Source organism: Capricornis sumatraensis, chromosome 20 (assembly GCF_032405125.1).
Source record: "Capricornis sumatraensis isolate serow.1 chromosome 20, serow.2, whole genome shotgun sequence".
Lineage (NCBI taxonomy): Eukaryota > Metazoa > Chordata > Mammalia > Artiodactyla > Bovidae > Capricornis > Capricornis sumatraensis.
Genome location: NC_091088.1, coordinates 56,988,811 through 57,128,517, shown reverse-complemented (window position 1 = coordinate 57,128,517; position 139,707 = coordinate 56,988,811). Strand labels below are relative to the sequence as shown.

Sequence of the window (139,707 nt, the reverse complement as noted above, 5' to 3'; positions counted from 1 at the left end):
GCAGCACGCCAGGCCTCCCTGTCCATCACCAACTCCCAGAGTTCGCGCAAACTCACATCCATGGAGTTTGGTGCCATCCAACCATCTCATCCTCTGTCGTCCCCTTTTCCTCCTGCCCCCAATCCTTCCCAGCATCAGTCTTTTCCAGTGAGTCAACTATTCGCATGAGGTGGCCAAAGTACTGGCGTTTCAGCTTCAGCATCATTCCTTCCAATTACTACACTTTATTTATCACTTTTGGCTGCACCAGGTCTTCATTGCTGAGCGTGCACTTTCTCTCGTGGCAGCGAGTGGAGTTTACTCTCATTGCTGTGCACGGGCTTCTCATACAAAGGCTTTGCTTACTGCGGAGCACAGGCCTTTGGTGCCTGGAGTGAGTAGTTGTGGGGCTTGGACTCAGTTGCCCTGAGGCATGTGGAATCTTCCCAGACCTGGGATGGAAACTGAGAGCCCTGCACTGGAGGGGGATTCTTACCCACTTACTTGTATATTGTGTGTTTCATAATATCAGTTTGTTGTTCAGTACCTTAGTTGTGGCCGGCTCTTTGCGACCCCATGGACTGCAGCACGCCAGGCTTCCCTGTCCTTCACCTCCTGGAGTTTAATCAGAATCATGTCCATTGAGTCAGTGAGCCCACGATGCCATCTACTCTCAGCCTCTGGTGCCCTGTTCGCCTTCTGCCGTCACTCTTTCCCAGCATCAGTGAAAGTGGAAGTCGCTCAGGTGTGTCTGATGCTTTCCAAGCCCGCTGACTGCTTGTGGAACTCTCCAGGCCAGAATACTGGAGTGGGCAGCCATTCCCTTCTGCAGGGGATCTTCCCACCCCAGAGATCAAACCCAGGTCTCCCACGTTGCAGGTGGATGCTTTATCATCTGACCACCAAGGACACCCTCCTAACATCAGGGTCTTTTCGAATGAGTCAGCTCTTCACGTCAGGTGGCCACAGTATGGGGGCTTCAGCATCAGTCCTTCCAATGAATATTCAGGGTTGATTTACTTTAGGATGGACTGGATTGATCTCCTTGGAGTCTTCCCAGCACCACACTTTGAAAGCATGTCCATACATGACTACTGGAAAAATCATACCTTTCACTATACAGACCTTTGTCAGCAAAGTGATGTCTCTGCTTTTGAATACGATGTGTAGGTTTGTCCTAGCTTTTCTTCCAAGGAGCAAGCGTCTTTTAGTTTCATGGCTGCAGTCACTGTCCCAGCAATTTTGGAGCCCAAGAAAATACAGTCTGTCACTCTTTCCGGGTTTCCACAATCAATATCTGCAATCTTTCTGTGTCTGAGTCTGCTTCTTGTGGTTTCTACTGACCGTTAATCATGGCAGCCTATCAGTAACCTCAGATATGCAGATGACACCACCCTTATGGCAGAAAGTGAAGAGAAACTAAAAAGCCTCTTGATGACAGTTAAAGAGGAGAGTGAAAAAGTTGGCTTAAAGCTCAACATTCAGAAAACGAAGATCATGGCATCTGGTCCCATCACTTCATGGGAAATAGATGGGGAAACAATGGAAACAGTGTCAGATTTTATTTTTTTGGACTCCAAAATCACTGCAGATAGTGACTGCAGCCATGAAATTAAAAGACACTTACTCCTTGGAAGAAAAGTTATGACCAACCTAGATAGCATATTCAAAAGCAGGGACATTACTTTGCCGACTAAGGTCCGTCTAGTCAAGGCTATGGTTTTTCCAGTGGTCATGTATGGATGTGAGAGTTGGACTGTGAAGAAGGCTGAGCGCCGAAGAATTGATGCTTTTGAACTGTGGTGTTGGAGAAGACTCTTGAGAGTCCCTTGGACTGCAAGGAGATCCAACCAGTCCATTCTGAAGGAGATCAACCCTGGGATTTCTTTGGAACGAATGATGCTAAAGCTGAAACTCCAGTACTTTGGGCATGTCATGTGAAGAGTTGACTCATTGGAAAAGACTCTGATGCTGGGAGGGATTGGGGGCAGGAGGAGAAGGGGACGACAGAGGATGAGATGGCTGGATGGCATCACGGACTCGATGGACGTGAGTCTGAGTGAACTCTGGGAGTTGGTGATGGACAGGGAGGCCTGGCGTGCTGTGATTCATGGGGTCGCGAGGAGTCAGGCACGATTGAGTAACTGAACTGAACTGAACTGAATGGTGTGTGTGTGTGTGTGTGTGTGTGTGTTAGTTCCACTTAGGGTAATATATTGGTGGAAATTCTTTGAGGGGCTGGTTTGAAGTACATTCCTCTAAAGAGGATCTGCCCTGGCGCCAGGTGGTACTACGTATACAGCACCACTTAGAGTTTTCAACTTGGATCTTTCCGCACTGACAACTAGTTAGGATTTTTGCTCCAAATCGTTGACAGTAGAGATCATGGATGAGAATACTGCAGTGGGTTGCCATTCCCTTCTCCAGGGGGTCTTCCGGACCTAGGGATCCAATCCAGGTCTCCTGCATTGCAGGCAGATTCTTTACCATCAGAGCCCAAGGGAAGCCAGTATTGGCTAGGAGTCTGCAGAGAGGCAGAGAGAAGTTTTCATGTTTTGTCTCTTGTCCCCGCAGAGCTAAGGCCGCCCACGGACTCCCCCACAAGGCACATTTCTCCTTCACTTACCCGCAGCAGGAGAGCTCCGCTCTGCGCTCCGAGAGTCCAGGGCAGCTCCTGAGAGGCCTGTCTTCCTGAGTGGCGCTCATGCTCTGTTTCCCTTCCCGTCCTGCTTCTGCCACATTGTCTTTCAGTCGCTAAGTCCTGTCCGCCTCCTTGAGACCCCATGGACCGCAGCGCGCCAGGCTTCCCGTTTCTTCACTATATCCCAGAGTCTGCTCAAATTCATGTCTGTTGAGTCGGTGATTCCATCCAACCATCTCATCCTCTGTCACCCCCTTCTCTTCCTGCCACAATCTATCCCAGCATCAGGGACTTCCCCAGTGAGTCAGATCGTCACATCTGATGGCCAAAGTATTCCCGCCACCTAGAGCCCTTTGAAAAGCAAGCTCTGTGCCACTTGGAATCCCTGACAAGGCAGACACCAACATCAGTGCCGCCCATTGTGTCAGTCAGGGTCCCACCAGCAGGCGGAAATCACAGCAGTTAGTTTATCAGAGAATTAATATAAAGAACTAGTAAGGAGGTGGCTCAGTCAGTGAAGAATCTGCCTTCAATGCAGGGGATACAAGTTGGATTCCTGGTGCGGGAAGATCTCCAGGAGGAGGAAAGGGCAGCCACTGAGTGGGGTCCAATATTCTTGCGTGGAGAACTCCATGGACCGAGGAGCCTGGCGGGCTACATTCCATGGGGTCGCAAAGAGCTGGACGCGACTTGGTGACTAAAGCACCACCATTGACTAAAGAGGACAGAAGACGCGGGTAGAACACAGAAGCAAGTGCTGGGAGCAGCCGCCACCCTTAGGGCTGGAGGAGGAAAAGGAAGAGGTTGGAATTACAGAAATGAGGGTGTTTGGAAGCTTGGAGGTGAACCCTTGGGGCCGAAACTCAGATCCTGAGGAGGGGGTGATCCCCAGCTGATTCTGGTCTTAGCCTGAGAACGTGCGGTGAGGCTAGTTCTGCAGGTCCTGGGACACTGCAACCTGGACTCACCTGCGCGACCCCTCCCAGACCCCCCCCCCCCCACCAAAGCGGCCTCAAAGCACATCTGGGGTGCTGAACACGTGACCTGCACGATCCTGCCTCCCTTCACCAGCCTTGCAGCAGCCCAGGTGCTCTCTCTCTCTCTCTCTGGCTCCTCCTGCTGGCGGAGCCAGTCGAGGAGCAGCTGGAGATTAGTGTTGTGCCAGCATCCCACCAGAGAAGGCAATGGCAACCCACTCCAGTACTCTTGCCTGGAAAATCCCATGGACGGAGGAGACTGCCAGGCTGCAGTCCATGGGGTCGCTAAGAGTCGGACACGACTGAGCAACTTCACTTTCACTTTTCAGATTCCTGCATTGGAGAAGGAAATGGCAACCCACTCCAGTGTTCTTGCTTGGAGAATCCCAGGGACGGAAGAGCCTGATGGGCTGCCGTCTATGGGGTCACGCAGAGTCAGACACGACTGAAGCGACCTAGCAGCAGCAGCATCCCACAGCATCCATGGCGCGCGGCGTGGCCCTGCTGCAGGCGCTGGTCGAGATGCGCACGGTCGCCAAAGCAGTGCTGGCGCCACAGATGCCCATGCAGTGAGAGCTGGGCTGAGGGCCGGGGCTTCCGCATGTGCCCAGGGCCCTAGCTGCCTGGCTGGGGCTGAGGACTCAAGACCCGGTGAGAGGGAGAGGGCGCGGGGTCCAGACTCTTAACATGGGATGTCTGGGCCTGAGAGATCGCAGACTGAAGGGTCGGCTGTCCGATTCCTGGATGCTTGAAGGGAATGAGGGCTCTGACCAGGGGCTGGAGTGGGTGATATATAGTCTCCAGGATTCCTGGGTCCTGAAGGGAAATAAGAGTTTTAGGGACGGAATTCCTTATTTCTCTGGGGACCATTAGACTATGGAACTCCTCAAGGGAGTTGAGCGTTTGGACTCCTGGAATGAGGCTATCTTGGTCTCTAAGAGTAGAAAGTAGATCTAATAGGTGTCTAGTCACCCTGCAGAGCAGGAATTGGACACCCTGATTGCTGATGAAGGTGGTCTCCTTCACACTGGGGATTCTGACATGAAGGAGGGGGCTCTGGGTTCCCCAGGGAGCTGGAATCCTTAGGCTTCTGAGCCACATAGGGTATACGATGTAGGTTTCTGGGGTTGGGGATAGGCCTGCATCCAAAGAGGGCTTTAAATCTTCTTTGGGAGAAGAACAGTTCTTGGAGTCTCAGAACTCCTGGCTTCCCAAAGGGCTGTGGTCCTTGCTTCTTAATTCATGGCTGGTGAAAGGTCTCCATGGGGAGGAGGGAATTGGGGTCTGTGTGAGAAAACTGGAGACCCTTTGGTCCCTCTTGGGGAATAGGAATTCCATCTGCAAGTTGCTAGTGAGGCATCTGTCTCTGGGAGCGTCCAAACAGAAAAGACTGAAGACTCCCTTGTGGAGGGATCACTGGCTGACCTCAGGTTGAATCTACATGGCATCTGCAGGCTGGCAGGCCCTTGAAGGCAGAAATTCAAGGAAAGAAATGCAGTGTTGCCACTGGCAGAAGCAGAGGAGGTCCAAAAGCCTCATCAGCTTAGCTGAATTTCTTCCAGTCTGGATAACGATGCATGTGTGTCCACTGAGGTAGGGAACCATGAAGCCCCAGGGGCAGTTTGCCTGTGGTGTTTTTAAGAGGAGTGAATAAAAAAGTAGAAATTCTGTTGTGTGTCTGTTGTTTGAGGTTTCAGGGGGGTGGAAGATGCTTGGGACTCTGTGAGCTGGAAGCCTAGACTTCTGGGTCTGAGGGAGGAGGGATCCAGGGTGAGGACTCCAGGGTCCCTGGAGAGGAGGGATGCTGGGGTCATGTGCAGGATGGTCTCCTGGTCACCCCCAAACCTACGCAGGGACCTTTGGTTCACTTGGGTTCTGTGCCCCTGTCATCTGTCATGAGAAGGACGTTAACCAGGGAGTCACAATCCCAGAAGGCTCTGGAACCCCACGGAGGAGAACTAGAGACCCCTCCCAAACTGGAGGCAAACCCACCAGCGCACAGCCAGAAACAGAGCCGCCCCAGATGGCTACAAACCCTTAGGAAGCAGAATGTTTCTTTTTACAAGTCTCAATTTGGGCATGTTTTGTTATGCAACATTACTACAGCATCAACAGACTAATACAACTTTGTTGTTTTAAAGACTGAGTTTAGGGACTTGCTTGTTACTGTAGCATAATCCGGAGTATCCTGATAGGTGCCGAGGTCTAGCATCTGCCACCGGAGAAGGCAATGGCAACCCACTCCAGTACTCTTGCCTGGAAAATCCCATGGACGGAGGAGACTGCCAGGCTGCAGTCCATGGGGACGCTAAGAGTCGGATACGACTGAGCAACTTCACTTTCACTTTTCACTTTCATTCACTGGAGAAGGAAATGGCAACCCACTCCAGGGTTCTTGCCTGGAGAATCCCAGGGACAGGGGAGCCTGGTGGCCTGCCGTCTATGGTGTCGCACAGAGTCAGACACGACTGAAGCAACTTAGCAGCAGCAACAGCAGCATCTGCCACACATGACTACTGAGTAAGTAGTAGCTATTAGGGTGGTAAGTATTGGCCAGACACATTGTCTCCAGAACTGACACTGTCTTAAAGGCACTAGTGCAGTGCGCTCAGCCACTGAGTGGGCTCTGACTCTTTGTGACTCCATGGACTGCAGCCTGTCAGACTCCTCTGTCCGGGGGATGCTCCAGGCAAAAATAATGGAGTGGGTTGCCAGGCCCTTCTCCAGAGGGTCTTGCACATCCAGGCATCGAACCCGTGACTCCCACATTGGAAGGCAGATTCCTGTCTGAGACAGCAGGGAAGCCCCTGAAAGGTGCTAGGCACGGCACTAAGTATTTTTTTCCTTTTCTTTCATTTGACTCTTAAGACAGCCCTTTGAAGTTACAGCTATTATATCCACATTGACGAACATGAACTCTGGGGCAAAAACAGGTTAACTAGGAGAGCTGATCATGGACTCTGGAGTCTGACCCTCCCAACTGTTCGACCGAAGGCAAGTGACACCACAATCCGTGCCTCAGTGTGTTCCTCTGTAAAATGGGGGCAATACTTTCAGCGTCACTGAGTTGTGATTATGAAATGAGGTACCACGTGGAAAACACTTAGCATGGGGACCAGGCAGGAAGTAAGCCCTTAAGAAAAGGTAGCATCTTCCCTTTCTTTCTTCCAAAGAGACGGTTCCCAAGGGTTCAGAGGCCTGCTTCTTGCATCCCATCTCCCCGAAATACAGCACATCACAGACTCAGGATTGTTAACTTGTTTAATTTATAGACACATGGGAACCGTAGCAATTTCTAGAACCGTAGCTGAGAAGGAATGGACACCAAACACCACATGGGCCTCAGTTCTTCACTCAGCCTTGCCATAAGCCTGGGGGTTCAAAGACAGCTGGTCTTCTTGATGGTGAACAAACGAGCGCTTGAGGGCACCAGGGTCCCAGGCTTGGTGTGGCAGGCGGTCTCCATACCACAGCCCCGGACAGCAAATTTGACACCTGCTGCAAGGGATTTTAGACCACAGTCAGGATCGCCAGCCTCCCTCCTCCTAGTCCAGGGTCATACGCCCCAGCCACCTTCTCCCCCAGATCTTTGGAGCCACTCTCTCCCTTAGAATCTGGAAGCATGAGGCTCCAGTTCTGGGACTGTCTGGAACCCTTGGCCCTCCTCCCGAATTCCAGGTGCCCCTTACCAGGTTGCATGAGGCCAGACACGGCAACACAGCGGGTTTCCTCGCCAACGCAGAGCGCTTCCTCACTGGCAGTGCATGTTTCCGTAAAGGCAGTGATGCAGGAGGGACAGCGAAGGCCATTCTCTGTATGGTTTCTCACCAACGCTGAAGAGGAGGGTGGAGGGTAAGGTAATCGGAGACGCGATCCCTTTCCCAACCTCCCAATCCGTCAGGGGACAGCAGTTGGTAATGGACACTGCATTTTCAGAAAACAATGTCCATTTGGCTGTGTTGGATCTTAGTTGCGGCCTGTGGAATCGAGTTCCCTGACCAGGGATCCCACCCCTGCAGAGGGAGCATGGAGGCTTAGTCCGTGGACCACCAGGGACGTCCCTGGACACCGCAGTTTACAGGAGAAGAAACCAAGGCTCAGCGCCAGGAAGACGCTTGCCCCGTGACAGCGCAGGTCAGAGACAGGCGCTCAGAGCTGGCTCTTGGGGGGAGGGGTGGGCAGGGCGGGACTCCAGCCATCGGACTCAGCTGGGGCTTACCGGGCAGGGGGTCCTGGTTGCAGCCATCCTTCTGGCAGCAGCGCCTCTTGGAACCCATGTAGTTCTCAGGGTTCACGGTGATGCCGAAGAATCCGGAATCACACTCGCTGGATTTCGCACACCCCTTGTAGCTGGTCACCGCCAAGGAGGCCTCTGCAGGATGACCGTGGGCAGGGGGCTCATTGGCCCCAGTCTGGACCCTTGCCCTGGGGTGTCTCCCCCACCTTAGAGTTGCCCCAGCCCACTGCTATCTAGACAGGTCTCTTCCACCTCCCCAGTTTAGACCTCTATTCTGCCTGGGGCATCTCTGAATGGTTCATTCCGTATGCAACCCATCCTCCCACAGCCCCCAGGCTGTGCTGGACTCTCCAGGGTAGCCCTTTCAGCCCCAGGGCCACCCCACTGCCATCCTGCAGGGCTCCCACCTGCAGTGGTCTTTTCCAGACCACCTGTGACTACCCCTATGCTTGTGTGAATGGTCTCTTCCAGTCTTCAGCCTTCCCCCGACCCCTGGAATTCCTTTCACCAAATGCTGGATGGGGCTGCCATCCCCGCCTGCTGTAACACCCATTTCCTTCTCCACCTAAGGTAGACGCTTCCAGATTCCCAGGGTCACTCCCCAGACTTCCTGGCTATGGTCTCTTGCTGCCCTCCTTGGCTTCTCTCAGGTCTTCCTGAAGTGGTGTCTTCCAGTCTCCCTGGCCTTCCCCTTCCCCACCATAGCCAGGGTGGGCTCCTCCAGGCCTAGGGTTTCTGCTCTTTACCCCCCGTGCTTGGGTGTGTGGGTGCTCAGTTGTGCCTGATTCTTTGCGACTTCATGCAGTGTGCCCGGGGATCATCTGTCCTTAGACGTCTTTCTCTCTATGACAGTATTGGGACTTCCCAGGTGGTGCAGTGGTAAAGAACCCCCGTGCCAATGTAGGAGATGCAAGAGACGCAGCTTCCATCCCTGGGTGGGGAAGATCCCCTGGAGGAGACAATGGCAAGCCTCTCCAGTATTCTTGCCTGGAAAATCCCAGGACAGAGGAGCCTGAAGGGTTACACTCCATGGGGTCGCAAAGACTGAGACACAACTGAGCTCTCACCCAACTCAACCAGCGCCAGTATCTCCCGCTTTCTCATGTCAGGAAGTCTCTTGCAGACCGCATCTCTGGGAGACCCCTCCCAGCTCCAGAGAATCAACCTGATCACTTTCTTTGCAAGTCACCCAAGTCCGCTTTACACCCACCCCTTCACCTTGTACCTATTAGATTTCCCCCTTCTCTGGATCCCACTCTTCCCCTGTGTCTGTTGCTTGCTAATCCCTTCTTTGGCGAGAGAGTCTGTGTCTGCGCTTCCCCATCCTCTCTTTGGAGTCTCATCTTCAGAAACCCTTGGCAACAGTGGTTCCTGTCGTTGCACCGGATTCTCCCTCTACCACCCACCTCAAGGTTGCCTTTCCCTCCTTCCTGACATAATCATCACTCAAAGGTTCACCCAGCCCATGGCGGATTCTGCCATCCTGCAGGCAACCCCCCCCCCCCCCCGCCACCTGCCTCCCGCCTCCCCAGCGTGTGATTCCAGCCCCTCCCCTCTTACTTCTGTTGGTCTCGGTCACGACAACGACGCAGGAGTCCTCATCCAGGGCACAAGGCTGCAGTTTCCCAGTGCAACTGGGACCATCACCGACACACACCTCACAGCTCAGTGGATACCCTGCAGTTAGAGAGCGGGGCTCTAGTGAATGGTGCTGTAGTCTGTGGGCCATGACTCCCCAATCCAGACGGGGATGGGGTGGAGGGGTCTGAAGGAAGAAGGACTGGCTTCTCCCTAATTATTCAGGGGGAGGACACTGGCTGCTGAACAGAGATCTGTCTGAAGCTCGGCAGGGATGCCATGGTGCTGGGAGCAAAGCTGCTCTCTGGGGCAGGGCAGAAAGCAACTCCGATCAGGGAGCAAGTTTATCAAATTACAAGGCTGGGGACTTTGGATGGTAGACCCCCTGATAAACCTTGAGGGATCCTGCTGAAGATACCATGAACTTTAAAAACATTTTTTATATTATTAATTTTCTTTTTTCTATTGTTGGCTGTGTTGGGTTCCTGCTTCCTGTTGGTTTTTGTCTAGCTGTAGCGAGTAGATGCTGCTTCCTACTTGCGGTTTGCGGTTTCTCATTTGTGCTGGTTTCTCCGCTTGCAGAGCACAGGCTCTAGAGCCTGAGCTCAGTAGTTGTGGTGAAGGGTCTTAGTTGACCCAGTGCCTGTAGATGCTTCCTGGACCAGGGATTGCACCCATGTCCCCAGCTTTGGCAGGCAGATTCTGCACTGAACCACTAGGGAACTCCTTCATGGGCCTTCGTGAACCTTCATGTCCAGCTGGTTTTGGAAGTGGGATCAACTTCCCTGTGGGTACCAGGCTGTCTAAGTCCGGTAGGCAGTGGGTGCTCAGGCAGGGGTCCCTGAGAGGAGATCTGCATCCCAGGTCAAGAAGAAAGATTGAGGACTAAGAGGATAAGCACCTGGACTCCTTGGTCCTGAGAGAAGAGGCAACTCAGGGGCCAGAGGAGGGGCCCCTCAGAGGAGGGGCCCAGACACAAGGCACCTGGGTCCTGGGGAAAGTGGAGCTGCCTGAACCCCTACATCTAAGGGAGGAGGACACCGGGGACCTGAACTGCTGAGAGTCCTGGGAGAAAGGAAGTCTCTCGACGTCACCTCATTTTTTTCATACTAATGAAAAATACTAATCATACTCTCATCTGATTTTCTAGAATTCAGGTGTCTATTTTGAGACACTGTCTGGGATACAGGGAGCAGAACCCATCCAAACCCCTCTTTTCTCAGAGATTTAAACCCACATATGTTTTTTAGCTTTCCTCCCTTGGGGACCCAGGCTTTCTCTCCTTTACCCTCTGCCTTCTCCATGAATTTCAACTCCCAGGACACCTTCTCTTTCCCTTCTCCCTTGAGGACCTAGCAGAATGTTCTCTCATACCCCTTGTATTAAGGGTTCCAGGACTGCAGAGCCCTAGTCACTTACCCAGACCCAGGAGGGTGCAGAGCAGCGTTGTGGCCAGCAGGAAGGTCTCGGATTTCATGGAAGGCTTCATGATGGCTGGATGAGTGACCCTGCAGTCCCGGGTCCCCAGCTCTTCTTATAGAAAGCTGGAAAGGGGCGGGTCTGGACCTACGTTACCCCTAGGCTAAGAAATGATGAGGTAAGCCCTGGGGTAGGTCTCTCCAGCTCTGAGTGGGGGAAGGGAACCAGAATCCAAAAGGAGCAGGGGCATCTTGTGCCCAGCCCCCTCCTCCATGCAGCCCCAGGCGTCTGGGCTTCCACCACTCTCTTCCATCAGGTCCCACCGCCCCGGCCCTCACCACCTTTTTTCCTAATGTGAAGCCCAAGATCAGAATCAGGTCATTTTGTTTCCTGTAGGGTAGAGCAGCTGATAGGGATCAGGTACACTCCCTCTTCTCTCCTTCCCCAGGAGGTGCCCAGTGTGGGTGAGGCCCTACCTGTGAGCACCCAGCAAGTCCAGGCTGGTTTTGCCGGGGCATGCTTGGCTCATACTCCCTTTCGTGTGTTTGGTCTGTCTCCATCTCCGACCCCACCCCAGGATGCACATGGGTCTCTCGGAGACGGAACAGAGGGCTGCTTGTTCAGGGCATGGGGATGGTAGTGGACAGATGCCCAGAGTTCCCATTGGAAAAGGAAGGCTGGGTGTGTGTCTGGTTCGGGCACATACTTTGTGGTTTATTAAGGTCCTTTACACACTGTCTCTGCCTCAGGCCTGATCTTCAGGGATCAGAGATTTTCTTGGGGGTGTGTGTCTGGATGTGTGTCTGTGTGTTGGTGTGGGGAGGGTAGCCAGCCAGCCAGCCATGGAGGGGATCCTGTTGCGGTAGGCTCCCGGCTTCCTGAAAAAATCGACTCAAGATTGCTGGCCTCTTGCTTTCCAGGCTTCAGTTAGGGCGCTGAGGATGGCGAATTTCTGCTGGGGACCAATCCTGCTGGCCAAGCCGGTTGCTAGGAAAGCCTGGTGTGAAAGTGACTGGGAGGAGGGGCGAGAGAGCCGTTTGGCCAGAGCCAGGCGGGAAAAGCTCGTTGCTAGGGAACTCGGCGCCTCTCGGCGCTCTCCGGGGAGACGCACTAGGCATGCGCAGTGGTGACGTAACCGCCGGCGCGCCGGGGTTTGAAAGGCCCGAGCCTCGTGCGCTTGCGCAGTGAAGGCCGCACGGGGCGCACCCCCTGTGAGCCCCCCAAACTCAGACCTTCGTGCATCTTTTGGGTCGGGCGAAGCCCTCTCGACGTTGACATGCCGGAGATCCGCCTCCGCCATGTGGTGTCCTGCAGTAGCCAGGACTCGGTGAGGGACTGGCGTGGGGGAGGGTGGAAGAAGTGAAGGAATTCGTCAGCGGGCTCTGGAACTTTTGGAGTCTCAGAGGTGTTGAAAAATAATCCGTATGCGGGGTGCCAAGAAAGAGCTAGGGGTTCTTACGAATTGCAGTTTGGGAGACAGATTCCGTTGAACGGAGTGTTGGCAGCGGGAATCAGGCGCTTATGAGGACAGAGGTCGCAGGTTATTACAGTCGTGTGGAGAGAATTCTAATTGATTGTGATACACGGAAAGAAATATTTGGCTTTAAAGAAGACGCTGTTCTGAGTTACCGGAGGGTAAGGGTCTGATAAGTACCTTGAGTTTCTGGCACATATTCTGAATGCCTGTGTGAATACAATATGTGGTCAAAAGGTCAGATTCCACTGTAGCTGCGGCCCGCTTGGTCAGAATTCCTCCGTAGCCCCCCGATCAATCTTTGAGAACACTTTTAGCAATGCGGACTTCATTCTGGTTTTCCTTTCACAAAGGGGACTTTGTGTAATTCTAGGAGGGTCGTGGGAGAATTTCTGGGAGGCCATAGGAAATTTTGGAGAGATGTGGGATAGAGGAATTTGCTGAGAGAAAAGTAGGGTGCTTTGCTTCCTGGGAAGGAGCAGTGGTGAATTTCTAGGGGAAAATGTTGGAGGGGACTCCAGGCAGAGTGTGGAGGGATTTATTATTTTAACACTAGAAGGTTTTGTATTGGGGTATAGACAGATAACAATGTTGGGATAGTTTCAGGTGAACAGCAGAGGGACTCAGACATACATATCCATGTCTCCATTCTTCCTCAAACCCCAGAGTGTGGGGGGATTGATAAGGAAACTGAAACCTGGGTGATGTCAGAGGGCTTGAGAGAACTCTCAGACTAATCTGAGAGCTGGGGACATAGCCCTCACCTCTGAACCCTAACATTCCCTTTTCTACTCTTCTCTCCAGACCTACTGTGCAGAAAACCTTCTCAAGGCAGACACTTACCGTAAATGGCGGGCAGCCAAGGCGGGTGAGAAGACCATCTCTGTGGTGCTCCAGGTGATTCTGCCAGCCGCCGCCTCGTCCCCCGCCATCTTTTTTTTCCCCTCTCTGCTGGGTGGCATGTGGGATATTAGTTCTCTGACCATGAACGGAACTGGAGCCCCTTGCTCTGGAAGCTCAGAGTCTTAACCTCTGGGCCCCCGGAGAAGTCCCCCTCCCTCCATCTCCTTAATAGAAATCTGAAGGTCCAGGGTCCACACTCTACTCTGGAGTTAACTGGCAGTGAGCTGAGGCACTTTCTCTTTGGTCCCCACCACCTCACCTGGACAGTGAGCAGTGTGGTCCCTGTGCCCTTAGCAGAGGAGAGAGGTGATGCAAAGACTAGGCCAGGAATGAATCCGTGTGTGTTCCAGGTAGGTTGCTGCTCTTTTCAGAGCCTTATCATCCTCATTTGGAAGAGAGTAAACCATTGCCACGCATTCTGCCTTCTGAAGGCCCTGGGCTTAGGACTGGAAGGTGTCTCATATCTAAGCCAATCAACCTCATTTTAAAGATGGAGAAACTGAGGCCTAGGAAGGGCCAAAGTGAAGTGGCCAGTCTTAGTGACCATTGTGGAATGCAGAGTGCTGTGGTACATGCTTGGTGAAGTTGGAGGCAGCAAAGGGAAAAGGGGAGTTTGACCCAGGATGGTGACAGACTTCCCAACAGGCTGTTCCCATCAGGCACAAGGAACTGGTGGGAGAAGCGAGCTAGTGAGTTCCCAGGGCTGCCTGGGTGTTACCCTGCGTGATCTGGCTCTCCGAGGAGTCGAATGGTGGTGGAGGTGTTATCACCCCTCATGCATGGCAGTGCTGCGAGTTGAACCCAGTGTGGGTGCTCTAGCCATCTCTTTCTTCTTTCTTTGTGTCTATATGTTGACTTAACTTTGTTTTTTTATATTTATTCATATTTGGCTGCATTGGGTCTTAGTTGCGGCATGTGGGATCTAGTTACCTGGCCAGGGTTGGGAACCTGGGCACCCTGCATTGGGAGCATGGAGTTGTAGCTCCTGGATCTCCTGAGAAGTCTCTGTCTTTTTTCATTTTTAATTTTTGGCCACACCACATGACACTTTGGGGCGTTAGTTCCTCAGCCAGGGATTGAACCTGCCCCCAGCCCCCTGCCCCGTTGGAGGCACGGATTCTTAACCACTGGACCACCAGGGAAGTCCTCCACTTCTGGATTTTGGCCACATTCATCCCTCCAATGTAAGAGTGTTTGGGGAGGGATGCTGGGGCAAGGCCTGCCGGATTGTGTTAAATTTATTATTGTGTGTCTTACCCAGTGGTTCTTAAATGTTTTGGTTCATAGACCTTTTTGCAAATTAGAGAGAAGCTAAGAATTCTTCTCCCAGGAATTACACACAAAGTCTCAGGATTTTGTGAATGATTTTTGAACTTTTAATATTTCATAGTTCCCTAAGGTAGTATAGTCAGAATAATGAGAGCTAAGAGTTTATTCACAGTTACAACTATTTGGGAATAGCCTGGTGGGCCAGTGGTTAGGATTCCAATCCATGCCACAAGGCCCAGCTTCAATGCCCAACTTGGGAAAATGCCCCCCACCTCAGAAAAAAAAAAGCCCTGCCAGTTACCATTCTAAATGCCTCCTATGGGTTAGTTCATTGAATCCTCATAAAAATCCCATCACCTCAAATCTATTATTATCCCCTGTATGATGCAGAAACTAGGCCCAGAGAGATTATACATTTGCCTAGAGGCAGTATTTTCAACTGAGAGAGAGATGCAGGTGGCTGACAAGTTAATCTCAGGTGGAATTCAAGTCCCCATCTCCCCCTCTTACTCTCCCTGTGACCTCAGGCAATGGTTTCATGTCTCAGAAGCTGTCTTCTCACCTGTCCCTGGAAGATAATGTGATGGGCGCCCAGGGTCACCGTGAAAATCCGGTGACAGTGTTTGCAGAAGTGCCGTGTCAGCACGCAGGTGTGTGTGTAAAGTGGGGACTCACGTGTGTGTTACTGGATGGTCTTGCTGGGCTCTTTTATCATGAGGAGCATCCTGTTTAATTCTGCACCGCTGTTGGAGTGGGGCCAAGAAAGACAGGAAGTGGGGAGTGAGAGAGCCAGAGGAGCCAGCGGAGGCTCAGGCTTCTCTGGCCTGGGAGACCGACGGGGACATGGCAACTGTCAGGAAAACGCAGGACTTAGAGCAGGGGGGCAGCCTTAGAGCGGGGGGCCAGCTGGTTGGGATGCCAGCTTTGCTGTGGGACACACGAGGAACAGTTTCCAAGGGACAGGTGGGGATTGGGCCTGGAGCCGGGGACAGAGCTGTAGGAGTTGTCAGCACAGAGACAGGCCCTGGAGACTTGAGATTAGGTGGATTCATTTGTTCCTTCCTGCATCGCAGCACCTTCTGTAGGCCCAGCGCTGTTGCAGGCACACAGTGCCGCAGACATCACAAGACAAACATATGTGACCTGTGGAGACTTGATATTTGCAAGGAAAGACTGACAGACCAATAAGTCAAACGTATGTCTGATGACGAGTGCTGGGGAGGATATTACACAGTCAGGAGGAAGGAGGAATGTCTCCAGTGGGAGAGGAGGCAGGGGCAAGGAGTGTTTTGACTTTAAAAATATATACATTCATTTATTTATTTGGCTGAGTTGGGTCTTAGTGGTGCCGTCCAGTATCCTTTAGTTGTGGGATGTGGGATCTAGTTCCCTGACCAGGGATAGAACTTGGGTCCCCTCTGTTGGGAATGTGGAGTCTCAGCCCCTGGACCACCAAGGAAGTCCCAAGATGTTGAGGTTTTACCAGAAGGATTGAAATTGTGGAGTTGGAGAACACTGGTGGCGTGTAGTCTGGCAGTTGGTCTGAGTTTCTGTGCCAGGCATTACCTGTGTGTGACACGTGAGCCATTGATTTTCCTGCCTGCATCTGGGTTTCCCCATCTGTAAGGCTGGGGGAGTTAACAGACCCTTCCTCCCAGTGTGGTGGTGAGGATTCAGTGATGCCCGGCCCAGGAAGAGCTTTGCTCAGCATGGTAGACAGAATAGCGGCCCCTAAAGGTGTCACAGCCTTCGCTGGTGACTCAGTGGTGAAGAATCTGCCTGCTGATGCAGGAAACAGGTTCCATCCCTGGGTCGGGAAGATCCCTTGAAGAAGGAAAGAGCAACCCGCTCCAGTATTCTTGCCAGGGACGTTGCATGGACAGAGGAGCCCAGTGGGCTCCAGTCCCTGGGGTGGCAAAGAGCTGGACATGACTGGCCAACTGAGTGCACACACACACACAAGTTGTCTGCATCCTAATCCCCAGAACCTGTGCACGTGTCCTTTACGTGGAGAAGGAGACTTTCTGAGGATTTTTTAAAATACTTATCTGGCGACACTGAGTCTTAGCTGGGGCATGCGGGATCTTCCGTCTTCGTTGTGGTGAGCTCAATCCTTTAGCTGGAGCATGTGAACTCTTAGCGGCAGCTTGTGGGATCAGGTTCCCCGACCAGGGTTCAAACCCAAGCCCTCTGCATTGGGAGGGCAGAGTCTTAGCCACTGCGCCACCAGGGTAGTCCCTGTAAGGATCTCGAGGAGGGGAGATGGGCCTGGATGATCTGGGGGGAAGCAGTGTCATCACAAGGGTCCTTATCAGGGAAGGAAGGCGACTGGAGAACCAGAGAGGAGCTGTGGGCATGGAAGCAGAGGCTGGAGTGGTGCCACTGCTGGCTCTGGAGCTGGAGGAAGGGGCTGCCGCCCAGGAGGGCAGGGGGCTCTCGAAGCTGCAGACAAGATGAGGGAACGATTCTCCCCCAGAACGTCTAGAAGGAACGCAGCCCAGCTGTCACTGGCTTTAGCCCAGCCTCGTGACCTCTGGGAAGTTACACAGCTGCTTCCTGTCTCAATGGCTCGCCTGTGAAATGGAGATGAAGATAGTCCCCGGCTCCCAGAGGTGTCGGCGGTCTTATAGGAGTTACAGGTCTGCCGCACTGTTTACACTTGGGTGTCGCCGCAGTGGCTGTGCGTTGCCACGGTTAGCATTCTGTGTCCCGTCAGCTCCTTTCAGAAGTGCGGAGCGCCCCCTTCACTCATGAGGATACCGCGGCTCAGAGAGGTTTTATGTCACCCAGGGCTGCACAGCTTGGCACTGGCAGGGCTAGATTTGAACTCGGGCTGGTCTCCTCACAAGCCCAGGCTCCTTCCTCCGCTGTGGGGACCTTCTTGTCTGTAGCAGTGTGCCAGCAGAGTCTCCAGGCCACCTCCCAGCCGGGAGGTGACATTGCAAATTGGGCCATCAGATGTTCCAGGCTGTGTGGGGTGGTGGACTAGAAACCTTTGGGGGTCACAGTCACTTGTCATTCTGTGAGCCAAATCAAACAACCCCAGAAACTTTCCAGGTGGTCCAGTGGTTAAGAATCTTTCTTGCAATACAGGGGCTTCAAGTGTGATCCCTAGTCAGGGATCTAAGATCCCACGTGCCTGGGGTAACTAAGCTCAGTCATCCAAACAAAGGATCCTGCAACGAAGATCCCCAGTGTCGCAACTGAGACCCGAGTTAGCCAGATAAATAAATCATCATAATAAAAGCCCCAGGATGGAAAGTAGGAGATTGCTTCAGCCCCCGCAGCTGCCTACTACCCCCGCATGACTTTCTACGTTTACGTCAGAGACTTTGGGGGAAGACTTCCTGCAGCCAGTTCTTATTTTTGGCCGTGCTGGGTCCTCGTTGCTTTAGCGTGGGCTTCCTCTAGTTGTGTCGAGCAGGGGTCACCTCTGATTGCAGTTGTGGGCTTCTCAGTGCAGTGGCTTCTGTTCCGGAGCACGGGACACAGGCTTCCGTAGTTACGGCACGTGGGTCAGTAGTTGCAGCTCAAAGGCTCTAGAGCACAGGCTCAGCAGTTCTGGCTCGTGGGCTTAGTTGCTCGGTGGCATGTGGAATCTTCCCGAACCAGGGGTCAAACCCCTGTCCCCTGCACTGGCAGGCGGACTCTTATCCCCCGAGCCACCAGGGAAATTCAGCTCTTTGCTTCTTTCAACAAATAATCATCGAGTGGTGACTAATAACACTTTCTGACTGGTAGCCACAGGGTGCCTGCTGCATGTCATGCCCTGTGAACATGGTATTTATGTGCATTATCCTACATAGGGTGATCATCCCCACTTTACAGATGAGGAAACTGAGGCTCCAAGAGCTGAGCTGACAAGGCCCTATAGCTAGGGAGTGGCAGAGATGGGACTCAAACCCAGAGTCCGTGGTGAGCCAAACCAGACCAGGCCCCTACCCTCAGGGAGCATCCATGGGATCCTGTGTGATTGCGGGCAGGTGTGCCCTTTGTCTGCATAGCGCCACCAAGGAGAGCTCCATGGTTAGAGCGCTGGGTTAGAAGCCAGTCGGGCAGAGTCTGGTGGAGCCGGGAACGTGGGTGCCGGGGCTTAGGCAATCGGTCAGTGTCTGTTTTCCAACTCTGACTCCACATCCTGTGCTGTGTACAGGGGACACGGTGGCAGCCTGCCCCCTACCGAGTTCACTTGGCAACGAGACGAGGTGGCCCAGATGGGGGTCGTCTGTCTTCTGAGGTCCCACAAGGAAGCCAGGTGGGGCACAGGGCAGAGCAGCACTGACCTGGGCCTTGCCTCCCCTGCAGTTGGAGAAGGAGGAACAGATCCACAGCGTGGACATCGGGAATGACGGCTCGGCCTTCGTGGAGGTGCTGGTGGGCAGCTCGGCCGGAGGGGCCGGGGAGCAGGACTATGAGGTGAGCTGGGCCGTGAGGTGGGCCCCCTGCTGACCCCTGCCCAGATGCCCCCATTGCCGCCCCAGGGTTTCCTAGCCCCTGGGCCACCTCAGCCCTTCAGAGGAGCCCAGGGCTCGAAGAGATGAAGAGCTGACCCAGGTGATAAGCTGTGTGCCGAAACAGCATCACAGTTGCAGAAAGAACAGAAGGCACCTCTGTGTTTTACGACTCGGGCGTCTTAGTGGCTCAGCTGGTAAAGAATCTGCCTGCAATGCAGGAGGCCCAGGTTCAGTCCCTGGGTCGAGAAGATCCCCTGGAGGAGGGCATGGCAGCCCACTCCAGTATTCTTGGGCTTCCCACGGGGCTCAGTGGTAAAGAATATGCCTGCAATGCAGGAGACCCAGGTTAAATCCCTGGATTGGGAAGATCCCCTGGAGGAGGGCATGGCAACCTACTCCAGTATTCCTGCCTGGAGAATCCCATGGACAGAGGAGCCTGGCGGGTTACAGTCCATGGGGTCGCAGAGAGTCGGACAGGACCGAGCAACTAACACTTTCCCTTTCCCTGCTTGAGAGCAAAACTGCTTTTATCTGGTCCCAGAACTTCAAGATGTCCCGGAAAATTGACATTCCAAATTGCTTGGGGCGCCTCTGTGAGCTATTTGATTTGTGACAGATGTGTACGAGTCTCTTGCTGTATTACAAATATTTTAAATGTTGACCCAATCCGTTTTTTAAAAACCAGTTGAATTAATGCAAGCAGGACTGGGGAGATCATGGTGAGCCAGCTGCTGAGTCAGCCAAATGTTTTGGTGAAAAATAAACATATTGTGGAAAAGAGTTTATAATTTTAAGTGAATGAATCTGTTTTCTACAAGAAATGGTTTTTTCCTCGCAGTGAGAAATTGTTTTTAATTGAGGTATATTTTACGTGTAGTAAAACGCACAGGTCATCATTCTGACAGTTGCACATACCTGGGTAACCATCCCCGAGATCGAGGCATAAAACACTGGACTTCCCTGGTGTTCAGTTGTTCAGGCTCTGCCTTCCAATGTGGAAGTCCTGGGTTCGATCCCTGGTAGGGGAACTAAGGCCCCACATACTTTAGAGTGTGGCCCCAAAAAAAGGAAAAAAAATGACATAGAGCATCACTGGCCTCCCTGCAAGCTCCCTCATGTCACTTGGGGTCACCCTCAGCTCAGGCCAGCACTACCCCTTTTCTGTCACTACAGACTAGTTTTGCCTTTCCTAGAATTACATATAAATGGTGTTACAGTATGCGGTTTTCAGCGTGTGTGTGGCTGTGTGTGGCTGGCTTCTTTTACTCTACACTGGTTTTTGAGGGTCTAACATATTGTGTGTGCGTTAGCGGTCTGTTCCACCTTGTTGCTGAGAAGCTTCACTGGAAGCGGAGATCTCAACGTGTTCCTCCATTCTCTTGTTGACGGGCCTCTGGACTGTTGCCACTTTTTGGTGGCTGTTTTTGTCCGCACCTCGAGGTTTTCGGGATCTTAGTTCTCCAAGGAGGGATTGAACGCAGACCCCAGCAGTCAAAGTGCAAGGGAGTGAAAGTGCAAAGTCCTCTCAACACTAGAGCGCCAGGGAACTCCCCGCCACTTTTTGATTATGAACACAACTGCTGAGAACCTTCTTGTACAAGCCTCTGTATAGAGATCTCTTTGGGGTAAATACTTAAAAGAGTTGAATTGCAGTGTCTTCAGGTTGATCTCTGTTTTAACCTTTTTAGAAAAGTGAAAGTGAAGTCGCTCAGTCATGTCCGACTCTTTGTGACCCCATGGACGGTAGCCTACCAGGCTCTGCAGTCCATCAGATTTTCCAGGCAAGAATACTGGAGTGGGCTGCCATTTCCTTCTCCAGGGGATCTTCCCGACCCAGGGATCGAAGCCGGTCTCCTGCATTGCAGACAGACACTATACTGTCTGAGCCACCAGGGAAGCCCAAACTAGAGTTTCTAGTATTGTGGTGGTTTAGTCACTAAAGTCTTGTCTGAACTCTTGCTACCCTATGGACTGTAGCCTGCTAGACTCCTCTGTCCATGGGATTTTTCAGGCAAGGATACTGGAGTGGGTTGCCATTTCCTTCTCCAGCCTGATTAGAAATGGATAGTTTTCCAGAGTGGTTTATTCCATTTTACATTCCCTTCAGCAGTATATGAGCTCCACACCGTTATTATACTTGATGTTGCCAGTCTTTATTTATTTCGCTGGGCCAGGTCTTCAGTTCAGTTCAGTTCAGTTGCTCAGTCGTGTCTGACTCTTTGCGACCCCATGAATTGCAGCACGCCAGGCCTCCCTGTCCATCACCAACTCCCAGAGTTCACTCAGACTCATGGCCATTGAGTCAGTGATGCCATCCAGCCATCTCATCCTCGGTCGTCCCCTTCTCCTCCTGCCCCCAATCCCTCCCAGCATCAGAGTCTTTTCCAGTGAGTCAACTCTTCACATGACATGCCCAAAGTACTGGAGTTTCAGCTTTAGCATCATTCCTTCCAAAGAAATCCCAGGGCTGATCTCCTTCAGAATGGACTGGATCGATCTCCTTGCAGTCCAAGGGACTCTCCAGAGTCTTCTCCAACACCACAGTTCAAAAGCATCAATTCTTTGGCACTCAGCCTTCTTCACTGTCCAACTCTCACATCCATACATGACCACTGGAAAAACCATAGCCTTGACTAGACGGACCTTTGTTGGCAAAGTAATGTCTCTGCTTTTCAATATGCTATCTAGGTTGGTCATAACTTTTCTTCCAAGGAGTAAGCGTCTTTTAATGTCATGGCTGCAGTCACCATCTGCAGTGATTTTGGAGCCCCCAAAAATAAAGTCTGACACTGTTTCCACTGTTTCCCCATCTATTTCCCATGAAGTCATGGGACCAGATGCCATGATCTCTGTTTTCTGAATGTTGAGCTTTAAGCCAACTTTTTCATTCTCCTTTTTCACTTTCATCAGGAGGCTTTTTAGTTCACTTTCTGCCATAAGGGTGGTGTCATCTGCATGTCTGAGGTTATTGATATTTCTCCCGGCAATCTTGATTCCAGCTTGTGCTTCTTCCAGCCCAGCGTTTCTCATGATGTACCCTGCATATAAGTTAAATAAGCAAGGTGAAATATACAGCCTTGACTTACTCCTTTTCCTATTTGGAACCAGTCTGATGTTCCATGTCCAGTTCTAACTGTTGCTTCCTGGCCTGCATACAGGTTTCTCAAGAGGCAGGTCAGGTGGTCTGGTATGCCCATCTCTTTCAGAATTTTCCACAGTTTATTGTGATCCACACAGTCAAAGGCTTTGGCATAGTCAATAAAGCAGAAATAGATGTGTTTCTGGAACTCTCTTGCTTTTTCCGTGATCCAGTGGATGTTGGCAATTTGATCTCTGGTTCCTCTGCCTTTTCTAAAACCAGCTTGAACATCTGGAAGTTCACGGTTCACGTATTGCTGAAGCCTGGCTTGGAGAATTTTGAGCATTACTTTACTAGCATGTGAGATGAGTGCAATTGTGTGGTAGTTTGAGCATTCTTTGGCATTGCCTTTCTTTGGGATTGGAATGAAAACTGACCTTTCCCAGTCCTGTGGCCACTGCGGAGTTTTCCAAATTCGCTGGCATATTGAGTGCAGCACTTTCACAGTATCATCTTTCAGGATTTGAAATAGCTCCACTGGAATTCCATCACCTCCACCAGCTTTGTTCATAGTGATGCTTTCTAAGGCCCACTTGACTTCACATTCCAGGATGAGTGATTACACCATCATGATTATCTGGGTCGTGAAGATCTTTTTTGTACAGTTCTTCTGTGTATTCTTGCCACCTCTTCTTAATATCTTCTGCTTCTGTTAGGTCCATACTATTTCTGTCCTTTATAGAGCCCATCTTTGCATGAAATGTTCCCTTGGTATCTCTAATTTTCTTGGAGAGATCTCTAGTCTTTCCCATTCTGTTGTTTTCCTCTATTTCTTTGCATTGATCGCTGAAGAAGGCTTTCTTGTCTTTTCTTGCTATTCTTTGGAACTCTGCATTCAGATGCTTATATCTTTCATTTTCTCCTTTGCTTTTCACTTCTCTTCTTTTCACAGCTATTTGTAAGGCCTCCCCAGACAGCCATATTGCTTTTTTGCATTTATTTTCCATGGGGATGGTCTTGATCCCTGTCTCCTGTACAATGTCATGAACCTCAGTCCATCGTTCATCAGGTACTCTATCTATCAGATCTGGTCCTTTAAATCTATTTCTTACTTCCACTGTATAATCATAAGGGGTTTGATTTAGGTCATACCTGAATGGTCTAGTGGTTTTCCCTACTTTCTTCAATTCAAGTCTGAATTTGGCAATAAGGGGTTCATGGTCTGAGCCACAGTCAGCGCCCGGTCATATGCAGCATGCAGGATCTAGTTCCTTGACCAGGGATCAAACCCAGGCTCCTTGCATTGGAAGTGCAGAGTCCTAGCCACTGGACCACCAGTGAGGTCCTGCCAGTCTTTTAAATGAATATGTGTGTTGAATTTTATCAAGTACTTTTTCCATCATCGAAGGTGCATTCCAACCAATGAGGTTTTCCTTGAACACACATTCTTATTCTACAGGTTCTAGGGGATTCCCTCGTGGTCCAGTGGTTAGGATAGGAGGGCATGGCAACCCACTCCAGTATTCTTGCCTGGAGAGTCCCATGGATGGACAGAGGAGACTTGAAGGCTACGGTCCATAGGATCACGAAGAGTCGGACATGACTGAAGTAAACGGCGGTCCAGTGTTTACAACACCACTGTCATTGCCAGGGGCCCAGATTCGATCGGTCTCTGGTTGGGGAACTAAAATCCCACAGGCTGTGCAGTGTGACGAAAAATAATAATAATAAAATACAGGTTTCATAAGTTGTGAAAAGGCAAATTGATGGCACATTATGTTTTAAAGAGTTTATTTAAGCAGACAACTTGAATCCAAAACTAGGTAGCCAAAACTGAAAAATGATTAGAGGTGCTTTGTGGGTGGGCTAGGACAGAGGTGTTTAGAGAGAAACAGGAAAGCAGAGCAGAGCAGTTATTTAATGGACTAGAGTTTGAACTTTTTTTTAACTAATGTTTTTTTTAGAGTATAGTTGCTTTACAATGTTGTGTTAGCTTAGTTGCCACTGGGCAGCAAAGTGAATCAGCTGCATGTACACACATGTCCTCTCACTCCTGGGTTTCCTCCCCATTTAGGTCAGCACAGAGCCCGGAGTGCAGTGCCCCGGGCTGTACAGCAGGTTCTCATCAGCCATCTCTGCCTGACAGGGTGTCAGGAGTATATGCGTGTTAGTTCCAGTGTCCCACTCCATCCCACCTCCCTGGACCTGAAACGATTTTCTTACTTGGGAAAATCGAGGGACTCGGCTGTTCCTGATTAGTTGATTTTATTTTCTTAGATTGGAGTTCATCAACTCTTGCTTAAATTTTGATTGATTTACTGAAGCTACCTAAGGCTTTAGAGTACCCAGTCTAATGGCCTCCTTGTTTAAAATTTTACATAAAATCAACCATCTTTGGGGCAATTAAAAAAAAAAAGTTGTCTCTTCTTCTTGGCAAACAGATTCAGATCAAAATTCCACTTTTTAATTATGAGAAGAGCCAGTGCATTTTTTGCTAAAACTGTATCTAATCTGGCATGTGGATCTTTATTGTGAACCTCTTATCTACCTAGAAAAGTGGAATGGTCAGCTCAGGGCTTTATGTCTGCAGAGTTTGGAAACCTGTATGTCAGTAGTCTCCCATTCCCTTGAGGTTTTTGGTTTTTTAATTTTATAATTTATTTATCAGTTTTGGTGGCACTGTGTCTTCATCGCTGTGTGCGGGCTTTCTCTAGTTGCACCGAATGGGGTTTACTCTACTGGTGCACGGGCTCAGTAATTGCGCTCCTGGGGCTCAGTTGCCCTGAGACGTGTGAATCTTCCCAGACCTGGGATCAAAACCATGACCCCTGCACTGGCAGGTAGGTTCTTAACCACTGGACCACCAGGGAAGGTGCACGCTTACTTGCGTGTTGTGTGTTTGATAATATCAATTTGTTGTTGCTCAGCTGCTAAGTCCTGTCTGTGTCTTCGTGACCCCATGGGCTGCAGCCCACCAGGCTCCCCTGTCCTTCACTGTCTCCCAGAGTTTGCTCAAACTCATGTCCATTGAGTAGGTGATACCATCCAACCATCTCATCCTCTGTCGCTTCCTTCTCCTCCTGCCCTCAATCTTTCCCAGCAGGGTCTCTTCCAATGAGTCAGCTCTTCCCATCAGCTGGCCAAAGTATTGGAGCTTCAGCTTCAGCCTCAGTCCTTCCAGTGAGTAGTCAGGGTTGGTTTCCTTTAGGATTGACTGGTTTGATTTCCTTGCTGTCCAAGGGACTCTCAAGAGTCTTCTCCAGCACCACAATTTGAAAGCATCAATTCTTTGGCTGAGTGCCTTCTTTTTGGTCCAATGCTCACATTCATTAATGACTACTGGAAAAACCATAGCTTTCACTATACAGACCTTTGTCAGCAAAGTGATGTCTCTGCTTTTGAATATGATGTGTGGGTTTGTCATAGCTTTTCTTTCAAGGAGCAAGTGTCTTTTAGTTTCATGGCTTCAGTCACCGTCCACAGTGATTTTGGAGCCCAAGAAAATACAGTCTGTCACTCTTTCCGGATTTCCCCATCAATGTATGCACTCCTTGTGTGTCTGAGTCTGCAGTGTGTGGTTTTTGCTGACCTTAAATCATGGCAGCCTATTTCCTCATGCCTAATGGTGTGTGTATATGTGTATGTGTGTATGTTAATTCCACTCTTGGGTATTATATAGGTGGAAGTTCTATGAGGGCCTGGTTTGAAGTATATTCCTCCAAAGAGGATTTGCTCCAGCCAGCACCAGGTGATACTACATACATGGGACCACTTACATTTTCAACTTGGGTTTTCCCATTCTGATAACTAGTGTGGACTTTTGCTCCAAATCCTTGAGAGTAGAGATCTCAGGCAAGAATACTGTAGTGGGTTGCCATTCTGTTCTCCAGGGCGTCTTCCCGACCTGGGGATTGAACCTAGGCCTCCTACATTGCAGGCAGATTCTTTACCTCAGAGCTACCAGGGAAACCCATCTGGGGATAGGAGTCTCTAAAGATAATTTTTCATCTTTTCTCTGCTGGGAGAGAGCTCTGGCCAGAGCTAAGGGCTCCCACTGACTCTCCCCACCAGACATGTTTCTCCCTAATTTACTCATGGAAGGAAGGCCCAGCTCTCTGCACAGGGGTGTCTCCTGAGATGCCTTTCTTCCTGAGTTGGAGCTCACGCTTTGAACTCCCCGTTCTCCCTGCTTACATCACGTTGTTGTTCAGTCACTAAGTCCCGTCTCTTTTCAACCCTATGGACTGCGGCACGCCAGGCTTCCCTGTCCTTCACTGTCTCCCAGAGATTGCTCAAACTCTTGTCCATTGAGTTGGTGATGCCATCCAACCATCTCATCCTCTGTCACCCACTTCTCCACTTGCCCTCAGTCTTTCCCAGCATCAAGGTCTTTTCCACTGAGTTGGCGGTTTCTATCAGGTGGCCAAAGTATTCCTGCCGCGTAGAACCCTTTGATTCAATCAGGCTCTGTGTCACCAGAAGTCGGTAACAAGGCAGACACCAACATCAGTGCCACCCACTGTATCAGTCAGGGTCCCAGCAGGAGGCTGAAATCACACCAATTAGTTTAACAGAGAGAATTAATGTAAATAATTAGAGAGAATTAATGTAAAGAATTAGTAACTAAGTATTGAACTAAAGAGGACAGAAGACGCAGGTAGAACACAGAAGCACCTGCTGGGAGCAGCCACCACCCTTAGGGCAGGAGGAACAAAAGGAAGAGGTTGGAATTGTTGAAATGTGGGTGTTGAAGCTAGGAGGTGAACCCTTGGGGCTGAAACTCAGATCCTGAGGAGGGGGTGATCCGCAGCTGATTCTGGTCTTAGCCTGAGAACGTGCGGTGAGGCTAGTTCTGCAGGTCCTGGGACACTGCAACCTGGATCCGCCTGCGCAACTCCCCGCACCGCCCCCTACTTCCTCTTTGGAAGAACTGCTGCCCAAGCGGCAGCAAAGCGCACCTAAGATGTTGCCCACCTGATCTGCAAAAATCCGCCTCCCTTCTCCAGCCTTGCAGCCTCTCTCTCTCTCTCTCTCTCTCTCTCTCTCTCTCTCTCTCTCTCTCTCTCTCGCTCTCTCTCTCTCTCGCTCTCTCGCTCTCTCGCTCTCTCGCTCTCTCGCTCTCTCGCTCTCTCGCTCTCTCGCTCTCTCGCTCTCTCGCTCTCTCGCTCTCTCGCTCTCTCGCTCTCTCGCTCTCGCTCTCTCGCTCTCTCGCTCTCTCGCTCTCTCTCTCGCTCCCCCTGCTGGCGGAGCCTGACAAGGATCAGCTGGCAATTAGAAATGTCCCCAGCATCCCAGAGCTGAGCCACCAGTGTGGAATTTTTTCTTAATATATATATATATAAAAGTTAAAAAAATTTTTTCTTCTTTTTTATTTTTTCCATTATATTCCTTTTTTATTTTATTTATTTGCTTTTTTATTTTTCAAAGATGGGTCTGAACTGAGAAACAGTCAAAAATTTTTTAAATTAATTTATTTATTTATTCGGCTGTGCCAGGTCTTAGTCGCGACACACTAAGATCTTCAGTCTTCATTACAGTATGTGGGATCCAGTTCCCTAACCAGGGATCGAACCCAGGCCCCCTGCATTGGGAATGCAGTCTTAGCCTCTGGGCTGCCGGGGAAGTCCAGAGACAGTCAATTAACAGTGGGTGTGTCTCCCCTATCTCTTTGGTTTCTGGGCTGTTCCTTCAGGCCCTAACACTTCCCTTCTGCTCACTCAGTCGTGAATTTCTGAAAAGTAATTGTAAATATCCTCTGCTGGGAGCCCACCGATCTGGGAGGGTTCCCAAGGCTGTGCAGCCCTCTGCATGTCCAGATATGGAAGACTCTGGAAGAATTTAGAGAAGGGTGGTTCAGGTCTGGGAGTAGAAGGATCCCTCTGGGCCCTGTGTCAGGGAAGGACTGACAGGACACCCAGGAAGAAGAGAAGCGTCTAGAAGCCTTGAGGAGCGCTGAGGTAGAGCTGGATCTGGAGAACCCTTAGACTCTGCTCAGGCCCCTGTGCTCTTCCAGTCCCTAGGAGGCGTCACTGCCACCAGCCAGGCCTGGACCTTAGCCACTCTGCCTTTCCCCAGGTCCTTCTGGTCACCTCGTCTTTCATGTCCCCTGCCGAGAGTCGCAGTGGCTCAAACTCCAACCGTGTTCGTATCTTTGGGCCTGACAAGCTGGTCCGGGCAGCAGCAGAGAAGCGCTGGGACCGAGTCAAAATTGTCTGCAGCCAGCCCTACAGCAAGGTACCCAGGGTGGGAGCGGGGTCCTTGGTCCCGCGCCACGGGAGAGGCGAGAGGCTGCTATTGAGTCCCCGAGGGCTGGGAGGGCCGGACAGTCTGCCTCCCCGGGGAATTACAAGGAGGCTAGGCCCCTGCATTCTCTAAAATTGGTTTTCCATCCTCCCCATATAGGAATCTTGGTTTCCTGGAGGGAGATTGGGAAGGGTGACCTGCAGGATCTCACGGAATTGGGAGGGGGATCTGATGACTTGTGGGAGACGTGTGGCTTCTTAGAGCGGGGCCTCAGAGTTAGCACCATGAGATCTGGAATCAGAACACTGGTTTAAAGCCTGGCCGCTGCACTCCTTAGCTCTGTGATCTCGGGCTGGTGACTTCACCTTTCTGGCCATCCTGGGACCCAGGTTCCTTCCATCTCATGGTTCCGCATCCACCCAGCAGAGGAGGAAAGAGCCGGGAGCATTTCTGAGTCACGGAAGTGGCGCACGGCCCCGCTTCGCATTCCACGGGCAGAAAATTGGCAGGCAGAGTGGATTTGCCTAGACCCTGCAGCCTTTGCCAGTTGCTCTGAGGCTCAAGGGCTGAGCACATAAAGGGCTTTGTGCTGAGCCTGACCCCAAGTTGGGGCTCAGTGACAGCGTGTGGTTACTATTCTTGTCATGATCAACTGGGCAGCTCCCCAGATGTGTGTATCCATTGGAGGGAAAGAGTCAGGAAGGGGTTTCTCTAAACAAAAGGGATGGGGCCAAGCCTTTGTCCTTGGCCAGACTCCCTGATTCCCACGTCTCCTCTCCCAGGATGCCCCCTATGGCCTGAGTTTTGTACGGTTTCACAGCCCCCCAGACAAAGACGAGGCCGAGGCCTCATCCCAGGTGAGCTCTGCCTGCGCCTGCCCCTGCCCCGAGCCTTCTCCCCACCTCTTCACCCTCACCTGCCAACAGCCCTCCCACTGCACTGACCTTGTGGGACTTTAGAAGGTGACCAAGCTCGGCCAGTTCCGTGTGAAGGAGGAGGATGAGAGTGCCAGCTCCCTGAAACCCGGGGCTCTCTTCTTCAGTCGTATCAACAAGACACCCCCAGGTGAGGACAGAAAGCCTGGGTCCTGAGCAAGTAAAGGCTGGGGGCCTGGATCCTGGGCCTGAGGGAGTAGGGGCTGGGGCCTGGACCCCTGGGTCACTGCTGGGTCTTGGGAACAACACTTTGTGACCCATGGATAGAAAGGAGCCTGAAGGCCTGAGGGTCCAGCCCCCTCATCCTGGATCCACTCTCCCCCTCTGCAGTGGCAGCCAGTGACCCGGCAGGACCCAGCTATGCAGCGGCCACGCTGCAGGCCTCCAATGCCGCCTCCTCAGCCTCCCCAGCCTCCAAGGCAGCAGGCAGCACCTTCAAGGTGAGATCACCAGACCCTGGGGGGGCAGAAAAGGAGGAGAGGAGCTGGAGACCTCAGCACAACCCACCCCCTCAGCCTCAGGAGTCCCCCAAAGGCAAGAGGAAGCTGGATTTGAACCAAGAAGAAAAGAAGGCCCCCAGCAAACCATCAGCTCAGCCTTCAGTACCTGCCCTCAAAAGACCCAAATGTGAGCAAACTGGATTCCTTGTTCCCACCGAGGGTCCAGGGGTGGAGGGGCAGGGATCCTGGGTCTGAGGGAAGAGGGCTTGGGGGTCTGAACTCCTGGGTCTGAGAGAGGAGGGGCTGGAGAGCCTGAACTCCTGGGTCTGAGACAGGAGAGGTGGGGGTGTAGCCCTACATTTTCTAATTGAATCCACTGTCTGGCTTCCCCAGTGCCAGCTCCCCCCCGTACCCCAGCCACTCCCCCCACCTCTGCCCCAGCACGAGGGGCGGCACCAGAGAAGCTCCGAGGAGAAGGCGCTGAGCCCAAGGCCCCCCGCGCAGGCCCGCAGGAGCTGGGGAAGATCCTCCAGGGTGTGGTGGTGGTGCTGAGTGGCTTCCAGAACCCCTTCCGCTCGGAGCTCCGGGACAAGGCCCTTGAGCTGGGGGCCAAGTATCGACCGGACTGGACTCCAGACAGCACGCACCTCATGTAGGCTGGCGTCCCCTCCCTCACTCCCCGCTGCGCCTTCTCCGACTTCTTCCATCTGCTCCGTCTTGCTCGCTCTCTGTCACCTTGCCTCTCCGTATCCTCTGCCTCTCGTTCTTTCTTTTCTTCCCTCCGCCCCTCTGTCTCTCTCCCATGCCCCTTGTCTCTTTGCCTTTGCCGCTCAGTCCGCCCTCCGTTCTGCTCCCCACCAGCTGCGCCTTTGCCAACACCCCCAAGTACAGCCAGGTCCTTGGGCTCGGAGGCCGAATCGTGCGCAAAGAGTGGGTGCTGGACTGTCACCGCATGCGGCGGCGGCTGCCCTCGCGGAGGTGAGGCCTCTCTGCACACGTGTGCTTTACACATGCACACCCCACCCCGACCCTGCCCCTCATCCCCGTGCCGGGCAGCGCCAGGGATCTGGGGAGAAATCAGGCTGTGGCCTGCCAGCTCGGGAGTCAGCCGACTTCCCAGAGGAGGAGGGGCAGGGCTGGGAGATGGGGAGGAGAGGGAGGGTATCCCCAGGGGTCCCAGGAGGGCTCTGGAAAGTCTGCTTAGCAAAGGAAAAGGCTGCAGGCTGGAGAAACAGCGTTCACAAAGGCTCAGGGCGGAGAATGAAGTGTTGCGACCTGTTGACATTCATTTGTCTGAATGGTGTCAGGCTGGGCTGCCCACCGCTGGACCCCAGACATCGGTCCCTCCTTTCGAGAGCCTCTGACTTTGATGAGGGGCCAGACTTATTGTGAAATACTTTGGAGGAGGGCCCACAGGGAGAACTGCAGTGAGCCAGGGTTCTTCAAGGAGAAGAGGTTCGCCAGGCTGAGTGGAGGCAGAGGAGCCGAGGCTGGCTCAGCCTGGTGTCTGTTGGGAGGCGGGGCTCCTTTAGCGGTCTGAGCCCCTGGACCACCGGGGAAGGCCCCCAGCACTTTAAGCCTTCTGAGTTTTCCCACGAGCCCTGGTTCTACAGTGAGGGTGACTTTCCCGAAAAGGGCGTCACCAGGTTAGAAGCAACCATATCACGTGCGGAAGGGTCTTAACGTGGGGGCCAGGGCAGCATCCCCAGCAGGTTCACTCGCTTCTGCTGCGTACGCACTCTGCCCTGTTTTTTGGGGCCACTTGATTCATCTCTCTGGGCCTCCATTTCCTCTTCTGTAAAACGGGGCTGAAAATAGCACCCGCCTCAGGATTCGGCGACTCTGAACCTGTCAAGTGTCCACAGCAGTGCCTGGCATGTAGGAAATTTGCTTTCGAGATTTTTCCCTTGATCAGTAGGCATTCTCCTAATGAGAAACTGACTTTGATGCTTGCCGGAGAGAATTATTTCTGATTTTGTTTGTTAGTTTGTTTCTGAAATGGGGTGGTGTTTGTTTTGTTTGTTTGTTTCCCCTGGAGGGGAAGCCAGGGATTGCTGTGGTCTATGGTGTGGGTGGCTGAAGGTCCACGGGGCCCTTCTGGAGCTGGGAGAAGGGGTAGACCAGGAGGGAGACCACGTCTGCACCCTGAGGATTTATTTATTGATAGTAAATGCAAGCGCCTGCTGCTTCTTAAGCCCCCACCCCACCTCCCCTGGAGGATGCGTCTGCTGTTGGTCTGAGGCCCGATCCCTCCTCCAGGTACCTCATGGCTGGGTCAGGCTCGAGCAGCGAGGACGAGGGGGGCTCTCACAGCGGCAGCAGTGGGAATGAAGCCCCCAAGGCTCCCCGAAAGGTCCATGCCCCCTGCCCGCCACGGGGGAGGGTGGAGTCGGGGGGACACGGTACCCCAAACTCCCTACTCCTGTCTCCTGCGGGCACACACTCACACCCTCATTGCTCCTTCCCTCCTCCCTGACCCACCCTCCCTCCTCAGCGCCCCCAGACCAAAGCCAAGCCCCCTCAGGCAGCAGGACCTAGCTCACCCCAGAGACCCCCAACCCCAGAAGAGACCAAACCAGCCTCACCAGGGGCCCAGGAAGATAATGACGACACTGAGGCGGAGCAGTCAGGTCAGAGTCTGAGGGAAGAGCGGCTGAAGACCCAGACTCCCTCATCTAAAAGGGGAAGGAGTTCCAAGTCTGAGCTCCTGGGTCCAGCGAGATGGGGCTGGATCCTAGACAGTGGACCTAGGGGGTGGAGGGAGGCCGCCCCCTCACCCCCAGCTGGATCTGGGGAGCGATTGGGTTGGGGGTTGAGACACCCCACCTATGCTCAGGGGTGAGGCTGGGAGGTAGGGGCCTCGAGCTGACTAAGTGTCTGCTCACAGAAGGACGGGACAACGGGGCAGAAGACTCTGGGGACACCGAGGACGAGCTGAGAAGGTAGGGTGGGGCTGGGTGGCTAGGGTGGCCCCAGCCTTGGGTGGAGGGGAAGCCGGTCTGCACACGCCTTCCCCACCCTTCTTGGCCTCTCCAGGGTGGCCGAGCAGAAGGAAGAAAGGCAGCTCCCTGGTCAGGAGGAGAATGGCGAGGACCCATACGCAGGATCCACAGATGAGAACACGGACCACGAGGGCCCCCCGGAGTCTCCCGACCTGCCAATTCCCGAGCTCCCAGGTGGGAACCCCTCCCTCCTAATGTGGGGTTTGCCCTGTCACTTGTCCAAGGTGACTTGCCCCAGGCCCCCCCGGATGGCCGCTGCCCACTCTGACTTGTCTCCCAGGCTTCTCACCCTCCTCCCTGACCTTTGCCACCTCCGTATCCTCTCAGGCCTGTTCCCTTCCTGTCAGCATCCTTGCCTGTCTGTCCCGTCCTGACTTCCGCTGTGACCACCTCCCTCACAGCCCAGCCCCCTGCCAGACCCCGTTTAGCTTCTCACCCCCTGACAACGGGGGCCTCCCACTCCCTCGGCTTCGAGACCGACCCGGGGGCTTTAAGAATCTGCAGGTACCCCAGCTACACCCCCGGGTTCAGCTTTGTCGGTGGAGGTGGGGCTCAGGGAATACAGCTGCGCCGATCTCCGTTGGGACCCGCCTTGCTATCCATCACCCCAGACATGGGGGCAGGCGTCGGAGCCTCTTCTGGTCAAGAATGAAAGGAGAGGGACTCCCCGGGTGGTCCAGTGGTTAAGATTCCAGGCTCCCTGTGCAGGGGGCTCAGGTTTGATCCCTGGTCAAGGAGCTAAGATCCCACATGTGGCGTGGCGCAGCCGAAAGAGAATGAAAGGTGAGCTGGACAGTCAGAGACTCTGAGTGGAGGCGAGGGTCTGTGGTCTCCGGAAAAAGCTATTTCCACCTGGTTCCTCACAAGTGATGGGCAGGAACATACTCTGATCCTCCTCCAAAGCCCCAAATGTGACCTTGGCAACTTAACAGAAAATCATGTTAAACTGGAACAAAGAGCCACCCTGAAGGTCAGCGCCAGAGAAGGCACTGGTTAAAAGGAGTGGGCTAGCCAGTGGAGGAAGTGGCAGGGTGTGAAGTTTTCAGCCCAGACCAAGTGAAGGGACTGACTGACCTGGTTTAAGAAACACATTGCCACTAATAGTAATTGTATCTATTACCATTAATATAAAACAAAACCCCCATTAGGCCTGCCTAGAACCACTACTTGTCAGGGATGGCTTCTGAGTCAGGGTGTCCACAGACATTCCGCACCCCATCCAGCCACTGCGCCTGCCTTCTTGTCCAGTCTGCGAATGTCCCGTGGCTCCTGGCTGGCACCCCAGGACTCCAGGGGTTCATGTTGGCTCTCCCCGCCTCATCTCTCCCCTGCAGACTTCTTCCAGGGCAAACGCTTCTTCCTTTATGGGGAGTTCCCAGGAGACGAGCGGCGGACACTCAGCCGCTATGTCACAGCCTTCAACGGGTCAGTCTCCAGGGGCAGGAGGTGGGGGGTGGAAGGTCATGGGGAGGATGGAGAAGGGATGTACCCTGAGGGTCGACACAGGCTGTGGAGCTCCGTGCCAGCCCTGCTCACTGTGCTAGGGCTCTGGACGCATAGCTTCCCACACCACACCTCCAAACTCCCCATCCCCGACCCTTTCACCCCCCACTTCCTCTTCTCTAAAATGAGGCTCCTCACCGCCCTTCTGAAAGGATTGGTGCTGGCAGGAGCTGGCTGTTTCATGGATACGGCGAGCCTGGCACGTGGGAGTGGGGGGCCCACGGGTGGCCCACAGGGGACGTGGGTGGGGGTGAAGGGAGGACGGCCTCTGAGGGTGCTTGGGGAGGAGGGCGTCAAGAGACGGGGCGCCGATTCTCCGCCTCTTCGCATCCCCCGCCAGGGAGCTTGAGGACTACATGAGTGAGCGGGTCCAGTTTGTGATCACCGCGCAGGAGTGGGACCCCAGCTTTGAGGAGGTGAGTCCTGGAGGGGCAGGAGAGGGAGGCCCAGCCTGCCCCAGCACATCCCCCAGCCCCTCCTGGCTCACGTTCCTGCCCGTACCCTTCCCACTGCCCCCCGCCCCTTGCAGGCCCTGACGGACAACCCCTCCCTGGTGTTCGTCCGCCCCCGCTGGATCTACAGTTGCAATGAGAAGCAGAAGTTACTTCCCCACCAGCTCTACGGGGTGGTGCCCCAGGCGTGAAATGTGTGTGGACACACATGGACGCATACACACACATGTGCACGCATACACACACCCACACGAGTTTAATAAAGGAGACTTGGCTTGGAGCAGCTGCCCTTCCCGCTCGCGTCTCTGAGAACCCCCAGCAGGCTCCCTGCCTTCTGTCTCAGGTTTGGTTCCACTCGCTTCTGAAGGCCGGGTCTTTGGGGCACCTGATGACTCCTGTCCTGGGGTCTGCGGAAGAACGACCGGCTCTCTGTCCGGGGCCTGGTTGGGAAGGAGCTCCTTGTTACTCTCCCTGGTGCGTCCCCGCTTTGGCAGCAGGTGGCAGGGGATTGGGAATCTGACACTCTGCACACACCCCTCAGCTGGTTTGGATCCCTGGATCCCATTCCCGTATCTCAGTTGTCCCTCTGGGCGTCCTGGGCTGCCGGTTGGGATGCTCATGGGGTGGCCTCCCTCGAAGTCTCAGCTCCCCTGGGCCAAGGACATCTCCCTTTCTCCAGGGCTCTCAGAAGTAGCTGTGAAACCATCCTCAGCCTGGTTTGACATCACCTCATTTGGGAGGGACAGCTAGGCAAGGGGCATTTAAATTACCCTCCACAAATCCCAGACCCCCTTTAAGGCTCCACCATATTTAAGGTGGGACCTGACCTGGGTGTTAGAGAATCAGGGTAGAAGGTGGGGGTGGGATAGGGGACTTATCTGGTGGTCCAGTGGTTAAGACTCCGTGCTCCCAATGCAGGGCCCTGGGTTCAGTCCCTGGTTGGGGGAGATCCAGCATGCCAGGTAGCACAGCCAAAAATTACTAAACAAAATAAACAACCACCTTTAGGACTTCGCTCGTGGTCCAGTGGTTAGGACTGCGCAGTGCCACTGCAGGGAAGACGGGTTCAGTCCCTGGTCAGGGAACTGAGGTCCTGCATACCATTCGGTGTGGCGAAAACGAAACCAAAACTTAGCAACAGTGAAACGAACAATTCACTTGCTCAGCCACAGTGGCCGCACTCCCAGTGCCCACCAGCTGCTGGTCTGGACAGTGCCGACGGAGAGCCTTCCCTCACTGTGGAGAGCAGGTAGGGCAGCCCTGCAGTGCAGTGGACGGCAGCCTAGAAGCTCGAACTTCATCCTAGGGAGGGCAAAGGGCAGGGTCAGAGCTGGGGAGCAAATGACCACAAACTTGGTGTCTTAAAGGTTATAACCTAGATTTGAGGTCCAAAATGGGTCTCGCCAGGCTAACCATCAAGGCGCAGGCAGGGCTCTGCTCCTCCTGGGGCTCTGGGAGAGAGTCTGTGTCCTTATCTTTCCCAACTTGCAGCCCACGACCCATGCCCCTTCTGTCTTCAAAGCCAGCAACGGCCAGTGGAGTCTTTCTCACGGTGCGTCACTCTGACACTGACTTCTTGGGGTTATGCTGTGCCCACCTGGATAACCTGGGATAATCTCCCGGTTTTAAAGTCAGCCCGTTAGCAACCTTCCTTTCTTATGCTGTCTTTAAATGTTTTATTTATTTCTGATTGTGCTAGGTCTTCGTTGCTGTGTGGGCTTTCCTTGTTGCACCAAGCGGGGACTACTATAGTTGAGTTGCCCGGCCTTCTCATTGCGGTGGCTTCTCTCATGGCTGAGCACAGGCGGGCTTCAATAGTTGGGGCACATGGGCTCAATAGCTGTGGTGCCCAGACTTAGTTGCTCTGAGGCCTGTGGGATCTTCCCAGGTCAGGGGTTGAACCTATGTTTCCTGCACTGGCAGGTGGATTCTTTACCACTGAGCCATCAGGGAAGCCCCATCATGTGCTGTTAATTCACCTTTGCCATGTAGTATATCCACAGGTTCCAGGGATTAGGCTGTAGGTGTCTTTGAGGGGTTATTACTGTGCCACCCACACCCACCATGTGTAAGACACCGGGGCTCTGGTGTGCCAAATGAGACATGAGTCCCTGCTCTCATGGCGCTGACATTCTGCTGGGGGTCAGAGACGGCGAGTGTCTTGCAGCGTGGTGATAAACCCTGTGTGAGCAGAAAAAGCTGGGTGGGGTTATCCAGTGATGAGAGCGACAGGTCATGGGGAAGGCATCTCAGAGCACTCACCTGTCGGCAGGGACTCGGGAGAAGCAAGGGAGGGTCTGGGGGAACCATCCCAGGCAGGAGCACATGCACGGAGCAGCAGGGCGTCGGGAAGGCAGGGAAACGGCCCACCCAGACTCAGCACTGTCCCCTGGTTTGTGTGCGCATACAGTCCTGTTTGAGAGTTAGGCCTTGAGGAGCTACTGTTTGAGCTCAGATCTGAAAGGTGGGGAGGATGGAATGCAAGGTGGTTTGTGGAATCGCCAGCATCAGGGGCATGAGCCCTTTCCAACTCTCTGATGCCATGGACTGTAGCCCGCCAGGCTCCTCTGTCCATGGGATTTTCCAGGCAAGAATACCGGAGTGGGTTGCCATGCCCTCCTCCAGGGGATCTTCCCGACCCAGGGGTCAAACCCGCTTATCCTGCGTCTCCTGAATTGGCAGGCCGGGTTCTTCACCACTAGCACTACCTGGGAAGCCTGGGTATGGCCAAATCCCATCTCTCCAGGAGTCAGTTTTCTGATCTATAGACAAGCTAAGGTTGGACCAGATGGACACATCCCAAATGAGCTTGTGTCCTTGAGACTCGGATAGCGGTGTGGTTGCTTCCGAGGAGATCTGCCAAGACAAGCCCCATGGTAAGCTTGGGCACAGGCCAGGCTGCTGACTTCAGAGGAGAGATCCTGCCCCTTGGCTCTCCCTCCCCCAGGGCCTTGCTGAGCAGCCTGCCATCCTGCGGCCTCTGGTTTTCATTTGTCTGGAGCCTGATGCTGGAGATTCCACAAACCACCTCACATTCCATCCTCCCCACCTTTCAGATCTGAGCTCAAATAATAGCTCTTCAAGAAGACCTTTCCTAACTCTCTGTATCTAACAGCATATGCCAGGTATACACTCATAATGAGCTTCCCTGATAGCTCAGCTGCTAAAGAATGCGCCTGCAATGCAGGAGACATAGAGACGTGGGTTTGATCCCTGGGAAGATCCCTTGGAGAAGGGCATGGCAACCCACTCCAGTATTCTTGCTTGGAGAATCCTACAGACAGTGGAGCCAGGCAGGGAACAGTCCATAGGGTTGCAAAGAGTCAGACACGACTGAAGCAACTTAGCATGCATATACTCATAATACTGTATCTTTGGACTTCCCTCCTGGTCCAGCAGTTAGGACTGCATCCCCAAAGCAGAGGGCATGGCTTTGATCCCTGGACAGGGAACTAAAATCCCACACGCCATATGGTGGGGCCAAAAAGAAAAAAAAAAACCCAACCCTTATGTATCTTTATCATAGCTGTAACTTGGTTTGCTTATGATCAGATTCACCAGTCTTTCCCTCTACAATTTATACTTTTTGTGTCAGTTTCTCTGTCTCTGAGGTTACTAAGATATTCTTTTATTCCCATCTAAATGCTCGAGAGTCTTGTGTCTCAAACTTAGATCTTAAATCACTAGCAACTTAATTTTTGTGTATGCTGTAAGGTGGAGAGCAGTATTCATTTCTACACTGCTGTAACAAATTACCAAGGTCGCAGGATTTAAACAATACAACTTTATTCTCTTACAGTTCTGGGGGTCAGTAAACCAAAGTCAGTCTAAGTTGGGGTAAAAACGTGGTGATGTCTGGGTTGTGTTCCTTCTGTCTTTTAAAATTTATTTTTCATTTTATTTATGTATTTAAAATTGTATTTTGTTGTGTTTCTTCTGGAAGTTCTAGGGGAGAATCCATTTCCTCGCCTTTTCTAGCCTCGAGAAGCTGCCTGCCCTCCTTGACTCCTGGCCCCCCATCACTCCAAGTCTTTGCTTCCATTGCCACATCTCTGGCTCCTCTGCCTCCCTCTTTCCCATGTAAGCACCCTTGTGATTACACTGGGCCCACTGGAATAATCAGGATAATCTCCCATCTCAAGATGAGATCCTTCGTCATGTATGCCAAGCCCCCTCTGCCGTGTGGAAGCCAACACAAACTCAGGTTCCAGGGATTAGGACGTGGACGTCTTTGGGGGGCCATTATTCTGCCGACCACAGGGTCTCATCTATTTTTCTTCTCTTTTCTCTCAGCTCATTTGCTGATTAGCTATCCTGCCCCGGCTCGTCTATGGTTGGGACTGGCAAACTACAGTCCATGGGCTGAATCTGCCCACCGGCTGTTGGTAAATAACGTTTTATCAGAACACGGCCATCCTTATATCCTAATGTGTTTGTCTGCCTTTGCAGCACAGCAGCAGAGCTGGGTAATAGTGGCAGACCCTGTATGGCCTGCAAAACCTAATAAGATCTACTGCCTGGCCCTTTACAGAAGAAATTTCCCAGCCTGAGTGTACAGTGGGGAGCATCTCCTGACAGGATCTTGTAAGCACAGGTCTGTTTCTGAGCTCCCAGTGCCCGCCCTCCAGCCTGTTCCCAAGCCGACATCACCAGCCTCATGACAGCTGTGTAATAATTCTTCGAATGGGGGGAGGTGAGGCTCCCCTACTTGTTTAAAGTGGGCTTGGCTTCTTTATCTTTTTTTAACCTATATGTTGTACAGTACTATTTCTAGACAATATTTATTTGGCTACACCAGGAGATAGCGGAGGACAGGGAAGCCTAGCGTGCTGCAGTCCACAGGGTCATAAAGAGTAGGACACGACTTAGCCACTGAAGAACAACCAGGTCTTAGTTGCAGCACATGGGATCTTCATTGATCTTCATTGCAGCTGGTGGGATCTAGTTCTCTGACCAGGGACCAAACCTGGGCACTCTGCATTGGACACATGGAGTCTTAGCCACCGGAGCACCAGAGAAGTTCCTTGGTTTCTTTCTCTTGTTTTTGCAACTCTGGCTGGTGTCCACCCCCTCACTAGACCAGGTCTGTCTTATCACCCTGTTCCTAACACCCTGTGCAGGGCCCAGCTCACAGTACCTGCCTAATACATGTCTGTAGAATGAAGAGCAGTCCACTGTTAGCTCAGTCATCCTTGTTTCATAGCAGGAGAAACGGGCTCCAAAAGGGGAACCATCTTTGCCCAAAAAGGTGCTTGTAAAGGCCTTATAATACTCCCATTTGGAAATTCTCTGGCAGTCCAGTGGTTAGGACTCAGCACTTTAACTCCAGCAGCCTGGGTTCAGTCCCTGGTTGGGTAACTAAGATTGCGAAAGTTGTGCAGTGTGGCCAAAATTTTAAAAAAAAAATCCCATTTTATAGATAAGGCATCTGAGTCCAGAGAAATCACAAAACTTCTCTGAGCCCCTGAGGCTCTTAAGTAGTGGGTCAAAGATGGCTCCAAAGCTTGGGCTTTAGAAAAATGTTTATACTACTGGTGGTACACGCTCTGTGCTTGCTTTTATGATTTAGTGTGCCTTGGGAATTCTACATGTCAATACATGTAGAGCTGACTTTCCCCCCTGCAGCTGCATCTTCCAGTCTGTGGCTGTACTGCAATTCCTTAGCTGGTCCCCTATCAATGGGCACTCAGGTTATTTCCCATCTTTGGCACTGCCATTGTACTGCAGTGAACATCCTTAATCTTACATCCTCCCCCCACCCCCAAGTGCTAGGATAAATTCTTAGACATGGAATAGCTGACATGAACATAGATGCGTTTGAAGTTCTTTATACCTATGGTCGGGGGTTCCCTGGTGGCTCAGATGGTAAAGAATCTGCCCACAGTGCAGGAGACCCGGGTTCAATCTCTGGGTCAAGAAGATCCCCTAGAGAAAGGAATGGCTACCCACTCTAGTATTCTTGCCTGGAGAATTCCATAGACAGAGGAGCTTGGGGGGCTACAGGGATCCATGGGGTCGAAAAGAGTCGGACACGACTGATTAACACACACATACACAGTCAATGGCCAAAGCGGAGGCACTAATTTAAACTCACAACAACAAGGAGAGCTTGTCTCCACACTCCTCACCAGCACACGATGCTAGCAGCAGTTTAACCTTTGCCATATGAATAGGTGGGGGGGGGGGGGGGGGGAAACTAGAGCCAAGACCTTTCTAACCACACCTCCAGGTCCATGGTTTGGGACTCAGTGCAAACTCATGGATGACACTTTCCTTTCCCCCAAACAAAGGATTCCTCCGCCTCTAAGTTTGAGCCCAATGCGGGGGCAACTTCCCTTCTGTCTACCTGGAAGAGGCAAGTCCATACAGCCTGGCTTAGAGATGCCACCTTTTTATTGACCGGGGCTGGCAGAAGAAGGAGCCACAGAGCCAAGAGGAGCGCTCACTCCCGCTCCCCGGGGCTCTCCGCCTGGTGGCTGCGCTGGTGAACGAGTAGAAGGCGTCTCTGGCCAAACGCCTGACTGCAGCTGGAGCAGCGGTGCCGCGCCGTGGCCTGGCTGCCCGGCGCGGTCGGGGGGTCGTGGCACAGGCGATGGGCCGCCAGTTTGGAGGGGAATGAAAAAGCCTTGGGGCAGTGTGGGCAAGGATAGGGGCGGGCGTCGGTGGCATGGTGCGTGTGGCGGTGGGCCGCCAGCTTGGAGGGGTAGCAGAAGGACTTGGGGCAGTCGGGGCATGGGTAGGGGCGGGTGGGCGCGTGGGTCCAGAGGTGGGCTGCCAGCTTGGAACGGTGGCCAAAGGCCTTTGGGCAGTGCGGGCACGGGTGCGGGCGGGCACCGCTGTGCGTGAGGCGGTGGGCGGCCAGCTTGGAGGGGTAGGAGAAGGCTTTGGGGCAGTCGGGGCACGGGTGGGGGCGGGCGCCGCCGTGTGCCAACCGGTGTGTGGCCAGCTTGGACGGGTATGAGAAGGCCTTGTCGCAGTCGGGGCAGCGGTGCGGGCGCTGGGGCGGGGGTCGCCGGCGGGGTCGGGAAGGCGCCCCCGTGGAGGCAGCGGGCTCTGGAACAGACTGGCTGGGCTTCTGCGGCGGGCCCTGCTCGGGAGCTAGGGGACAGGAGGGTTGGTGGGCTCCAGAAAGCAGCCAACGCCCTGAATCTAGACCAGACTCCCCCTAGACCTTGACATTCTAGTATATCTGGACACCTCCAGGGTCACACTGAGGTTCCCCAAATGGCTTGATCCTGCCCCTCACCCACTGCCATGCATCCTCCTAAGGCAGGCTCCGAAGAGTTACGTCTCTGGAACCCCAGAGCTAAGCTATCCCAAAGCCACTGAAGTGTCCGTTTCCAGTATCCTCCCAAGTGATAACCCTGAAATCCTTACAGAGGATCACTGAGGTCCCCCAAAGACAACCTGGAGGATTCCCCAGAACGTTGCATTTTGGGGATCCGAAATGGTTATCACCCTGGGCCCTCAAACTGTCACCCTAAGGTTCCCACAATACGTGACTCTCTTGGCCCCAATTCCTGGAGAATGCCCCCTACCCCGGGGGAGACGCCCTCACCTTCTCCTTTGGTCACAGGCTCCTTGTCAGTGGGACTAGGCTCGGCGCCCCCGGCCGCAGACTCCGCCTCTCGCTCCAGCATCTTGCTGGCCCAGAAACCTAGAGGGAGGACCTAGCCGGGAGAGGGGCGACGCCGGGGGTTATCAGGTTGTTGGGGATAGGACTGAGAGCCCATATTCAGGGCTTAATTTGTTCAGGAGCAGGGGCTATCACGTCGGGTCCTAGAAGGCGAGGGTGGGTGGAGCCTAAGGGTGCAGTGGGCGGGGTTACGCAAACCCAACCCAGAAGCAGTCTGTTTGGAACCTAGTCCCTGCGACTGAGCCTTCCAGCGAAGTGGGCGGGGCCTCTACAACTTTAACTCCCAGCCGCCCCGGGAGCGGAGCAGGCGGGGCCTAAGCCCAGGGTGGGCGGGGCCGGCCGCGGATGGGTGGAGCTATACAATTACGACCCGAAGTCGGTTGCTCAGCAACTCTGTCCCAGGGGAGGGGCCTACGAGCTCAGCGTGCTGGAATTCACACCCAATAGGTAGCTTTACCCGGCTCTTGGCTCAGTCTCAGTCCATTGACGCCGCGTGCACTGCCTTTTAACCCCGGAGTGGTGCTGGAGACGTGGAGAGGAGAGGGGAGACCTGGAGGAAGACACAGAAAGAGCGTGGCTCGTGTGTTGCGATTCAGAGACCCATAATGGACTTCTCCCTCGAGGTCCAAGCGTCCGAGCCTTCACGCTACCCTTGGGATCATGGCATTCGGGTATCAATGCACCCTCCCAAGGCTCAGGCGCCAATGCAGCCCCTCCGGAACCTATGCATCAGGACCCCAATGGGTCCTTCTCCGGGAACTGTGGCGTCCAGGCCCCACTCCACTTCCCGAAGACCCATGTGTCTGGGTCCGAACCCCTGCCCCCTCACCTGCGGACGGCCCCTCCCTGGGGGCGGGGCTCCGGGCCCCTCCCTCGGCGGCCGTGGCCACTGCAGCGCTGCCTTCGGATGCTGGGGAGCTGCACCACCCGGCGCGCGCCCAGCGACGGAAGGGAAAAGGAGGGAGCGCGCGCGAGCTGCTGGGCCCAGCCTTATTTCCATCCCCTCCTCCCACGCCGAGCCGGTGGGGGCGTCAGTTCGCATGCGCAGTCGCGGCTCGCGGGGGCTGCTGCGGAGGAGATGGAAAGGAAGGAGTGGGTGGGTGCGCCAGGCCAACGAGTTGGCGAGCAGGCGCAGAGCTAAACAGGCCGAAGGACCGGAGGAAAGTGTCCTGCGGCTTGCGGGGCCTACGGTGGCTGACTGGGGTCAAGCACGTGCAGGAGTTAACGCAGGGAAACCTAACTCGGAGATCACTGAGACAGCCTTCACTTGTTCTGTTCTGCTGCTTTTCGAGAATTCCGCTGGGAGCTTGAGTTCCGGCTCGCGAATCAGTTTCAAGAACCCGCCTCCTATTCTCCCGTTCAAGGGATTGGCAAGGAAAGGGTAGCCATTTCCTCGAGAGAGGACGGAAGGGGGACTCCGGGCTCAGAGGGAGCTGATGCCCAGTGAAAGTCACGTTATTTGTACAGCGCCCGGCACTTTTCGCCGTTGGGTGATTCAGGATTCTCAGCCCCTCGAACCCCAATGCTAAGGCCCTGGGGCAAGGAGGGCGGCAGTGTCCACGTTTCCCGGGCCCCCGCGTTCCTGGCTGGAGCTCCTGATGCCTAGGCCCACTGCTTGCTTGGCACCATTGCGTGACGGTGCACCTTCCCGCCCCGCACAGGAATGATCATGAAGTGCCCATAAACTACCCCCGCATGGGTGGGTCTTCAGTTTGATAATCCACAAGATCTGGCAAGCCCTGGCAGTCACGGGAGTTATAAGGAAGGATTATTTGGGCTCATTTCCCCACCCACTCCTCCCAGGTGATTTTTGAAGCTATATACCAGGCCTCCTATTCCATAAAAATATTTTTATTATGCTTGGTTTGTTTGAATCAGTAGTTAAACAAGATCCACACGTTGGATTTGTTTGCTGTGAGTCTTCAGTCTCTTCTTTAACATTTTTAAAGGTTCATTTAAAAGGTTGCTGCATGGAAAATGGATCATCGGGAGGCAGAGTGGAAGACAAGTCAATGAGGCGGCTGTTATATATTAATTATATTATTACCTATTAAAATAATATAATTTTGTAATAGTTATATTATCATTACAGCATCTGATCTTTTATATCAGAAATTGTCCTGAGTGCTTTATAGATGTTCATTCATTTAATCCTGACAGCAGTTTTCTCGAGAGGAGGCGCTACTATGATAAAAATGATGCACCATGGGACTTCCCTGGTCTAGTGGTCTAGTGATTAAAAATCTGCCTGCCAATCCAGAGGGCATGGTGTCCATCCCTGGTCCAGGAAGAGCTCACATCTTTCTTCGTTGCGGTGAGACAGCTAAGGCCATGTGCCGCAACTAGGAAGCAGGCCTGCTGGAGCCTGTGCACTGGCAACTAGAAAGTAGCCTCCACTGGCTGCAACTACAGAAAGCCCGTGCACAGGAACGAGGACCTCAGGCACCCCAAGGAAGACACAGCACAGCCAAAAATAAAAATAATTTCTTTTTAAAAAATGAGGCACTGAGACTTCCCTGGTGATCCCGTGGCTTAAACACCATGCTCCCAATGCAGGAGGCTCAGGATCAAACCCCGGTCAGGGAACTAGATCCGACATGCTACAGCTAAGAGTCTGCATGCCACAGCTGAAGATCGTGTATACGGCAACTAAGACCCAGAGCAGCCGAAAGAAAAAAAGAGGCACTAAGACTGATTCAAGCAGAAAGAAGCAGGGCCAGGATTTGAACCCTTGCAGCCTAACCCTGGAATTCATGTCATTTATGTTCTTGCTTTGCTGCCTCTGTGACTGGGGCAGAGGGCATGATAATGGAAAAGTGATCTGATTGGAGAGGTTAATTCAACAGGGCTTAGTCATGAATGGAGAGGTAGTAGTAAAAGGGGGAAGGAGTCAAGGATGATGAAATAAGCAGAGCCACCTCCCTGGGAGGAAAATGCCTAGAAATGGTTCTGAGCCAGGTGATCTGCCAAACTTTTTGCAAGCATGCACTCATTTGATTTTTTTCTAAATGGAAATATAGTTGCTGACAATAGTATATAAATCACGAGTGTATAGTCTAGTGATTCAGTTTATTGAATATAAAGGTCATATTCCATTTAGAGTTGTTATGAAATATTGGCTATATTCCCCATGTGCATTGTATATCCTTGTAGCCTGTTTTACACCTAATAGTTTATACCTCTTAATCCTCTACCCATGTAATGCCCCTCCCCACTGGTAACCACCAGTTTGTACTTCTCTGTGAGTCTGCTGCTGCTGCTTTTGTTTCCTGTTTTGTTAGTAGCTTGTTGTATTTTTTAGATTCCACATACAAGTGATATCATTGCAGTATTTGCCTTTTTCTGTCTGATTTATTTCACTTGGCAGAATGCCCTTCAAGTCAATCCATGTTGCTGCAAACAGCAAAATTTTGTTCTTTTTTTATGGCTGAATCGTATTCCATTGTATATATACATCACATCTTCCTTAGCCATTCCTCTGTGGCTGTTCACTTGCGTGGCTTCCATATCTTGGCAATTGTAAATAATGCTGCTGTGAACATTGGGAGGCTTGTTATCTTTTCTTAGATCTTCACAGTGAGGGAGGAACTATTTTCAGCCACAATTTACAGATGAGAAAACAGAAGCCCAGAAGAGGTTAAGTTTTGAGCCTGAGGTCACACAGCTGGGAAGAATGATGGTAGTTTCTAACTCTTAGGATGCCTCACAGCTAACTCTACAAATCCCCCAGAGGGCATGCATGCCTTCAAGGGACAGGTAGAGATCCTGCCAGAACAGTTAGGAATGGACCCTAGGGCTGAGGAGGTTTTATTTGGGGGATCCTCACAGTCAAGTGCCTGAGGGTCCCTGCTTTCCTGGCCTCTCCCCTGAGCTCCTGGCCATCCCTGTACCTCTCCTTGTTTTAGGCCTGGTGTCTGCTCCTCTTTCTCCACCAACCAGACTGAGGACTCACCTCTGCATCTCCAACTTCACCCAGCTTGAGCCAAACATTCAGGACACCTCAGTGTGAGGATAACTGAACCGAGTTCTCTCCTTGAGTCTGAGCCTGTCTTTCTGCCTGTTTCTCCCTTCTCTGGGTGTTTCTCTGTTCTGACAGGCTCTCCTTCCTGTACCTTTCTCCCTGCTCTAATGTTCCCTGCTCCCCACATCTCTTCCCATCCCCACAATCTTCTAGCATCTCCAAGTATATCTTTTTTTGTGTTATTTTGGCTGTGCCATGTTGCATTCATGATCTTATTCCCTGAGAGAAAGTGAAAGTCGCTCAGTTGTGTCTGACTCTTTGCAACCTCATGGACTATACAGTCCATGGAATTCTCCAGGCCAGAATACTGACGTGGGTAGCCTTTTCTTTCTCCAGGGGATCTTCCCAACCCAGGAATCAAACCCAGGTCTCCCACATTGCAGGTGGATTCTTTAACAGCTGAGGAACAAGGGAAGCCCAAGAATACTGGAGTGGGTAGCCTATCCCTTCTCCAGGGGATCTTCCCAACCCAGAAATCGAACTGGGGTCTCCTGCATTGCAGGCGGATTCTTTACCAACTGAGCCTGACGAGGGATCAAACCTGTGCAGTGAAAGCACAGAGTCTTAACCCCTGGACAGCCAGTAAAGTCCTTCCAGGTATATCTTTGTGACCATATTCCTTTTGACTCACACCCCATTTCAACTCTATGCCTCTCCATGTATCTCTGAAACTCTCCAGATCTCTCTCTCTCTATCTCTCAATGTCACTGAGTCTCTCCCCTCATAAAGTCCATCAGAAACACACTGGGAGTCTGGCAAAGCTGGCTTAGGGGAGAGGACCAAAGACGGAGCACTGGCTGTCTCTCCAAACACAGGGAGAATTACATTCGTCCCTCAGCATCCACAGGCTTTCCCAGTGGCTCAGCAGTAAAGAAGCCGCCTGCAATCCTGGAGACACAGAAGATGCTGGTTCGATCCCTAGGTCGGGAAGTTCCCCTGGAGGAGGGCATGGCAGCCCACTTCAGTATTCTTGCCTGGAGAATCCCACTGATAGAGGAACCTGGTGGGCTACAGTCCACGGGCTCATGAAGCATAGGACAGGACTGAAACTACTGAGCGTGAACATGAATTCAGTATCCACGGGATGGGGTGGGAGTGGTTAGTTCAGGACCCCTCTTGGCTACAGAATGGGGAATGCTAATGTATCTCCTATAAAATGATGTGATACAGTTGACCTCTGAATCCCTGACCCTCTAGGTGAGGGTGGGGTGCCCTATTCTCGCTATTTATATGATTGCAAAGAGTAAACTTTCAGGCTGCCCATGACTAGACATGTTTCAACTCTAGGTCCTTGGTGTAAATTAACAAAAGCCATTTTTAGAGGTTCACGTTCCAAAAGAAGCCAAATGATTCCAAACCAGATTTTGCAAGGCATCATGGAAAATTATTTATTTCTGTGGCGCTTTCCAGGTGGCACTAATTAATGGTAAAGAACCTGCCTGCCAATGCAGGAGACTAAGAGATGAGGATTTGATCCCTGGGTGGGGAAGATCCCCTGGAGAAGGAAATGGCAACCCACTCCAGTATTCTTGCCTGGAGAATCCCATGGACACAGGAGCCAGTCCATAGTGTTGCAAAGAGTCAGACATGACTGAAGAAACTTAGCAAGCATTTATTTATTTATTTAGTTGCACCTAATGGCTTGTGGGATCTTAGACCTGTCAATAGTGAAAGTGCCAAGTCTTAACCACTGAACGCCCAGGGAATTCTGGAAAATTATTTTTTTAATGATTTTTTCCTGGGAAGAGATAAACATTCCTGATAAAATACTTAAGCGAATTTTAAAATAAACTTTAATTGGATAATATGTTGTTCTAGAACCAGGCACCCATCCAACAGCCCCTCAAGACACTAATGACATTGCACCAAACTTTTTTTTTTTTCTAAAAATGAGTGTCCAACTGCCTGGGTTTCCTATAAAATGGCCCCAGAGCTATGAGTGTACTGGGGTCTCTTATTGGATTTCTACTTCTCCAGAGAAAGAAGTCTGTGCTTCTCCCAATGTACCTCCCTTGACCTTTGAGTATCTTCCTGTGTTTTGTTTTTCTGATTTTTTAAAAAATTTATTTTTTATTTTATATTGGAGTAGAGTTGATTTACAATGTTGTGTTCGTTTCAGGTGTACAGCAAAGTGATTCATTTATACGTATACACAGATCCGTTCTTTTCAGGTTCTTCTCTTATACAGCTTATTACAGAATGCCGAGTAGCGTTCCCTGTGCTATACAGGAGGACCTTGTTGCTTCTCTGTTTTATATGTAGCAGTGTGTGTATGTTAATCCCTAATTTATCCCTCCCCTCAACCGGTCCCCTTTGGTAAGCATACATTTGTTTTCAAAGTCTGTGACTCTGTTTCTGTTTTGTAAATAAGTTCATTTGTATCACTTTTTAAGATTCCACGTATAAGTGATACCACATGCTATTCATCTTTCTCTCTGACTCACTTCAGGTAGTAGGATGATCTCTAGGTCTGTTCATGGTGCATTGTTTCATTTTTAATGGTTGAGTAATATTCCCTTTTATTTATGTACCACACTTTCTTTATCCATTCCCCCAGCTGATGGACATTTAGATTACTTCCTGTTTTGGCTGTGGTACAGAGTGCTGCAGGGAATGTTGGAGTGCATACGTCTTTTCAAATTGTGCTTTTCTCTGGATATGTGCCCCTGGAGGGGGAATGCTGGATCATATGGTAGTTCTATTTTTACTTATTTATTTTTTTGAAGTGAAGAAGTGAAGTGAAGTCGCTCAGTCGTGTCCCACTCTTTGTGACCCCATGGACTGTACCGTACCAGGCTTCTCCGTCCACGGGATTTTCCAGGCAAGAGTACTTGAGTGGGTTGCCATTTCCTTCTCCGGGGATCTTCCCCACCCAGGGATCGAATCCAGGTCTTCCACATTGTAGGCAGACGCTTTTTTTCTTATAAGGAACCTTTATGCTGTTCTCCCGGAGAAGGCAATGGCACCCCACTCCAGTACTCTTGCCTGGAAGATCCCATGGACGGAGGAGCCTGGTGGGCTGCAGTCCCTGGGGTCGCTGGGAGTCGGACACGACTTCACTTTCACTTTCACTTTTCACTTTCATGCATTGGAGAAGGAAATGGCAACCCACTCCAGTGTTCTTGCCTGGAGAATCCCGGGGACGGGGGAGCCTGGTGGGCTGCCGTCTGTGAGGTCGCACAGAGGCGGACACGACTGAAGCGACTTAGCAGCATACTGTTCTCCACATAGCGGTTGTAACTCTTCCAACAGTGTAGGAGGGTTCCCTTTTCTCCCACCTTCTCTATCATTTATTGTTCACAGACTTTTGATGATGGCCATTCAGGCCGGTGTGAGGTGACTGTTCTTTGTTTCTCCGGGTCTTGCTGTCTCCTCTCTTCAGTCTTTCCAAACTCGCCAGCCTCGCTCTGCTCAGCCCCGCCCTCGGTCCGCGCAGTCGCGGCTCCTTTAAGGCGGCCCCGCCCCCGCCCTGCCCCTCCGGGGTCAGCCAGCGGAGCAGCCGGCTTCCGCGGGCAGTCGTCCTCCGCTCCGTCCCTACTCTGCCTCGGGCACCATGGCGGGGTCTGCACTGAAGGTCGCCGGCCGACGGCTCAGTCAACACACAGGGTCTGGAGCCCCCGTTCTCCTACGGCAGGTTCGCTGTGGCTGGACCCGGGAGCAAGATTACTGGGTCCTGAGCGGGTGCAAGGGCGGAACTCCTGGGTCCTTTAAATCCGGAGAGATACCCTGGCCCCAGTCCTAGATCTTGGAGGAAGTGGTGTGGGGCTAGAATCTTGAGTCCTTTAAAGGTGGTGGGGGGGGGTGGGGGTGGGGGTGGTGGTTCTGGAATCCCCCGGGCTTGGGGCCGGCAACCTGCCTCTATTTCAGAATGGGTGATGGGGACCCTAATTTGGGGACGGATGGATGTTGGAATTCTTTGGTGTAGACAGTAAAACGAGTCTGGAGTTTCTGGGCCGAGATCTTAGGAAGACACTCGAGTTGAGGCCTGGACTCAATGAGTGGAAGTCCGATTCTGCGCTCTTAGCTGTACCCGCCCCGCTTCCCAGATGTTTGAGTCCAAGAGCTGCACCTATACTTATCTTCTGGGGGACCGAGAGTCCCGAGAGGCGGTTCTGATCGACCCGGTTCTGGAGACAGCGCAACGAGATGCCCAGTTGGTCAAGGAGCTGGGGCTGCGGCTGCTGTATGCGGGTCAGTGCGGAGCTCCTAGGGTCTGAGGGCGCGGGGCCGCAGCTTGGAGCGGGAAGCCGGAGACCCGGACTCCTGGGTCTCAGGGCGGGCGGGGGCGGGCGCTGGGGGCTGGAATCCCGGGTCCTCTCTGTGCCCTCCTGGACCTGGCCCTCCTCTCTCTCCCAGTGAATACCCACTGCCATGCGGACCACATTACCGGCTCCGGGCTGCTCCGGTCCCTACTTCCCGGCTGCCAGTCTGTCATCTCCCGCCTTAGCGGGGCCCAGGCTGACTGGCACATTGAGGATGGAGACTCCATCCGGTTCGGGCGCTTCGTGAGTTGGATGCTGGGCCTAAGAGGGAGGTGGCCTGGACTTCCTGTGCTAAAGGGAAGGGGGGATGGAGGCCTGGGCTTCTGAGACCGGGGGTAGGAGGGGCGGCCAGGCCTGAGTTCCTATCTGTCTCCGGGAGGAGTTTCTGTCTCTGGGAGGAGGGCACTATAAACCCAGGTGGAAAAGTGGGCCAAGAGTCTCTGGCAGGTGTGTCTCTGACCGAACCCCTTAAGTCAACAAAACTTAAAAGAGTTTTCTGTAACCTTGTGGCAACTCCTTTGCCGTTGGAGTCTCATAATATTTGACTGGGAGCTGGAATTCCAAGGTCATAGATGGAAGAAGGTGCATCCAGTAGCCCCAGAGCAAGGACTAACTAGGGTGAGGCAAGTGAGGTGCCTTGGGCGCAACACTTAAGGAGGCGCTCATTCTCACGTCTGTGAAACGACAGGGCTGGCACCTTCGAGTGGGTGCCTCCTTAAATATTGCGCCCCTTTAGGAGCCTGCTTGCCTCACCCTAACTCCAGCCCCGCTATTGCCTCACACAGCAATGGTCTGAAGGTTCCTACCTCCTTTTTCTTGCAACCAGCAATATCAGCAGGGTTCCGGCCAGAATTTTAACCCAGGGCAATATGATGGGTGAGGAGGGTGCTAGGGGGAGTTGCCCTCAGGGGGAAGGGGAAACAGCTGGCAGAACTCATTTCTGATCAGTTTCGAAACACTGAAGAGAGTTTGGCTGGCTTTGTAGACAGAATGTTAGATGACAGGGTGAGGACTTTGTCTCCAGGTTTTGCTAAACGAGATCAGTTTATCTGAGTCAGAAGATTTTGTGGACATGAGGTCTGTGTGTGGGATCGGAAGGTTTATCATTACTTTTTAAATTTAATTTTTATTTTATATTGGCGTTTAGTTGATTTACAGTGTTGTGTTAGTTTCAGGTGTACAGCAAAGTGACTCAGTGACCCATTCTTTCCAGATTCTTTTCCCGTATCGAGTTATGACAAAATATTGAGTAAGGTTCCCTGTGCTATGCAGTAGGTCTTTGTTGGTTATCTATTTTCTGTATCAGTTCAGTTCAGTTCAGTCGTTCAGTCGTGTCCGACTCTTTGCGACCCCATGAATCGCAGCACCCCTGTATAGTGGTGTGTATATGTTAATCCCAGACTCCTAATTTGGGATCAAAGGATTTAGCTCCACTGGTCACAGCTTCTTTATTTCAAGTCTTTTCCTGGAAGGAAGTAAAAAGAAAATGCATTGGACATTGATGTACACTGTGTTTAATAGGCAGGTTCTAACAAGCATTAGAGGTGTTAGAAACAGTTGGAGTTATGTGTCAAGGGGAGCCCTTTGTTATATTGGATGAGTGATGTTCTCAGTTAATCAGTGTGGAAGGCTTTAGCTATGGAAGATTGTTTTAGTGCTTTCCTTTTTTTGGTTGTGTCGAGCAGCTTGCAGGATCTTAGTTCCCTGATCAGGGATTAACCTGGGGCCACGGCACTGGGCTTGCCTTGTGGCTCAGCTGGTAAAGAATCCACCAGCAATGTGGGAGACCTGGGTTTCCATCCCTGGGTTGGGAAGATTCCCTGGAGAAGGGAAAGGCTACCTACCCGCTCCAGTATTCTGACCTGGAGAATTCCAAGGACTGTATAGTCCCATGGGGTCACAGAGAATCGGACATGACTGAGTCAGTTTTACTTTCACCCTTCACAGCAGTGGAAGCATGGAGTCCAGTCCACTGGGCCACCAGGGAACTCTCAGTGCTTGGTTTTTTTAAACAGCTTTATTGATATAGTTCACATACCACCCAGTTCACCCATTTAAAATACATATTCAGTGACTTAGTATATTCGGAGTTGCACATCCTTCACCACAATTCATTTTAGAATATTTTCCTCACTCCAGAAAGAAGATTCTACACCCCTCAGCTGTCACCCCAGTGTGCCCTTCTTTCACTCCCATGGCTGTAGGCAACCACTAATCTCCTTTCAGTCTCTATAGATTTGCTTATTCTGGATATTCCATAGAAATGGTATCATCTAATATGTAGTCTTTGTGACTGTAACACTTACCATAATTTGTCAGGGTTCATCCGTGTTGTAACATGTATCCAGTGTTTCATTTCTTTTTTTTACTGAATAGTATTCCATTGTATGGATATATCACATTTTATTTATTCATCAGTCGATGGGCAGTTAAATTGTTTCCACTTTGAGGGTATGATGAATAATGCTGCTATGAATATTCATGTATAAGTTTTGTGTGGATGTGTGTTTTCATCTCTTTTGGGTGTATACATGGGATGGAATTGCTGGATCATATGCTAACTTTGTTTAACAGTTTGAGAAATTTGTATCAGAAACTGTTACCCAGGGCTTCTCTGGTGGTCCACTGGCTAAGACTCTGCATTACCAATGCAGACGGCACAGGTTCGATCCCTAGTCAGGGACCTAAATCCCACATGCCATAACTAAGAGTTCACACGCCTCAACCAAGATCCAGTGCAGCCAAAAAACAAAAAACTGTTACCCAAAGTGTCTATACAATTTTATTTTTTTCAAATTGATCTTTAAAAAAAAATGTGTGTGTGTGTTAGTCTCGCAGTCATGTCCAACTCTTTGCGACCCCATGGACTGAGTAGCCCACCTGGCTCCATGGAATTCTTCAGGCAAGAATACTGGAGTGGGTTGCCGTTCCCTTCTCCAGGGGATCTTCCCAACCCACAGCCTGAACCTGGGTCGCCTGCGTTTCAGGCAAGTTCTTTGCCATCTGGGCCACCAGGGAAGCCCTTAAATAAACATTTTTAAAAATATTTGTTTATTTGGCTGTGTTGGGTCTTAGTTGAGGCATGTGGGGTCTTTCATTATGGCCACAGGCTTCTCTCTAGGTGTGGCGTGTGTGCTCTGGAGCTCACAGGCTCACTAGCGGTGGTGCACGAGCGTAGCTGCCCGGAGCTTACTTCCCCGACCAGGGATCAAACCCACATGCTCTGCATCAGCAGGCAGATTCTTAACCACTGGACCACCGGGGAAGTCCTGGCTGTACCATCTTATGTTCCCATCACCTGTGTGAAGGTTGCAGTTCCTCCACATCCTCGCCAACACTTTTTATTATCTGTCTTTATGATTATTCAGCATTTTTGTTTTTCATCTGAGTTCTTTATAAACTTTTGGAGATGGGCCCTTTTCTTCCCCTCTCACTTCCCTCCCCTCCACTTTAAAAAGTTTCATTGTAACATGCATATTATAATAACAAGGGCTCATATTATACACGTGCAGCCTGGTAATTTTTTACATATGTCTATACTGGAGTATCCACCGCCCAGATCCAAATCAAGCCCACTGGTCCAAAAGTCTTCCGCGTCCCCCTTCCTGGCCATTGACAGTCACATGAAGGGACCGTTCTGACTTATTTAATCAGACTGGCTCTGTCTGTGCTGGACTTGATAAGCAGGGACCCGTGTGTGCTCTTTGTGTCTGCTTCCTTCACTCTGCGTATGCTTCTGTATAATTGTAGTTCTTTCCTCTTGTGTTGTATAGCAGTAGCCGGCACACTGTTTCTGCCCAAGACCAGATAGTGAATCTTTTTGGTTTTGCAGGCCACATGATCCCTGTTGTAACTACTTAATTCTCCTGCTGCCGTGAAAGCAGTCGCAGACAGTGCAGGCGTGAATGAGCACGGCTGGGCTCCACGAAAACCTTATTTATGGCCCCTGAAAATTGGATTTCAATAATTTCCAAGTGTCATGAAATGCCATTCTTATTTTGATTTTTTTTTTTTTCCAACCATCAAAAAGAAAAACCATTCTTAGTTCCCAGGGCATATAAAAGCAAGTGGCAGGCCAAATGTGGCACATAGTTTGCCAGCCCCTGCTGTAGAGCATTTTATCATGTGAATTGATGACAGTTTATATATCCTTTGGATGGTTGATTTCAGTTTTGGCCTATTATGTATAACACTGCTTTGGAGATTCTTGAACATCACCCTCAGTGGTAATGGTGGGCATTACCCTCAATTCCAGGGAGTGGACTTGCTGGATCTTAGAACTGACACATATTTAACTTTAGTAGAAACCACCAGTTTTTTTGAACTGGCTGTAGATTTTGTGTTCACAGTGGACCACATTTGGATGGTTTCATTGTAGAATGGACTTTCTGTTTTATTAAGCAATGATTGAGATGTAAACCTTCCAGCAGCTCCCATGAGGGGTAGCAGATTCCAAGTTAGTCTTTCCTGTTACATATATTGATGTAGCTTCCCTGATAGCTCAGTTGGTAAAGAATCCACCTGCAATGCAGGAAACCCCGGTCTGATTCCTGGGTCAGGAAGATCTGCTGGAGAAGGGGTAGGCTACCCACTCCAGTATTCTTGGGCTTCCCTGGTGGCTCAGCTGGTAAAGAATCCACCTGCAATGTGGGAGACCTGGGTTTGATCCCTGAGTTGGGAAGATTCCCTGGAGAAGGGAAAGACTACCCACTCCAGGATTCTGGCTTGGAGAAGCCCATGGGGTTGCAAAGAGTCAGACACGACTGAGTGACTTTCACATATTGATGCAGAGAGGGTGCTGCTCAAGATGCTTAATCCCCAGGTCCCACTTAAGAGATTCTGATTTAATTGTTTGAGGCAGACACCAGAAATCAGTATACTTTAAAACCTCACAGGCGATTCTCATTTGGCCCACCTGAGGATTTCAGTGGTTCTTCCTATTTGGAATGAAATATTGTAGAACAAGTCTCTGTGATGTTCTGTGCTGAGTCGCTCAGTCGGGTCTGACTCTGCGACCTCATGGACTGTAGCCTGCCAGGCTCCTCTGTCCATGGGATTCTCCAGGTAAGAATACTTCAGTGGGTTTCCATGCCTTCCTCCAGGGGAACTTCTCAACCTAGAGATCAAACCCAGGTCTCCCACACTGCAGGTGGATTCTCTACCTTCTGAGCCATCAGGGAAGCCCAAGAATACTGGAGTGGGTATTCTCCAGGGGATCTTCCCAACCCAGGAATCAAACTGGAGCCTCCTGCATTGCAGGTGGATTCTTTACCAGCTGAGCTACCAGGAAGCCCCAGAACAAGTCTAAACCCCCCACCAACATTTTTATGAAAGACTTGCCACATACATAAAAGTTGAAAAAACATTGACAGCATATACCTCTATCTATGCATCACTTAATCTTATTTTTTTAAATTGAAGTGTACTTGGTTTACAGTATCTTGTTAGTTTCATGTGTACAACACAGCGTCCATCTTATTTTTTGATGCATTTTTAAGTACCTGGTCCCCCTAAGCAGAACAAATAAATTTAATTTTTTTCACAAAAGAAAGTAAGTTTAGCTGATGAAACTTCACAGTATTTAGCTACAATGGAAAATGACACTTTAGATCTTCAAGTTTAGCGAGTATAGAAACAGCAGTTAGTTATACCATGTCCAAGTGCTTTTTAAATAATGGAGCAGAGACATGAACTTGGGAACGAAGTGGGAAAAGGCTAGCGTTTACTTGCCACCAGGGGGCAGTGCGGGCCATGGGAACTGCCAGGCGAAGGAGCCTCGTGCTTGCGTGCATCTCTTGTGTTGAGTTTCGCTGAAGGGGACTTCCCAGGTGTGATCCTGCCTGACTTCAGAGGCTAGGTCATAACAGGCAGTTGGTGGCGCAATGGTAAAGAACCTGCCTGCTGGTGCAGGAGGCATAAGAGATGTGGATTGGATCCCTGGGTGGAGAAGATCCCCTGGAGAAGGGCATGGCAACCCACTCCAGTTTTCTTGCCTCGAGAATTCCATGGACAGAGGAGCCTGGCGGCTGCAGTCCGTAAGGTCACAAAGAGTCAGACATGCCTGAAGCCGACTTAGCAGGCACATTTCTGCAGGAAATAGGCGAAAGGGCAGCTGTGGAGCTGTATTACGCCCTTGATGCATCATGAATGGGAAGAATAAATTTTTGAAAAGAATGTGGGGTTAGGCAGGTCCCACAGAATCCCTGCAGAGGATTACTCAGGTTTCAGGAACAGGCGAGGCTGGGCTAGGTCACCATCTTAGCTGCTCCCACCCACAACTTTTTATTTTTAGTGTTTCCAAAACTGTAGTAAATCAAAAGAATGGTACAGTTAACAGTCTCATATCTTTTCTCTGATGTTTACCGGTTGCTGACATTTTTTACTACGTTTGCTTTATTTCTCTCTCTTGTGTATATATTAACACTTTTTTCCTCCTTTTGTAGTCAAAAACTAAGTTGCAGACTTTTCCCCCCTAAAGACTTCTAAGATTGTTTTCCTATATCAGCAGTTCTCAAACTCAAACGTTTTGACCTGAGGATTCCTTAACCCTCTTAAAAGTTATAAAGGGCCTCCCTGGTGGCTCAGATGGTAAAAAATCTGCCTGCATTGTGAGAGATGGGGGTTTGATCCCTAGGTTGGGAAGACTCCCTGGAGAAGGGAATGGCTACCCACTCCAGTATTCTTGCCTGGGAAATCTCGTGGTCAGAGGAGCCTGGTGGGCTACAGTTCATGAGGTTTATGGAGGACCCTAAAAAGCTCTTGTTTACCTGGATTCTGTCTGTTAATATTTACTGTATTGGTTAGATGTCAATCATATCTGTTTTAAAAAGAAAACATAAGTGTTCTGATATGCAAAAAACATTTACTATATCAGAAGTTGAAACTGAGACTTTTTTTAAAGCACAAGAATACACAAGCATCCAGCTGTCAGAGTTATGACATTATCACAGGTTATGTAGCTTCTGGAAAACTCCACTGAATTCTCATGGGAGTGAAAAAGGACAGAAGGCCTCTTCACACCATTATGAAAATAGTTTAATAGTTTTGATCTTGCAGACCCTCAGGGTTCCCTCTACGACACCACCTTGAGAACCATTCTTTTTTAAAAAAATCTCTGTCATGTCTAACAACATAGACATGTTCTTAAATTCTTAAATAGTTCTGAAATCTAGCCCATGTTCAAATTTCCCCAGTTTCTCAGGAATCATTTTTATCAGTTCAGTTCAGTCACTCAGTCATGTCCGACTCTTTGCGACCCTCTGAACTGCAGCACACCAGGCCTCCCTGTCCATCACCAACTCCTAGAGTCCACCCAAACCCACATCCATTGAGTCAGTGATGCCATCCATCCATCTTATCCTCTGTTGTCCCCTTCTCCTCCTGCCCTCAATCTTTCCTAACATCAGGGTCTTTTCAAATCAGTCAGCATTTTGCATCAGGTGGCCAAAGTATTAGAGTTTCAGCTTCAACATCAGTCCTTCCAGTGAACACCCAGGACTGATCTTTAGGATGGACTGGTTGGATCTCCTTGTAGTCCAAGGGACTCTCGAGAGTCTTCTCCAACACCACAGTTCAAAAGCATTATTTTTATAGCTATCCTTTTATTAAATAGGACCCAATCAAAGTTTATACATGGCATTTGGCTGGTATGTGTATTTAGTCTGTTTTAGTCTAGAACTCAATGTGCATGAGTTTGAGCAAACTCTATGAGATAGTGAAGGACAGGGAAGCCTGTTGTGCTGCAGTCCATGGGGTCTCAAAGAGGTGGACACGACTAAGTGACTGAACAAGTCTAGAACAGTTTAATACCCTTTCTGCCCCATGACATTGACTTTTAAAATAAATTGATTAATTAGTTTGGGCTGCAATGGGTCTTCCTTGCTGGGCGTGAACTTTCTCTAGTTGCAGTGAGCAGGGGCTACTGTCTAGTTGCGAAACTTGGGCTTTGGAGTGTGGGCTCAGTAATTGTGGATCACAGGCTTAATTGGCCCTCGGTATGTGGAATCTCCCCAGAGCAGGGATCAAACCTGTATTCCCTGCATTGACAGGTGACTTCTTAACTACTGGACCCCCAGGGGAACCCCGGACACTGACTTCTGAAGCTCCCAGGGTGTTGTCTTGCAGAATAGCCCACTTTCTGGGTGTGTCTGGTTGTTGCTTCCTGGTGTCATTTAACTTGTTCTTCAATAACTTCCCTTTGCTATTAACTGAAGTTAAATGCAGATTATTTCTGTATTGGATGATGTGAAGTGAAGTGAAAGTCGCTCAGTTGTGTTGGACTCTTTGCGACCCCGTGGACTATACAGTTCAGGGAATTCTCCAGGCCAGAATACTGAAGTGGGTAGCCTTTCCCTTCTCCAGGGTGTCTTCCCAACCCAGGGATCAAACCCGGGTCTCCCACATTGCAGGTGGATTCTTTACCAGCTGAGCCACTAGGGAGGTCCTAACTGGATGGTAATAATAATGAATAACTTAATAATAGTTAATAAAGATTGAGTGTTTGTTTCTCACTTAGCATTGTGCTAAGCTCTGGAAGTACGTTTTCAGTGTGTAGCTCACAAGACTTTGGGAATCATATATTCCGCTTCCTGGAAGCAGGTGTTGAGGGAGAAGGCAATGGCACCCCACTCCAGTACTCTTGCCTGGAAAATCCTATGGATGGAGGAGCCTGGTGGGCTGCAGTCCCTGGGGTCGCTGGGAGTCGGACACGACTGAGCGACTTCACTTTCACTTTTCACTTTCATGCATTGGAGAAGGCAATGGCAACCCACTCCAGCATTCTTGCCTGGAGAATCCCAGGGACGGGAGAGCCTGGTGAGCTGCCGTCTATGGTGTCTCACAGAGTCGGACATGACTGAAGTGACTTAGCAGCAGCAGCAGCAGCTCTGTTTATGGAGAATACCCACTGCATAATCAACTTGATTATTCATGCTTCAGGCAGTAGTCTGTCTACTGTCAAGCCTTCTTCTTTTTTGAAAAGTTGACTTATTTTTGGCTGTGCTGGGTCTTCGTTGCCACATGGGCCGTCCTCTAGTTTCAGCGCTCGGCTTCCCATTGCAGCGGCTTCTCTTGTTTGCAGAGCAGGGGCTCTAGACGTGAGGGTTTCAGTGGTCACTGCACATGGGCTCAATGGTCGCGACTCCCAGGCTCTGAGCGACTCATAGGCTCAGTAGTTGTGGCCCAAGGGCTCCATGGCCTGTGGGATCTTCCTGGATGAGGAATCGAACTCATGTCTCCCGCCGATGCAGGAGGCCACCAGGGAAGCCCTTCTCTCAGTGTTTTTTTAAAATTAGAAGCTACTAATATACATTTTTGAGAAATCCTCCAAAACATAAGAGTCAACAGGAAATTCAGACTTTTAATAAATACTGAGCAGTCCAGACGAAGCGTTACTATGGCTGAACTTGGTTCTTGACCCTCCACTGTGTCTTCTCTGACAAATAAATCTCATTAAACCTTCCTAACCACGTAGTAGGGATTCCCTGATGGCTCAGGGGTAAAGAAGCCACCTGCAATGCAGGAGATCCAAGTTAGATCCCTGAGTCAGGAAGATCCCCTAGGAGAAGGAAATGGCAACCCACTTCAGTATTCTTGCCTGGGAAATCCCATGGACAGAGGAGCCTGGTGGGGGCTACAGTCCATGGGGTCGCAAAGAGACAGACACAACTTGGTGACAAAACAACAACATCCCTGTAGTGAGATCAGAAGTATTTTCCCATTTTACAGAGAAGGGAGTGCAGAGAGGAAAAGTGACTTGCCCAAAAGTTATCCTGAGAAAGTTGGCCGAGCCAGGATTTGAACCCAGGAGGCTTGGTGGTTTCGCTAGATCAGTATTTTAGAATTTTAAAACATTATTATTATTTATAATACAGAATTATTGTATGCCAGGCATTTTTATTTTTTGGCTGTGCCACTTGGCTTGTAGGATCTTAGTTCCCCGACCAGGGGTCAAACCCCGGCCCTTGGCAGTGAGGGCGTGGGGTCCTATCCACAGGACTGTCAGGGAATTTCCTGAGCATTTTTAAAATGCCTTACACACGTGAAATAATTTAATCTTTATAATAGCCCTATGAAGTGGGGACAATTATTATCCGCATTTTACAAATGAGCAGAGAAGCCCAGAGAGGTGAAGTAGCCTGCCCAAGGTCACACAGCTGGTAAAAGCAGAACCAGATTTAGAGCCCATGTCATATGGCTCCAGGGACTGCTCTTAACCACGAAGCCATGCGCTTTCACTGAGAGAGAAATATTTTCCATCTGGGGTCAGCACTGAAACCTCAGCTTCATGAAATACCACTTACCTTCCTGTGCACCAGGCACTCGGAGATTTCCCACTTTATCCTCTCCCTCTCTGCGTCACTCTTTATGTCTGCCCCACTTCTTTGTTTTGGCTCATGGTTGTGTCTGAGATTCATCCATATCGTCATGTGTCGTTTGTTCATTCTCATCCTGTGCCTCAGTTTCCTCATCTGTAGAGTGGGGACAGGAATGGTACTTACGGAGTAAGGATGTGTGAGGGAGGTCTGAATGAATTCCGTCATGTCAAGTCCTTAGAAGAGAGCCTTGACAAAGGAAAAGGAGTCAATCAGGCCCGTAAAAAGTAGGCAGATCAGACTGACGGGAGAAGAGGGAATTGCAGGGGCAAAAAAGTGTGGCGAAGCCCGGTGTTTTCTGGTAATAACTCTGGGATTCAAAGTAGCTGGAGAAAGGAGGATGTCATAGGACGTGGGGCTGGAAACGTGAGCAGGCACCAGAGCAGGGCTGGAGAGCTGGAACTGTCCTGGGGCCACTGGGAGCCTGGGAAAGGTTTTTTGTTTTTTTAATTGTTGGATTGAAAAAAATTATTTATTTTTAATTGGAGGATAATTGCTTTACAATATGGTATTCATTGCTGCCATATATCAACATGAATCAGCCATAGGCACATATGTGTCCCCTCCCTCTTGAACCCCCCTCCCCTAGGAAGGGTTTTGAGCAGGGACAAAATGGGATCTGGGTGGTAGAAAAGCCCCCTCAGGTCATGTAGGAGGTAGACGGGAGGCTGGTAGGCCAGGGAGGAGGCTGGTGGTTGGCCCAAGCAGGTGAGGCCTGGGATGGACAGGATTATGGGGGTTGATAGAGAAGGTAAATTCTAGATATTCCAGAGAAGGGAAAGATAAATAGGGAGGCAATGGCAACCTACTCCAGTGTTCTTGCCTGGAGAATCCCAGGGATGGGGGAGCCTGGTGGGCTTCCATCTATGGGGTCACACAGAGTCGGACACGACTGAAGTGACTTAGCACTTAGCAGCAGACCATTAGCAAAGCCACCTGTGACACAGACTTAGTCATTAAGGGCCTAGGAGGTTTTGATCCCTGTGGCAAGCAGGATTGTGTTCAATTTATATTAAAATTTTGTTTAATTTATACACATCACATAATTAATATGCCATATACTGTTGACCCTTGAACAACTCAGGGAGTTAGGGCCACTGACCCTCCCCACATTCAAAAATCGGGGTATATCTTGATACAGTCGGTCCTTCTATCTGTGTTTTCTCCACATCCATGGATTCACTAAGCCAGGTTGGGTAGTACCGTAGTATTTACTACTGAAAAAACATCCTCCTATATATGGACTTGCACAGTTCAAATCTGAGTTGTTCAAGGGTCAACCGTACACGCTCTAACTGTTATTTAGTCGCTCTGATTCTTTTGCAACCCTGTGGACCCAGCCAGGCTCCTCTGTCCATGGGCTTTCCCAGGCAAGAATTCTGGAGTGGGTTGCCATTTCCTTCTCCAGGGAATCTTCCCGACCCAGGGATTGAACCCAGTTCTGCTGCATTGCAGGCGGATTCTTTATGGCTAAGCCACCAGGGAAGCCCCTATATACTCTAATTACGGGTTGTTTACAACTGACGCCCTTCTGATTGGCCAATACCCATGTTATTTGCTGTTGTTGTTCAGTTGCCAAGTCATGTGTGACTCTTTGTGGCCCCACGGATTGCAGCACGCCAGGCTTCCCTATCTCTCACCATCTCCCAGAGTTTACTCAAGTCCGTGTCCATTGAATCAGTGATACCATCGAGCTATCTCATCCTCTGTCACCCTCACCTCCTTCTGCCTTCAATCTTTCCCAGCATCAGGGTCTTTTCTAAAGAGTCAGCTCTTTGCATCAGGTAGACAAGGTATTGACGCTTCAGCTTCAGCATCAGACCTTCCAAAGAGTATTCAGAGTTGATTTCCTTTAAGATTGACTGGTTTGATCTCCTTGCAGTCCAAGGGACTCTCAAGAGTTCTCCGACACCACAGTTCAAAAGCGTCAATTCTTTATTGTTCAGCTCTCACATCTGTACATGACTAATGGGAACACCGTAGCCTTGACCATATGGACCTTTTCCAGCAAAGTAATGTCTTTGCTTTTTAACACACTGTCGAGGTTTGTCATAGCTTTGTTATAACCAAAGTTAAATATTTTGAACATTTCTCCTGAATATCCGTCCCCTTTTTCAGTTCAAATATTTCCATGCTTTTTGTTTAAAAAATTCAGAGAGTATGGAAACATACAAAATAAAAAGTGAAATATCATCCCTCCACTACCAAAGGGCAATATTAATTTGAGGGGTCAGGGGATGTGATTTTTCCAACAAGATTTTGCAAGATTTGTGATTTCCCTTTGCACTTGTTTTGCATTGCCCATGTACCCTAGTGCAGATGAGCTAAGAAGGTGTTTGGCAGATAGTAACTGAAAAAACCATACAGTGGCTTGAACAAACAGTTTCACTTTTTCCTATAACAGGAAATTTAGAAGAAGGTAGTTATTCTCTGATTTGGCATCACCGTCATTTGTGGGGTTGATTATCTTGGCTTTTTTTCCTTCATGGTTGCAAGATAGCTGCTGCAACTCCAGCCATCACATCTTGTGTTCAGAGCCAGATGAAGTGGAAAGGGCAAGTGCCAGTCCCTTTTTATCAGGAAGGGAAAAGCTTTCCCAGAATTTCTCAGGATACTTGCTGAGGTCTTATTGGCCAGAGAACTGTGCCAGAGGCCACCCAAGCTGTCAGGGAGACTGGGAAAGTGCTTCTGCTGGGCACACTGATGCCCCAAACCAAACTGAAGATCTGTGAGTGGGGAAGGTTAAAACAGGTATCGGCTGTGGATATAGAGTCTGCACATAGTGTCCTTTGATAATTAGCAGATGACTGCCCTGGACAAGGATGCTAACTGGTGGGAGGAGCCTCTATTAAGAGAGGAGGAGTGATATTGAGTGGAAACTAATCTCATAAGTGATTGTTAGATCACTGGGGTAATAATTTTTTTTCTGACAGTTGCTTCACTGAACTGAATGTGGGAATTTAGATAATCAGGGCTCCCTGGGTGGTGTTTTTGTGCTCACGTGTCAGTTGTTCTTAACAGCAGAGCCTTAGCAGTGGCTTTGAGAGCTCAGAAAATATGTGCCTTTGAGATGTTGCTAGACGCTGCTTGCAGCTGCTGCTAAGTCGCTTCAGTCATGTCCGACTCTGTGCGACCCCAGAGATGGCAGCCCACCAGGCTCCCCCGTCCCTGGGATTCTCCAGGCAAGAACACTGGAGTGGATTGCCATTTCCTTCTCCAGTGCATGAAAATGAAAAGTGAAAGTGAAGTCACTCAGTCGTGTCCGACTCTTAGTGACCCCATGGACTGCAGCCCACCAGGCTCCTCCGTCCATGGGATTTTCCAGGCAAGAGTACTGGAGTGGGGTGCCATCGCCTTCTCCGAGACGCTGCTCAGCTGCCGTCTAAAATGGCTTTTCTGAGTTGTACTCACATCCCAGAGGATGAAAGGGTTTGTCTCAAACACCCTGAGCAACTCTGACAGTTGCCAATCTGATAAATGAAAAATAAAGGTTTTAAAATTTAGATCTCTCTCTCCCTGCCCTTTTTTAAAGGGGATCAAACATCTTTTCAGATGTTTGTTCCCTCTTCCCTGAATTGCCTGTTCTTTTATTCGGCCATTTTTCTTTGGAGGTTCTTGATGTTTAGAAGCTGTTCAGATATTCTGGTTTTATAACACTTTCTTATACATGCTGCTAACATTGTCTCTGAGTTTTTTTGTTTTGTCACTCTGATTTTCCTTTTCTATAAGGAAGTTAAACTATGTGGTCCCTGTTTTTCCTTGTGGCCTCAGGATTTCTATCTCAAGATTTTATGTATATACATATATATTATATTATATATATAAAATGCATGATGTTATATAAACATTAATATAATATGTATCTATAAATATAGATCTATTCTTTTATATTTCCTTCTAGAATTTTGGTGGTTTTTTTTAGTATTTATTTAGTTTATCCTGAATTTTTTGTTTTATTTTTGATTACAAAATGGCATGTTCACTGTAAAACAGAAAGATAATATAGGAGGAGTCTAAAGAAAAAAATATTTTGAGCTAATTAATACATTTTTAAAAATAGGCATTGTTTTAGTTGCTTTGTAACCTGTTTTTTTGCACTTACTGGCTAGTAAATATCTTTTCATGCCATTGAATATTCGTGTATAGCATCATTAAATTTTATTTCAATGACATAATTTTAAATGTCTGTTTGGTATTTCATATTTATTAGTGTGCTTATCTTTTTCTTACTGATATGCAAGATCCTTTTGTACATAAAGTATCCTGACTACCGTCTGGTATGTATGTGCTACAAAAATATTTTGCCAGCGTGTTGATTTCCTTTAAACTTTGTTTATGATGTTGTTGCCATTCTGAAACCTCAAATTTATTAAAATTCAAACCACTGATCTTTCCCTTCATGATTTATGCCTTTTAAGATGAATGTTCTTCTCTAACCAGAGATCATATATCAGGTTGGCTAAAAACTTCATGAATGAACTTCTTGGCCAATGTATTATTTCTTTGTATGTTTGTTGTTTTTCTAGTTTTATGATTTTATTTCCTTGTTTTAAGTTTGTAATTCATTGGGGGTTTACTCTGGAGTGATGTCTGAGTCTAGGATCTAACTTACTTTTTTTTTTTTTAATAGAAAAGTACACATTATCTAAATGTGACCCTGGGATGAGGTGGGAGCATCTGAGGCCAGTTTTACCATGAGTGTAAAACCATAGGCTTATTGGTGACTCTTTGTACTTTCCTTCTCTGCCAGGCCTTGGAGACTCGGGCCAGCCCTGGCCACACCCCTGGCTGTGTCACCTTCGTCTTGAATGACCACAGCATGGCCTTCACTGGAGACGCCCTGCTTATCCGAGGGTGTGGGCGGACAGACTTCCAGCAAGGTCACAGGCCCTTTTCCCTGACGCAAGATTTTAGTATGGTTACGTGAATGCCAGGATTTTAAGTGTCCATTGTACGAATGAATGAACGAATGTTAGATTTTTAGGGGATCAGGATTAGACTCAAGGAGTTTAGCTGCTAGGAGGTGGTTAGGTCCAGTGGTTTAATTGCTAAGGTGTGATGTTACCTTGGGCTTCCCTGGAGGCTCAGCAGTAAAGAATCTTCCTGCCAATTCAGGAGACTCAGGAAATGCTGGTTTGATCCCTGGGTCGGGAAGATCCCCTGGAGGAGGAAATTGCAATCCACTCCAATATTCTTGCCTGAAAAATCCCATAGGCAGAGGAACTTGACAGGCTACAGTCCATGGGGTTGCAAAGAGTTGGACACCACTGAGTGACTGAGCATGCACGATGTTACATTTGGGGTTTAGCTGCTGGGGGCAATTACGTTAAGGAGTTTCACTGTGGGAAGGGTGTTTAGTTTCACGGTGTCAGGGTTCAGCTGCCCTTTGAGTATGTGTGTGAACGGGGTGGACACTAGATTGGGAGGATTCAGCCACCTTGCAGGGTGAGGCTGGATGAGAGAAAAAAGACAGCCTCAGTGAGCTGGCTGTGGGTAGCCACGTCCCCAGGCTGCTTCTTGCTTCCTCTTTCCTTATCTTTCCATCTTGGTCTCTGTCTTTTTCTCTCTGAAGCTCCTAATCTTCCATTTATTCATCCAACACAGTCATGAGATCAAAGAAAAGATGAAAGAAAAGATGGCAGAACATTCTGAGAGGTTTGCTCCTGTCCTAATTTAGGACTCAGAGCTTCATGCCAAAACTATGGCTCTATCCTCCTTTGCCTCATGTCTTCAATTTCTTACCTTCTAGTCCACTTTCCCTGCCCAGAATCCTTCCTTAATACCCCCAGAGCAAGGGGACTTGGTGCTTCAGGGTCCTATCCCAACCTTCTTTACAGTCATGCTGAATTCTTACCATTCCCCAAGTCTTTGCATGTGCTGTTCCACTGACCTAGAATTCCCTTCCCTCTCCTTCTCTACCCAAAGGGCTACTGGCAGAAAATGAGGGAGAAGGTTTAGCTACAGTGATTTTTATCCTCCTGTCTTTTTCCTGAAGGGAAGCAGTTTGGGAGCTTCTCTCAACCTGTTGTTCCACTGACCTCTGACTTTTCCTTCCCCAGGCTGTGCTAAGACCTTGTACCACTCAGTTCATGAAAAGATCTTCACTCTTCCAGGAAACTGTCTGATTTACCCTGCTCATGATTACCATGGTGAGGGCTTCCTGGAGGAGTTGTGGGATGTACATAATTTAGCTTTTGAGAGGGAGCACTGAACTGTTGTCATGCTCGTGTGGCTCTCGGACTACAAGTCCCAGGAATTCCTCTGGCCAAAAAGATCAAGAAGTGCTGAGGTATACAGAGGGTAGATGTAGAAAATATAATGCCTGGAATTCTGGAAGGCATAGGCTTTCCTGGGACTTCCTTATAGACCTTAAGGAACTGGGAAACTACATTTCCCATAGTGCCTATTGGTTAGGGGGAAAGCAATCTGTTAGTTCTGGGCCAGAAATGTACCCTGAGGCCTCCTGGGAAATGTAGTTCTGGGAGGCCAGAAGCACTGGACAATTTGACATTCCTCCCCACTCCCTTGGCCATTAGGGCTTACAGTGTCCACTGTGGAGGAGGAACGGACTCTGAACCCTCGGCTCACCCTCAGCTGTGAGGAGTTTGTCAAGGTCATGAACAAACTGAACCTGCCTAAACCTCAGCAGATAGGTGAGTGGCTGAGGATCTGGACTCCTGGATCTGAGGGAAGGAGCTGGGGGTCTGGACTCTTCTCAAAGAAGAAGAGCTATTGGGATGTCTGGGTCCCCAGTGGGGCAGAGGGGAAGCCAGATGGTCTGCTTGGGCCCCTTTGTTTCACTCTTAGCTTCTTCGTTTCAGACTTTGCTGTTCCAGCTAACATGCGCTGTGGGATCCAGACACCCCCTTCCTGACCGACCCTGCCTCTCAGGCCACAGCTCACATCTGTTAAGAATGCACTAGGTGGGGTGAGGGGAGCCGTGCCATCACTGGGGCCTCTCTCCTCTTCCCCTCCCTTACTAGCCCCCTCAAGCTTCTTAAATAAAAATCTTTTTTCTCTGAATCTGACTTCTGTTTTCTTGGGGAACCAGTGAGTTTCTGGGCTGAGGTATCTGCGGTTAGTTCTGGTCCCTGGAGAGGTCAGGGAGCAAGGCAGGATAAAGGTCCTGGGAGCCTGGAAGGAGGAGATTTTTGTAACTCATAAGAGAGAAGCAAACAAATATGTGGGGCAGGGTTTCTCAGCTCCTTGGATTAGAACAGTCTTGAATTTAAACCACTTGCCCTGTGAGACCCAGAATAAAGTGCTTCAATTCTCCCAGCCTCAGTTTCCTCATCTGTAAAATGGGAATAATAGAAATAATAATAGGGTCTTGTGATGATCCAATGAGTTCATATACATGAAGTGCTTGGCACACTGCCTACGCTGCAGATTTCCTATCAGTGTTAGCTATTATTGTTACTATCTTTTCGAATGATCTCTCAGGGACTTCCTGGCTTGAATGACAGTAAAGATAGATAAAGACTATGGATTTTCCAGAGAACAGATATGTTGCTCACATTAACAACATGTGTAGACTCTGGGTACGCTTGCCCCCCTCAGCCTCAGTTTCCTGACTATAAAATGGAGATAGTAATTTCTCTGTAAGCTGCTGTAAAGATCAAATAGTTTAATGTGTATAAAATGTTTATACTTTATATAGGCAGCTCCTGACATCCAAAAATCCTTTCTCACATAGCAGTTATTTTCCTGTTTTCGCTCAGAGAGGAAAGGGTCTGGCTGAGACCTTTAACCTCTGCCCTCCACCCATAGCAAGGTGGGGGGGCCACACTTCCCGCTGCCTCTGGGCGGGCCTCTGACTCAGCTCAGGGCACCCCCTCCTCTTGTCCAGCTCCCCAAACCGGTTGGGGCCCTTCTAAAGTGCTCATTAGAGGGGAGAGGCCCCTACCTCCATTCCCCTCTTCCTCTCAGGATTCTCAGAGTCTGGGCATTAGGGAGGCGCTTTTACACAGGTGACCAAGGCGCCTGGCCCCCCGGGGGCAGGACTGGGGGCGCTGGAGGCAGAGCCGGGGGGTCGTCATGCTGGGTTTTCCTAGGGTGGGGCCGGTGGGGCCAGGATGGCCCGATGCCGCGGCTGCGGGCGGGGCAAGCTGGTCGCTCCCTCCTCCCTCGAGAGCTGTTGGACCTGTTGTCCCCCACTCCACTTCCGGGCTGCTGGGGAGGGGGACCGAGCAGCCTGTCTCTCCTCCCTCTTCCCCAGCCACCTGTCCAGTGGGCAGAAACTGCTGCGCCGGAGCGCAGAACGAAGCACGCCGAAGCCTGAGCCGGTGAGGGGGCCGGGGCTGTGGGGGTCGCGGGGGCTGGAGTTCTGGAATCTCGCTCTCGAGGAGCCGAGGACTCAAGGCTCCTGGTTTGTCAGGAGAGGGAGACCAGGAGACCCGACTCTCCGATCCCTGGGTGAGGCGGCAGGGGAACGGCTCCCTTACACAGGGGGGTCAGAGCTGAGACTACGGGGCTGCAGAGAGGACAGAGCGGAACCCAGCTCCTGAGTCCGCGAAGCAGATGGTGATGGGGTCGCTCTAAAGTGGTCCAAGGGGATAGTTGGGGGCGGGTGGGAAAGTACAAGGCTCGACACCTGGATAGCAGGGAGACGCCGGTAGGGGGCGTACTAGGACCCGGACTCAAATTCCGGTCCCGCCTCTTGGGGCGTGACGCCCTAGGAGCCACGAACCCCGCCCCTAGAAGCTCCAGGCCCCGCCTCTGGAATGTTCAGTCCCATCCTTTGAACTCTCAGGCCCCGCCTCTGGAGCGCTCTCCGGAGCTTTCGGGCTGGAAGCGCCGGCCCCCTTGGCCACGCCCCCAACTCCTCCGTAACCTCAGGCCCCGCCCACCCGACGGGAATTCTCAGCGGCCATGGGGACGCGGAGCAGCCCGGACTTGGGGACCCCGCCGGCGGCGGTCCCGGAGTGCGACACAGAGGTCCGATCTCAAGGGGCCTCCAAGCCCCGGGGGCACCCCAAAGACTCCCGCGAGCGGGAGGCGCCCGAGGCCCCGGCAGAGCTTCCGAGCGGCCAAGGAACTGAGCAGCAGGCGAAGGAAGAGGAAGAAGTGGGAGAAGGCAGCAGCACCGAAAGCAGCCACGATGCGGTGAGGGGCCCGGGGGCCGAGAGTCACTGGGTGGGGGGGCCCAGAGGAGCAGACCCAAGCGGGCGACAGAGACACAGAGAGCCAGGTATAGGGAGACCAGATAGAGACCGAGAGACGGGGAAACTGGGAGACAAAGATCCAAAAGGGTCAAGGGACACTGCGAGAGCAGAGACAAGAGACTCAGAGAGTTGAGGATAGGCACAGACAGAAACCCAGAAACAGTGATGCTCAGAGAAGCAGAAAGAGAGACAGAGAAACCTTGAGACAGGGAGATACTCCGAGGGAGAAAGAAACATAGCGATTCAGAGACAGAAGACATACTGAGTCAGGAAGATGAAGCCCAGAGAAAAGGGGGAAAGGCTCAGAGACCCGGGGAGAGAGAAGGAGATGCAGAACCTTCGAAGACGTGAGGCCAAGACAATGGGAAACAGCATCCTTGAGTCAGCGTTGTGCCCCCTCCCCGGACTGCGAGTCCCTGAGCCACCTCCTGGGGCCGAGCGGTCATCGGACCTGCACCCTCCCCGCCTCGGATAAAAGAGCTTGGAGGCTGAGGGTCGCTAACTCAGACTCCCACCCCCATCCCTCCTGGGGCCGAGCGGTCATCGGACCTGCACCCTCCCCGCCTCGGATAAAAGAGCTTGGAGGCTGAGGGTCGCTAACTCAGACTCCCACCCCCATCCCCCACCTATTTAGTGACGGCAGGGGGCGAGTCCTCCCCAACTGACTAGCCCTCTTCAACCTCAGGCGGAGGCTCCGTCTCCAGTTCAGACCCCGGCCACGCCCCCCGCACCAGCGCTGTCTGGAGAAGGGGTGCGAGGGGCGGCGCGGCGGCTTCGCGCGCAGCAGCTGGAGGCCCTGACTCGCGTGGCTTTAATGGAGCAGCGAGTGAAAGAGCTACAGCGTCAGAGGAAGGAACTGAGGATCGAGGTGAGGCTGCAGACCCCTTGGGAAGTCTGGCCCCAACTCGTGGGGAGCCCCGTCAGGCCAGGCCCCCAGTCCTTTACAACCATGGGAGCCGAGTCTCAGGCCTCCTGCCCCATACTCTCTTCGAATCCAGGAGTTCGGATTCCCAGGTCCTTCGATCAGACCCAAGCAGGCGTCCGCGCGCCACCACCCCTTCCTTGCTCTCAGACCCAGGCCTCTGGGTCCCAGCTCTTGCCTTCTCTCTGCAGATGGAGGTGGAGGTGGCCCTGCTGCGGGGTGAGCTGGCTGGGGAGCGAGTGGCCGCTCGGCGGGAGGAGGAGCAGCTTCGCGAGCTGCTAGGGCAGCAGGTGGACTCAGAGAAGGGCGGCCAGGAGCAGCGGGAACAGGTGTGTTTGCCCGGCCGGACCTTCATCGTCGGTTCTCTTCCTTGTTGGACAGACATTCCTGTGGTGCTCCTGGGACCTGGGGCCGGGGTTGCGCCCCCTGTTGCCCAAGCCGTGATACTGGGGCTGGGGGTGGGCAGCGGCGGGGACCTATGCCTGTCTGTTTCCCTCCTCCCTCTCTCCTGTATGACTTTGGGGCCTGACTCACTGGGGCGTGTTCCCTTGCCCCATTTCTCTGTGCTCTCTAAATGTCGTTTTGTGAAAAATGTCAAACCAACAAAAAATAGACTGTTGCCATGTGGTATACTCCCCAGTTCAGCTGCGATGAATCCTCCGTTCCTGTTTCATGTCCTCCAGTTGGCTTCCCTGTCCCTAGATTTGAAATCCAGTACCAGACATCATGTTGACAGTGAATACTTCAGTTCTTTAAGAACTCTTTTAAGAAAACATCACCCCTATGTCATTATCACATCTGAAGAATTACTATCTCATCTCCAGTCAGTTTCCATGGGTCCCAGACTGGCTCAAAAACAATGGCTAACAGTTGGCTGTTTGAATCGGGTTATCGTAATGGATTGCAATGTCTTGCCTGTGTTGTTTCTCCTCTAATGGTCCCTGCCTACTGTTTTTTTCCCCTGAACTCTTTGTTGAAGAAACCAAGTCCTCTGTCCCATGGTCAGTATGTGACCAGTTGGACGCCGGGGGTGTCCTTTATCTCGTTTCGCTTCCTGGAAGCAGGTGGTTGATTAAATGTATAAGATGGATCAGATTCGGATGTGCTGTGGTGCATTTGGGGCACTGGGCCTGGGGGATGTTCTCTCTGATTCTCCAGACCTCAGTGAGGTCACTCTGATCCCTTCCTAATAGTTATTTACCTAAAGGCTTTAACATCCATTGTTGGTCATTGCTTGACGGGAGAGTGCTGCCCATTGGAAAATGGTAACTTTGTAATTCTATCAGTCTCTCTCTTTGCCCTTATCTTACATATTGGAATTTCCTTGGGTTGGATCCTGAGTCTTCAGTTACCTCGAAGAGCCTGTATTTCTCCCAGCCCTGATTTCTCTCTCAAAATCTAGACCTATGTGTCCTGATTTCTAGGACATTGGTTTCTAGATGCTCCTTCTTCCCCTAGGACCTGGGTTTCCAGACCCCAGCCCCTCCTGCATTAGATCCAAGAATCCAGGTCCCCAGCCCCTCCTGCCTTAGATCCAGGAATCTGGTCCCTTCTCATTCACCATATCCTGTGCTGACCTCAGCAACTCCCTTTTCCACACCGTCCCTGTCTCACTGTCCCTTTGGTCACCAGGCCAGAGTCCTGAGCCTCACTCTGCACGCCTCCTTATCTCTCACCCCAAGTCTGTCAGTCACCACGTCCTGTTCTTGGTGCGCCCTGAATCTCTCTTGCTAGTTTATCTCCTTTATATCTGCCCTGGCTAGACCTCGGGCGAGGTCACATTCTTTTTTCTAATTTTCATTAGTTACTAATTTTTGGCTGGACTCGGTCTTCGTTGCTGCGTGCAGGCTTTCTCTAGTTGCGGTGGGCGGGGGCTGGTCTCTGGTTGTAGTGCTGGGGCTTCTTGTTGCTGTGGCTTCTCTTGTTGCGGTACTTGGGCTCCAGAGTTCAGGCTTCAGTAGTTGGCCTGTGGCATGTGGGATCTCCCCAGACCAGGGATTGAACTCATGTCCTCTGTGTTGGCAGGTGGATTCTTAACCACAGGACCACCAGGGAAGTCTAAGGTCTCATTCTTGTTGCCCGGAGGACTCAGGAAGGAGCTGGTCTCAATCCCTCGAACCTGTCTCCCAGAGGGATGGTTCCATACCCAGATCCTACCTCAGCCTCTCAATCTTGCCGTGACTCCCCAGTGACCCCAGATTCATGTTCCTCAGCCCGGCGGTCCAAACCACACCCGAGCTCCGTCTTGTCTGCCTTTCCACTGTCATCTCTCACCTGTATCCCCCCTCTCTTCCCTCCATCCCACCTTCTTTCTTCTTGACCACAGTCTGCCCTTACACTTCCTTTACTTTTCTCTTCTCTTTTATCAAGTATTTATTTTTATTTATTTATTTGGCTCTGCTGAGTCTTAGTTGGGGCACATGGGATTTTCAGTCTTCATTGTGGCATGCGGAATGTTTTAGTTGTGATATGCAAACTCTTGGGCTTCCCTGGTGGCTCAAGTGGTAAAGAATCTGCTGCAATGCAGGATCCCCAGGAGAAACTGGTTTGATCCCTGGGTCAGGGAGATCTCCTGGAGGAGGAAATGGCAACCTACTCCAGTATTCTTGCCTGGGAAATCCCATGGACAGAGGAGCCTGGTGGGCTAACGGTCCATGGGGCTGCAAAGAGTCGGACACGACTGAAGCAGTTGAGCATGCAGCAGGCCTGCAAACTCTTCCTTGTGGCATGTGGGATCTAGAGTCCTGAGCAGGAATTGAACCCAGGTCCCCTACATTGGGAGCTCAGAGTCTTAGCCAGTGGACCACCAGGAAAGTCCCTCCTGTAGTGTTCAACTTCCACTCATTTGCACCATGCTGTTTCCTCAGTCCAGAAAGCCCTTCCAGCCCTCTCCAGCTCCCCAGGTCTCAGTGCTCCCTGGTTTTTGTGGCTTACCTTAAAATCTTCACATCCAGGAAGCCTAGGCTTACCCTGGTAGAAATTGTTCCCCCCATTCTGGTTCCCACAGAATCTGCGTTTCACTGCCCTGATTGTCCCAGGCTATAACTGGCTGTGTCCCCTGCTGGAGTACAGGGCCCAGGTCTGACCCCCTTCTGGGTCCCCAGCATCAATCACCAAGTCTGGATATGTTTAGCATTCATTCCCTCATTTGTTTCTTTTTTAAAACTTTATTGAAGAATAGTTGATTTACAATGTTGTGTTAACTTCTGCTGTACAGCAAAGTGATTCAGTTATATATAGATATATATTCTTTTTTTTTTTTTTTTGCCATGCAGCTCAGCATGTGGGGTCTTAGTTCCCTGATCAGGGATCTAACCCATGGCCCCTGCAGTGGAAGTACACTGTCTTAACCACTGGACCGAGGGCAAGACCCCTCATATTCTTTTCCGTTACAGTTTATCACAGGATATTGAATACAGTTCCCTGTGCTAACAAGCCTGTTCTGTATGACTGTGAGTTTGTTTGTTACATAGATTAGTTAATTTGTGTCAAATCTTAGATGGCACATATGATTATCATTCTATGGTATTTATCTTTCTCCTTCTGACTTACTTTGCTTGGTATGCTAATCTCCAATTCCATCCATGTTGCTGCAAATGGCATTGTTTCGTTCTTTTTCATGGCTGACTAATATTCCATTGTGTATGTGCACCACATCTTTATCCATTCAACTGTCCCCTCCTTCATTTCTTAAAAAGCTGTTTACTTGGTCTGCTCTGGGTGGGCCTGTACAGCATGAACCAGAGAGACAGGCTCCCTGCCCTCATAGAGCCAACACCCCAGACTTGGAGAGGGGGGACTCCCCAGGCGAGAAGGAGCTTGAGATCTGGCTGGCCTTAGCCCCAGCTGGCCTGTTTCCCTCCCTGTGCTCAGGCTGAGGCTAAGAGTCTGGTTGCTGTTGATGCAGGAACAGAGGCGGCTGAGCCAGGAGCGGGATCGTGTGGAGGGTCTTCGCCAAAGACTCCAGGAGGCCCAGGAGCAGCTCGACTCGCAGCCCGAAGACCAGCATGAGCGGCTTCTGCAGGGAATGCAGGAGGTAAGGGGACCCGGTATCCAGGCCACTCAGGACCCAGCCATCCGGGCCCTCAGTCCCCTCCTCTCCCACCCACCTAGGAGCTCAGGCCCCAAGCCCCTAACCCGCAGGACGCCAGAGTCTCGATCCCACAGCCCCTCCTCCCTCCTTGTCCAGGAGTCGTGGCTCCAGCCCTCCACCCTCCTGGTTCTTAGAGGTCCAGGCCTCCAGTCCTTTTGTGTCCCCTCCACAGATGAGGGAACAGCTGGACGTGGCCCAGCGTGCCTATGAGGACCTGGAGTTCCAGCAGCTGGAGCGCGAGAGCCGGCAGGAGGAAGAAGATCGGGACAGCCCTGGGGCCGGGGTGCCAGACCGCAAGGTTCAGGAGCTCCAGGCCAGTGTGGCGCAGCACAGGGTGAGTCGGCCTGGGCTCGCCTGCCTCCCTCACCTCTGCCCTCTGGCTCCTCCACTCGTTGTCTCGTCCCTTCTCTGTCCTGGTGTCCTCCCTGTCATGTTCTTCAAAACAGTCATGATGGTCGCTGATGTTTATTGAGCATTGACCAGGGGCCGGGCATGATCCTAAACATTTAATGAATCTTAAGTGATCGAATCCTTACAACAGTCCTGGGAGACAGGTCTTCATATCTTTTCCCATATTTTCTAAATGAAGAAACTCAAGGTCAAGGTGCTCAAGATATCTTTTCCAAGGTCACTTTGTTCCCAAAGGATTGAACTGGGATCTGAACCTGCTAGGTCTTCGCCGCTACAGTCCCCATGTCTCAGCCCTCATCTCAAACGATGCTCCCACCAGTCCTTTCTGGGAGCTTCACTTTCAAGGGTCTGAAAGTCCTGCTGGAAAAAGCCACAAGTTTGACTGTATTTTGGAGAAGGAAATGGCAACCCATTCCAGCACTCTTGCCTGGAGAATTCCATGGATGGGCTACAGTCCATGGGATCGCAAAGAGTTGGACACGACTGTGTGACTAACTTTCAACTTTTGACTGTATTTAATACAAAGGTTCCCAGAGTTTCGGATTAGAAAGTTCTGATGTGGGCCTCCTTTCCCCACCTCTATTTCTGGACGTTTTCCCTGTCGGTCTTTTTCCATTCCTGTCTCACGGGCTCTGTGTCTGTTCTCCCTCTGTCTTGGCTCTTTTATTCTGTATCTTTTCCAGTTTCTCTCTTTGTCTTTCCCTTTTTCTGTTTTTTTTTTTAATATTTATTATTTAGTTGGCTGTGCTGGGTCTTAGTGGGGGCATGCAGGATCTTCGATCTTCATTGCAGCACGTAAGATCTTTTTAGCTCTGGCATGTGGGATCTAGTTCCCTGAGCAGGGATCAAACCCGGGCCCCTTGCATTGCGAACCCAGTGTCTTAGCCATTCTACCACCAGGAAAGTCCCTCTCTCTCTCTGTTCTGGCAATGTCGACTTTCTCTGGGTCTCTGTCTTCCTCAGCCTCCGGATATGGGAACCTCCACCCCTCCAGCTCACCCGAGGTCTCTTCTAGGCCCTCAAAGGGGAGAAGGGCACTAGCGAAGGTTAACTCTGTGTCCCCCATGCCCTCCCAGGCATCCAGATGCCAGGGTCTCTGTTATGGGGTGGAGCAAACCCCAGGCTCTCAAGGAGGGCCTGGTTCTGGGGGTACCAGCTGGGGACCCGGGGGCAGCTGAGTAACCCGGGCCTTGGCGGGTGCCCCGCAGCGCCGGATCCAGGTCTTGGAGGAGCAGCTCAAGTCGCTGGGGGAGCAGATGGCCGCTGAGAGCCGGGGACTGAGCCGGAAGAAGGAGGAGGCCCTTCAGGCCCTGACGCAGGTCAGTTCACCACCCACACCTGTCTTGCATCCCCACTTCCTGCTGGGGCATACCCTTGCCTCGCCTGCACCCCATATGTCCCCTGAGGTGTAGGAGTTGCTCATGTCTTGCCCTCCCCAGGAACGGAGCCGACTGCTTGAGCTTAACTGCCTTCAGGGAACCCCTGGTGGGGACTTCTCTGAGCCCAACCAGGCTCTCACCAAGGTATGGAGATTTCGTGTGTCTTTCAGCCCCCTCCTCCCTGAGACCCAGGAATCTAGGTCCCCCACCTCCATTCTCCCTTGGGATCCACCATTCTCAACCCCTAATCCCTTTTCACCCTGGGCCTCAGGAGTGCAGACCTCCAGAGCCTCCTCCTCAGAGAACCAGCAGTCTCTGCACAGAAGTCTTCCTTCCCTGAGACCGCATCCCCACTATCTTGGGGCCTTGAGCCTTTCCTTCTCCATCCAAGAAATGGGCTGGCTCTGGAGGCCTGAGCCAGAGCATCCTTGCAGCGGGCATCCATGCTCTGGAGGCCTGGGCCAGAGCATCCTTGCAGCGGGCATCCATGCTCTGGAGGCCTGGGCCAGAGCATCCTGGCAGTGGGCACCCATGCTCTGGAGGCCAGAGCATCCTGGCAGTGGCCCTCCACCCCACCCCTTCTCCTGCAGCTCCTCTTCACCCAGAAGACAGACCGCCAGTTGCTGGTTCTCCAGGATCCCACTGCCCACACGGCCACCGCCACCTCTTCCTGCCTCTTCTCTGTTCACAGCTCCCTCCAGGTGCCTCCCCTCCCACAAATACCTCATCACCCAGGGGTCTCGCTGGTCACCGTGGCTTTCTCTGCTTCGGGCATGGGGGAGGGAGGGAGGGAGAGGGGCGGCTGATCAAGCCGCATTTTTAACTTTCACCAAGCTGCAGCTTCATTACTCTTTTTCTTTCTTCTGCCTAACATCTTACCTCCCCTCCCCTGGAGAAATGGAACCGGGCCCGCCCAGGTGTAAATTTTATTTAGTTAGTTTTTAAAAGACGTGTTTGTTTATTAATTTTTGGCTGTGCTGAGCCTCCATGGTGGCGCTCGGGCTTTCCTCTAGTTGCGGTGAGCGGGGGCTGCCTTTCACTGCGGTGCCTGGGCTTCTCATCGCAGTGGCTTCCCTTGTTCCCGGCCAACGTCTCTAGGGTGCATGCGCTTCAGCAGTTGTGGCACGTGGGCTCAGCTGCTCCTTGGCATGTGGGATCTTCCCGGACCAGGGAACGACCCTGTGTCTCCTGCCCTGGTGGGTGGATTCTCAACCACTAAACCACCAAGGAGGCCCCCAGATGTAAATTTTAAAAGCCACCCAACAGAGCACATTGATAATCAGTCCTTCTCTCCCCAGCCCAATGAGCCCTGGCCCTCCTCCTCAGAACCGGGCAGCTATTTGTTTTTCTTTTTTAGTACTTGTATTTATTTATTTGGCTATACCTGGGCTTAGTTGCAGCATGTGGGATCTAGTTCCCTGACTAGGGATCAAACCCGGGGCCCCCTGCATTGGGAGCGCGGAGTCTTAGCCAGTGGGCCACCAGGGAGGTCCTGGTAGCTATTTGTTTCTTTCTTCCAGATTTTCTGAAAAATGGGGGTTCCAATTTATGAATGGGTTAAAACATTTATTGAATATGTTGCTAGCAACTTTAAATGAAATAGAGTAGACAGTGGCAGCGTGCTGTACCCGGAGGTAGGGCTGTTGTATGGATATGGGGTCAGCGCTTAGAAAGCGTGAGCGGTTGTTCTACCACGTAAATGTTTTTTTCAAAAACATGTGTATTAGCTGCTAGTTGGCTTTTTTTTTTTCTAGCTCAAGACTGTGGTGGAGATTTTTTCTTTCGATACATTTAGAGGTGCCTCTTCCTTTTCAATGGGTCTGTAATAATGATGTAAACAGTAAGAATCATAAAGACTGCTAAAATTTGTGAAGCCTTTTTTTTTTTCTTGGTGGAGTCTTTATAGTGTGCCAGGCACTGTTTTATTTTATTAATTAAAATAAATTTTTTTTCTTTTGGCTGTGCTGGATCTTTCCTGTGGTCCACAGGCTCAGTAGTTGCTGGGTGTGAGCTTAGTTGCCCCAAGACTGTAGGATCTTAGGCGCCCCGCCCCCCTCGTCCCCTGCATTGGAAGGTGGGTTCTTAACCACTGGACCACCTGGGAAGTCCCCAGGCACTGTTTTAAATGTTTATGTGGATCTACTCATTTAGTCGTTGCAACAACTCTACAAGCTGGGTTCTTATCGTTTTATAGGGAAGAAACTGAGGCAGCTGAGGTTTCTTAATCAGCTAGTATACAGCAAGGCTGGGATTTGAACTCAGCACTCTGCGTTCAGAGCCCACACTCTGAACCACTCTGAGCTTCTGTGCGCACACAGTTCTGTGTGGGTGCCTGGAGCTCCTCTCTCTGAGGATGCCAGATGGAGTTTCGTGCAGTTTAAGCAATGATGTTCTGAAGATCCATGTCTGTCTGTCTTTATACCCACAATAATAACATAATATTGTTGTTGCAGTTGTTAGTTACTTGGTCATATCCAACTCCTTGTGACCCACGGATGGTAGCCCACCAGGTTCCTCTGTCCATGGGATTTCCCAGGCAAGAGTACTGGAGTGGGTTGCCATTTCCTTCTCCAAGGGATCTTCCCAACCCAGGGATTGAACAAACGTGGGCCTCCTGCAGTGCAGGCAGATTCTTTACTGTCTGAGCCACCAGGGAAGCTCAAAAGTTAACATTAATAAATTAATTATATCATATATTATAATATTTACCTGTTGATTATATTATATTATACACAACATATCTTAATAATAACAATATGATATTAATATATTATTAACTATTGCTAAAATAGTAATTGATATTAATATTTAAGAGCTTAATATAGTCCAGGATCTGCTCAAAGCCATCTTATCACTTTGAACCACCTGGAATTGCTATTATTTGAGGGTGAAAGTCGCTCAGTTGTGTCCGACTCTTTGCGACCCTGTGGATGCAAAGCCAGTTCCTTCTACCCAAAAATAAAATTTTATATTAGGTGCATATACAATTTCATACATATATAACATATATTATTGAATTATATATTCATGAAACATATAATTTCTGGCTCCTCTGTCCATGGAATTCTCCAGGCAAGAATACTGGAGTGGGTTACCGTTCCCTTCTCCAGGGGATCTTCCTGATCCAGGGATCAAACCCCAATCTCCCACACTTCAGGCTTCTTTACCATCTGTGTCACCAGGAAAGCCCATTTGAAGGTGAGAAACAGTCAAATACTGACAGTTTGACATGCTTCAACTTAATATATTTTATATTAAAATTATGTTTCTTGAATATATAATTCAATAATATATGTTATATATGTGTGAAGTTGCAAATGCACCTAATATGAAATTTTATTTTTGGTCAGAAGAAACTGTAGCATTGGGTCCTATTATTGTCCAGGTAAAGGGTTAGCAGAGCCTTTGTAACTTTCTAGCTGGAAGGCTGATAAAGGTGGATTGTCAGCTCTGTTGCCAGGCAACGAATGTGCCTTCGGGTAAATATGACCCTTATAATTAAATTGCATATCGATAAAGACTTGGTGGGAAGCCTGGGCCATTGCTATGGAGTCCTTACCTGAGTTAGTGGCTTCTGTGGACACAGAGCCTCTAAAGCCACGTGGACCCTGTACCCACCAGTGTGGACCCCACACCCACCTTGCATGCGGGTGTCACCAAGTGTCTGGCCCTTGGACACTGGTGGCCGTGCCAGGCACTCTTCTGTGTGTTTTGCATGAGGTCAGTGTATGAATCTTTGCATCAGCTACGGCAGGGTGGCAGGACCTTGCTCACTTTACAGACGGGGAGTTGCCCTGAGAAGAGCCGTGACTTGCTAAAGTCACACACCCAACTAAGCGGCAGAGCTCGGTGTGAACCAAAGCTGCCTGATTCCTCAGCCTGTGCCTTTCAGAGACGAGAGTTTCTCAGGGAAACTTCAGAACCCAAGTGGGCACCTGGTTAACACGAGCGCATAAGCAGTGACTAGGGACCTCAGGGATGAGGTTGTATGTGCGTGCTTGCTAAGGCTGCTTCAGTTGTGTCTGACTTTGTTCAACGCTATGGACTGTAGCCTGCCAGGCTCCTCAGTCCATGGGATTCTCCAGGCAGAAATAACGGAGTAGGTTGCTATGGCCTCCTCCAGGGGATCGAACCTATATCTCCTGAGTCTCCTGTATTGTAGGCAGATTCTTTAACCCCTGAGCCACAGGGGAAAGCCCCACAAAGAACACAGGGAGTCTTTGTTTACGCAGCCAGAGAAACAGTAGACAAGCAGATAAATGCAGGGATTATCAAATCACTCCCCCTTGCCCCTGCCCGTCTCTCCCTCCAGGTCCTATTGAATCCTTCTCAAATCCCACCCCTTCTTTCCAGGATCATGTGATGCCTAAGAGTACCTGTTGTGCCACTTACTAGCTGGTTGACCTGAGATACAGCTCTGTGCCTCAGTTTACTTAGCTGCGAAATGGGAATAATAGCAGCATTCATTGGCTAATGCATTAAAGTACTTGGTGTGATGTCTGGCACATAGCAGGTGCTTAGTAAATGTGGGCACCTGTTATTCTGGTTATATAATGATTAGTATTATATTTTTTAATGAGGGAAGACTAGCTTTTTTAAAAAAAATTCATTTTTGGCTGCATCGGGCTAGTTAGTTACAGTACGCGGGCTTCTCTCCAGTTGTGGCTTACAGGCTTAGTTGCCCTGCAGCATGTGGGATCTTAGCTCTCTGACCAGGGATTGAATCCATGTCCCCTGTATTGGAAGGTGGATTCTTAACCATTGGACCACCAGGGCGGTCCTTGATCGATATTGTTATAATTATTATAATTCTTATTCCACCCACTGCCACCCTCATTTCTGGTTTTCTCGACCTTCTACCACCCTCCTCAGTGACTTTCTCCACCTTAATTTTTGGCTCCCAAACAATAGCCAGAGTGATCTTCATCCCTTCTACTTTTCAGCTCTTCCCTCCAAAAGCCTTCCATGGTTCCCCCAGGCTCCTTGGTGTGGCCTGACCCCTGCCCACCTCTCACCATCCCCCTCCCTGTACTGACTCTGTTCAGCTGCAGGGGCCCCCCACTGACCCCCCCCCCCCAGCACACCATGCTGGCTCCTGCCTCAGGGCCTTTGCACTTGCCGATCCTGCCACCCGGAACACCCTTCGCCTCAGGCAACCCTGGTCAACTCTTATCCTTTGGGCCTCAGGGTCAGTGTCCAGAAGGCTGTTCCTGGTCTTCCAGTTGCAGGTGAGCCTTTTTATAATACCCGTTCATAACACTCTTTTGTAACACCCTTCACTCACAGCAATGTCAGATGATACGCATCTTGAATGATGACTTGTTCAGTTCCCTGGGGCTTCCCAGGTGGTGCAGTGGTAAAGAATCCACCTGCCAGTGCAGGGGATGCAGGAGACCTGGGTTCAACCCCTGGTTTGGGAAGATCCCCTGGAGTAGGAAATGGCAACCCACTCCTGTATTCTTGCCTGGAAAATTCCACAGACAGAGGAGCCTGGCAGGCTACAGTCCATGGAGTTGCAAAGAGTCTGACACGACTGAACACACACACATACACACGTCACTCAGTCCCTACAGTGTCAGCTCCATGCAGACAAGACTTGGAGCTCTCTTGCCAGTGTGTGTTAGTAGCCTGCCAGGCTCCTCTGTCCATGGAATTCTCCCAGGCAAGAATATTGGAGTGGGTTGCCATTCCCTTCTCCAGGGAACCTTCCCAACCCAGGGATGGAACTCTGGTCTTCTGCGTTGGCAGGCAGATTCTTTATGGTCTGAGCCACCAGGAAAGACCGAGTCTCTCTTACCTACGTGCTTCCTCAGTGCCAACAATCTCTCAGCTGGGAAGTGCTGGGAATATCAGTTGAGGGAAGGGAAGAGTTAAGAGCCACAGGAACTTGGGGCTCATTTTCATCTTTTTGAAGTGGTTTGAACCTTTCCTGACTCCTAGGCTTCTAGAAGCTTAAATGGGTCTGTGGTGTGCCACAGACACTCTTGGGCAAAGACTGAGCACTTGGTAAATACTGGTTATTATTTTTATTTTTTTTATCTTCTGAATGAAGCTGCGTGGCATGTAGAATCTTATTCTCAAACCAGGGATTAAACCTGCATCCCCTGTAGTGGAAGTGTAGAGTCTTAACCACTAGACCACCAGGGGAGTCCCATGGTTTTGTGTTTGTGTCTGTGTGTGTCTGTGTGTGTGTGTGTGTGTGCGCGTGCTTAGCTGTGCCCGGCTCTTTGCGACCCCATGGACTGTAGCCCGCCACGCTCCTCTGTTCATAGAATTTTCCAGGTAATAATACTCGAGTGGGTTGCCATTTCCTACTTTAGGAGGTCTTCGGGACTCAGGGATCAAACCCATGTCTCCTACATTGACAGGCAGGTTCTTAACCACTGAGCCACCTGGGAAGCCCAGGAGTCCCATGGTTACTATTTTAAAAAACGCTTTAAAATAATACGGATATAGAGAATCACATCGACCACACGCACAGCTTAATAATTATTAATGGGAACACTCGGGGTGATGGCCCCAGGTGTCAGGTCACAACATACCCCCGCTCAATGGTGACCCCTATCGGTCTCCCGGAGAATAACCACTAGCCTGACGTTTATCCTAGTCTTCTTACATTGATAGTTCCATCAGTTCAGTGTCTATCGCTAAACGCTATAGTTTGAACTTTGTGTATGTGTGGCTATGGGCTTCCCTGGTGGCTCAGACAGTAAAGAATCCACCTGCAGTGCGGGAGACCTGGGTCCGACCACTGGGTTGGGAAAATCCCCTGAAGGAGGGCATGGCAACCCACTCCGGTATTCTTGCCTGGAGAATCCCCATGGACAGAGGAGCCTGGTGGGCTACAGTCCATGGCGTCTCAAAGAGTCGAATAAGACTGAGCGACTAAGCACAGTGCATCTCTTTTAAATCTCCTAGAATCCACAGAGAAGGCAATGGCAACCCACCCCAGTACTCTTGCCTGGGAAATCTCATGGACAGAGGAGCCTGGTAGGCTGCAGTCCACAGGTCACAAAGAGTCAAAGAGTCAGACACGACTGAGCGACTTCACTTTCACTTTTCACTTTCGTGCACTGGAGAGGGAAATGACAAACCACTCCAGTAGGACACGACTGACGCGACTTAGCAGCAGCAGAATCCACAGACTCCCATTTTTTTATTGTCCCTCTTGAAATATGTTTGAAGAAACCAGGCAGTTGCTCTGTAGTTTCGCAGGCAGGGTTTGCTGATTGCGTCTGTGGGGGTCAGCACCACCTTGCTCTGCCTCTCTTTTTCCTGTGAAGTTGGGTGTGGGAGGCTGAGCAGTTGCATGATTGGCATTTTGGCGAGTCATCCTGGGAGCATGTGTCTCTTTTTCTGTGGCATCCATTGATTGATTCCCTGGAGGTCATGAGTGGGAAAATCCCATCTGTCATTACTTCATTTATTTTTATTGTTTTTTGTTGTTTAATGTTGTTAAAGAAATCTTAAAACAAAAAAAGCAGTTATTATTTTTTGGCTGCCCGCTCAGCATGTGGGGTCTTACTTCCCTGACCGGAAATGGAACCTCCACCCCCTGCACTGGAAGTGCAGAGTCTTAACCGCTGGATTGCCAGGGAAGTCCTCCTTCTTCGTTTATTGATTGACAATTTTTTCTAAAGAGGGACTTGCCTTTATTGATTATTTGGTTACCCAGGGATATGGTTTTTGTAGGAAAAGAAAGTGCTGGACGATTTCACTTCATTCACCTACCTTCAAAATAAAGAGTTGGTTCTTTTGGTGACCAATTCGATTTTTCTTTGAATTACATATATTTGATGAGTTAAGATCTTTAGCAGTGAGCATACATATTGATGGGCTTTCCTGGTTGCTCCTTGGTAAAGAATCTACCGGAAACCCTGGAGATGCAGGAGACTTGGGTTTGATCCCTGGGCCAGGAGGAGGGCCTGGCAACTCACTCTAGTATTCTTGCCTGGAGAATCCCATGGGCAGAGGAGCTGGCGGCCACAGACCATGCGGTTGCCAAAGAGTCTTATTCGACTGAAGCAGCTTGGCACGCACGATATGTGTTGGTGCTCAAATTATACAACTTATTTATTCTTATTATCTTTTGTTATCCAAGCAGAGTTTTTGCTGTTTTTTTTTTTTAAAGAAATGATTTTAGTTTGCTTTCTTTGTTATTCTCAAATAAGTTTATTTTCATTTGGGGGGTGGTTTTTTTATTATTTTATTTTGAAATGCTTTAAGACTTACAGGAAAACTACAGGAAGAGGAGAAAGAATTCCTGTCTACCTGTCACCCAGATTGTGTGACTAACAGTTTACCACATTTGGCATTGGCTTTATCACTCTCTGTACACACACACCCACACGCACACACACCGTTGATTCTTCTTTTCTGAAGTATGATTCCCCTTTATCCCTAAATGCTTCTACTTTTTATCATCTGAGGTCAAGGCCATTGCCAGACGCAACCACAGTACAGCAGTCACATTCAGGAAGCTAACATTGAGACAATACTATTCAAGTCCACAATGTTATTCGTATATAAATTATGTAATTTTGGCTGTGCTGGGTCTTCGTTGCTGCTCTTGGTTTTCTCTAGCCGTGGTGAGGGGGTTGCTCTGCAGCTGCGGTCTTCTCATTGCAGTGGCTTCTCTTGCAGCAGAGCACGGGTTCTAGGGAGCATGGGCTTCAGTAGCTGTGGCCGGAGGGCTCCGTAGTTGCAGCTCCCGGGCTCTGGATCTCAATGATGGTGGCACACAGGCTTAGTTGCTCCCTGGCATGTGGGGTTTTCCTGGACCAGGGCTGGAACCCATGTCTCCTGCATTATTAGCAGGCAGATTCTTTACCACTGAGCCACCAGGGAAGCTCTTGTTATTCATATTTTTGTCAGTTGTCCCACAAATGTTTTTTTGTTAGCAAAAAACAACAACAACAAAATTGTTTTTTCTGGTCCAGGAACACAGGTTGCACTTGGTTGTCATGTTTATTTTATTATTTTAAAAAAGAATATTCCTCTTGTTCTGAGTTCAAAGGGAGGACATTCAGAGAAAAGATCTTTGCCGCTGTTTCCATCCACTCAATTCACTTCCCAGGGGTAGCCAGGGTTACCAGTGTCTCCTGTCTTCCCAGAGATGTACTGTGTTTTTTAAAAAGTATTTATTTTTACTTATTTGGGCTTCCCCGATAGCTCAGCTGGTAAAGAATCTGCCTGCAATGCGGGTGACCTGGGTTCGATCCCGGGGTTGGGAAGATCCCCTGGAGAAGGGAAAGGCTACCCACTCCGGTATTTTGGCCTGGAGAATTCCATGGACTGTATAGTCAATGGGGTTGCAAAGAGTCGAACACGACTGAACGACTTTCATTGTACATTGGATATTTACTTATTTGGCTATGCTGGTCTTAGTTGCCACATTCGGGATCAGGTTCCCTGACCAGGGATGGAACCCGGGCCCCCTCCATTGGGAGGTCAGAGTCTTAGCCAGTGGACCACCAGGGAAGTCCCAATACTCTGTACTGAAACAGTCAGGCATGTATACACTCTCCCCCTCTTTTTATGGGTAGGTGGTATCCTCTTTGCACTCTCTGTACTTGCTTATACCTTAAACATTATTTTCTAGCTGATATAAACCGCATCCTTTGCCTTTTATCTGCTTTGGGGTTTTCCTCCACGTGGATGATCCCAGGTTTATCGAGCCTGTCTCCTTTTGATGGGCACTTAGGCGGTCTCCTAGGTGGTCTCTTCCTTACTTAGGTAGGGAATCTGCCTGCAGTGCAGGAGATGCAAGAGACTCAGGTTTGACTTCTGGATTGGGAAGATCCCCTGGAGAAGGGAATGGCTACCCACTCCAGGATTCTTGCCTGGGAAATCCCGTGGACAGAGGAGCCTGGTGGGCTCCAGTCCATGGGGTTGCAAAGAGTTGGACACAACTGAGTGACTAATACTAACTAACTAACTAGGTGGTCTCCAGGCATCTGTGGGAATTAACCTTGAACTCAGGCCATCTTGCACATGTCTGAGTGTACCCACAAGTCCTAGAAATGGAGTTGGGGCTCAAAAGGTTTATACATTTGTCATTTTTATTTTATTTCCTTTCTTTTTTAAAATTCATTTTATTTTTCTTTTTTTACCATTTTTATCTTTTAAAAAGAGCCAAACGGACCTCCATAAATTTTTTCCAATAAAACAGCCCTCAGCCTTGTGGGCGGAGAAGGCAATGGCACTCCACTCCAGTACTCTTGCCTGGAAAATCCCATGGACGGTGGAGCCTGGTGGGCTGCAGTCCATGGGGTTGCACAGAGTTGGACACGACTGAAGCGACTTAGCAGCAGCAGCAGCCGTGTGGGAGAACGTCTGGGTTTCCCACTTCTCTACCAATACAGTGAGCTTTAAAAAACAGTTCTATGTAGGTCTATAATTCACCTAGCCTACAATTCACCCATTAAGTGTTTTTCATTGGTTTTCAGTGTAGTCACGGAGTTGTGCAAACATTACCATCAGCAATTTTAGAGAATATTCAGGAGGGAATGACCACCCACTCGAGTGTTCTCGCCTGGAGAATCCCCATGGACAGAGGAGCCTGGTGGCGAAAGTCCATGAGGTCGCAAAGAGTCGGACACGACTGAAGTGACTTAGCACGCATGCACAAAGAAACCCTCTACCCTTGAGCCATCACCCCTCAATTCCCCTCTCCTCCCAGCCGCTGGCAACCACTGTCTCTCTGGATTTGCCCATTCTGGTCAGTGCACTGTGTGGCCCTTTATGACTACTCATTCACTCAGCATTGTGTTTACAGTGGCTTTCTGATCTGCGCCAATGAGATGGTGGTTTCTTTTTTTGAAAAAAATATTTGTTTATTTGACTGCGCCGGGTGGCTCGGGGATCTTCAGTCTTCACTGGGGCATGCAGGATCTTTAGTTGCCACCTGCAAACTCTTAGTTGCAGCATGTGGGATCCCTGACCAGGGATCGAACCCCGGCCCCTTGCATGGGGAGCTCCAAGTCTTCACCCTTGGACCACCCGGGCAGTCTCAAGATGGTGGTTTTCCTTGGTGGTTCTCCGATCTAATGGTGGAGACTGAGCATCTTTTCCTGTGTGCCTGGGCTGTGTGTGTTTCAGGGCTCCATTGGCCTCCAGAGGACTGGAAGCCTGTCCCGGAAGAGGGGAGAGAGAGCCAGTCAGAGAGGATGTCCCCGGCCTCTGTCGCTCCATTGTGCCGGTGAGTACCAGCGTCACACCACATACCCTCTTCTCCCATCACCTCTCTCCCTGCGCACAGGATGGAGAAACCTGGATGCCCTCATTGCGGGAGAGAGGGAGAGGCTTAGACCAGGAAGCATCCCAGCCCATTGCCCTGGCCCTTCTCCCCCCAGGATCCCTGGAGGCCTCGGCCCTCCCGCCTGAAGCTAGAGACTCCGGAAGGCACCCTCTGTATCAGCTGCTAAACTGCGGCCCCGGGAATAGGTGAGATGTCAGGGAGAAATGGGAAGATGGGGGGAAGAGACTGGGCTCCTCTCACCGGCCCCGTCTCTCTTCCCTGCTCTCAGCTGCAGGGGCCTCTACCCAGACATCGCCCGAATGGAGCAGCTCCTGCAGCAGGCTGTGGCGGAGAGGGAGCGGCTGCTGCGGGCCAGGGTGAGACCCAGCCCCTCCTCCCCCAGACCCAGGAACGCAGTACGTTTCCCCCACTTCTTATTGGTTTCCAGTCTTGCTGACACTTTCTTTCTGCACCCACAGGAAGGGACAAGAAGAAGCAAGGAAGGTCCCTCAGGCCCCCCTGTACCTGCCATCATGGTGAGTCTCGCCCCTGCCCTCACTTCCCCTGGCCTCTGCCCTTTGACATCTCACCCTCTCCTGTTCTCCAAAGTGTCCTGGGCTTGGCAAGGGAAGGGGAACTCTGAAGACCTAGTTTCTGTTCCCATCAGGGTCATCTGAATCCATGGTATGTGACACACTCAGTTCTCTGTGCCTCGGTTTCCTCTTCTGTAAGTGGGTGCCGGTGTCAGCAGTTACTGCAGTATGAGGGTAACCGCAAGCTGGGGCTTTTAAATAGTATTTAAAATTTTATTTGTTTGATTCTTAAAAAAAAATAAAAACAATCTTTTTACTTAAGAAATATTCAAACATATTGTTCAAAGGTTGACTAGATTAATAACCTCTCATGTGCCCACCATGCAGCTCATGACCATTGTTTCATTGGTTGGTCGTGTCCGGCTCTTTTGTGACCCCATGGACTGTAGCCCGCCAGGCTCCTCTGACCATGGGATTCTCCAGGCAAGAATCCTGCAGTGGGTTGCCATTTCCTTCTCCAGGGGATCTTCCCGACACAGGGACTGAACCCTCGACTCCTGCATTCGTAGGCAGGTTCTTTACCGCTGAGCTATCAGGGAAGCCCTCCATGTTGCTCTGCTGGTTATCAATATTGAATCTTATTTTACTTACTGACTTTGTTGTTCTGGACCCGCACCTACTTCCCATTCTGCAGCAGAACATTTTAAAGCCAATTCCACATAGTTTATCATTACCTCCATGCATCACTATGTACCTTCTATCTATCTATCTGTATATATATTAACATAAGTTCCACTGTCATAGCTTATGAAATTATTACTAATTTTGTAGCATTCTAATACATGGTCCATATTAACATCTGATGCTCACTTCCTCTCTAGAAGCCTCAGTTGCCTCCTCTGTGAAATGGGGACAATAATGGGTTGTTTTGGAGAGGCAGGGAGTTGATCACTTGGCACAGTGCTGGCGGCAGAGCAGACCTCCAGTACATGGTGATCACTTAGTGTTACTGTGTGGAGTTGGCAGGATGACCCAGTGGCTGCCCTTTTAACCACCCCTCCCCCTCCTGCGCGTTCCCCAGCTCCTCCCCCCAGCCCCTCACTCTCCCTTGTCTCCATGCAATTCGTCTCCCCTCTATTTCTCACCCTTTCTTGCTTTGGCCTTACTTCAGTGTTTTCAACCCTCAATACTCATAGTGTGGTCCATGGACCAGCAGCATCGGATCCGTGAACTTCATTCCCCTCCAGACCCCCACCCTGGAATGACTGAATCCCAGTCTGCATTTTAACAAAATCCCTAATTGTCTCCCAATTGTCTCCAAAATAGATTTTGATAGTTGGTTATTCAAATCTGGATCCAAACAAAGTACACACAGCGCCTTTAGTAAAAATGTCTTAAGTCTCTCAGATTGAGTCCTCCCTCCCTGCTTAAAAAAAAAAAAAAATGCCATTTATTGGGTGGAAAAGTCCTTTTTCTTGTAGAATTTCTCCTACTCTAAGTTTAGCTGACAGCTCCTCATTAAGCTTTTATTTCTACCTATACTAAGAATATGAATACTTTTTTGTTACAACATACACCGTATTTATTTATCTTTGTGGCCTCCCCGTGTGGCCTGTGGGATTTTAGTTCCCCAGCCAGGTATTGAACCCATGCCCTCTGCAGAGGGAGTGCAGAGTGCCAGCCCCTAGACCACCAGGGAAGCCCCTAGAGCAAACACTTTAGAACTTGGGAAAGTGAAGTTCTCCCAGCCTGGAGGCGCAAGTGCTTTCTGTCGTGGAGGAGACTTCAAATCTGTGTTTATGCTTTTCCACATTCACCGATCAGCCTGCATTTGGTGAATTTATGTTCCTCACAAACAAGTACATGGTTCCCAACCCATTTCTGGTTCTCTCAAACATTAGGACTTTCCTTATTCATTTCAACCCAGTGTTTATGGAGTGTCTATTTATGGTGGCCTTCTCAAGTGGCTCAGTGATAAAGAATCCGCCTGTCAATGCAGAGGATGGAGGAGATGCGGGCTCCATCACTGGGTCGGGAAGATCCCCTGGAGGAGGGCATGGCAACCCACTGCAGCACTCTTGCCTGGAGAATCCCACGGACAGAGGGGCCTGGCGGGCTACGGTCCATGGGGCCGCAGAGAGTCAGACGTGACTGAGTGACTGAGCACGCCCTGTGTGGTAGACCCTGGGTGACAGCAGAGTGCCAATCCCTGCCTTTTGGAAGCTGGCCTTTAGCAGGGGAGAGAGACAGAAAGCAGCATCAGTAAGTAACCTAAGTAGCATGTCAGGTGCTGGTAAGAGCCGGGAATAAGCTAAAGCAGGAAGGCTGGTGGAGCCTTCCGGGTTGTCAGACATAAGCTCTGCCTCATTAAAAATGAAACACCCCTGCTGTGTAGCACCATCATTTATTAACCAGTCCCCTGCTGACTGCATTGTCCCCCATCCCCACCCCCTCACACCTCGAGCTGCCTTCTTACGTCCGTGAGCAAGCGTGTCCCTGGGGTTTGCGCCTGGGGGTGGACTCACCAGGTGACAACAGCGAGCTCATCCAGGAAACAGCCCCGTGAGGAGGGTGCTGGGATGAGGAAAACCAAGACTTGGAGAGGGGCAGGCGTTCCCTGGAGGTGACACGGGTGGGCAGTGGGGGAGTTGCCAGTCCCAAGCCCATCCCTGCTCTCCTTGACTGGGGCCCGGCTCCACCCGTGTCCTACCTGGGTGACCTTGGTGAGTCACTTCCTCTTTAAGAGCCTCAGTTTCCTCCTCTGTGAAATGGGGACAACAGTGGGTTGTTTTGGAGAAGCAGAGAGGTGATCACTTGCTACAGTGCTGGCCGCAGAGCAGACCTCCAGTACATGGTGATCACTTAGTGTTACTGTGTGGAGTTGGCAGGATGCCCAGTGGGTGCCCTTTTAACCACCCCTCCCCCTCCTGTGCGTTCCCCAGCTCCTCCCCCCACCCCCTCCTCACTCTCCCTTGTCTCCATGCAGTTAGTCTCACCTCTGTTCTCATCCTTTCTTGCTTTAGCCTTACTTCAGTGTTTTCAACCCTCAGTACTCATAGAGTGGTCCATGGACCAGCAGCATCAGCATCCCTGAACTGAATCCTAGTCTGCATTTTAACAAAATCCCTTAGGGGTCTGCTTGCATGCTGGAGTCTGAGGCCTCAGTGTGACCTTGGGGATCATATACCATTCTTTGCAGGAAGCTTTCGGGAAGAATAGGTTTGATCAGGCTAGACCTTGTAACAGTAGATGCTTTGATGGCCTCCATTGTGCTCCACTTTATGGCCACCTGAGATGACCACTCTGTCTGGGGAGTTCTGGCTCGTCAGCTCTGGCTGTGTGACTTGGGCGTGTGACTTAACCTCTCTGAATCTTGGTTTCCACATCTGTAAAATGGGGACAATGACGTTCCCACCTCCTGAGGAGAAGGGGGGCAAAGAGATTATAAAGTGTGTGTGTGTTTTAGCACAGGTAATGATCACCAATTTCATCACAGCAAGAATGCTATCTACAACAATAATAATAATGGAATCAGCACTCTCATTATAACCACTCACTATCTGGTTTCTGTTTTACAGATACAGTGGATGAGGGCTTACTAGGGTTTATCACTTTTCTAACACATCTCTGGTGTTTCAGGGTGAGCACTAAGGTCAGGAAGACCTGGCTTCACATCCCTGCTCTGTCACTTAGAAGCTCTGTGTGACCTCAGGTGGATTATTTCTCTCTGTACCTCAGTGTGCTCATCTGAAAAACGGGACTTATAGTAGCCTTGACCCAAGAGTGGCCATTGAGGGGAGTTGAGGAATGGATGCTGGTAAAGCCCTGGGCAGTGTGTCAGTCAATCGGAGTAGCTGTCAGAAATACCACCTTAATCGTCATTGCCAAAGTTAAAGGCTGTGCTGGTCCTTACACTTCAGCTACTGCGGCGGGCTCCCCTCGCGGGTCCAGGCTATAGACTTCCCTTCCAGCTCTTGACCCTGTGACGTCACAGCCCCCTTCTCTTCCCTCCCCAGGCCCCGCCCATGCCGCCATCCAGCCCTGCTGGCCCTCGGGTCTTGGATCTCCGGCAGCACCTGGAGCGCTGGGGCCACAATCCGGAAAACTGCCCACACTTACAGGTTTCCGGAGGCTGCTGCCGCGGACCCCTGGTGAAGATGGGTGGCCGTATCAAGACCTGGAGGAAGCGATGGTTCTGCTTTGACCGCCAGGCCCGCCGCCTGGCCTACTATGCAGGTAAGCCCAGCCCCTCTGCCTGAGGTGCCTGGGCCTCCAAGTCTGTGAAAGAGACCACTCCAGACCTTCACCCCAGAGACATAGCAGCCCCACCCCCAGGTCTCTCCTCTCTTAGGTCCATGTATGTGCCTGGACCCCCTATTTGCTTCCTCCTTCGGCGACCCAGCCCTCATTGGGTATCACTTGTGTGCCCAGACCCCAGTTTCCCCATACCCAGGAGGAGCATTATCAGTGCCTAGCCCCCCAGATCTAGGGTTCCAAGCCTCTCCTCCTTCCTCTCTAGGGTAAGCGATGATTCTGGACCTCTCCTTGAGTCTCTGCCCTTCTCAGGGGCCAAAAGACTTGGGGACCTCGGATTCCAGCTCCCCAGACTCCACCTCCCAGCCTTATCCATTCACTACACCAGTCTCCCATCGACATTCACTCACCTCCTAACCACAGCGCTTTAGGGACCTTCAGATTATATCACCATGCTCCTCACCCCAACCCCAGTCTCTGGACTTGGGCTCAGAGACTCCTCTCCCCCTTGGTACCCTCCCCTCCAACCCCAACCCATCTCTCACTGGCTCTGTTTCTCCCTCACCCCCTCCATCAGACAAGGAAGAGACCAAGCTCAAAGGTGTCATCTACTTCCAGGCTATCGAGGAAGTCTACTACGACCACTTACGCTGTGCCTTCAAGGTGAAGCCCCTGTTGGGTGCTGCCCTGCCCTCATGGTTGGAGCCCCGCCAGTCAAATCTTAGCTTATGCCCTGGGGAAGGGCCACCCACAGCCCCTATTGTCAGGGTACTCCATCCAGCACAGGAAACCCAAACAGGTCATTTCACTGCAGGGGCCAGAAATTAAGAGTTCAGTCTCTGGCTCTCAGCCACAGTTATTTTTCTTGGAACAAAAGTTTGAGAGCAGAAATTTGGGAAACTCAGATGCCAAGTCAAGAATGAATGACTGAATTGGGCAAGGTGGGGACTGAGGCTGCCTGGGAGCATCGAAAGGAGAGGATCATTTCTTAGCATCTTCTCACAGTTGCCAAATGGGAATGGGTCCTGTGGTGTCATATCAGATTTATTTTTCCCCAGAGAATTCTGGAATTGGAACATTTATAAAAGTGCAGTGCCAGAAACTGATACAATGTTTAGAAAGCTCTGGAGAGTAACTGTGTCTCTAGAGCTTAGGTTGGAATCCCAGGTGTGGGACATCAGAAAAGTGACTTCCAGTCTCCAGCCTCAGTGTTTTCACCTGCAGAATGGGCACTCTTAAACCCATGTCTCCAGAGTTGAGGTTAAAGACAGAAAATGGACATAAAGGCTTTACTTAATTTGGGGTTTGCAAGTAGGTACTCAATAAATAGGTTGTAGACTAAATTTTTCCCAGTTACAAACCAGGGAGACCTAGATTAGGAAGAGGGGAAATTTGAATGCTTGTATTTCTAATATATGGACTTCCTAGGGGACTCAGTAGGGCTTCCCTGTGGCTCAGGTGGTAAAGAATCCGCCTGCAATGCAGGAGACCTAGGTTTGATCCCTGGGTTGGGAAGATCCCCCAGAGGAGGGCATGGCCACTCACTTCAGTATTCTTGCCTGGAGAATCCCCACGGACAGGGAGCCTGGCAGGCTACAGTCAATGGCTGGCAAACAGTTGGACATGACTTAGCAACTAAGCATGGCACAGGGCTCTCAGTGGTAAAGGATCCGCCTGCAGTGCAGGAGACGCAGGAGACACAAGTTCAGATTCCTGGGTCGGGAAGACTCCCTGGAGGAGGAAATGGCAACCCACTCCAATATTCTTGCCTGGGAAATCCCTGGACGAGGAGCTGAGCCTGGCAGGCTACAGTCCGTGGGATCACAAAAGAGTTAGACAAAACTTAGCGACTGAACAACAGCAACAATTTCTAATACAGGAGAAGGTAGAGCTGGGGGATTGGGACATGGGTCCTTCCTTTAAATTCCTCTTGCTTCCATAATTCTCGGCGCCTTTCTGTGTTAATTCATTTAACCCTCATAACCCATAGAAGTAGGTAGCATCATTTAGGAGGACAGATCCGCATACATTCAGGGAGTTTAAATTACTTGCCCAACTCTACACATCCTGTAAATAGCAAGGCTGGAATTTGAACTACGGTGGAGTCATATCTGTTCTCTTAACCACCTCCAAAATCCGCTACTTATTCCAGAGCCCGAACCCTCGCCTAACGTTCTGTGTCAAAACCTACGAACGCCTTTTCTACATGGTGGCGCCGAGCCCAGAGGCGGTGCGTATTTGGATGGACGTCATCGTTACAGCGGCTGATGAGAACCACGCCCCCTGATTGACCACAATCTCTGGGGGATCTCAGTGAAGCTCCGCCCCCGCGCAGTGTCTCGAAGCCACGCCCACTGTTGGGAAGCCTGGCCCCGCCCCTTTGCAACTCTCCAGGGAATTTTGTGGGTTTGATGGCTCTGCTGGTCTGAGCCACTTTTCCGGGCTGCAGGTGCCTTCTCCAGATGGGAAGCCAGCCCCTCGGGCTCTGCCCCGGGCTGGAGAAAAATTGCGGGGGCGGGAAGGAACTATTTATTGTTGCTCCTGTGATACCGAATTAAACATGGAAGAAAACAGTTTCCTGAGGTTCCCAGCACAGACGTACGGGACCCCTCGACCCCTAGGCAAGGCATCTGAGTTACCGGTACCCAAAACAACCAACCAACCATCCCTCAGCTGGTTCTTCCCATAAGGAATGGAGGTCTTCTTCAACCCCATGGTCTTGGATGGGAGCAGGGGGTGGCATGTGGCAATTTTTTTTTTTCACTTTGTGGGTCCGCCTGCTTCCACCCTTTTGGACCTGACTGGGCAATTTCTAGGCAATTGGCAATTTCTAGCAACTCCTAGGTTCCTGCCTTCCAGGCCTTGGCACATGTGATTCCCTCTGCCCTTCCTTTAACTGGCTAGCTCCTTGTTCTTAGCTTCTTAATTGGATTGTCGCCTCCTACAGGCAACCTTTCCTGACTCCCCCACCTGGATCAAACACACCCTCTCCTTTGAGCTCCCCTGGGCTACAGTCCATTGGGTCATAAAGAGTTGGACACGACTGAAGCAACTTAGCAGTCACGCACACACGGTCCATTCCTGAGCATCCTGGGTCATCATTGGTGATGGATCAATGTCCCGACAGACTGGGAGCTCCAAGAAGGCAGAGCCAGGGCTGGCCTGGTCATGGCTGTATTTCCAGCACCATAGGGCACATTTCATTCCATGAAAGGGGAAAAAAAGTTATCCTTTCATCTCTCAGTCTTGGTAAATAATATACCCAATGTTCCCTTTGCTAAGTTACCTTTCCCCACTCCACCCTACTCATCATTTAGGTCAAAACTCAGATGGTTCCTTCTCTAGGAAGCCTTCCCTGATTCTTCTGAGTCAGCTGTTTCCTCAGGGCTTCCCCTCCCAGCCCTGATCATTCTGCCTGCACCTTCCCCCTGGATCCTTGACTACTCTGGGTCATCCGTGCTGATGAGTGTTTTATGTGCTGGGCGGGGGCTCCAGGAGGCAGAGGTTGGACTGTTTCCATCACTACTGAGTCCTTGGCACACAACAAAGGGCCCGTCTGCAAAGTAGGTGCTGAGGCAATGTCTGATGGTTGAATAAATTGATGAGAGAGATGCTGAGGATGGGGTGGTGGTGAACAGGACAGACAGAACTTTTTCCCTTTAGGGCTCATCCAAGGTGTCCCCTTGGAAAAGACCCCGATGCTGGGAAAGATTGAGGGCGGGAGGAGGAGGGAGCGACAGAGGATGAAACGGTTGGATGTCATCACCGAGTCAATAGACATGGGTCTGAGCAAACTCCAGGAGATAGTGAAGGACAGGGAAGCCTGGTGTGCTGCAGTTCATGGTACGCAAAGAGTCAGACACAACTGAGTGAGTAAACAACTACAACAGCAGCAACAAGGTGTCCCCTCCTCCAGGAAGCTCTCCTTGATCCCTGGTGGGCTTCCAGGGATCCCTTGAGCTTCCCAGATATAACCTTGACCCCTTTAAGCTGTCTCTGTGTGGAACAGGCCTTTTCCTCCCTTAAACTTCTCTGGAACTAGGCATTCAATTCCTCTGGTTCCCATCGCCTCTAGTCCTGGGTGTCCTGCCCCAGGATTCCTTAAGGATCTAGTTGTCCTCCTGAAGCCCCAGAATGCAAACAACCCAAACACCAAGCCTTTGGGGACCCCAACTGTTCCTTGGCCTCTACCTCCAGGTATGAGATATCTGGATCTTTGGATTATTTCATCCCTCAGCCCCTCTGCAAACTGGGTCTCCTTACAGGGACCAGCTTCCCAGGCATGTGACTCATGGGGTTGACAGGTCCCTGCGTTCAGAAGAGCCCTCTTGGATTTAATCATCTGCGATTGCCATCTGGAAATTCTTAATTTTGCATTTGAATTTGCATTTTGGAAGTGAAGTCTGAAGGGACATGGAGCTTGATCTGGGGGGATTGGGGCCTCGGCTCAAACAAAGTCCCACTTCTGTCATCTCCCACCTCCCTGGGATAGGTTCTGTCTGCCTTCCCCTCCTCGCTCCTGCCCTGTGACCTCTGCCGTCCACAAGCCCCGGCAGGGGCCTGAAAGCCCACAGGAGAGTCAGACACTTATGCCTCCTAGCATCTCAGGTGGGCACGGCAGCAGGCAACTGGTGGAAGGGGAACCCAGCAACCAGAATGGTTTAGTTGTGGGGCAGGGTCTCTGAACACCTGTGAGGGTCTGTGCTTGTCCCATGAGTATCCCTGTGCACAAGGGAACATGACATTAGACATTAGACCAAGGGGACATGACATGTGAGGTTGGGAGAGACGGAGAAAGAAAGGAAAGTAGCATTTATTAAAATTTTTTTTTCTTTGGCCATGCGATGCGGCATGTGGGATCTTAGTTCCCAGATCAAGGATGGAACCCACGACACCCCCTGCAGTAGAAGCTCAGGGTCTGGACTGGACTGCCAGGGAAGTCCCCAGCATTTCTACTCTAATACCTTTCATTACACTCTTTCCTGCCCTTTGAATCAGGTCCCCATATTTTCATTTTGCACTGGGCCCGGCAAATTATGTAGCTGGCCCTGGCTCTGACCCCTCCCCTTCTCTGACACATCCCAGAGGGAGTGGGTCTGAGGGAGGCTGGGAACATCACCGGGCCCAGAGCCTACCCTTCCCCAGGGGACAGGAAATCCATAGTGCAGATGGCCCCAGGCTTGTCTGACACCCTGGCATGACCTCCGGGGCTGCGGACCTGGTGCCTCCACACTGACCCCTCTGTTCATCTCTCTGGGGAACCGATTCTAAACCTGTTTGCACTGACCTCTGTGCAGGGCAGTGGGGAGAGTCATAGAGTAGTTATAAGCATAGACCCTGCATTTAAACCTCGCTGTGTTCTCCGGTCACAGGCCATGTTGCAGGGGTGGGGGGGTGGGGGGGGCAGGCTGTCAGCACCCAGGATGCGGGCAGGCCTGAGCAAGAGGAGACTCCCCACCCTGGATCCCACTCCCTCCCAAGACGCCAGCTCTTCTGGTCTGGCCAGTTGGGGTTCCTCCCTGAAACTCTCCCACGCAGCTGGGGCCTGCAGGGCCTCCTGCTCTGGAGCGCACAATAATACTTGTATTGTCACCCTGCCTCACTCCGTCTCTCAGGAGATAGGGGGTTTCAGACCCATTTGGCAAAGGAGGCAGCTGAAATTCAGAGAGGGAGATGGTGTGGCTGGAGGTCACAGAGCGAGAGGATGGCAGAGGCGGGGGTAAAATTTTAGTCTGTCCGACTCCAAACTTGAAATTTTGTCCACTGCCTCGATCCACCACGAAAGACTCTTCTCTCTTTATTATAAGACACCTCAGAGGCTCAGAGAGGTGAAGACGCTTAGGTAGGGTCACAGAGCAAACCATAAGTGGGGCTGAGATTCCAAGGCTGAGAGGCAGGAAGGTAGGGGGCAGTGCTGAATGACTTCACAGTCACTCACTTTCTCTCTCTGAGCTGCGGCATGATGCCAAGTGACCCAGCCTAGGTGACTGAGGTGCTAGTCATTGTTGGCAGTGTGTGTGGGGGGAGGTACCCCATGGGGTCCAGGGAACGGATAAAATTTCTATGAACACAGCCGCTATTTTCCTGCCACAGGTAAATCTCATCATCTATTAGTCAGGAGAAACAAAGTAAGATTACAGCTGTAGCTTTAAATAATAATAGAATATAAATCATATGTAATATACATAGTCACTTATATTAGTTCATATGCGGGGATGTTTAGTCACTTTGCGGTTTGCCCCGAGTTCTTGTTTGTTTCTGTGTTCGGACATGGGAGGCAGTGGTCCTGACTGTGTCTCGCTCCATCACGGTCACACTGCGGCCTCATCTGTGTTGGTGCAGGGGTGGGACGGAGCACACAGGCCTCCAACTCCCAGTCATCAGGCTTGTTGCTGTCTTTCTCACCCGGGAGACTGCCCTGCTCCCTCCCTCGTCTCCTGCCCTCCTTTTCTCGCCCCTGCTATAGTCTTTTCCGTTTTTTACAGAGGCCACAGTGGCATTCCACCCTGCCTTTATCCCTTTCTTTTTTTAATACTGGAGAAGGAAATGGCAACCCACTCCAGTATTCATGCCTGGAGAATCCCATGGACCGCGGAGCCTGGTGGGTGACAGTCCATGGGGTTGCAAACAGTCGGACACGACTGAGTGACTTCACTTTTCTTTTTAAACTTTTTTTTAATACAGTTTTTTTTTTTTTTAAGATTTTTTCGATGTGGACCATTTTAAAGTCTTTATTGAATTTGTTACAATATTGTTTCTGTTTTCTGTTTTGGTATTTTGGCCATGAGACGTGTGAGATCTTAGCTCCTCAATCAGGGATCGAACCCACACTCCTTGCATAGGAAGGCAAAGTCTTAACCACTGTACTGTCAAAAAAGACCCTCCCCTTTCTTTTTGTAAGAATCGTGTACATACAGTAAAGTGCATAAATATACAGCATATGGTTTGGTGATTTTTTACATATTTGTAGTTACATGTGTAACTACCACCCAGATGAAGACAGGAGGGGCTACTTACTATTACTCTTTTGGGGCAATACCTTCCTAAAATGACCCCGATTTCTATCACCACTGATTAGCTTTGGCTGTTCTAGAACTTTCATAGAAATGGAGCCACATGGTATCTTTTATTTGTTTAAGACTTCTTGAGCTCCACATAAAGTTTTTGAGATTCACGTTGCTGCCCAGGCCAGTAGTTGGCCCATTTTCATTGCTGCATAATTCCTTGGGTTTAGTGAATTCATTTCTTGAGAAGTTTTTGCATCAGGTGCCAGACTGACAGATCAAAAAGCAAATCTGATTGTGTCCCCCAGATGAAGACCCCCAGAGACATTCTCCATCTTTCTCAAAGTTAGTTCAGATCTCTCTGCAGGGCTTGGCATGCCTGGAACAGTGTGACCCCTGCCTGGCTCCTGTGCCTCAGTTTCCCTCTCAGTCCCCTCACCCTCTGAGCTCCAGGGGCACTGCTCTCCTCTCTGTGTTTGAATGGTCCGTGTTGCTTCCCACCGAGGGCTTTGCCCTGTGCTCTGCCCCCATCCCGACCTGCTTCACTGTTTAAACCTCCAAGTCTTTAAGGTTATCAGGCAACTCAGTGATCTACATCTCCAGGGATGCTTCACTGATCAGCCCCCCACTTCTAGACGCCACACCTCCCTTTGGCTCCCTCCTTTTCTTCCTTCATTGTCTTGGCTGGAAATAACAATTTGGATGATTATTTAATTCATATCTTTCTCCCCCATCAGAAAGTGACCTCTGGAGGACCAGCACTGGTTCTGTTTAGTCTCCAGCATCACCCGACCCCAAACCTGCACTCATTCAATATTTACTGGATGCTGAGCGTTGAGTAGACCCCTTCTGTGAACCTCAGTCCTCTTCTCTCTCCCCCGTCTCAGACCCCAAACACACAGACTTTCTCCTGGGAACTGCCAGGGAACCATGACTCCCGCCCTTTCCCTCCTTGGCAGCTGTGGGTGACGACGCACCCAGGGGCGGGTGTCACGCCCCACAGCGGACGCTGATTTGGCCCGGTTGGGCAAGGCCAGGGTTGCCTGGGGGGAGGTTACTCATCCTGGGCTCAGGTAAGAGGGCCTGGGTTGGGAGCCGGCACACCTAGGGGGGAAGCCGAGAGAGCAGGACGGAACCATGGACCCCGCCAGGAGAGCAGGCTCCTGGGCAGCGATCTGGACTATTGGCTGGCTGCTCCTGCTGTCGCTGCTGCTTCCAGAAAGTGAGTCTATTGCCAGAAGGGAGCGGAGGGGGCACAGTGGGAGCTCTCAGGAAGAGTCTGCCCCCACCCTGCCACCCCTCAATGGAGAGGGCTGCGGGAAGAATCTCCTGTCCAGAGCAGAAGGAGCTGTGGGGAAAATTCTTCCACTTGGAACAGGGGGATTGTGGGAAAGATCACCTGCTTCGGTGGTGGAGGGGGTGCTCTAGGAAGGATTTGCTACCTTGGGCAGAAGGGACTGTGGAAACTTTCTTCCATCCTGAGTAGACGTCTGGGGGTGAGTGGGGGGTGGTGGGGAGGGAAGTCTCACCGAATGACTTGACTGTGGGTAAAATTCTCCCATCCTAAGTGGAGAACTGAAAGAAGGAGTCCCCCCATTTAAGTCAGGGATCCCCCACCTTGGGCATAAGGGTCTGTGAAAAAGATATTCCCACTGTAGGCATGAAAGGGACACAGTGTATCTCCTGGCCTCAGATTTGCGGCTACGTTTTCCTTGTCCCTGAGGAGGGCATGCAATCCACTCCAGTATTCTTGCTTGGAGAATCCCTTGGACAGAGGAGCCTGGCGGGCTACAGTCCAAAGGGTAGCAAAGAGTTGGACACGACTGAAACGACTTAGCGAGCACACATTTCCTTATCTCCCTGCCCTGGAAAAGGATGTGCGGTACAGTTGCACAGGGGTGGAGGGAGTGGGAAGGACTATTTCTTCTTTGGGGAGGAGACTTCAGTTGGGATCGCTCAGTTCTACTTGCCTCTGCACCCCCAGGAGCGAAGGCCCTGGAGTGTTACAGCTGCGTGCAGAACGCAGATGACGGGTGCTCGCCGCAGAAGATGAAGACGGTGAAGTGTGCACCAGGCGTGGAAGTCTGCACAGAAGCTGTGGGGGCCGTGGAGACTAGTGAGTGGAACCTCCTGGTCCTTGCGTACTACCTTCCAGCTTCTCCATCCGGGCCCCGCCTCCTTATAGTCCAGCCCCTCCTTCTGACTTTGGCCACACCCACTCGAACGCATCCCCATTCTTCCCTTTCAGTCTGCAAGGGGCTGGGCCTTTCAACGCACCCACGCCCTTAGGGCTTAGAGAGGTGAGGACTGAGCGCTGAGCAGGGGTGAGATGACCTGTGAGAATCCAGACCTGGGACCTCGTCTCCTTCAAGGGCACAGCCTGGCTCACTGAGATCTCGCTATCGCCTTCTGACCCTTCCCAAATCCTCTCCACCCCAACCAAGCCTCCCCCATCCAATGGGGCCTTTGGTGATGGAGACCCACCCTAGAGATACTCTCCTAGGGTCCCAAGGCTGAGGCTTCGGGTCCCTCTGACCTGCCCTTGTCTGAGGTCACAGCTCCTAGGAGGCTCCATCTATCTCTGAGTCTGTGCCTTCGTCAGTCTCAGTTCTTTCTGATGATGCTTTCCGGGTGAGACTCCCTGTGGTCGTGCCCCTTCTTATCACTCTTACCCCGTCCCAGCTTTTGTGTACAGTACCTGTCAGCTTCTCTGTCCCCTCATACTCAGATCTCTCAAGTCTGTTGTTCTTTCCCCTCGGATCTGCTCTGTCTGAACCCCCTCTCCCCGGTGCTCGCACCTTGGCCTGCCTATCTTCTGGGCCGATCTATTCGAGGCCCCGCCCAGAGGCCACGCCCCTTTGACCCCGCCCCCTCCCCTCTTCGCAGTCCACGGGCAATTCTCGGTGGCAGTGCGGGGCTGTGGTTCGGGAATCCCCGGCAAGAATGACCGCGGACTGGACCTTTACGGGATTCTGGCCTTCATCCAGCTGCAGCAGTGTCCCCAGGACCGCTGCAACGCGAAACTCAACCTCACCTCGCGAGCGCTCAACCCCGCAGGTCGGTGGGGGCGGAGCCACAGCTCTGGAGGGCGGAGCCACACCTGGGCCTGGGGCGGCCGCCAGCCGGAGGCGGGAAAAATCCTCAAGGGCTGGGGGCGGGGTCACACCCTGGGGGCGGGGTTAGAGGCGGAGCTGCGTGTCCGTCGAGGGGCGGAGACGTGGACTTGAGGGACGACGAGCAGGTCAGTGCTTCTTGAACCCCCTGGACCGCTTCCTTCCTCCTCGCCCTCCTCGCAGGCAATGAGAGTGCCTACCAGCCCAACGGCGTCGAGTGCTACAGCTGCGTGGGACTGAGCCGCAAGGAGTGCCAGGGCAGGGCGCCTCCCGTCGTGAGCTGCTACAACGCCAGCGACCATTTCTACAAGGGCTGTTTCGACGGCAATGTCACCTTGACAGCAGGTGAGAGGAGCTTCAAAACACCTGGCCTGCACGGGTCTTGATAGTCTTTTCTGAGGCCTCATGGGTGGTAGGTAATAGTACCCCTTTACCCAAAGGATTCCCTCACCTTCCCGCGCCCTCTGGGAACCGTAGGCCTAAGTTGGTGGCTTGTCCTAGAGCATCATGAGAAATGCAGTCCTATTCCCAGGATAGCACGGGAATAGGAATACTTTTGCCCCAGAGTTTTGGAGGAAATATGTTTTCACAGAAGCTTGCCAGGTGCAGAATGGGAGGATGTGCAATGGGAAATGTATTTAAGTCTCTAAGATTCTGCCCAGGCATCGTGGGGAATCTAGTCCTTAAAACTCAAAGGTTAGTGTCTCCTAATACTTTGTCCCACCCCAAAGTATTAGAAGAGATGTGGCTCAGCCTCCAGGTCTCTGCCTCAGGGAACCGTGAGTTCTTGAAATCCCATCCTCTGCGGGGTGTATCATGGGAGATGAAGACCCTGATGCTGGAAAAGATTGAAGGTGGGAGAAGGAGATGACAGAGGATGAGATGGTTAGATGGCATCACCGACTCAATGAACATGAGTCTGAGTACACTCTGGGAGTTGGTGATGGACAGGGAGGCCTGGCATGCTGCAGTCCATGGGGTTGCAAAGAGTCAGACACTACTGAGTGACTGAACTGAGTTCTGACTCTAAGACAGAATTTTGGCAACGGTGGAGTCACGGGAGGAAGCGGGAGGCAATGCTCTTCTCTTTCATCCTGTTGAGAGGTGTTGTATCCCAGTTCAAACCTTCCAAAGCATTGTGGAACTTGTAGTTCGTTCTACACATTTTTCCTCTCAAGTCCTATGGGAAATGTGGTCTAGTGAATACAAAAAACAGCGGGACAGTGTTTCTCAAAGTGGGGCCCAAATGGAGACATAGGGATTCATGGATGCAGAGCCCTTCCGTCCCCTGTTTTGGATGTTCTTGACCTCGTGTTGCCCCTAAGTTTCGTTCTGGCTGTGCCTACCCTACCCCCAACCATGGACCTACCCGTGTTTCTCTCCTGCAGCCAATGTGACCGTGTCCTTGCCTGTCCGGGGCTGTGTCCAGGACGAGTTCTGCACCCGGGATTCGGCGACAGGCCCAGGGTTCACGCTCAGCGGCTCCTGCTGCCAGGGGTCCCGCTGTAACTCGGACCTCCGCAACAAGACCTACTTCTCCCCTCAATTCCCACCTCTCGTCTTGCTGCCTCCACCTCGGTCCACCACCCTGGCCCCAACCAAATCTGTCAGTACTTCCACCTCAGCCCCATCCTCCACCCTCACCACCAAAGCTACCCCAGTCCCCGCCACCACCCGGTCCACCTCCAAACCCATCACCCCAGCTCGGACCAACCAGACGTCTCCGCAAGAGGTGGGGCATGAGACCTTCCAGGAAGAGGAAGCTAGCTTGGCTGGAGGTGCTAGTGGCCACCAGGACCGCAGAAATATGGGGCAGTACCCCGTAAAATATGTGACCCCTAGTAAAGGCTCTGCGGCTCCTTGGGCGGGATGGGTGACTCTTCTGTTGGCTGTGGCTGCTGGCGCCCTACTATGAGCTTCTCCACCTCTTGCCCTACTTCCTGGGCCCTGGATATCTGCCTTTCCATTACTTCTTTTCCCACCCCCTGGACTGGGCTGGCCCAGCCCCTGTTCTCCCCAGCTTTTGCTGCACTGGTTTGCGGCTTTGGGACATAAAGTTACCATTGTATATGTATATATATATCCTGCCGGGATGTTCTAGCTTTTTGAGGGCAGCAGCTGTATCCCCGCATCTTTGTCTCTCCCTGGTGTCCTCCTGATACTTAGGACAGTGGGAAGTCAGAGCCGTCCCAGGGAAGGAGGGAGAGACGCTGATAAGCTCTCTGTTCTCTGTTCCAGCCAACCTGGAATAGGAGAGGCGGTGGTGTTGATGGCTTTGCCCCCTGCTCCCCAGGCCCCTCCATCTTTGTGGGAATCATTTTTTTTGGCATCTTCTCTTTTCTAGACTGTGAGCTCCTCAAGAGCAGGGCCTGTGCCGTGTCTGGCACATAAAGGCTTCAATAAAAGTTTGATTACTTTGTATAGTGTTTTGTTTTAAAATTTAAAAAAATATTTATTTCTTTATTTGACTGTGCCCAGTCTTAGTTGTGAGGGATGTTTGAGTTTCAGCACGTGGGAATCTAGTTTCCTGACCAAGGGTCCAACCTGGGCCCTCTGCCTTGAAGGAGTCTAAGTGTGTGGAGTCTTAGCCACTGGACCACCAGGGAAGTCCTGTGTAGTGTTTTATAGGAGTTATTCCTAGTTCACTGCTGACACCGGACTCGTGGGAAGTAGACCTAGGATGGGAATGCCAAGACCGAGATAGAGAAACTGAGATCCGGAGTTACAGCTCCCGGGGGAAGTCGCACTTGAACACCATTCACCTCCTGAGTTGAACGGCGCATGTTGGCTGTCCCACCCGGTGAGAGGGAGACCAGGTGAGACCTCTGAGCAATGTGGAGGGGTGAATGGGACTCTTAGCAATGCTTGGGAGCAGAGGGGAGTTTTGTTTCATGGGTTTACCTGCCTTGCTATCTATCTGGTTTCTTAAGAATCATTGCACAACACGGGGAATATAGCCAGTATTTTTTTAGTAACTGTAAATGGAAAGTAACTTTTAAAAATTATATAGGAAAAAATAGCCTAGCTTCACAATGAAAAGAAAAAAAGAATCACTCAGTGGCTCGGTCATGGCATCCCACGTGTCCGAAGGGCTGGCAGGTGCTGCTGTCAGTCTTTGCTTCCTGTTGGGAACTTGGGGCCTGAGCCTCACCACCGCCTTCTCCAATCAGATGAAGGGTTGGGGGGGCCAGCGAGGGAAAGCCTGGCTTGGGAAGGAGAAACCCTGGCAGGCTTCTGGACTGCCTGAAGAGGGGGACCAGATGTGCGGAATAGTGAGATAGTAATACTGGGAATTCGCTGGCAGTCCTGCAGTTAGAACTCCGTGCTTTCTTTCTTTCTTTCTTTTCTTTGACTGCACTGCATGGCATGTGGGATCTTAGTTCCCCCACTGGGGAATGAACCTGTGCCCTCTCATTGGGAGTGCAGAGTCTTAATCACTGGACCCCGAGGGAAGTCCTAAGGACTCTGTGCTGGGGGAATTAAGATCCCATAAGCAGTTTGGGGCGGCTAAAAAAAAAAAAAAGTAATATTGCTGATATTACCATTCATAACAGGGAATATGCGAGATAATAATAATAGTAAATAGTGATTGTTGCAACAAAATAGGGAATAAGAGCCTGAGCAACAAATAATACAAGTATCAGTAATGGTAACTATAGTTACGGGAATATTGGTCCTTTAAAAGAGTCTTACCAGATGCCAGGCTTGGGCTAAGGTTGTGTGCATCCATCTTCTCATTTAATTTTCCATATAATTCTTAGATGGCATGGTTTGGGGAAATGCAGGCTAAGAACGGCAAAGTAATTTAACCCACAGCAAGTCATATATTTATTATGTACCAGATAGTGGTTTAAGGGCTGTACTTGGATTAACATATTTAATCTAACCAACCATCCTGTGAATTAAATATTGTTGTCGTTCAGTTGATAAGTCATGTCCAACTCTTTGTGAACCCATGGATTGCAGCACACCAGGCTTCCCTGTCCCTCACCATCTCCCAGTGCTTGCTCAAACTCAAGTCCATTGATTCCGTGACACCATCTAACCATCTCGTCCTCTGGTCATCCCCTTCTCCTCCTGCCTTCAATTTTCCCAATAATGGCTTTTTTCAATGAGTTGGCTCTTCACATCAGGTGGACAAAGTATTGGAGCTTCAGCTTCAACATCAGTCCTTCCAATGAATATTCAGGGTTGATTTCCTTTGGGATTGACTGGTTTGATTTCCTTGCAGTCCAAGGGACTCTCAAGGGTCTTCTCCAGCAGCACAGTTTGAAAGCATCAGTTTATTGGTGCTCAACCTTCTTTATGGTTCAACTCTCACATCTGTACATGACTACTGGAAAAACCGTAGCTTTGACTATATGGACCTTTGTTGGCAAAGTGATATCTCTGCTTTTTGAACTAAATATTAATGAATTAAGTAGTAATCATCTGCTTTTTATAAGATGAGGAAACTAGGCCCAGAGAGGTTGAGTAACTTACCTCATGTCACCCAGCTAATAAGCAATGGAGTTCAAGTTTGAACCCAGGCTGACCAGCTTTATAGAGCATGATCACAAGCACTGTAACTTTTCCCTCAGCTTAACTAAACTTTAGATAGACTTTTCCTGCCTCTAAACCACTGTATTCCCTATCACCCTCATCCCTTCCAGAATCCAGACAGCCTAACCACAGATGCCCCGACCTCCTGTTTCTTAGAGCATGTACTTTAGAAGACTTGTCATCATAAATTCTTTGCCCTTTTGAGATGTATGCGTGCGTGCTAAGTCCCTTCACTCAAGTCTGACTCTTTGCAACACTATGGACTTTAGCCTGCCGGGCTCCTCTGTCCAGGGGATTCTCCAGTCAAGAATACTGGAGTGGGTTTGCATATAAATCTCTAAAAGCCTCTTGCCAGTTTTACAACCCAGGAACAGTCATTCGAAAGGAGCTGGGATCTATCTCTTTGAAATATAAACATCACAGGAGACAGTACGTCTGTCTCCCAGTTTCCTGACTTCAGTCCAAGCTGTGACACTGCTCCTCGTCCTGATGTTGCAAGACCGTTTCCTTTTCCCTTGGGTGAAGACAATTAGCAAACAGAGATGACGGGCCACCCCGACTTCCCACCCCAGTTCTTAAAAACTCAACTGCCTGTGTTTCAGCCAAGTTGAGTTCAGACTGAATTCTAGCCTGTCTCTTAACTGGAATGCCTTTTTTTTTTTTCCTTCTATTTTTCGGCCATGTTGGGAGGCATGTGGGATCTTTGTTCCCGGACCAGGGCTTAAACCGTGTTCCTTGCAGTGGAAGCACTGTGTCTTAACCACTGAACCACCAGGGAAGTCCACCTTATTGGAACATCTTTTTTTTTTTTATTACTGTTATCTGATTTTATTTATTTTTGTATTTGGCTGCATTGGGTCTCTGTTGCTGAATGTCAGCTTTCTCTAGTTGCGGCGAGAGGGGGCTACCCTTCATTGCAGGGATTGGGCTTCCTGTTGCTGTGGCCTCTTTTGTTGCTGAGCATGGGCTCTAGGGCACTTGTGCTCAGTAGTTGTGGCTCCAGACCGGGACTGATATTTGTAGCCCCCTGGCTCAGTTGCTCCATGGCGTGTGAGATCTTCCCAGGTCAGGGATTAAACCCACATCCTCTGCATTGGCAGGCAGATTGTTTACCGCTGAGTCCAAGAAGGAAGCCCTGGAACACCTTGGAATGAAGACTGTTAATGTAACCTGTGTGACTTTTACTTTGATGAGCAAGACCTGCTAAGCAGCGTGTTACACTCTTTAGAGGTAACTCTGAGTCTGTATTTTGCAATCTAAGTGGTATAAGTCAGAGGACTCCTGGGTTTCTGAGGGTGTTGAGACTGGAAATCATCCTTTTATCACCTCTCATTCTGTGGGGGTGGGAGTTTCCTAATTTTTGGAGGAAGTTCCAAATTTGAGAAGTGGGTGCTGATGGATACTATTTTTCAAAAAGTAAAATCAGCTCTTACACAGATCCAGAATGTCCAAGATTTTATTTAACTCATTTATGAATGAGACCCTTATGTAAAATGTTGCAACCAGTTCAAAGGAGAATTCCAAGAGCACATGCATATAGATGATCGGGAATGCTAAAAGAACTGGTCAGTATCCAGAGAGAAATAGTCAACTATAATCTGCCAGGCAGGAATATTTGCATTGTTATCAGTTTATATCATTTTAGTATTACTATCATAGTTGAATTTTTTTCAGTTGTTTTGATGTGGACTATTTTTAAAGTCTTTATTGAATTTGTTACAATATTGCTTCTGCTTTATGTCTTAGTGTTTTGGCTGCAAGGCATGTGGGTCTTAGTTCCTTGACTAAGAACTGCATCCTGCTCCCCTGATGCATTGAAAAGCAAAGCCTTAACCACTGGACCTTTAGTGATTAAGATAACAGAAATTTATTGACTCACAGTTCGGACCATTGCAAATAATTTTTGTTTGGTAAAGAAAATAATTTCTGACAGAATGACTTCTGCCCAGTAAACAATAAAGCCCCAGAGAGTAAGGTTTTATCACTCTGTAAGACAAGAATTCATTTTGAATCTCATTTTTTAAAGAGTCTTTTTATGTGGACCATTTTTTAAAAAGTATTTATTCGATTTGTTTCAATATTGTTTCTGTTTTCTTTCTTTTTTTTTTTTTTTTTTGCCACTAGGCATGTGGTTTCTTAGTTCCCCCACCAGGGATGAAACCCAAACCCCTACAGTGAAAGGTGAACAGTCTTAACCACTGGACTGCCAGAGAAATTTCAGCATTCTTTCTTTTGTTGACTAAATATACTTCTATCTGGTCTATCAGTTCAGTTCAGTTCATTTCAGTCGCTCAGTCGTGTCCGACTATTTGCAACTCCATGAATCGCAGCACACCAGGCCTCCCTGTCCATCACCAACTCCCGGAGTTCACTCAGATTCACGTCCATCGAGTCAGTGATGCCATCCAGCCATCTCATCCTCGGTCGTCCCCTTCTCCTCCTGCCCCCAATCCCTCCCAGCATCAGAGTCTTTTCCAGTGAGTCAGCTCTTCACATGAGGTGGTCAAAGTACTGGAGTTTCAGCTTTAGCATCATTCCTTCCAAAGAAATCCCAGGGCTGATCTCCTTCAGAATGGACTGGCTGGATCTCCTTGCAGTCCAAGGGACTCTCAAGAGTCTTCTCCAACACCACAGTTCAAAAGCATCAATTCTTCGGCGCTCAGCCTTCTTCACAGTCCAACTCTCACATCCATACATGACCACAGGAAAAACCGTAGCCTTGACTAGACGCACCTTTTTGGCAAAAGTAATGCTCTGCTTTTCAATATGCTATCTAGGTTGGTCATAACTTTCCTTCCAAGGAGTGTCTTTTAATTTCATGGCTGCAGTCACCATCTGCAGTGATTTTGGAGCCCCCTAAAATAAAGTCTGACACTGTTTCCACTGTTTCCCCATCTATTTCCCATGAAGTGATGGGACCGGATGCCATGATCTTCGTTTTCTGAATGTTGAGCTTTAAGCCAACTTTTTCACTCTTCTCTGTCACTTTCATCACTTTCATTTTAAACATATTTATATTTAATACTTACCATGGGTAAGGCATCATGCTGAGTGGTGCGGATATAGCTTTGAACAAGAAGTCATGGTTTACCTGAAAAAGAATATAGATATAGATATGTATGTATCTGAATCACATCGCTGCACACTTGAAACTATCACAACATTGTAAATCAACTATAGTTCAGTTAAAAAAAAAGAATGGCAGAATAAATCCAAGCATGTATACTTAACATCTATGTGCTCGGTTGCTCTGCTGTTATCTGACTCTTTGCAACCCCATGGACTGTAGCTCACCAAGCTCCTCTGTCCATGAGATTTTCTTCTCTAGCAAGAATACTGGAGCAGGTTGCCATTTCTTCCTTCAGGGGATCTTCCTGACCCAGGGATCAAACCCGCATCTCCTGCATTGGCAGGCGGATTCTTTACCACAGAGCCACCTGGGAAGCCCACTTTGTGTACATATTAAGGGGACTTCCCTGGCTGTCCAGTGGTTAGGGCACCACACTCTCACTGCTGGCATCCAGGGTTCAGTCCCTGGTCAGGGAACTAGCTACCAAGAAAAAGTCATGATTCCTGCCCCTGTGAGGTGGAATATGGTTGAGTGGTTAAGAGCTTGGATTCTGGAACCACACTGCTTGCATTCAAATCTTGGTCCTGCCAGCTAACATCAGGACCACTTGGGCAAATTATTCAACTTCCCTGTGCCTCAGTTTCTCCATCTTTAAAAGAAAAGCAATCTAGAAGTAAGGAAATACTCAGAGAATGTTGGGGATGTCAGAAGGACACAGGAAGACATCTTAAAGAGGCTTCTTATGACCAAATCTGGAACAAATTGAACGTCAGATTAAATAAAGATAGTAAAGGATTATCAGGCTTCCCTGGTGCGTGGTGGTAAAGAATCCACCTACCAATGCAGGAGACTTGAGGTTGATCCTTGGGTCGGGAAGTTTCCCCTGGAGAAGGAAATGGCAACTGACTCCAGTATTCTTGGCTGGGAAATCCCATGGACAGAGGAGCCTGGCAGGTTCCAGTCCATGGGGTCACAAAAGAGCCGGACACAATTTAGCCACTAAACAACAGCAACAAAAAAAGGATTATAATCTACTAAATGAACAAGAATTCATGACTACAGACTGATTTAAAATAAAAAGGAGCAAAAGCACATTCTTAGAGTTACAAATTAAAGAATGATGTAGAAGAATAATTATCATTGTAAAGGTCACCATTTGACAACCTTTATAACGACAATTCAAGCAAGATTCAACCATAGATACTGTGATATTGTGATTTATAATAAGAAACCTATATTTATCTTCATCCTGGTTTCTGACACAGAGCTCCTAAAATGCTTGGAAATTCCTAAGTGATAAGAGTGGTAAAAGAGTCTTGATATTTATAATAAACCCCTTTCAACCACACCTGAGTTTATGCTTACGAGGTGACTTTTGGAAAGCACCTAAGGATGGGGGCTGGTTACCTGAGGAATCAACCATGTAATTAGAGAGGTTGGAATTTTCAGGCCCTCCCAACCGCCACCTCCCAGGAAGAGAGAGGGGCTGGAGGTTGAAATCAATCACCAGTGGCCAATGATTTAATCAGTCATGTCTAGGTAATGAAGCATCCACCCAAAACCCCAAAAGCCTCCACCAAAACCCCCAAAAAGATGGGGTTCAGAGAGCTTCTGGGTCGATGAATTGTAGAGGTGCTAGGAGGATGGAGTGTCTGGAACTCCCCTGCCCCCTCCTGGTATCTTGCCTTGTACATCTCCTCCTTCTGGCTGTTTCTGAGTTACATCTTTTTGTAATAAACCAGTAATCCAGTCGGAGAAGGCAATGGCACCCCACTCCAGTACTCTTGCCTGGAAAGTTCCATGGACGGAGGAGCCTGGTAGGCTGCAGTCCGTGGGGTCGCTAAGAGTCGGACACGACTGAGCAACTTCACTTTCGCTTTTCACTTTCATGCATTGGAGAAGCCAATGGCACTCCACGCCAGTATTCTTGCCTGGAGAATCCCAGAGACAGAGGAGCCTAGTGGGCTGCTGTCTATGGGGTCACACAGAGTCCGACACGACTGAAGCGACTTAGCAGCAGTAGCAGCAGTAATCCAGTAAGTAAAGTGTCTTTCTGAGTTATTTATTAAAAAAAATTTTTTTAAGTTGATTATGTTGTATTTTCATTTTATTCAGTTCAAGACATTATCTCCCCCTCCCCCTTCTTCTATTTTGGCAACACAGCATGCAAGATCTTTGTTCCCCAACCAGGGATCAAACTCAGGCTCCCTGCGTTGGGATAGAGGAGTCTTAACCACTGGACCACCAGGGAAGTCCCTCTCTGAGTTCCTTGAGTTGCTCGAGCAAATTAACCAACACCAAGGAGAGGGTTGTGGCAACCTCTGAGCTACAGCCCATCAGTCAGAAGCACAGGTGACAACCTGGACTTGTGATTGACATCTGTAGTGGGTGGCGGGAGGCCTGGACTGAGCTTTTAACCTGTGGAATCCGATGCTATCTCTCAGTAGATAGTGTCAGAACTGAGTTACTTGCTTGTAGTGTTGGGAAAAAACATACAGGTTTAAACCAGTGGATTTAACCCTCCTACACTGTTGGTGGGACTCTAAATTGGTACAGCCACTGTGGAGAACAGTACGGAGGTTCCTTCAAGAGCTAAAAATAGAACTATCCTATAACCCAGCAATCTCACTCCTGGGCATAGATCCGGAAAAAATCATAATTCAAAAAGATACATGCACCCCAGTATTCACTGGGGCTATTTACAATAACCAGAATATGATATCATATGATATTTGTCTTTCTCTGACTTACTTCACTTTAATATGATAATTTCTAGCTCCATCCATGCTGCTGCAAATGGCATTATTTCATTCTTTTTATGGCTGAGTAATACTCCATTATTTATATATGTACATATATATATATATATATGTTACAGATGCAAACACTGAGGTACAAACAAGATTAAGAGCTTCCTCAAAGTTTCCCAGAACAGAGATTTGGACCCAGGGAGTCTGACCTCAGACGATGCCCCTTAAACAAATGGTTCACACGTTAGGTTTCGGGGGACGCAAATGGGAAAGCCCTGCCCTAACTTCTGCATCTTGCCATTTAGTGCTGTGCTGTTCAAGACGGTAGCCACCAGCCACATGTGCTACATATATCTAACTTTTTTTTGGTTTCCACTTCCTGTTCTTTTAAAACTTTATTTTGGCTGTGCCAGGTCTTCATTGCGGCCAGTGGGCTTTCTCTAGTTGTGGTTGAGCGGGAGTTCCTCTCTAGCCCCTGTGCTCCAGCTTCTGATTGCGGCAGCTTCTCCTGTTGCAGAGCATGGGGTCCGTAGCTGTGGCGCTTGGGCTTAGTTGTGGTGAGGCATGTGGGATCTTCCTGGACCAGGGATCGAACCCGTGACCCACAAATTGGCAGGCAGATTCAGGGAAGTCCTGTCCCTACATTTAACTTTAAATCATTACAATTAAATAAAAAATGTAAATTCAATTTCTCGGTGCTCTTTGAGTGCTGTGGCCATTGTATGAACAGCTTCAGACATAAAACTTCCCATTATTACAGCTGTCAATGGACATAAGCAATAAACAAACTGTTAATAGGAATAGAAAATTTTGAGTTTTTGTTTGAGCCAAACAGAGCAATAGCCCAGGAGACACAGATTCAAGAAGCACTTGAATTGTGTTCCGCTAGACTACAAAAAGAGGGAGGCTTGTAAAAGCAAAAACCACAAAATTACATAAATTGTTTGTCAAGAGTCAGGACTGGAGCTGGAGAGAAGTAAGGGTGCTGTTTAAGCAAGGATTGGTTGGGATCCAAAGTGGGTTGCTTAGTTACAACGGGAGTTCTTGAGACCATAAGGTTGCAGCTGGCAGCTGCTAGCAGATATTGTTTTGAAAACGGCTGGTGGTATCCTCAAATCCGGTACAGTTCAGAAAATGTAAGTTCTCAAGTGATGCAGGAATGTGTCTGAAACCACATCCGCAGTGGCCACTCAGCTCCATTTTGAATGACTGAACCACAGTTACCCCATTTGAATTTTTAAATGCATTTTCTTTCATGGTTAAAGCAGATGAACTTCTTCTGATACGCCACAAAACTTGCTGTTCTAATTAGCATAAAATTTAAGTTAGCCTGGGAATTCCCTGGTGGTCCAGTGGTTAGAATTCTGCGCTTTCACTGCTGAAGGTCTGGGTTTGATACCTGGTGGGAGAATTAAGATTCCACGTCAAGCAGCGAGGCCAAAAAAAGAGAAAGTTTGTTAGCTCATATATAAGCCAGAATGAGTTCCTGGAATCTCAATATGTGAAAATTTCTTCCATCATAGCACTGGACCCTAGTGGATAAGATGGAAAATGTGTATAGTTTCAATCCCACGGCAGAGGTGATGTTGATGAGCACTGGGACCCAGTTAGATGGTGTGTCAGCAACAGACTGGGGAAAAATTTAGCCAGCTGGACATTTCCTCTCCTCACTCTTAGCTTTAATCTTTATTATTATTTTTTTTGCAGGCTTTTCATCTGCCCCCATACGCCTGTTATTTTTTCCTACTCTCCACCCTCCCTCTGACATTTCTATCATCAGCATAAATTCAGTGATTAGTCTATTGTAATCCTAATTGCTTTGATCCATATCATGAGGAATTTCCAGTGGGCTGAATCAGAATTATTTTTATGCTAGAATCGTGTCTCTCCTTGGTTTGCTTTAGGTTGCGTGCATGCTAAGTCGCTTCATTTGTGTCCATCTCTGTGTGACCTTAGCATCCTCTGTTCATGGAATTCTCCAGGCAAGAATACTGGAGTGGGTTGCCATGCCCCTTCCAGGGGATCTTTCTGACCCAGGGATCAAATTCAGGTGTCCCGCATTGGCAGGTCGGTTCTTTACCACTAGCGCAAGCTGGAAAACCTTTCTTTAGATTAGGTAAAGGAAGAAGATGAATGTGGAGTTTGAGGTGGAGAGATCTAGTTTGTATCCTATATTTATTTCCTATGTGGATTTGAGCAGGTGACTTTACCTTTGTGAGCCACTATGCCTCATTTTGTAAAATGAAGATCATCACAGGTACTTCCTAGGGGTTAAAGTGAAAGTCGCTCAGTCATGTCCGGCTCTTTACAGTCCATGGAATTCTCCAGGCCAGAATACTGGAGTGGGTAGCCTTTCCCTTCTCCAGGGAAACTTCCCAACCCAGGGATCAAACCCAGGTCTCCCTCACTGCAGGTGGACTTTTTACCAGCTGAGCCACAGGGGAAGCCCAGGAATACTGGAGTGGGTAGCCTATGCCTTCTCCAGTGGATCTTTCTGACCCAGGAATCAAACCAGGGTCTTCTGCATTGCAGGCAGATTCTTTACCAACTGAGCTATCAGGGAAGCCCTCTTAGGGTTAGCATGAAAACAGTGATTAGGCCTGTACCAGCCCTAGGTGGGTAGAACATTTAATGACTGGTAGCTGCTGTCATTTGCAGACACTTTGCTCTCTGAGTTCTGCACTTGTAATTCTTCAGGGCAATAATTACATCATGTGGCACAGAATGCCACATTCAGAAGCAAGATCTGGGGTTTCAAGCCACTGGATTAGAAATCTACAACGTGGGACTTCCTTGGTGGTGGTTAAGACTTGGAGCTTCCACTGCAAGGGGTGGAGGTTTGATCCCTGATTGGGGAAGTTCCGCATGCCAGAAAAAACAAACAAAAATAAAAAAAGAAATTTATAAGGTGGGAGTTTACAAATGCCATCAGTAATCATGGCCATGGATTGAAACCGAAGTTGGAGTTGGAGTTTATGGGCTTTATTTACTTACTACCTTGTTAGTTTATATGAAAAATCTGACAATGTCACTTCAATGAATGAAAAAAAGTGAAAGTGAAAGATGCTCAGTCAAGTCTTAGTGAGCCCATAGACTGTAGCCTGCCAGGCTTCTCTGTCCCTGGGATTTCCCAGGCAAGAATGCTGGAGTGGGTTGCCATTTCCTTCTCCAAGGGATCTTCCTGACCTAGGGATCCAACCTGGGTCTCTTGCATTATAGGCAGATTTTTTTTTTTTTTACTATCTGAGCCACCAGGGAAGCCTGTGACTTCAATAAAAACACACTTAAATGTGGTTGTTAGGAAAAAATCGGATAGGATGTGCTCTAGCATATATTAAAGAAAATCCAGAATATCCCAGTCCCTGCTTTTGAAAAAAAATAATTGTCAAGCCCTTGCAAGGCAATCTCTAGATTCCACCCTGTCCAACAGAACCTCCAGTGACCATGGAAATGGTCTGTAGCCTATGTTGTGCACTGTGCTAACAATGAGCTCATGAGTGCATGTTTAAAGGTGGTGAGAGAGAGCCATCAAAGTTTTAATTTTGTTTAATTTGAATTAAATTTAACCAGCCGCTTGTGGCTTGTGACTACCTTGTTGGACAGTGAAGCTCTCGTCCGACGGCCTGAGTGCTGGTGAAAGTAGGAGGCTTGTTCTTGTAACCGGGTTGGATGAACAAACAGTGGTTCCTGGTTCGGGATCTAAGCACTGACATCGTTTCTCCCTGATTATGCAAGTCTGTTCTTGAGAACTAGTCTCTGCTTTCAGAACCAGCCTGGCCGTGAACTAGCCGTTTCATTTCTCTGAGCCTTGGTTACCCCATCTGTCAAATGAGGGATAATCACATTCCTTTTGCAAGGCCTTTTGTGAAGGCAGCCTACAATTCTAAGCCAGCCCCACCTTTTCTTGGCTGCGTGACCTTGGGCACATTACTTAACCTTTTTCGGCTTTAGTATCATTACCTTTAAGATGGGAGTGAATGTTACCTTCCTCCTAAGATTGTTGTGAGGATTAAGCAGTATTTGTCAAGTACTTAGAGCAGTGCCCAGGGCGTGATACAACCTACATATGTATTTGCTCCTATATTAATAATATGCTTGTGGACAAAATTTGTAGGTCAGGAAATCAATTTAGTAAGTCTCCACCAGTGCTTTTGGAATCTGTTTCTTTTCTGTGTGTCTTAGAATTTTTTTTCCTGTGTTAGGTTAACCATTTATAAAACCACATTTGATATTACCTTTTTTAAAAACTGAAGTTGATATACAACATTTCAGGTGCACATTCTGGTTTTCAGATTATTTTCCATTATAGCTTATTACAAGATAGTGAATATAGTTCCCTGTGCTATACAGTAAGCCCTTGTTGTTTATATTTTATATATAATAGTGTGTATCTGTTAATCCCAAATTCCCAATTTATCCCTCCCCCTTTCCACTTTGGTAACCGTAAGTTTGTTTCCTGTGTCTGTGTGTCTTTCTTTTTTATAAATTTATCTGTATTAATTTTTAGATTCCACATATAAGTGATATCATATAATATTTGTCTTTGTCTGGCTTACTTCACTTAATATGATAATCCATTCACTATTATATTTTTTAAAATTTTATTTTATTGAAGTATATTTGATTTATGTGTTATGATCTTTTTGAGCAAGGCTATGCTTTGTTTCATGATGTGTTTATTTCAGTTTCACAAATATGTTCTGTACTGTTTTTTTGTGTCAAATACATTTCTTACCCCAATGTGTTCAAACAAATTTCAAAAGCAAGCTTTAATATTTTTAAATTGGAAAGATCTCAGAGTTGCTGAAAAGTTGCACGTACAGTACACAGAAATTATTTTTCCTAAACCATATAAAAACGAGTTGCCAGACTTAAGCTCCAACACTTACAGATGTTTAACGTATTTCCTACACACAGGATCATTTCTTACATAAAGTATAACCTCAGAAATAAAAACGTATTAGCAATGATGAATTACTACCATCTAATCTTCGTGCTGGGGCTTCCCAAGTGGCTCAATAGTAAAGAACCTCCTCCTTCCAACGCAGGACAGGTAAGAGACTCGGGTTCAACTCCTGGGTCAGGAAGATCCCCTGGAGAAGGAAACGGCACCCCACTCCAGTACTCTTGCCTGGAAAATCCCATGGACAGAGGAGTCTGGTGGGCTACAGTCCACGGGGTCACAAAGAGTCGCACACGACTGAGCGACTGAGACTACGTTTCATTCTCCGTTCAAGTGTCACCCGCTGTCCCAGTGACGGTGTTTCCAGCAGGGGTTCCGTTCTAGGCTCTCGCGTTGCATTGCGTTGCCATGTCTCTTTCGCTTCCTTTAGTCTGGAACATTTTTTCCTTCTTTCCTTGACCTCCGTGACTCTTGTGAACATTACAAGGCCAGTTTTGGCTAGGATGCCCATGATTTTGTGTTCCTCTGATATCGTCTCCTGATCAGATTCTAATCATGCGCTTCCGGCAGGAGGGTCACAGAAGTGAGGTTAGGATCTTACAGCCATCAGGATGTTGACGCTAAGGTGGAGTCTGATTTCAGCCTTCTCCACTGTTAAGTTACTCTTTTCCTCTTCGTGATTAATGCGTTTTCTGGGACGATCTTTTGGGGTCATGTAAATACCCTGTTCCTTGTCAAAACCCTCGATTTATTCATTTATTCAGTCATATCAGGATAAACTCAGAGTGTCAAAGGACTGTAATCTATTAAAATCACTGTTTATTTTGATGCTCCAGTTGTTCCCAATTTGACCTGCCCTTTCCAGCTGGTTCCAGGTCATTTTGGCCTGTTCCCCTCATCCTGTTTTCTTTTATTTCATTTTAGAAGCTAAGTGATTTAAAAACAATTTTTTTTTTTATTGGACTAGAGTTGATTTACATCGCTGTGTTAATTTCAGTGGTACAGCAAAATGAGTCAGTTATATACACATACGTATCTGTGTATACATTTACTAATATACACACATATATATTGGGCTTCCCTGGTGGCTCAGTGGTAAAGAATCCGCCTGCAGTGCAGGAGATGCAAGAGGTGCTGGTTCGATCCCTGGGGTGGGAAGATCCCCTGGAAGAGGGCATGGCAACCCACTTCAGTATTCTTGCCTGAAAAATCCCATGGACAGAGGAGCCTGGTGGGTTACAGTCCATGGGGTCCCAGAGAGTCAGACATGACTGAAGTGACAGAGCACGCACATACATATATGTATATATACACATTTATATGTATATATATACATATATTAATAAGTGTATGGCTATAGATCCCCTGGAGGTGGGAAAGGCTACCGACTCCAGTACTCTGGCCTGGAGAATTCCATGGACTGTGTAGTCCATGGGGTCGCAAAGAGTCGGACACGACTGAGTGATTTTCACTTCACACATGCCTATGTATACACACACACACACACCCCCCCACACACACACCTCTTTTTTAGAATCTTTTCCCATATAGGCCATTACAGAGTACTCAGTAGAGTTCCCTGTGCTAAACAGTAGGTCCTTGTTAGTTATCTATATTGTGTATCCCATCATTCTTTACACATTATTTTGCTTCCTGGGACAGCAGGGCATGGCAACCCACTCCAGTATTCTTGCCTGGAAAATCCCATGGACACAGGAGCCTGGAAGGTTATAGTCTCTGGGGTAGCAAGAGTCGGACACAACTGAGCGACTAAGCACACACACACACACACACACACACACACAGCAATACAGGCTCGCCTTGTATTTGCTCTGTCCCAGTTCTAGAAGTCTTTATCCCGAGAGGCCCTGATCTATTTCACTGGAGAGTGACATTTAGAAACCAAGAGTCTGAAGTTACATGTGGTCATTACTATCGGCTCTTACTGCATCCAGGCTCTCTCAGTGGGCAGAGGTAGGGAGTGTGTGTGTGTAGATATAGGTTAAGGAGGCATTCTTACATGAACAATTTAAAGAGATAGAGGAAAGCAACAGAATGGGAAAGACTAGACATCTCAAGAGAATTGGCGATATCAAGAGAATCTTTCATGTAAGAATGGGCATGACAAAGGAAAAAAAAAGGTAAGGACCTAATAGAAGTAGATGAAATTAAGAAGAGGTGAAAAGAATACAAAGAACTATACAGAAAAGTATTGATGACCTAGATAACCACAACGGTATGGTCACTGACCTAGAGCCAGACATCCTGGAGTGTGAAGTCAAGTGAGTCTGAGGGAGCATTACTACAAACAAAGCTAGTGGAGATGATGGAATTCCAGCTGAGCTATTTAAAATCCTAAAAGATAATGCTGTTAAAGTGCTGCACTCAATATGTTAGCAAATTTGGAAAACTTAGCAGTGGCCACACAACTGGAAAAGGTCAGTTTTCGTTCTAGTCCCAAAGAAGGGCAATGCCAAATTATGTTCAAACGACTGTACAATTGTGCTTATTTCACATGGTAGCAAGGTTATGTGCAAAATCCTTCAAGCTAGGCTTCAGCAGTACATGAACCAAGAACTTCCAAGTATCATGCTGGGTTTAGAAAAGGCAGAGGAACCAGAGATTTACAACTATATTTTTAAAAAAATTTTTTAAACTTAAAACATACTGATATGGGTTTCTTTATTCAATCTTTGATGAGGAGCCTAGGCTTTTCTTTTTTAAAATTTTTATTGAAATACAATTAATTTACAATGTTGTGATAGTTTCAGGTGTATAGCAAAGTGATTCATATATACATACATGTGTTTATATATATAAACAAATATATATATATATACTTTTATATATTCTTTTCTACTATAGGTTATTACAAGATAGTGAATATAGTTCCCTGTGATTTACAATAGGTCCTTATGGGTTATCTACTCCATATACAATAGTGTGTATATTTTAATCTCAAACTCCTAATTTATCCCTTCCCCTCCCCCACTTTCCCCTTTGACAGCCATATGTTTGTTATCTATGTCTGCGAGTCTATTTCTGTTTGGCAAATAAGTTTATTTGTATCATTTTTTAAGATTTCACATATAAATGATAACATATAATATTTGTCTTTCTTTGTCTGCCTTGCTTCACTCAGTATGGTAATCTCTAGGGCCATCCATGTTGCTGAAAATAGCGTTACTTCATTCTTTTTTATGGTTGAGTAATATTCTACCTGTATTCATTTCTACATCTGTCTTTCTATATTGAAAGTTATGAGTCTACACTACCTCCAATTCCAGCCCAGCACTATGGGGCTCATTCTGGGTTTCTCCCTTTGTATCATTGCAGCTCACTTTTCTGGCAGTGAAAACACTGGCCCCTGGTGCTCTTGGTATATCTACCTATTTGCTGGATCCTCCTGAGAGTATCCTCCTGCCTGCTCCTCTGGGCCCTGGGGTGGATTCCCTATTCCATCTGAGCACTGACACCCTATTCCTGGCTACTCCAACCCCTCTTCCAGACAGCTACTTGTTTGTGCTGAGGAAGGGAAAGGAAAGGAAGAGCTCGATGTGTTTAAAATAGAACAGGGACTTCCCTGGGGATCCAGCGGCTAGGACTCTGCACTCCCAATGCAGAGGTTTGATCCCTGTCAGGGGACCAGTTCCCACAGGCTGCAACTAAGAGTTTGCATGCCCAACTAAAGATCCTGTGTGCTGCAATGAAGACCCAGAGCAGCTAAATAAATATTTTTAAAAACTTCCTTTCCTTATAAAAGAAATAGATTATTGTTTTGCTCTTCCAGCTTCTACTTAGAAGCCCCTAGCTATTCTTTCCTTTCCGTTTCTGTTCCTTGTTATTAATACTAGGTTCCGCCTAAGTGAAGTGTTCTTTCACTGAACTGGACATATCTTAAAAATCTTTTCAGTGCGATGCTCACTGTAACAGAAGTCAGAGGAAAAAGGAAAAGGAGGTGAAAGAGGAAGAAGATGAAGAGCGGCAGAATCTAGTTACATAAAAAACAACGATTCAACCTGTGTGTGTGTGTGTGCCGTGCGTGTGCGCACGCGTGCCCTACTCTTTGAAATCCCATGGGCTGCAGCCCACCAGGCTTCTCTGGCCCTGGGATTTTCCAGGCAAGAATATTGGCGTGGGTGGCCATTTCCTTCTCCAGGGAATGTTCCTGACCAAGGGATCAAACCCAAGTCTCCTGCATTGGCAGGCAGATTCTTGACCACTGAGCCACCTGAGAAGTCCTGACATAATCTCATCCCTGTGTTTTTCCCAAGGTTGGGCCTTTGCGGTCCCCGTTTGTACTTGAGAAGTGGATTTCAACATCAGGCAGGGCTTTTTGGGGGTGAGGTGGGTGTGACAGGAGACAGAGGGAGAGACTGGCCGAACTGGTCTTGCTGGTTTCTCTTCTTCCCAAGTTTGTGTTTTTAAGGAAGGGCTCATTTAATTTCAGTTACATAAATAATGCACGAATACCTTCTCACTGTAAAAACATTCAAACAATACATAGAGAGAGCAAAAAGCCCTTTTGAGAAATGGGCAGTCAACCAGTGACAGAGGAGGAATTTGGAAGGCAATGTGGAAATATTTTTCAAAATGACGAATGTACATCACTTTGACTTGGCAGTTTTCCTCCTAGGACGAATGTACATCACTTTGACTTGGCAGTTTTCCTCCTAGGAATTTATCTTACAGGCATGGATCATACGGCCAGCATGAGGTCTGCCCAAGTGATATTAATTACAGTAATGTTTGAGGCGGCAAAAACTAGGAACCTCCTAAGTGTCTATTAAGAGAGGGCTGGCTAAGTTAATTATGGTACATTCAGACCGTTTGATGGAGAAGGAAATGGCACCCCACTCCAGTACTCTTGCCTGGAAGATCCCATGGAGAGAGGAGCCTGGTACGCTGCAGTCCATGGGGTCACTAAGAGTCGGACACGACTGAGCGACTTCACTTTCACTTTTCACTTTCATGCATTGGAGAAGCAGATGGCAACCCACTCCAGTGTTCTTGCCTGGAGAATTCCAAGGACGGGGGAGCCTGGTGGGCTGCCGTCTATGGGGTCGCACAGAGTTGGACACGACTGAAGTGACTTAGCAGCAGCAGCAGCAGCAGCAGCAGCAGCAGCAGACCATTTGATGCTCTAAGGGCATTTGAAAACAAACAAACAAACAAACATGAGGCACATATTGAGTTTTGTAAGAAATTAAAACTGTGTATAGAATAATAATGCAAATATTCAAATAGAGTCCGTGGCTAAAGGGAAAAAAAAAAAACAAAAAACAAGGCACATCTTATATATTAGTCTGGAGAAACCTTGAAGATAATCTCAAGTTAGAAATTAAAGTAAGATGCAGAATTGTGTGCCACCATGGTATTAAATGGGTTTCCCAGGTGGCGCAGTGGTAAACAATCCACCTGCTAACGCAATAGATTGCGGTTAGATCCTGGGTCAGGAAGATTCCCTGGAGGAAGAAATGGCAACCCAGTCCAGTATTCTTGCCTGGAAAAATCCCATGGACAGTGGAGCCTGACAGACTACATGGGGTCACAAAGATTCAGACACGACTGAGCTCGCACGCATCGTGTTAAAAAAACGATCTATGTGTAAACACTTGTATATGCCTAAAACCCTTCAGGAAATTCACACAAGGCAATAACTAGTTTTGACTTGGAAAGAAATCGGGTGGCCATGGAATGGGCGTGGGAGGAGATTTTCCCATCCTTCCTGATGCATCCTTTCTATCCTTCCTGTGGCTTTTCTGAGCCTCAGTTTCCCCACTTGGAAAGGAAGGGTCATGACAAGGGACACTGGAGTTCTCTTTCTGGAGCTGGCATAGAATCACTCTTAGTGAGAGGACTTGTCACCCCCCTACCTCCACCTCCCAGTCTGGGGCTTCACAGAGGACTCACTCCAACTTTCTGCTTTATCTGGTGATAAAGAGACACTGGCACCTCACTGTTTATTGCATAATTATTTCCAATAATGCCAAGACATAGAAGCGACTTAAGTGCCTATTAACAGGTGAATGGATAAAGAAGACGTGGAATATTGGAATATTACTCACCCATAAAAAAGAATGAACTATATGCCATTTGCAGCAATATGGATGAACCTAGAGATTATCTATGTAACAGAAACAGACTCAGACACAGAAAACAAACTTCAACAAAGGCAGGGGAGAGGTAAATTGGGAATATCAATTAACAGATGCACTCTACTATACATTAAATAGATAACAAGAATTTTACTGTCTAGCACAGGGAACCATATTCAGTATCTTGTACTAAAATTTAATGAAAAAGAATAAAAAAAAGAATATATATGTGTGTGTATAATGGAATCACTTTGTTGCACACATGGAAATAACATAATGTGTAAATCAACTATACTTAAAAAAAAAAAGTAGCATTTGCAGCCATCAGTCTGTAGTCAGATGCACAAGGGGATTTTCTTAAATTTTTGGCGATCTCTGGCAAGTAAGGGGCAAGATAACCGAGTCCTTTCTAGTATCTCTGCATTCCCACATTCACCCTCAGGCTTGGGTCCCACTGTGGGTTTCCCCTCCAGGAGTCTCAAGAGCCATCAGGGTTCTCTGTCTGCAGAGACCTCTGGTGAGTGAGGAGTGGTCTCCTGTGTGCTGTCACTCACCCAGCCTAATAAGTGACCTGTGTCAGCCCATCTCAGTTCTACATGGCAGGAGCTCCACTGCCTGGTCCAAAATCGTGCTCCTCGACCCATGTATGACTTTGGCCAAGTCCCTTCTAGCTTTCTGTGCCTCAGTTTCCTCATCTGTAAAATGGAAGAAGACATCCTAATCAGCTAATGTGTCTAGACCTGCTCTGTCCAAGAGGGTAGCCACTAGCCATCTGGCCCTTTAAATGTGGCTGCTCTAAACAGAGGTGCACTATCAATGTAAAGTAGGGGCTGCATTTGGAAGACTTTGCCTGTGTATGGTTGATCCTGATCACAGTGCCAGTTGTCCCGCTGTTCACACTGTCTGCACTGTTCGCTGAACCCAGGGTAGGCAAGGAGAGAGTTAAGGGGCTGGAAGAAAATGCAAGGAGCCGTATTTGTTCACTCCTGGCTGGTACAGGAGCCCTAGCAGCAGACTCGCTGTATCCGCTCCTCTCATGGCTGATCCAACAGACACAGCCCTGAGGCAGCAGTCACGTGGCCCCTTTCTAGGTGGAGCTCACACGTGCCTTCAGCCCGCAGTAGCTCGTGACCAAGCGCATGTGCAGTGCTACAAATGATCTCAGCTGTTACACAGTCATTATTTACAAAATGTGGGGCCAGAGAGCCTGAACACGCTATCTCAGCTAACTCGCTCTCGCCTCACAGTATAAATAAAAGAATGTGCAGCAAGTCATTCGTAATTTTTTTGTTGATCACATTCTAAAGTGATAATATGCTGAATGTGTTGGATTTAAGTATGGTTTATTTCACCTTTTTCTTTTTGCTTTTTTAAAATGTAGTGACTAGAAAATGTAGAATTACATTTGAAGCTCACCGTTATAGTTCTGTTGGACGGTGCTGGTTTAGAAAAACTGTGGGCACTCGAACATTAGCTGCTACTTCAAGCAGCCCTCAGAGCCCATTTTTTGTTCTGACAGTCACTGATTGGTTTTCTCCACAGCTTTATTGAGGTACAATTGACAAAAATTGTCTGTGCTTATGGTGCACAAAATGATGATTTGATATATATATATACATTGTGAAATAATTACCACAATCAGGCTAATAGTGAAGGACAGGGAAGCCTGGCATGCTGCAGTCCACGGGGTTGCAAAGAATCAGACATGAATTAGCAACTGAACAACACCACCACCTCATGTAGTCACACTGTGTGTGTGTGTGGTGATCTACTCTTTAGCGATTTTCAAGTAAATAATACATAGCAGTAATTAAAGTCACCATGCCGTGTGTTCATTCAAAAAACTAAGATCATGGCATCCGGTCCCATCACTTCGTGGCAAATAGACGGGAAAACAATGGAAACAGTGACAGACTTTATTTTCTCGGGCTCCAAAATCACTGTAGATGCTGACTGCAGCCATGAAATTAAAAGACACCTGCTCCTTGGAAGAAAAGCTATGACCAACCTAGACAGTATATTAAAAAGAAGAGACGTTACTTTGCCAATAAAGGTCCACCTAGTCAAAGCTATGGTTTTTCCAGTAGTCATGTCTGGCTGTGAGAGTTGGACTATAAAGAAAGCTGAGTGCGGAAGAATCGATGCTTCTGAATCATGGTGTTGGAGAAGACTCTTGAGAGTCCCTTGGACTGCAAGGAGATCCAACCAGTCCATCCTAAAGGAAATCAGTCCTGAATATTCATTGGAAGGACTGATGCTGAAGCTGAAGCTCCAATACTTTGGCCACCTGATCGAAGAAATGACTCATTGGAAAAGACCCTGATGCTGAGAAAAACTGAAAGCGGGAGGAGAAGGGGGTGACAGAGGATGAAATGGTTGGATGGCATCACTGACTCGATGGACATGAGTTTGAGCAAACTTTGGGAGTTGGTGATGGATGGGGAAGCCTGGTGTGCTGCAGTCCCTGGGGTCACAAAGAATCAGATACGACTGAGCAACTGAACTGAACTGATGCTGTATGCTAGATTCCCAGAAATTAATCATCTTATAAAAACAAGTTCATCTCCTTTGACCAATATATATCCATTTTACCTGATGGTAATTTTTTATTGTTTTTTGTTGGTTGGTTGGTTTTTTCATCTTTTAAACATTTATTGAATGTGAGCTGGGAAACAAGCAGATACTGATCTCAGCACTTAGGAGCTTTGTGGTTTTTTTTAAAAAATGTATTGTTTATTTATTTATGGCTATGCTGGGTCTTCTTTGTTGCTCGGGCTTTTCTCTAGTTGCAGAGTACAGGGGCTACTCTCTAGCTGTGGTGGGCGGGCTTATCATTGTGTGGCTTCTCTTGTTGTGGAGCACAGGTTTTAGGGCACCCAGGCTTCAGCAGTTTGGCTCAGGGACTTGGTTGCTGGGTGGCGTGTGGGATCTTCCCTGATCAGGGATGGAACCTGTGTCCCTTGCATTGGCATGCAGATTCTTTACCACTGAGGCACCAGGCAAGCCTGGTTGGTTAGTTTTTAGATTATGAAATTAGGACAGATGGCCAGCATTTACAGAATTCTGTGTGATTCTTGAGTGTCTCTCAAATCTACTCATTTCTTCCCTTTCTACTGCTTGAGTCCGGGCTACCTCTTCTCTTGCCCGCTCCCGCTCTTCTCCAAGATTCTGTGCTCAGGCCCGCTTGCGGTCACCAATCCTGGTCCCAGTAGATAGTCCTTCCTTACTTCTGGGCACTTGGGAGGATCATCCTTTCCTGCCTGAAAGAAACACGTGGTCACGTGACTCGTTGTGGCCAATGAAATAAGAGCGGAAGTGACGCGGGATGCTTCAGCACGGAAGCGTTGAAACTTACCTGCGTCTCTATTTTCTGTGTCCTTGTTGCTGTGACCACCAACCTTCCAAATGGAAGATCTTTTGTCAGCCAGGGTCATAGTGTGAGGACGACGTGGAACAGAGTGAGGAATGATGCTCACAAGCAGTAAACCGTCTTTGAGCCACTGAATGCTGGAACCGTCTCTGCAGCATAACCTAGCCTGTCCTGACAGATGGGTTCCTCACCCCCTTCACTTGCCCTGCAGTTGGAATCTTTTGCCAGGCAGGCCGAGTTCACTGTCTTATCACCCTTTCATGATTCCCAGCACTGTCAGGAGACAGTCTAAGTGCTTTTTGTGGCCCTACCTACCCTTCTACGTGATGCAGACTCCTTCCTGCCTCTTACGCTTCTCCCCCACCCTTATTTACATTTGTATTCTAGTTGTCCTGAACTTCTGTTTACCGGAAGCATTGTAGTCTTAGGCTCACTTCCTGGTTTTTCTGTGTGCTGTGCCTTCTACCCAGAATGCTTTTCCCGGGTCCTGCCCTCTCTTTCTCTCTACCTGGCTGACACCTACTCCTCTTTTAAGCCTCACCTTAGATATCCTCTCCAACAGGAAGCCCTGTCTGACCTCCAGTCTGGCTCGATCTTCCTTTGGAACTCCCACAGTCCCTGGGCTTCCTCCATAACTGTTGTGATCACTGTAGATCATCTCTGAGGAATAAGTCTGTCTCCACCACTGGAGCCCCTTGAGGGCAGGGCTGGGTAAAGAGGAGGGTTTCAATAAATGTTTGTTGAATGAATAATAGATAAATTAAGATGTTAAACAGAGCTCTCTGTCACAGGGTTTCTGAGAAGTGGGGCGATATCTCTTCTGCTATTTTCATTTCTCTGTGGGAGCCTTTCTTCTGATCCAGCACTTAACAGCTGGCATAATTCATTCCTGAATACTGCAGGGAAGTGGCTGTGGTTTCTGTGGAAAGTCCCAGAGAAATTCTTGTTTTCTTGGATCCTCTAATGAATTCTATCGAAATTTCTTTGCTGAAGCCACCCTCTTCAGCTTTTATTTTTACATTTCCCCCAACCTTTTTAATGAAAATTTTTGAACATAGAGAAAGTCTGAAATAATTTCATAGTGAACACTCATCAGTTCAGTTCAGTCGCTCAGTCGTGTCTGACTACTTGTGATCCCATGAATCACAGCACGTCAGGCCTCCCTGTCCATCACCATCTCCCGGAGTTCACTCAGACTCACATCCATCGAGTCAGTGATGCCATCCAGCCATCTCATCCTGGGTCGTCCCCTTCTCCTCCTGCCCCCAATCCCTCCAAGCATCAGAGTCTTTTCCAATGAGTCAACTCTTCACATGAGGTGGCCAAACTACTGGAGTTTCAGCTTTAGCATCATTCCTTCCAAAGAAATCCCAGGGCTGATCTCCTTCAGAATGGACTGGCTGGATCTCCTTGCAGTCCAAGGGACTCTCAAGGGTCTTCTCCAACACTACAGTTCAAAAGCATCAATTCTTCAGTGCTCAGCCTTCTTCACAGTCCAACTCTCACATCCATACATGACCACAGGAAAAACCATAGACTTGATGAGACGGACCTTAGTCGGCAAAGTAATGTCTCTGCTTTTGAATAGACTATCTAGGTTGGTCATAACTTTTCTTCTAAGGAGTAAGCGTCTTTTAATTTCATGGCTGCAGTCACCATCTGCAGTGATTTTGGAGCCCATTGCCTTTCTTTGGGATTGGAATGAAAACTGACCTTTTCCAGTCCTGTGGCCACTGCTGAGTTTTCCAAATTTGCTGGCATATTGAGTGCAGCATTTTCACAGCATCATCCTTCAGGATTTGAAACAGCTCAACTGGAATTCCATCACCTCCACTAGCTTTGTTCATAGTGATGCTTTCTAAGGCCCACTTGACTTCACATTCCAAGATGTCTGGCTCTAGATTAGTGATCACATCATCATGATTATCTGGGTCGTGAAGATCTCTTTTGTACAGTTCTTCCGTGTATTCTTGCCACCTCTTCTTAATATCTTCTGCTTCTGTTAGGTCCATACCATTTCTGTCCTTTATTGAGCCCATCTTTGCATGAAATGTTCCCTTGGTATCTCTAATTTTCTTGAAGAGATCTCTAGTCTCTGCTAAGTCGCTTCAGTCGTGTCCAACTCTGTGTGACCCCATAGACGGCAGCCCACCAGGCTCCCCCATCCCTAGGATTCTCCAGGCAAGAACACTAAAGTGGGCTGCTATTTCCTTCTCCAATGAATGAAAGTGAAAAGTGAAAGTGAAGTTGCTTAGTAGTGTCCGACTCTTAGCGACCCTATGGACTGCAGCCTACCAGGCTCCTCCGTCCATGGGATTTTCCAGGCAAGAGTACTGGAGTGGGGTGCCATTGCCTTCTCCGACTCATCACCTAGATTCAACTATTACCATTTAACGCTACTTGCTTTATCACCTGTCCACTTACCTTCCTATCTCCCTGTCTATCTGTTACTCCCTCTGATTTTTCTTTTGCCTTTCAAAGTACACTTCTCTCTCAATGCTATCCCATGTGTAAAACTAATGAGTGTTCAATATTTATTTTCTGCTTTATTTTACTTATTTAGATTTTACTTTTCATATAGAGTTTAAATACACCAAAATACACAATCTTAAGCACTCTTAGACTTATGACAAGCATGTAGATCCTTGCTAACCAGATTCCTATCATGAATCAGAACCTTACCATCTTCCAGAGGGTTCCCTTGCACACTTTTTGGGTCGATTTCTGGGTTTCAGAGAGGAGTAGGGGAGGTGGGGTAATGTGGTGGAAAGTGGGAGACCAGACTTTGAAGACCCTCTTAGACCATGATGAGTATGTCGACTAAAAAAAGATGTACAACTTGAGAGCTGTGAGTTAAGTTTTATTTGGGGCAAAATGAGGACTGCAGCCCGGGAGGCAGCATCTCAGAGAGCTCAGACACACCGCTCCAAAGCGGCAGTGGGGGAAAGTCAACATAGAAGGTTTCGGTGAAGGGGGAGTTCAATGCTGTGAAGCACTCATTTTACAAAAGTTTTCTGTTAGTCACGAGGATCTGCTGTCACCATGAAGGGCTTCTCTAGATGTGAGGAGATGCAAGGATTGAGATCATAAAATCTGTTCCTAAAAGCATTCAACTATCTAAAGACCTGTCCCAGCAGCTTCCCTGGAGCACAGAGTGCCTCACTCCACCCTGAACTCCCTCAGGGGTTGTTGAAGGTCAACAGCTAAAGGCAGATGGCAAATGCCTTTGTTGTTCAGTTGTTGGGAGTGCTCTTGGTAAGCGCCAATTTGTAGTTGACAAGTAGTTGAACAACAAGATGAATACAATTGGTGATGATGATAATATACTGGATATTTTTTGTTTGCTTTTTTCTGATCCACTCTGATAAATGTTGGGAGGTTAGTCACTATGGACTACCCTGGGCTTTCTTATTTTTTTAAAAAATATTATTTATTTGGCTGTATAGGTCTTAGTTGTGGCATACGGGATGTTCAGTTTTCGTTGTGGCATGTGGAATCTTGAGTTTCGGCAACTCTTAGTTGTGGCATGTGAGATCTAGTTCCCTGACCAGGGATTGAACCCGGGCCCCCTGCATTGGGAGCCTGGAGTCTTAGCCACTGGACCACCAAGGAAGCCCCACCAAGGGTTTTCTTGACCTCTAGCTTCCTGTTTGTGTTGGCCAATGGGGACACTGACAAGAGATTGAAAGGATGGGTGTTTATGTCTCCAACACCCTGCTTGATGTGGGAGTTGCCTCCAGTTGGTTGTGTCTTTCCGCCCACAGCTCCTGTCTGGGGGTCCACTTCACATACGTCTGTTCTTCCAGGCCTGGGGGTAATCAAAACTCCCCTCTTTCTTGCCCTTAACTCCTTCACTACCCTTGTGGTCTCCCTGCTCACTGCTCCACCTTTGTAAGTAGTCTCTTTTTTTTTAAATTGGCATATAGTTCCTTTAAAGTATTATGGGGCTTCCCTTGTGGCTCAGATGGTAAAGCGTCTGCCTACAATACCTATCATGTAGGGGACCTGGGGTCAGTCCCTGGGTCGGGAAGATCTCCTGGAGAAGGAAATGGCAACCCACTCCAGTATTCTTGCCTGGAAAATTCCATGGATGGTGGAACCTGGTAGGCTACAGTCCATGGGGTCGCAAAGAGTAGGACACAACTGAGCGACTTCACTTCATAGTTGCTTTAAAGTATTATGTTAGTAGCCATGTCTGACTTTGAACCTGTGTCACCTGCTGGGCAGACAGATTCTTTACCACTGAGCCACCTGGGAAGTCTCCTAATTCCCTGTGCTATAGGTAAATCCCTATTGCTTATCTGCTTTACACATAGTAGTTTGTATCTGTTAATTCTTCTGATTTATCCTGCTTCCCCCTCCCTTCCCCCTTTGGTAACCATAAGGTTGTTTTGTATGTCTGTGGCTCTGTTTTGTATATAGATTCATTTGCATTATTTATTAGATTCCACATATAAATGATATCATATATGTCTTTCTCTGTCTTAGTTCACTTGTATGATAATCCCTAGGCTCTTTATTTTGCTGAAAATGGCAACATTCCATTCTTTTTTGTGTGTGTGGCTGAGTAATGGTAAGTAGTCTTTTTATTAAACTCATGCCAGTCACTCACTTTGGATCTGATGTCTGCTTTCTGCCCAGACTGGAGGATGTGGTAGTTAGCCGTACTGAGAACATCCTAAGAGACACTGTCCCAGCTTAACAGGAAACACTCTATATAATTCACCCAATGACCCCACTGGGGTCGTTGAAGAGGTGGCAAGAGGACACAGAAGAACTGTACAAAAAAGATCTTCACAACCCAGATAATCATGATGGTCACCTAGAGCCAGACATCCTGGAATGTGAAGTCAAGTGGGCCTTAGGAAGCGTCACTATGAACAAAGCTAGTGGAGGTGATGGAAATCCAGTTGAGCTATTTCAAATCCTGAAAGATGATGCTGTGAAAGTGCTGCACTCAATATGTCAGCAAATTAGGAAAACTCAGCAGTGGCCACAGGACTGGAAAAGGTCACTTTTTCATTCTTATTCCAAAGAAAGGCAATGCCAAAGAATGCTCAAACTACCGCACAATTGCACTCATCTCACACGCTAGTAACGTAATGATCAAAATTCTCCAAACCAGGTTTCAGTAATACGTGAACCATGAAATTCCAGATGTTCAAGCTGGTTTTAGAAAAGGCAGAGGAACCAGAGATCAAATTGCCAACATAGGCTGGTTCATAGAAAAAGCAAGAGAGTTCCAGAAAAAGATCTATTTCTGCTTTATTGACTATGCCAAAACCTTTGACTGTGTGGATCACAATAAACTGTGGAAAATTCTGAAAGAGATGGGAATACCAGACCACCTGACCTGCCTCTTGAGAAACCTATATGCAGGTCAGGAAGCAACAGTTGGAACTGGACATGGAACAACAGACCGATTCCAAATAGGAAAAGGAGTACGTCAAGGCTGTATATTGTCACCCTGGTTATTTAACTTATATACAGAGTACATCATTAGAAATGCTGGGCTGGAAGAAGCCTAAGCTGGAATCAAGATTGCTGGGAGAAATATCAATAACCTCAGATATGCAGATGACACCACCCTTATGGCAGAAAGTGAAGAAAAAACAAGAGCCTCTTGATGAAAGTGAAAGAGGAGAGTGAAAAAGTTGGCTTAAAGCTCAACATTCAGAAAACGAAGATCATGGCATCTGGTCCCATCACTTCATGGGAAATAGATGGGGAAACAGTGGAAACAGTAGCTAACTTTTTGGCGAGGGGGCTCCAAAATCACTGCAGATGGTAAATTGCAGCCATGAAATTAAAAGACGCCTACTCCTTGGAAGGAAAGTTATGACCAACCTAAACAGCATATTAAAAAGCAGAGACATTACTTTGTCAACAAAGGTCCGTCTAGTCAAGGCTATGGTTTTCCCAGTAGTCATGTATGGATGTGAGAGTCGGACTATAAAAAAGGCTGAGTGCCGAAGAATTGATGCTTTTGAACTGTGGTATTGGAGAAGACTCTTGAGAGCCCCTTGGACTGCAAGGAGATCCAACCAGTCCATCCTAAAGATCAGTCCTGGGTGTTCCTTGGAAGGACTGATATTGAAGCTGAAACTCCAATACTTTGGCCACCTGATGCGAAGAGCTGACTCATTTGAAAAGACCCTGATGCAGGGAAAGATTGAAGGCAGGAAAAGAAGGGGATGACAGAGGATGAGATGTTTGGATGGCATCACCCACTCAACGGACGTGAGTTTGGGTAAAGTCCAGAGTGCGTGATGGATAGGGAGGCCTGGCGTGCTGCGGTTCATGGGGTTGCAAAGAGTCGGACACGACTGAGCGACTGAACTGAACTGAACGACCCCATGGAGAAATAGAGATCTGGAGAGGTAGTCTCTAGTCCAGAGTTTCAGAATGAATCAAGTGGTGGACCCAGGATTTGAACCGATAGGAATCAAGAATAACTCGGAGCCACTGTGGGAATTTGAAGCCAAGAAGTCAGGTGTTTTGAGAACGCCCTCTGGTGGCTGGATGGAGCACGGTCAGCTGAGTTAGCATCTACACTGGCCCTGACCCCGGCACCTCCTCTTAGGAGTCCCTGCTTTCTAGGAGCCTTGGAGAAAGGCAGAACACACCCTGGTACTCTTTCCTGAGAAATCCCCTGAACACTAGCCCCCTGGCTCTGCAGAGTACTCCTGTTTCAATATTTGGCTAATGCAGCGACAACATTGAACTATATTCAGCTGTGGACACTGCCTGGGTTCCAAGATGTCTTCTTGAAGGAAGTGACATTAGAGCAGAGCTTTAAAGGACAGGTAGTCAAGGCCTGAGAGAATCCCCCTTGTTCTGGGAAAAGGGTGCATCTTTGTGTGGGAGGGAGCCTGGCCAAGGAGGCTTGGTAAATAGGTCAGGACCCGTTTGGGAAAGTACTCTGGCTTTGGCACTTTTTCTTGTAGCTTAGTTTGGACCTGCGGATTTCCCATACCATTTAGCTTCTGCGGTAGCAATGCTGTGTAACAAACCAGCCCTGACCCTCAGTAACATTCATTTAGCTCACAGGTTTGTGGTGCCTGGGCAATTTAGGCTGAGCTTGGCTGAATGGTTTTCCTGGGCTCAGCTGTGCTTACCTACAAGTCCAGGGCAGGGTAGGGGGTGGTGGTGGGGTGTCAGCTGTTGGGTGATCTAGCCTGGTCTCATCACAACAAAAGTACAGGTTGAAATGGGTGGGGCCCCCTCAATTAAGACTTAGGCTGGAGATTGGCGCTCTGTCACTTCCAACTCATTCTGCTGGTGAAAGCAGGTCCCACAGCCAACCCAGAGTCATGTAACTACAAAGTTACATGGTAAAGAGCGTGAATACAGGGAGGGGTGAGGAATCGGGGGCCAAAAGTTATCATCAGCTCAGAGATCTTGGGCTCTGCTCCCCAGCAGGAGACATCAGAGCTTGTCTCTGAGAGGACCCCAGAGAGCTCCCAGGTCATGGCTCTTTGCAGAAAACTCTCAGGCCCAGGGTGGACAGGGTTTATGTGGGGAAAGTGAAAATGAAGTTGCTCAGTCGTGTCCGACTCTTTGTGACCCCATGGACTGTAGCCTACCAGGCTTCTCAGTCCATGAGATTTTCCAGGCAAGAGTACTGGAGTGGGTTGCCATTAGGGAACACAATAGAGAGAATGGCAGGGGGAAGAAGCTGTTGTGTCTGCACTTCTCATTTGGGTGTGGCTGTCTAGAGGGAGCTGGCGGGAAGCTTGGAAGACATCCACGTTTGCTGGCTGTTGAAGAGTGAATGCCTTATTTGATCATATCATTGCATTATCTGTTTTCTAAAAATATTTATCTACTTATGTTTCTTTGGCTGCCCTGGGTCTTAGTTGCAGCCCGAGCAATCTTTTATCGTGGCATTCGAATTCTTAGTTGCAGCGTGTGGGATCTAGTTCCCTGACCAGGGATCGAACCTGAGTCTTAGCCACTGGCCCACCAGGGAGGTCCCTGCATTATCTGATTTGAGGTTTTTAATCTAAATATATTAATTTAGATCTATTTATCATTCAATCATACATGGGCTACGTTTTTCTGGATTTTTGTCTTTAGCTCAACGAAGCCTTGCTTTGTAAACAAAGGTGCAGATGAGGGATTCATGCATCCTAAGATCTTCGGAGTCATTTCGAAATCTTTCCTCCTAGTTCTTGTGTAAGCTTTGAGCCCTGCAAACCCGCATTCCTTCTTGTGTGCCCTGCGGAAGCCACTTAATCATCCCAGCAGTTCCCTATAGCCAGATTATGATTACCTCCATTTGACGAGTGAAGAAAATTGAGTGGTTTCCACAAGTAAGTTTCCCAGAACTTTTGCTGCTTGTGAAAATGATTGGACCCAGATGATTCTAGAACTTCCCTGGGTTTTTTTGTTTTTTTTTTTAAGCGCGGCTCACTCACTGGGCTGTCACCCTCAGAATGGAGACAGCTGTCTGGGCACAGAGGCCTGGCCGGGACGCAGGCACACTCCCATCTCTCTGGCAACACAGCATGCAGAACGGAGGGGCTGGTCTCTGCAGCTGTCATTCTTACGGGAACTGCGGGTGTGGGTTTTTCCTGACTCTTGATCTGGAGTAGCCTCCCTATTCTCAGGGCTCATAGGCTTTGAGATAGTCAAGTCTGGAATAACAGCAATCCTTTTACAGCTAATCTGGCAAGCCCAAGCCCAGTCTTTCACATTTGGAAGCTGTATCATTCATTTGGCCTTTCCAAGTGGCCCTAGTGGTAAAGAAGCCGGCTGCCAGTGCAGGAGACATGAGACTTGGGTTTGATCTCTGGGTCAGGAAGATCCCCTGGAGGAGGGCATGGCAACCCACACCACTATTCTTGCCTAGAGAATCCCGTGGACAGAGGAGCCTGGCAGGCTGCAGTTCAGAGGGTCGCAAAGAGTCGGACAGGACTGAAGCAACTTAGCACACAGCATGCATCATGCATTTGGAGTATTAATTATTTTCCCTATGTGTTACCAATCAGAACTCAAATTTCTTGATCCTTATCTCAAAGCAGTAGGAGGTACAGGGGAGGTGCCAGCCACACAGAGATATTTTTCTGGCCCAGGGCAAAGGACCTGGGTTCAGTGTTGGGCTTTTGTAACACTGATGATGTTCCAGGCCCTTCCCACTCCTATCACTGCACCCAGCTTGGAGCTGGAAGGACATTATCAGCCCACACCCTGGCACCCTCAGCCTGTGCCCACCAACCTCCCAGGAAGGCTGCCCAGGTGCAGGGACAGCCCAACGATTAGAAAGTGCTTCCAGACAGAGTCTTGAGCCAGGTTGAGTTCTGAGAGTCCCATATGTCCAATTTTTGGCAGCTGCAAATATTGCTGCCAGGAACATTCTTGTCTGAGTCCTTTGGTGGACATACTCAGTATGTAGGCAGGGCTGCAAGTGCAGGGTTAAAGGATATACTGAGAAATACTGAGAAATGTTTTCCCAAGTAGTTGTATACACCTACTGAATTTTGAACCAGGGGATTGTATTTCCTGTTCAAATTAAAAAAAAAAATTGAGACGTACAGCTACAAACACCACCAAATTGCCCAGACATTGCTTACAATGAGTGTATTAGTTTCCAATCGCTGCTATAACAGCTGACCACAATCTTAATGGCTTAGAATAACACAAGTTTATTATCTTACAGTTCTGGAGGTCAGAAATGTTGCATAGGTCTTCTTGAGCTAAAATCAAAAGCCATCTTCTTTCAAAAGAGACTTCCCTCGTGGTCCAGCGGCTAAGACTTCACGCTCCCATTGCAGGGGGCCCAGGTTCAGTCTCTGCTCAGGGAACTAGATCCCACACGATGCAACTAAGTGTTCACATGCCGGAACTAAAGACCCCACAAGACCTGGTGCAGCCAAATTCATAAATATTTTTTAAAAGGAAAAAAAAAAAAAAGGAGGCTCTAGGAAAGAATCTGCTCCTTGCCTTTTCCAGTTTCCAGAGGCTGCCTGCATTCCTTAGCTCCCAGCCACATCACTCTGACTTCTGCTCTGTCAACGCATCTCCTTCTCTGACTCTGACCCTCTTGCCTCCCTTGTATAAAGACCCAAGTAGTTACACTGGACCTTTCCTGATAATTGTCAGGATAATCTTCCCATCTCAAGATGCTTGAGTTAAGCACACCTGCAAATCCCCTTTTGCCACACAGCATCACATAGTCACAGGTCCTAGGGATTAGGATGTGGAAATTCTAGGGGGGGGGCATTATTCTATCTCCCAGGCTTCCCAGGTGGCACTAGTGGTAAAGAATCCACCTGCTTAATTCAGGAGACAAAAGAGGCATGGGTTCAATCCCTGAGTCGGGAAGATCCATGGAGGAGGAGATGGCAACCCGCTCCAGTATTTCTGCCTGGAGAACCCCATGGACAGAGGAACCTGGGGGCTACAGTCCACCAGGTCACACAGAGTCGGACACAACTGAAGCAGTTGAGCACGTGCGTACGCATTCTATGTCCCACACCGAGCCACAGTTTCGGTACCAACAGAAAGACTCGTGTCACCCTCTATGGGTCACAGATCTGAATCAGCACTGGCTGTGGTGGCTGTGAGTGGGCCATCAGGCTCTGGCAAAAGAACACAGAACCCCAAATGACATCTCCTGCTTGGCAAGGCTCTCCATACCCAATTGGTCCCTGGAGAAGTGGGTGGCCAGGTCTTCCCCTATTCATTACTGAGATTTCATCTCAATATTATTCCGATAATGACTTTGAGCTCTTCTTCTTTATTTTTGCCATGCTGCCCAGCTTATGGGATCTTAGTTCTTTGACCAGGGATCAAACCTGTGCCCCCTGCAGTGGAAAGGCAGAGTCCTAACCACTGGACCATCAGGAAAGTCCCTGAGCTCGTCTTCTGTACACGGTGATGTTCTAAGAGCTTCATGAAGACTAAGTCATTTCACATGAACGGACAACAACAACCACACTACAAATTATGATTATTCCACTGTTGAGGATACTGGGGCACAGAGAAGTTAATGAATATTTCCAAAGTCACACAGCTAGGGAATGACAAAGCTGGGATTCAGTCCCTTGTTTTGAAAGGGCTACAATCCTCTGTAGTGAGGCCAGCATCAATGCACAGCATTTCTACCCTAGGCCTACGCTCTCCTTTCTGGAGCACAGTTGGTTTTCCCTCCCGGAGACTTGATCAGAGTCTTGAGGGAGGAGAGAGCCACCTTGTGGTGAGACAGGGCATCTGAGAACCTGGACCCCAATTCATGCGTGCACCCACTGGACCAGTCCTGCATTCTGCTATTTCATACCTTGAATGTACCAACGTATTAGTTGTTTATTCTATTCATTAAAAAATTTTAAAAATTTACATTTTAATTATCGTGTAACTTAGAACACAAAACTGAAGTGTACAGCTCGATATATACATATACTTATAAAATGGACTGTAGCCTGCCAGGCTTCTCTGTCCATGGAATTATTCAGGCAGGAATACTGGTAGCCATTCCCTTCTCCATGGGATCTTCCCGACTCAGGAATTGAACGTGGGTCTCCTACCCTGAAGGCAGATTCTTTACCGTCTGAGCCACCAGGGAAGCCTGGTTACATATTATATAATATATAATTATATATTTAATACAATTATTTGTATATATAATTATTATATTTACATATAATTATTTTATATAATTATATATTATATTTTAATATAAATAATTTTATATAATTATATATTATACAATATACAATATTACATTGTATATAATATTATATAATAATATTAATATATAATATATAATAATATAATATATTATATAATAAATAGATATGAATATATAATATGTATTATAACATATAGATATATAATACATAATATATAGTATATTATAAATATATATCTATATTATAACATTGTATATAATATATACAAAATATAATTATATAACATACAATATATAATGTATAAAATACAATAAATTAATATATTATTATATAATATATAATAATATTAACA

General features: G+C 49.1%; 6 protein-coding genes across 10 annotated transcripts; 4 read left to right on the top strand and 2 right to left on the bottom strand.

Moving 5' to 3' along the window:
* Positions 1-6,976: 6,976 nt before the first annotated feature.
* LOC138095767 (phospholipase A2 inhibitor and Ly6/PLAUR domain-containing protein-like) lies at positions 6,977-10,901 on the bottom strand. Its single transcript, XM_068991655.1, has 5 exons — positions 10,832-10,901; positions 9,395-9,511; positions 7,817-7,969; positions 7,287-7,430; positions 6,977-7,092 (listed from the first exon to the last, which is right to left on the bottom strand). Exons 1-5 carry the CDS (start codon positions 10,899-10,901, stop codon positions 6,977-6,979), a joined length of 600 nt encoding a protein of 199 aa, XP_068847756.1.
* Positions 10,902-12,012: 1,111 nt separating this feature from the next.
* Positions 12,013-34,820, top strand: XRCC1 (X-ray repair cross complementing 1). Of its 4 annotated transcripts, none has more exons than XM_068992307.1 (17): positions 12,013-12,158; positions 13,110-13,202; positions 18,783-18,893; positions 28,086-28,244; positions 29,036-29,110; positions 29,213-29,318; positions 29,519-29,628; positions 29,704-29,815; positions 30,022-30,280; positions 30,490-30,606; positions 31,888-31,981; positions 32,123-32,258; positions 32,516-32,570; positions 32,665-32,804; positions 33,965-34,055; positions 34,474-34,549; positions 34,663-34,820. In XM_068992307.1, exons 1-17 carry the CDS (start codon positions 12,108-12,110, stop codon positions 34,774-34,776), a joined length of 1,899 nt encoding a protein of 632 aa, XP_068848408.1. In that variant the 5' UTR covers positions 12,013-12,107; the 3' UTR covers positions 34,777-34,820. The 4 variants fall into 4 exon arrangements, with proteins under 4 accessions (XP_068848408.1, XP_068848407.1, XP_068848406.1 ...); XM_068992308.1 differs by lacking the exon at positions 12,013-12,158 and adding an exon at positions 15,005-15,127 and having other exon boundaries at positions 13,136-13,202; XM_068992306.1 differs by having other exon boundaries at positions 29,519-29,815; positions 32,519-32,570.
* Positions 34,821-41,004: 6,184 nt separating this feature from the next.
* On the bottom strand, positions 41,005-43,333 carry ZNF575 (zinc finger protein 575). The gene is made up of 4 exons (XM_068992956.1): positions 43,051-43,333; positions 42,679-42,771; positions 42,144-42,255; positions 41,005-41,683 (listed from the first exon to the last, which is right to left on the bottom strand). Exons 3-4 carry the CDS (start codon positions 42,223-42,225, stop codon positions 41,028-41,030), a joined length of 738 nt encoding a protein of 245 aa, XP_068849057.1. The 5' UTR covers positions 42,226-42,255; positions 42,679-42,771; positions 43,051-43,333; the 3' UTR covers positions 41,005-41,027.
* Positions 43,334-49,743: 6,410 nt separating this feature from the next.
* Positions 49,744-67,853, top strand: ETHE1 (ETHE1 persulfide dioxygenase). 2 transcript variants are annotated; one of them, XM_068992548.1, is made up of 7 exons: positions 49,744-49,876; positions 50,289-50,430; positions 50,629-50,747; positions 65,628-65,757; positions 66,937-67,026; positions 67,414-67,530; positions 67,699-67,853. In XM_068992548.1, the coding sequence occupies exons 1-7, from the start codon at positions 49,796-49,798 to the stop codon at positions 67,749-67,751; spliced, it is 732 nt and encodes a 243-aa protein (XP_068848649.1). In that variant the 5' UTR covers positions 49,744-49,795; the 3' UTR covers positions 67,752-67,853. The 2 variants fall into 2 exon arrangements, with proteins under 2 accessions (XP_068848649.1, XP_068848648.1); XM_068992547.1 differs by having other exon boundaries at positions 50,289-50,433; positions 50,599-50,747.
* Positions 67,854-69,748: 1,895 nt separating this feature from the next.
* PHLDB3 (pleckstrin homology like domain family B member 3) lies at positions 69,749-95,308 on the top strand. The gene is made up of 15 exons (XM_068992785.1): positions 69,749-69,982; positions 70,727-70,909; positions 71,155-71,292; positions 74,871-74,999; positions 75,229-75,394; positions 76,647-76,786; positions 76,907-76,990; positions 77,437-77,547; positions 87,947-88,046; positions 88,201-88,291; positions 88,375-88,462; positions 88,565-88,621; positions 92,635-92,854; positions 93,450-93,535; positions 95,025-95,308. Exons 1-15 carry the CDS (start codon positions 69,749-69,751, stop codon positions 95,157-95,159), a joined length of 1,962 nt encoding a protein of 653 aa, XP_068848886.1. The 3' UTR covers positions 95,160-95,308.
* Positions 95,309-101,013: 5,705 nt separating this feature from the next.
* LYPD3 (LY6/PLAUR domain containing 3) lies at positions 101,014-104,904 on the top strand. The gene is made up of 5 exons (XM_068993347.1): positions 101,014-101,098; positions 101,861-101,992; positions 102,763-102,933; positions 103,173-103,334; positions 104,378-104,904. Exons 1-5 carry the CDS (start codon positions 101,014-101,016, stop codon positions 104,902-104,904), a joined length of 1,077 nt encoding a protein of 358 aa, XP_068849448.1.
* Positions 104,905-139,707: the final 34,803 nt, after the last annotated feature.

Coding starts and splice junctions, on each gene's coding strand:
- LYPD3 (XM_068993347.1), top strand. CDS start 101,014: ATGGACCCCGCCAGGAGAGCAGGCTCCTGGGCAGCGATCTGGACTATT. Junction 102,934..103,172: donor GCGAGCGCTCAACCCCGCAG/GTCGGTGGGGGC, acceptor CCCTCCTCGCAG/GCAATGAGAGTGCCTACCAG. Junction 103,335..104,377: donor CAATGTCACCTTGACAGCAG/GTGAGAGGAGCT, acceptor TCTCTCCTGCAG/CCAATGTGACCGTGTCCTTG.
- XRCC1 (XM_068992305.1), top strand. CDS start 12,108: ATGCCGGAGATCCGCCTCCGCCATGTGGTGTCCTGCAGTAGCCAGGAC. Junction 13,203..18,782: donor CCATCTCTGTGGTGCTCCAG/GTGATTCTGCCA, acceptor CCTCCCCTGCAG/TTGGAGAAGGAGGAACAGAT. Junction 34,056..34,473: donor TATGTCACAGCCTTCAACGG/GTCAGTCTCCAG, acceptor ATCCCCCGCCAG/GGAGCTTGAGGACTACATGA.
- ZNF575 (XM_068992956.1), bottom strand. CDS start 42,225: ATGCTGGAGCGAGAGGCGGAGTCTGCGGCCGGGGGCGCCGAGCCTAGT. Junction 41,684..42,143: donor GCCTGTGACCAAAGGAGAAG/GTGAGGGCGTCT, acceptor CCTGTCCCCTAG/CTCCCGAGCAGGGCCCGCCG.
- LOC138095767 (XM_068991655.1), bottom strand. CDS start 10,901: ATGAAGCCTTCCATGAAATCCGAGACCTTCCTGCTGGCCACAACGCTG. Junction 9,512..10,831: donor CTGCACCCTCCTGGGTCTGG/GTAAGTGACTAG, acceptor CTCTAACTGCAG/GGTATCCACTGAGCTGTGAG. Junction 7,093..7,286: donor GTCTGGCCTCATGCAACCTG/GTAAGGGGCACC, acceptor CCCTTGCAGCAG/GTGTCAAATTTGCTGTCCGG.
- ETHE1 (XM_068992547.1), top strand. CDS start 49,796: ATGGCGGGGTCTGCACTGAAGGTCGCCGGCCGACGGCTCAGTCAACAC. Junction 50,748..65,627: donor CCATCCGGTTCGGGCGCTTC/GTGAGTTGGATG, acceptor CTTCTCTGCCAG/GCCTTGGAGACTCGGGCCAG. Junction 67,027..67,413: donor CCCTGCTCATGATTACCATG/GTGAGGGCTTCC, acceptor CTTGGCCATTAG/GGCTTACAGTGTCCACTGTG.
- PHLDB3 (XM_068992785.1), top strand. CDS start 69,749: ATGGGGACGCGGAGCAGCCCGGACTTGGGGACCCCGCCGGCGGCGGTC. Junction 75,000..75,228: donor TTCTGCAGGGAATGCAGGAG/GTAAGGGGACCC, acceptor TCCCCTCCACAG/ATGAGGGAACAGCTGGACGT. Junction 88,047..88,200: donor TCTGTCGCTCCATTGTGCCG/GTGAGTACCAGC, acceptor TTCTCCCCCCAG/GATCCCTGGAGGCCTCGGCC.